The sequence below is a fragment of the Prinia subflava genome, chromosome 5, assembly GCF_021018805.1.
Source record: "Prinia subflava isolate CZ2003 ecotype Zambia chromosome 5, Cam_Psub_1.2, whole genome shotgun sequence".
NCBI classification, from domain to species: Eukaryota; Metazoa; Chordata; class Aves; order Passeriformes; family Cisticolidae; genus Prinia; species Prinia subflava.
In genome coordinates this window covers 23,430,726-23,574,904 of record NC_086251.1, presented here as the reverse complement: position 1 = coordinate 23,574,904, position 144,179 = coordinate 23,430,726, and the positions used below count along the sequence as shown (strand labels likewise).

At 43.5% G+C, this 144,179-nt stretch overlaps 3 protein-coding genes and 1 long non-coding RNA gene across 9 annotated transcripts; 1 reads left to right on the top strand and 3 right to left on the bottom strand.

Annotated features, from left to right (window-relative positions):
• Window positions 1–35,956: 35,956 nt before the first annotated feature.
• On the bottom strand, window positions 35,957–46,209 carry LOC134550583 (astacin-like metalloendopeptidase). The gene is made up of 13 exons (XM_063397326.1): window positions 45,996–46,209; window positions 45,758–45,779; window positions 43,535–43,551; window positions 43,128–43,152; window positions 42,200–42,271; window positions 41,250–41,384; window positions 40,504–40,621; window positions 39,585–39,763; window positions 39,375–39,459; window positions 38,845–38,972; window positions 37,812–37,927; window positions 37,167–37,392; window positions 35,957–36,187 (listed from the first exon to the last, which is right to left on the bottom strand). Exons 1-13 carry the CDS (start codon window positions 46,071–46,073, stop codon window positions 36,153–36,155), a joined length of 1,236 nt encoding a protein of 411 aa, XP_063253396.1. The 5' UTR covers window positions 46,074–46,209; the 3' UTR covers window positions 35,957–36,152.
• A 17,600-nt stretch (window positions 46,210–63,809) lies between these two features.
• On the top strand, window positions 63,810–83,053 carry SYT13 (synaptotagmin 13). Of its 2 annotated transcripts, none has more exons than XM_063398380.1 (6): window positions 63,810–64,304; window positions 68,205–68,427; window positions 70,350–70,484; window positions 72,030–72,343; window positions 76,340–76,469; window positions 77,128–83,053. In XM_063398380.1, exons 1-6 carry the CDS (start codon window positions 64,122–64,124, stop codon window positions 77,430–77,432), a joined length of 1,290 nt encoding a protein of 429 aa, XP_063254450.1. In that variant the 5' UTR covers window positions 63,810–64,121; the 3' UTR covers window positions 77,433–83,053. The 2 variants fall into 2 exon arrangements, with proteins under 2 accessions (XP_063254450.1, XP_063254449.1); XM_063398379.1 differs by having other exon boundaries at window positions 70,344–70,484.
• Window positions 73,500–86,111, bottom strand: LOC134551155 (uncharacterized). Its single transcript, XR_010080534.1, has 3 exons — window positions 86,049–86,111; window positions 83,614–83,771; window positions 73,500–75,946 (listed from the first exon to the last, which is right to left on the bottom strand). It is a non-coding gene; the product is annotated as an uncharacterized LOC134551155 (long non-coding RNA).
• A 3,468-nt stretch (window positions 86,112–89,579) lies between these two features.
• PRDM11 (PR/SET domain 11) lies at window positions 89,580–143,673 on the bottom strand. 5 transcript variants are annotated; one of them, XM_063398375.1, is made up of 8 exons: window positions 143,412–143,673; window positions 117,938–118,056; window positions 117,471–117,574; window positions 116,333–116,595; window positions 115,465–115,532; window positions 100,806–100,993; window positions 97,057–97,707; window positions 89,580–96,229 (listed from the first exon to the last, which is right to left on the bottom strand). In XM_063398375.1, exons 2-8 carry the CDS (start codon window positions 118,051–118,053, stop codon window positions 94,065–94,067), a joined length of 3,555 nt encoding a protein of 1,184 aa, XP_063254445.1. In that variant the 5' UTR covers window positions 118,054–118,056; window positions 143,412–143,673; the 3' UTR covers window positions 89,580–94,064. The 5 variants fall into 5 exon arrangements, with proteins under 5 accessions (XP_063254445.1, XP_063254443.1, XP_063254446.1 ...); XM_063398373.1 differs by lacking the exon at window positions 143,412–143,673 and adding an exon at window positions 142,915–143,054; XM_063398376.1 differs by lacking the exons at window positions 97,057–97,707; window positions 143,412–143,673 and adding an exon at window positions 142,915–143,054.
• Between the last annotated feature and the right edge of the window lie 506 nt (window positions 143,674–144,179).

The following is a 144,179-nucleotide window of genomic DNA, read 5'->3' as shown; positions in this document are numbered from 1 at the left end:
CTGCACCTGATGGAGCCCTGCTCTCCTAGGCATGGCTGAACACCTGCCTGCCCATAGGAAACAGGGAATTAACTCATCAATTTCCTTTGCTTGCATGTGCTGCTCTTGCTTTACTTCTTAAACTGCCTTTACTTCAACCCACCAGTTTCCACACTTCTACTTTTCTGGTTCTCTCCCCAGCCCCACTGGGAGGGAGTGACTGAGTGTCTGTGTGGGGCTTGGTTGCCACCAGGGGTTAAACCATGACATAAAATTCTAAATCATGTCCAGACTGGTGAGGTTTGGCATTCCAGAGAACAAAGATTATTCAAGATATTACACTTGTCCTTACCAAGGCATTGTCCCACCATGGTTCTCCACTTTTAGCAGAGAAATTCTCTGCTAGAAGTGCTGCACGTGACTTGTAAAAACAGTTTCTGACTACACAGTAATTAAAAATCAGGAAAGACATCATGTCAGCTTTAGTTGTTTCCATCCTTTGCAAGCCAGAAATACATTTCTGTGGTTTTAAGTATTTACACTGCTATCTACTCTTTACTAAGAACTGCAATTTAGGGATAATCTCTTACCAATCTTTCCCAGTTTAGTACAAATGCAGTTCATTTTAATTATGGATACAGAAATATCTGCAATTTCCTGCAGTTCCAAAGCTCTTTAGTCTTTTTGGATGAATATTTATGGGGTGCAAGTATTGCTTCTCACCATCTCAAATTACACAGATCCTGTGGAAAGAAAGAGAAATTTTACAGCATTTTGTAAGCTCATACTCTCCCAATTTTTCATCTAATTACCTAATTTTTCTCTCACTGATATAAGCTTTGCACAAAGAGTACTGAACGGGGCAACAGAAAGGTGATACCAATTAATTACTAACAGTAATTGTCATTTCATAATCACATTAAGCTTTAATTTGCTGCAGCCAGCTTGTTAAACTGCCAGTTACACATCTCCTCCTTTTATGTATTAAGAAAAATAGTAATCATGCACTTACTGCTTTTATAATTCCTAAGTTAATTTTGCAGCAGCTTGAGGTATGTCTTCAGTATCTGCAGCCATGCTGAGCTCTTTGAAGAGTCCAGTGAATGGGAAATTAACATTCTGAAGCAGCCTCATTAGAACTAAATAAAATGCTCATTTGGAACACTTCAATCTCAACCACTGAGTAATATTCACTGAAAGGAGACACTAAATGAGACCACAGCTTCAGAGTGCACACCAGTAATCAACATGATGTGATTTCTTGCTCTCTATCTTCCCTTTGTGGAAGGGGAGAGGAGACAGACAGCTTTGTGTTCTCCCTGTTTGGTTATGACATGAAGGTTCCTCTACAGGCACTGAGCTGGGGATGACTGCCAGCAGAGGGGCATGCACACAGTGTGTAAGTGTGCAAACTGCAGCTTCATCCTGCAAAACTCCAGGCAGAAGCACTTGTCCTGAACATTTCACCTGCTATGGATAACACTACAAGCAAGCACTACAAACTGTATGTCAGTCCAATTTCCAGTACCAAACTATAGGATTAGTCACAGCTCTTTATCGCTGAAATCCTCTAAAAACAAGAGTCATATAATTCCAAGAGATAGAAGAACCTTTCTCATATTAACTAGAATTAACTTCTAATACTGAATATCGGGATTGTTTTTATTTCCACTGCTCCTTAATGCTATTGCAAAGGTTATGTACCAACACACACTAGCATTTTCAGATTTTGGTTGTTGGGTGAACTAACCCCCATGTCTCTCAGCAGTTTCCAGGTCAGATGGATCTGGCTTCTCTAAAAGGAAGGTAAGGTATGGAAAGGGAGGGGAAAAGAAATATTTCTCTTCAGTCTTTCTGGAGCCCAGCAGCCTGGCAGAAACTTGATTTCAATGCAGTATTGCAAAAAGTAAAAGGCACTGGCAAACCCTCTTGAAAAGAATATAAGAGCAGTTGAGGTTTAGTGAAGGTGGGAGAAAGGCTCAAAGGAAAATTTTGTTATAAAGAAAAATGAATAAGGTTTTATTGGATAAAAAAGACATTGGGGAAAGAAAGCCACTTAGGTACTTAACAATTGTGGCATAGCTGCAAATCTCTCTGATCTCTTCATTTTACCTCTTTCTTTTTCTCAATGCCATGTAGAAGAAAATGAAGCTAAGCAAATTGCTCCATGTGTGTCCAACCTTATATTCAATGAATCTTTTATTTTCTCTCTTATTCAGCTGATGTTTTGTAAATTATATTATTTTTTTACACAGTCCAAAATAACAAGCTTTATCAAAACTAGCCAAAATAAACACATCTCTGCATATTTCACTTTTTTTTTAGTTTCCTCCTTTGATTTTGGGGGGTTTTTTTGCCTTTTTCTTTTCATCCTTTTCTCTTTTTCAACTATTTGATGCAGGTAAAGCCAAAATAACAGACTATTTAGGTTGAATATCACAAAAGAATTTTGGCAGTGATATTTACTGACTTGTGAAATATTGCCCCATGAAAGTGTCAGAGCCTTCACTTTAAACCATTCTTACAGCACTCTGGGGAACAAGGCAGCACCAGCCTCCAGAAAGCAAGTTCCCAATATACTCAGTCTTTCCTACTCACAGACTGGACAGAAACCCTATCAGATCTTGCTCTGCTTTAGCATTTTGGTAAATTCAGCTCTTCCACGTTTTGAAATGACAGAACGAACCACACAAAAACCCAGAATATTTTTACCAAAATTTCTCTGAGTGTGTGCAAATTCGAGGGTTTTAGTTCTGGTTTGAGTAGGAAGAAAAAATCAGGTCAGTTTTATTTAGTCTAAGAAAATGTATTCATTTTCAATAAAAAATATTTTCCCTATGTGAAATTATTGCAAAATTACAGTAATTTCCAAAGTATGCTTTATCTTTGTGACTAAAGTTACTAGTGACTACTGACTGATATCACTGGTGTAATTTACCAAAGCATTGTGGACCATATCTTTTACAAGTAAAACAATATTTTGTTGAAACATACTGAAAAACAAGATGGAACCTTTAAGAACTATATCCTAAAGCCTACTTTTTAAAAACAGATCTGTGTTAAAAAAACCCCCCAAAAACCTACTATTCAAATTACAGCTTTCTGTACACACTTCAGTTTCAAAAATCTTCAGGATGTCTATTCACTATAGTCCATTCCATTTTGTTTGGAAAGTTTAGACATTCACATTCAAGACTTTTAACTGTATCATTATTATTGCTATTTGTTGTTAGTATCATAAAGATAACAATATTGAGATCACCAAGAAGTGGAACTTCATGAAGACAGAGCAATGTGTTCACTAGGTGTTACAATTCTACCTGACTCCTTGGACTAATCACGGAAAACGGTAATAACAGACCCTGCCTTGATAATTTCCACCAGCCCAAGTTTTCTGACTCTGTGACAAAATATATAGCTGATTATTTCTTCTACAATACTCCTCAACAATTTGTCTGGGATTTTCATAAAGGATAAATTTCCTACTTTTCTGTGGTTGTGAAATCCAGCAATAATCAGTAGGAACAGTTGTGTCCATGGTGCTCAAAGGCTGCACAGGACCTCTGTGCCCCTGACATTTTCTGTGTGGGGCTGATCCTCTCTGGGTTACTGTGCAGTCATAACTGCCAAGATCAACTGCAACAAACCTTCAGGAACAGCAGCACTAACACATGCTCAAGTGAAATTGCATGGGTCTTTTTTAAAGAAGAGGTCTGTCTAAGATAAAAACACTGGGTGTGCTCCAGTTCTACTTAAGGGCTCTCCAAGATATTCATTATCAAAGTGGTTTGAAAGAACAGATCATTTATTTACCAAAGTCTATCAGGAGAAGACATCACTTATCAATACATAACACTTTCCTCAAGCAGAAACCGTGACAAGTTCCTGCAAATCTCAGTTCAACACTCTTACCTGCTCCAATAGCAAGTGAACTTTTTAATGGTATCAACATGTGCTTTTCAATAATACCCAAAGCAAATGCAATTTGAAGAGAGACAACACTACTTACAAAACTGATTTTTTTAAGTCCTTAACCTTGGAAAAATAGTTTACTAACCATTTGTTGTGTTTGTTTTACAATCTTAAATAATTTTCCTTTGTTCAGGTTTCATGATCTAGTCAGTAGTTTTTTCAATACAGCAGGGAATTTCTTGGGTGGTGTGCGTAGGGGCCATGCCATTTTAACAGTGAGTATATGATACAAAAACAAGTCCACAAAGATAAATAAAACAGTAAAATATTAAGGAGCTCTTACCTGCAGTCAATGCTGCAGTGAAGATGCTCTCCCCTTGATCTTAAGCAAGTTGTCTGGAGCACTGGTAGCAGACTAGTTCTGATATTACACATCTAAGAGGGGACTATAAAAAACAAAGAAGATGCTTGGAAATATATTCTAGCATTTAGAACCATTTTGGACCCTATGTTAACAGAAGGACTTTAGCATCAGAGCTGCAACTACTAAAACTGCACACGCATATTTCTACTACAGTAGATCCAGCTGTAGGAGAATGCAGATGCAAAATTTAAAAAATTCAGTGCTGCTAACAGGGTCACACTTGATCCATTCAGATATTTTTCGGTTATATGGCCCACTAAAATTATTTTTAAAAAAATCACCATCACTGAGAGGCAATAAAAATATATTGGATAAAAGTTTACCAGGTTTTCAAGGCAGCCATCAATTCAATTAATGTACAATATGCTTTGTCTAGTGCCAAACTTGAATGAAATAAGCAATGAGGTGTGTTTTATTACTGTTGGTATTTGTGTCTTGAGACTCTGTAGTTCAATTTTACAAAATGAAATATTTAGGCTTTGATTTTGCTGTGGCCCATGTTTGATTACATCACAGAAACTCTGTTTCTCCTGAGGATCTAGCACCCAGTGCTTTTGTGCTTTTCCTTTTGTGAAAGGGCAGTTTCTTGGCTTAATCTGTTGGAAGATTTGCTATTATTTTAATAATGAGCCTATTACACTCTCATGCCATGGCAATGCAGATGTTTGTACTTTAATCCCACTATTGCTGGCATCAATAGGAGTTACAGTTTTGCAATCAATGCAGATCACACACCATAACATGCAGAAGTAAAATTGGGGCAGCTAATCAGTGTATTTGTAAACCCATTTAAAATAAGAATAATGCTGGGCAGAGGGATTCTATTCTATCTCCTTGTAGATGTGATAATAGACCTTCATAGCTCTAGGGGTCAGTTACTGAAGCTCATCAGAGGTACATGGTTAAATGTTTTTTGTTAATGATCTCTTCTGAATTTTTCTCTTTCTCAGCATAGGGATTTAATCCAGTGGGTAATGATTGTTCTAACTGAGGTTAATTAGAAAAATTGTGATTTTCAGCAGCTTCCTGTGTTTGTCTATTTCACTCAGAAAGTGAAATACAGTGATTTACAATCAAGAAGTAAAAATTAAATTAACTTTACTAATAAACCTTTCCGGTAGTTTATAACATATTGTTATTCAATATTATCCAGTAGAAAAACCACTTACCTTTATCATCACCTGTATTTATTAATTTCTTTTCAATCTGGATATTCCTTTCTGTGTTCCTCCTTCTACCATCAGACCTCAGTCCCATTGTCTATCTCTCTTTTTTTTTTTCACTGCATTTGATTTTTCTTTATTTTCATCACTTAAATGATTAAAGGGCTCTGTGGAAAAAAAAAGAGAAAACAACCTCAAAAACCTCACGATAATATTAATAAATTCTATGCTTGGCAAGTGTATAGTATGCCATCTATATTACAAATATATGCACTCATGAAAAATCAAGCTTTCAACTTGGTCTAACAGGCTTCCTGACATTTGAGGATTTAGCTTTGAAATTGTAGGTTAGTTTAAAATTATTTTTTAAAAATTAATACTGAAGAAAGATACTTACAGAAAGATAGATTTATATAAAAATAGAGAGAGACACAACTAATTCATCAAAATAAGGAACAGGAGTCACAGTTCTCAATCACTATTGCGGGCTCAGAAAACAAAACTTGTGCCTCTTCCCAATAAATTTACACCCAAAATGTTATCCCTGTCAATGACCAGAGCTCAGAATCTCTCCTTTAGTGAGCAGACACATAGACAATATGCCCTGTGAGCTACCCAAACACTCCAATTCCACAATATCCAGAGTATGAACCCAAGCACCTGACATGCCTAACTTGGATCTTAAGTTTTGGGACCATGCACAAGTATCAAAAATGGTGTTGTTCTGCTTTTAACTGAGGTTTCTTTGAGCTACTGCTCTCTAAACATTTGGAAACAAAGGGAAGTTTCCTGTCTGTGCAGTTTGCCCCACATCCTTTGCTGTACTGTGCTTAGCTCTTTAGGAAAATTCTTGTAAGGACTGCTCACCTACCTCCTGAATCTGAAAAGCAGAATTTTGGATTCTGTTCCCTGCATGTAACTTCTTTCAAAGGCAGAGCCTTTGTCCAGAGAGCTGCTCTGGACAATCCTTTCATTGCTTACACAAAGGCATTTCAGGTTTCTCAGCCAGCACTCTGAATGGTCACTTAGAAGAAGCCTTTGCTTTGCTACAATCCGAATCATCCTCTGCTCAGATCAAAGAAAGCTGTCAAAAGCCAGCTCCCCTTCTAACAGACAATAGCTGAAATAAGGTCAGTGACTTAGAAACACAAGGTATTTCTTGTTACATCCAAGAACCTGAGGCATGCCTTCCCTGCCAGCCAGTGGCATCATTAAAACTCTTGACAGTTTTAATGATTACTCCAAGAGTTTCCTATGTCCCTTGCAAGCAAGATGCCAGAGGAGAGAGTTTCAGCCATTAGGATACATTAGTTACACTGCATACAGTTTTCCCCAATGATGCAGTCACAGTCCTAAGTCTCTACACATCTTCATTGCAAAAGGTTTCTCATAACCCACTGATAGTGATGCCATGGTAGTCTCTGCATGAAGTCTTTTAAGGTCCATTATAATATTTCATTATTATCTCAGACTTAGTGTCAGATCCCCAACTACAGGAATAGACACAACACCTTACAAAGGCACAGCAAGAGAGAAACTAGATCAAAACATCTTACTAGATAAAATAAATCTTTGAAAGTGTTATATTTCTATGAGTTCTTAGAAGATTTTCTAAATGGTTTCAAATGATGTAGGATGGGAGTGTAATTTTTCTGGGGAGAATCACTGAAATAGTGTGATACAATATTCCTTTTCAGATATTTAGTAATGCAGTAATCATAATGCCAAGGACAAAAGTCGTATCAGGTAATAAAATCTATAAAATCTAGCACCCAGTATATTCTCATGTTTCCTGCTCATCATACAACTCATGTGGAAGGATCAGTGAGACTGGCAGAATATTATGGCAGGTGAGCTCAGTAGTGTAAACAATATCAGTAGAAGACAAAAGTGGATAAATCCTAGCTCTTCCCATAAAGTCTAGCCAGCAGGGAATGAATCAATTTTAAAAGGAATTCAAATTTTCTAAACTAATTATTATGCCACAGCATATCCCATTTAACACTGCTAAAGAACAGCTACCTCAAAGGCAGCTGCTGCTCACACCACGATCCCAGGCAGTGAGCAAAGACAGGTCGGGCTACAAACTGCAGTTAATTCCACCCTGATTACCAAGGGACACACGGCATGCTTCAATCAAGAAGATTTCAAAGAGCTGCAACATTTTAGCGAAAAAGAGCCCTTGGTTATTAAAGTCTTAACAAGAAAAATCAACACAGCACATTGTAGAATAGTCTCACTTCTTTTCCAACAGTTGATTTTCTTTGAACTACAAATAAGTTAAGACTGAACAGATGAAACAGGTCATAAGTAAGTCTGTTCATTCCCCACCAAACCATCAACAAATAGTTACTGTACATGCACAAACATGCCTCTTTTTTGTGTACACAGATGGCTTTTGAAAAATCTGATAAAATATAGGCAACAAGCAACCCATCTTTTTCTCACATCTCAGTACTAAAGTGCATGCATATGGAGACCAGCTTTTTTCTTTGAGCTATTTTGTGTTTCTGCTCCAGACTGTCACCCAGACCAGAGAGAACAGTATGTGAAAAACAGTCACTGGTAGGAAAAAAATTTTGATACATTTCCATCATTCAAATTTTGCATTAATTTCTTCAGTTCCTCATCCTTGAAATTTGATGCAGCAAAAGCATCCAGCAGAAAATAAGGATTTTATGGAGATATCTCAAAAATAGTGGTCATGGATAAGCTTGAAAATAAGACCTCAGGCTGCTGATTCCTGGATTTTCTGGATTGGGAACAGCACCAAAGCCTATAATGGCCCTGAGCAACCATGCCTCGTTGGCTTGGGAGCTGAGTCTGAGCTCTGGTTTGTGACAGAAAGAAATGTGAGCATTTTCCCCTTTTGGTGCTCAGTCTCTTTGCTGAAAAAATGCCTGTTACATGCTAATTGGAGCTGTTACATGCTAATGTCTGATTGTAAATGGATGAATTTTAATATTGTACAACGAGTGAAAAATGGGCATTTAATCTCAGTGATTCCTAAGAGCAGGGAAAGAAGGGCAGCTACAAAGGACAGAACACAATGACACAGCAATGACACAATTCAGCAGCATTTTCAAACCAAAATGAACTGGAGAAAGAAGGTGTCTTACATCTATGCCTGTAGGAGGTGAGGGTTATTAAGAGTATCTGGGACCAAGGAACATTTAATGGTGTCTGTGAGTCACATATGCTCTGCTTTATCTGTCAATACACAGGAAACAAAATGCTTGCACTGTTTGGTGTAACCTAACACTCTTAGGTGACAAAATGCATTTTTGTTTTAAACCATGATGCAACCAGAAAAGTGACTTGCAAAGATATATCTTACCTTTTCCCTGATAAAGGTTTGTCACAAACCTAAAGTTAAAAGCCTCTAATTTTTTTGGTTTTTTTATCTATTCGGCTGTTCTCATGTTACGATGGTATCTCCTTATGTGAATAACTAAGAAAAAGAATTGCCTTTTCTCAAACCTATTCAGTAGAATCTACCCTTTCAACCTTTGTTTTTGCATTGTATTTCTTATTCCTCCACTGATACTGCAAACATTTTTTATTTTTCAAACAGTGGTTGGATAATTCAAAGGTAGAAAGCAACACATATTCATTGAAATACATACACAAAACTAAATTTCAGAAAGAGTTTTGTTGTTTTACTAATACATAACAAGAAAATGGCATAAGATTTCCATTCCTAATGATTGATTTTTAGAGCACTGAACACAATACAGCACTCAACAGACTTTTGTCTGATACTATTGAATTCCATTTCAGCAATCTTTCTCCATTTATGGATCTCCACTGCATGAAGTTAAATAGGAACAGGAAGCAATACTTCTGCTTGTTTCACTTTTACTTTATCAGAAACTTACTATGGTTTTTCCACTTTTGAGACACAAGTTGTCTTCTATTGTACTAAAAAGCACATGCTCTTTACAAATGAAAAAATCTGAAATCTCTGCCAAAACTGAGTGAATGAAGCTATATTAAGAATTATTTTCCTTAGTAAGCTTTCTTTACTGGTGTAATGTGATAAATATATATAACAGGTTGCTGTAAGAAAAAAACAGTCCTCTATTCAGATGACTTTCTCCAGTGCTAAAGTATCCTGTAGGTATCCTGCATGCACCTCCCCTGAACAATTTGTGTTAGAAGCCAGACTACAATAAAGACACATCTCTTCTTGATTGAAGGCAAAGGCAAGCATTGTGTAAACACAAATTCAATCAGCATATTTGGTTTTGTTTCTGAGATGATTGTGAATAACTTGTCTGTCTTACACATGCATCACAACAAATAAAATCCATGTAACTGTGTCATTCAGAATTCCTCACACAAGCGTGGATTTACTGTGGCTCAGCAGATAAAATCCCTCAAGAAGTGCTGTAGCTTTTCAGGCCAGAAGACTCTTGCAGTAATCTTGCCAAACTTTGCCTCTCAGAAACCACTGAATTTTATCAACTAAATCCTTTAAAAAAGATATGTCTTCCAGCAGAGCTGGATGTATGTTCTGTCTGTGTAGATCTGATCCATATTTAAAGGCCTCAGGGAGATGAATTTAGCACATTCATGAAGAAGATTTTCCAGAAGTCGATGAACTTCGTTGGTAAAAATTTTAGTCTAACTGCTGTCTACAGTATAGCTTTCTCTGTTAGACTGAAGAGCTCTCTTATTCTATCACACATATATAAAGCAGACAAGCCACCAAAAAAATACTCATTTTCTTTTGTCTCTTTTTGTCATACTAACAACACTCTACATTGGTTATTCTGCTATAGATATGTTACAAATTGGATTTTTGCCTCCTTTGGGTTACACTGCATAGTTCTGAATCATATTCTTCACTGTTTTCCAAAACAGAACTTCTCATTCTAGTAGTCCATCCTGCATTCTTGGCTCCAAGATTTACTGTCTGCTATTCTGGTGTATTAAATTCTGAGCTCAAGGGGACTCTGTTTATCAGGACATTCAGAAAACTGTAGAACTGCCTTGTGTCTATAATTTAGTATGTCACAATATATTTCTGTTATGGGTAACTTTCTGAAGCTTTCTGACTTGTATTTACACTTTTGTTTTAGGACCTTCAGAGCTAAGATGAAAAGAATCAATAAATTAAAAGAAAAAAGTAGATAGAAAATTAGTCTTATTAAATAAATCCTCCTCTGCCACAGTGCAACACATCTTACTGTGATTTAACACAGGCATGATTTCTTCAAGTTCTACTCCTTCTCACTCTTTTGCAGCACTTCCTTTCCTATAAGACATCCAGCTGGGTCTCAGTGAAAAAGATAAACACTACACAGTTCTGTGTATTATATACTACACCGTTCTGTGTATATTCCTGTTTAGGTGCCACCCTCTGAGAGGTGCTGCGTTCCTGCTTCCCGGACCTAGTTCTGTAGTGATGGTCCAGGCTAGCACAAACAGGTCAGACCTTGGATGGATGTCTCAGAATGAACTCGGTGAGGGGGCAAACACACCCTGTGGTTTTGTCCCAGCTGTGAAGGGAGAGTGGGTTCCTGCAGCACAGGGAATGGGAGCTGCATCCAGCAGCAGGCAGCATCCACCAGCACACACCTCAGCTGGTGATTCCCACCTCGGTTCACTGCAGGTGCTTACACCATTCATTCTGCAGCATGTGGGCTGCCTGGACTTCAGGCCGTAATTTATGTGACACTAGGAGGGTTTTCTGCTCAACTGTGAATATTCCAGCTTTACATTATGTTTCTATAGAGCGAATTCATATTGCTGGCTGAACTTTTTGTGACATTATGTAGGAATATGAGACATTCCTAAGTGAAGATGTATTGCATTTATCACCCATGTAAATGTGGGCAATACTGAATTTATCTATTAAACAAATTCTCTTGGTGCAAGTGTACCATTCTGTCCTTGAATTTACTTCAACTGTAACCAGAAAAATGTGAGTCTGTAGAAATTAGCAATGAAATCTGCAGTTACCCAGTCTTATGTTCTAGAATTTTTGTCTAGTATTTCTGTATACTGAGAGGTATTGAAACAGAACTTACAGCAGAAAAAATCAGGTTTTCTCTTTGGAGAAATGTGTTTTGGTTTTACTTAGGGAAATTAGAATTCAGAAAGAGTGAAGAATTTTGAAATCATTCAAAATGTACAATGAGACAAAAAAAGAAGATGGAAATTATGACAGGAATAATCTTTCATTAATCAGAGGCAGAACTGAGTAATTGGCTTGGTCTCACTTTTCCCTAATTTGTGTGATAAAGATTGCACTTTCTATTGAACTTCAGACGTATCCTGGAGCAGAATATCACAACCAAGTATCATCTGAGGAGCTTGCCTAGAGACCGGACTTAGGGACTTTGCATTCCTCATTGTCTGGAGTTTAGAGATTTTGCTTCTTCTCCTCTGGCTGTCCCTGGGATATCTCTCAGTAACATTTCCAGTGGTACAGAACAGACTGTTTTACAGTGATTGTCTTTCTCCTTGAACATAGGACAAGGACCATCAAGATCTTTCCCTAGCTTGTTCTTTGCCTTTCATGGTCTTTTGTCTCCCTCTCCCTTTCTCTCCTGTTCTCCACGTTAGCCCATAGAATTTAGGAGATCTGAAAAACACTGTGAGTTTTTCACTAGCTACTGAGCAAAGAACAACATAGCAGACTCCTGCAGCAATTCCTCTAACAGCTGTTTCTGCATCCCACTTGTCTGCAGAAATAGAATAAACCCCAATAATTAAATGGATAATCCTCTTGTGGGGAGAGGTAAATAAAAAATGTCGGGGAAAAAAACCCTGCATGAGGATGAATTACTTTGAGCCACTCAGGTCTCTCATTAAAGCAGATTGTCCAACTATAGGGCTGTGTGCTGGACCTTTCTAAATGGTAGAATATTCCTACAAGTTGCTAAGAAGGTTTCTCTCCTGACAACCTTGAGCCAGATGGAAATGTGGGATGGATGTCTGAGCAAGCAATTAGCATCCTTATTGCTTCTGTCCTCAATAACCTTAGCATCATTAAAGGGCAATAACAAAGCACGTAAGTGTTATCCTTTGAAGAGGCTTAAAATACAGGAAGAATAAAACAGAGTGGAGGAGTGCCTACTTTAGTTTGCTTTACACAGAAGTTTGTTTACACTGAATAATTCACATTTGGCTCAGTCACAACCTTTTCATTGCTCAGAAAGCTGGCACAGCCTGCAAACAAGCCCATTACATTAGAAATTCTTGACGCCTTGAAACTGAAAGGAAATCAATGCACTTGGGCAACGCATTGCATTACAAGGCACAAGTCATATATTTTATAAGCTCATTATTGGCACAAGACTCATTAAAACATTTAGTAAACTTATCATGAGTACAGACTTCGCAGCTGACACTATTTCAAGTAACAGGCTATTTTTTAGGCAAGGACTAATTTCTCTTGACAAATTTGTTCTATTGCTACCTAGCAGTGAAGGATTTAGGGGAGTAAGCTTCACCACAAAGTTCCTTGTGTACACAAAGTAGCACAGTCAGTTTCTCTTGTTCCTTAGGGCTTTTAATGGCTTTTCTGCTATATCAGAATGCAATTCAGAAATGCTTCCACAGGACAAATTCTTGTAGAAAATCCTTGAGTTTGCTTAATGGACCTTTCAAGAATGACAACTTTCCATCCTATTCCTAAGTTTTTACTATGCTCTTATTCTTACGAATGCCAAAAAATGCTCCTCTTTTATTCCTATTCTCTTAAGTTTACTCTAAGCAATCTGTTCAAAGCCTAACTGAAATTCAGAGGTTTAGAAATTAACTACTTGTTCATTCTAATTTTGATCTAGACAGACTTCTTGGACTGTGATCTTGACAAGAATCATTCTCTGCAGTTTATATCATCACAGCACAGTAATACTGTGCCTTGACAATCCCATGGGGAATGTTGAGCAATGTCCAGTATGAGGACCAGAGCAAAACTGGACATGAACAGACAAAGAGAAGTTCATCTGGACTGCAACTTCATCTATGAATGGGGGAAATTATGGGATTCTCAATGGTCACCGCCTGATTGTCGAAACCCCTTAAAACTCCAAATATCATAACTTGCTCCATTGGCAAGTGGCATAAATAGTTCAGACAACTTAAGGGACTTGGTGACAAACAATTGTCCCTTGAGTCTACGTTTGATGAACTGAAAAGTTCAGGGAGATGGGAGAGTAAAGTGACAAGGTTTCAAAGAAATCATAGAATTTCATCTTCAGGTTAAGATGCACTCTCCTAAGAAGGCTGAAAATCTCTTGGCAGAAAGCAATCAGGCTAGAAAGAGGACAAACTTGACAGAAATACCCAGTGAAGCTGTCCTCTTGCATTAACCACAGCCTTCCAAAGGCTGAGATCTCTGATAATGGTCTGTTGGAGTCTGTGTCACTTGGAGACACAGCACTCAAGGGAATCAGACAGCACTTCTGTCATGCCAGAAACAAACATGTGGCACTGCCCCTGCCAAATTCTACACAGTAGTCCAGGGTTAGATTCAGCACTCAAAGAATATGGGAATATGTACGAGAAAGGGAAAGGCTCAACAGGTTCTACACTCAGAATGAAAGCTGTTAGGAAGGGATCTAAGGACCAAGGAATATTCAGATGGGAGATGAGTACTCAGTGTTTATTTTTCTCAGAAGAGAGAATGGAAGAGACCTTCTGTGCTTGCCTAACCATGCTGGGTAAGATACAGCAAGTTGCCCAAGACTGCATCCGGTTGAATATTTGACTACACTGAGTTTTGAATATTTCCAAAGATGAGGACTTCACAACCTCCCTGGGAAGCATGTTCCAATGTCCAGCTACAGCAGAAAAGTGCCATATTTTACTTTCTCATGGTTTGTGCTCATTGCTTCTTGTCACTAGGCACTAAGAAGAGTCTGGGTACATCCTTTTAATACCCTCCCTTTAGATACCTGTACATTTGATAAGAAGCTCCTTGAGTCTTCCCTTCTCCAGGCTAAACACTCCTAACTCCCTTCCTTATACACGGATGCCCTTGGTCACTCTTGTGGCCCTGGATGGATAGCCCCAGGATGGCCTTTTCATGGCTGGGTGGATAATTCAGCTCAGCAAACCAGTGTCTTCTTTACCTTTCCTCAAGCACTGACAATAACAAACTGATGTTCCTACTAGCAGTAATTTCTCTGATGTTTAGCTCAAGAACTTGAGACTTACCTCTTCCTCATACTGACGGTTAGAAAGAAATTTTATTACAGGTCAGAGTGATCAGAAGATATTTATGGGGATATCAGTTGAACCAAGTATTTACACTAAAAATATCTCACAGGCAGACTGGACTCAGAGAATTGTTCTCTTTCCTTTTAAAGAGAAGTTCAGGTTACATGGTAACACTGAATTTTAATCCTTGTTACTCTATAGAAACCTGACTGCCAAATTGCTGTATTTTCATGGAAGTAGGAGGTATTACTATAATTCTTTTAAACTGTTTTTCTTCTATCTCTAATGAAAATTTTAAAGTAAAATTTAAATTTAATTTAAATAAATTTAAATAAAATTGATGCTAACAGCAGTTAATCTCAAAGAAGAGAGCATGACTTTAACACTGCTGCAGGCAGTAAAATCACATTTAAAGCAAAGTAGCTGAAAGTGGGGCTAAGTGACCTCCCATGTGAAACACCAGCAACTCTCAGAACTCTGTTTATTCTAACATTTTCTTCTTTGATGTTTCCAGCTGAGCTCCTATATTGGTTTGCCTATACTTAAAATTATTAAAATGGGAATTAACAACAATTGTAAATAATAATTGTTAGTATAAGCTAAGAGCTATCACAAGCCCAGATTCCTTCCAGGAATTATTCCAGAATGTCTGTGTAGTAAGCTGAAGCTTGTAGACAAGATTCTAGCATGGTTAGGAAATTTTAGCAAACAATTCTTAAAAGAGACACATTCTCTGTAGTGTTTGCATTTCCTGGAATCTTCCTGCAGAGGAAGATTTTGTTAAATAAGAAAAATAAGCACTGCCAATTTACTTATGAAGAATATAAAATAAAATAAACCCAAGAACAGTTGCATATGTATTAACCATATATTTTATATATACTGCTGTAACACAGAATTGCAGTAGGATGCAAAGGTATGTCTAGTTTTCAGCAAATGACTCATTCCTGCACTACTGTAAAAGAGGAGTTAACTGAATTTTTTAAAAAAACCGGCTTAGCACCTCAGATGTTTAATAATTAAGATACCCCAGAAACCGGTAGTTAGAGGGAAGAAAAGTCTCAAGTGGAAGCATGGCTTGGAACTTATTATTTAGAGGCTGAACTGTAAGAAACTGAATGTTTAATGACCAGTTTTGTGGGTTTGTAACATTTCACCCTTTTGGTTAGAACCTGCCAAGGTAAAAAAATCAGGAAACCAAAAACTCAGTTTTAGAAAGGTTCCTTTTCAGTTGCATAACTGCTTGTCTTATCTTGTCAGTTTTCTTGTCAGATTCAATTCCTTGGCACTAACATGTCCCCATCTGAAAGCTGCAATGAAAAAAGCATCAAGTGACTGAGATGTGGATAGGAAATGTAGAATAGTGGAAACCTGGATAACGATTCCACAAAATCTATCTAGTGTCTCTTGGAAACATTTGAAGGACCAAAGAAAGACAAATTTACTTGAGCAAAAGACAAAAAGGCAGAATTAGAACAATATGAAGAGCTGGTCTGGTGCATCTGGGCAGTAAAAAGGCAGTAAAATCTCTGCCATCTGGTAAGGAACAGGACAACAAAGGACAGTGGAAAACAACAGGAACAGCTTAGTTTTAATTGAGACAGATCTCAGTCTCAAAAACTGACCAACCAAACAAAAACAAGCAAAACCGCCCCAAATATCAAAGATGCAAAATTTCTGTAATAAGGAAAAGAATTCTGTAGCACCAGCATGAATTTGATACCAATTTGTCTGGCACACCCTTGAATAAAATTAATCACTAAAGTTCAGTATTGAGTTAGATCTGATAAATTCAGCCATTCTGGGAGCTTTCCTAGAGTGACTAAAATTCTGAACATTTTGTCCAGGCTTTCACCACATACATTGTAAAACCTGGAATTAATTCTTCAAGAGCCTGCCTACTGCAATTGTTCTAAAGCCTTGTTTAACAAAGGGGAAAAAATGTACATGTTCCTAAGGACTGCTAAATCCCTGAAAATTATGTAAAAGGATGAGATGTATGAGAGAGGGAGGGAAGTATGCAATTAGCTGTTCTCTGAATTGTCCTAAGCAGAATGACTGGAACTGGAAGAGCATCGTGCAGAATTTCACAGTTACCCTCAGCAGGCACAGAGCTGTGCTGTGCTCTGCTCCATTTACAGCTTGGCCTTCAGGACAGTGTCGTGCTGTGCACGTCCCTGTGCCACAGAAAAACTCATCCAGGTAATGGCAACAGGGCCTGCGGGCAGACCCAGCACAGCAGCAGCAGCTGCACCCCCTGCCTGTCCTTGCCTGTGTCTGGAAAGCAACAGGTTCTCATGAGGATGATGAATAGTAGTCCTCTTTTGAGAAAACCCTGAAGAGCTCAAAGGCCAAAATGCTGTGTGATCTTTCCATGGATGGGATCTGCACTGTGTGCTGTTTTCTGATCAGAGATCATTGGTGCTGCACAGCTCAGGGTTCCCAGCATCTAAGGGGATGTAAAATTGCCTGTACCATCCTCTCTTTCTTGTGTTAGTGTAAATGAAAAGTGTTTTAGGAGATACTTTGAAAGTCTGAGCCCTTTTCCTACTGGGATCATGCTGAAAACCAGCATCTCCTGGGGAAAAACTGTAAGAAGACATCAGTGGGAAGGTGGCAGGTCAGCAGGGAAACAGCTTTGTTTAAGGATTCAATGTAATATTTATTATAATGCAACATTACATTCTAATTAAAATTATCTGCCTTCAGGATAGCTAGAATCACTTCAGAGGGGTGACAAGATGCCAACATTTCTTAGTTCCACATGGAAGTACTCATGCTTTCACCAAACCTAAATCTCAAATTTTGAAAACTTTACATGAAACTCTTCTCTAAAGTATTAATCACTAGAAGATTGTTATTAGCCCCATCAGGAAAACTACAGTGCATACTCTCAAGAGAGAAGGAAGGAGGCAGACAACCTTTGTCTCTGCTGCTAGTGAATGATCAGCTCAATGTACTGGACTCCACTGAGGATGGCACTTTTGGATTTAAAAAATGCCATGTTTTACAATTGGTTGCTTACAGGACCGTGTTCCATGCTTCTTTCTCAGTAGCTCTGTAATTTCCTGCCTGTGCCTTTTCTGCTCCAGGCCATATTATCCATTTTTCTTTTTTTGCAAAGTGATGATGTAAGACTCCTTCTTTTGATACTTGAAAACCTTCTGTACATGCCTGCAGCAGCAAACCTGAATATGTCTGCCAGGATATGCCAGGCAGAAGTGCATCTGTTCCCCAGTTATAAAGTGGCTTCTTTCAGAGGGATTCCCAGTACCAGCTCATTTCTGTCAGGTTTCACATTCCAAAACCTGCAGCAGTTTTCTTCCCACCAGATATATTTTAAATAATTCTCAATTTAAACTAGTGTCACTTTGGCACGATGATTACTTTTTTCTGCTCACAGTCATTCATTTTATTTTAAATGTTTTCAGCTTGTCCACTTTTATGCCAACATGTTTTTTCATCAAAAGGTTCCATTAAATATTTAAGTACCCTAATGATGTTAATGCAAATCTAGGAAGATGTAGGCACTACAATTGCTCAGTGCTGTACCAGAACAGCATCTCAACTATGTAGTTCAGACAAATCTTGCACCCTTCCACTCGACAGATAGCAGCTTTCAGAATACCAGTCTGGGTCTACATCAGCTCTCTAAGTGGGAACATTACTAAACTTGGCCAGCATTCGGATACAGGTTTTTATTTGGATCCAGCAGTTTCTATCTTAGTATTGAATTTGTCAAAACTCTGGAAACACAAACTCATGAGCTTTGAGAAGTGCACATCAGGCCAACAGGGCAGTAATTTGTTTGCAATTCTGTATTTAGTGAGAAGTGACATGTCCTTAGTGCATAACCATATGCCCTTTCAGAAAGTGGAGCCATCCACTGGACACAGCATTCTTTTTAGCAATATTTACATTACATCTTTTGTAGCATTCCATATGGCCACTATCAGGGCCACCTGTGTCTCTTAGGTTGGAAATGTACATCAAAAACTGCTTCCTCAATGGATTTTCTTTCTTATTATCTAAACGGGCTATCTCTTGTCTGTGAAATCAGTTCTTTGACTACCTCACCAAAAAAAAAGGGTTTTTTTGCACACCTCCCCAAAAATAAATTCTAAATATTCTCAGTCATTTAAAAGAATCACCAAATCACTAAGCTAACAACAGTGTTGTTTCCTTGCCCAGCAATAATTTGGACAATATCTGTTGCTGTGCACACTGAATCATGTTTCTGAGCTAATGCACCTATTGGAGCCAGTCACCATTGTTATCTGTGAAGCTCTTCCCATAATTTTGAAAATCACAGATAAAAATATACACCTTGATATTAAACTCTTGTTCGTCATTTCTTGATCTCAGCTTTAAGTGTGATGCCCTTTGAGGCTGCTCCCACTTATTCTACAAAATACCCAGAGACAACAAAATCTCTCTCTATATTTATGTGTAACTATACACAAAATCACATCTACATATATATATACACTATATGAATATATAACAGCATCCTTTTCTATATAAAATCATACCTCTGTACACAATCACCTAGCTGCAAAATTTGACTGAGAAGGTTTTCAGAGGCTGTCTCAGGTCTTTGTGTGTTTAAATACTCTTTCCCACACTGACAGGTGGTTTCAAATTAACATCTTCAGGCCTTGCATTACCACTGGGTACACTTGCAAGGTGTTTCATTTCCTCAAGATTAGATTAAACACTTTGTTCAGAGACAGTGGAAGCAAATTGTGCTTCCTGTTGAAAGACCTCTGTTGTTGACTTGATGCATCATGAATGTTTTGGTGCTCTATACTGGTCTGCTCAACTCCCCAGTGTAAAACTAACCAATCTATCCAAAGTCCTTGTCTGCTCCTTCCACCTTTTCACTTGAAACTGGTTTTTATTTCTGCTATAAACTGTGACCAGTGTTCAGTTCAGGCAGCTGTTGTATGATTTCTTGATCACAGCATGCTTTTATTTGCAGGGTCTGAAATAAATTCTACAGTTTATCTAATTTTGTATTAATTGACTGATTAATGGGTGAGTATTCAGGTTTGCCCAAAGGTGAGCTGTTGCTCAGAGGTGGGACTGACGCCTTCTTTTAGGTCACAGTGCTGGTCCTATGCAGATTTTCAACCACAGTGAGCATGGTTCTGGCTTCTGTTTCTTTATGCCTGCTAAATTTTGGACAAAGTGCCTATGATATTGTGCAGTGTTATGTTTTCTCCCCTTTACTGTCTCTCACTGAACAGAAACAAACTGGAAACAATTTTTTTTATGAGTCTGAATTACAGGATTCCAGAAGAAGTAAGTAGCTGTGCTACTTTTAAAATTATTATTATTGTTATTATTACTATTAATAGTAGTAGTGTCTTATTTACTCAGTAGTTTTGTCATATAATGGTATATTTCTTTTAGCAGCTTCTTCCTTCCCCTTTATCCTGTCCTCTTATGCTGCTCCAACAGTTAAAAAAAATAAATAAACTGGGAATGCCCAAGAGAGTCATGGCACCAATCCACCACTCTGAGAGAAGAGATTTGCTGTAGGGGGAACAGACCTGTGGTGGGAATGAATCCACACGCTCCAGTGACGATAACTGAAGTTATTTTCAGCAGAGCTGTTTCTCACATTACTTCTTTGCTGTTTTGCCACTGGGGGAAGCCAGCCCCTCAGAGACATGGCATCTTCCTGGGGTTGTTATGAAAACAGCAGATGCCACCACTGGTTTTCCACTGGGACTGAATGAAGTGTTCAGCCAACAGAACGGTCCTACCTAAGGCAAGGTATGTGTTATATTGAGAGGTACCTGCCACTCCTTTCCTGTCTCTCATCAGCTCACACTCTATGAAACTGTAAAACTGCCAACAATTTACATAACACCTTTCATCTAGAGGCATCCCAAAGCCTTTACAGAAATCAGTTTTCCATACTGTTAAAACACAAGAATCTTTAGCATCCAGTAACATTATACAAAATTCCAGGACAGGAAATAGAGCACTAACAAAAATCCCTCACCCAGACTAGGCAAAAGTTTAGTGTTTTGGAGGAATAAACCCTCTGAACAAGGCAACAGAACTCTCCCATCCATGTGCTTCAAAATTGCCCTTGAGACATCTACATTTTGGGAACAAAAACATATTCAAGCTTCATGGGCTATGAATACTTAGCCCACCAGAAAACTGTTTCATACTTTGTCTTTTTGATGAACCAGCCAGGAAACTGTGTCAAAATAGACAGCCATTTGCTAACAATCCATCATTCAGTCATGATATGCAGATACTTTGTACATAAATGAGGAAGACACTGTCCTTGCCCTGAATAAATTACAATATAAGCACTGAGATAGAAGAATGCCAGTGGAAACAGAGGAAAAACAGCCAGGATACTTAAATGCAGCAAAAAAATAATCGCTACCAAACCATTCCTTAAATTTAGAGGGATTACCACAAAATAAAGACATTATAAATATCCTTTTACCTGCATTGGGCTATGTTTAATCATTATCCTTGTTGATTGTTTCTACTTTATTAAAACTGAGTGTTAGAAATTGAAAGGAGATGATGAGGATGTAGAGATGATTGACACAAACTACAAGATGGATTAGCATTGGTGAGAAAAGAAGGGGGAAAAAAAGGAAATAAAGACATTTGAGCAAGGAAGAAATAGCCTATGCAAAATGACAGGCTCAAGGAATCACCTTAGGACCACAGAGGTAGTAAAAGTAAGAGAAACAGTATTTCATATCCAAGTAGGTTAGCAGGGATATATTTTCATGTATTTGAACTCATCTGTTTGTTCTAAGGCAGTGTCTTTAGAACTATTTATGGTATTAAATACTATGGTATTTGCCACCTGAAAGGTTTTTTAAACAGTCACTTAAATTTTGCTGTGACTAAAGTGACTATTACAGAAGTATTAGTGCGCTATGTGATTCTAATTCAGCTAGTCAAATCCTAGCTCTAGACCTAAAGGATGAAAAACATTTAGGAAATAAAAACCTCACGTGCAATACATGAAACAGAGTGGCAGGAGATGTCTGCATCGGGAAACTGGGGAGATTCCAAAAGGCTCAAAAACATCCTTCTGCTATTTGATAATTATGAAAACTTGAAGACAAAGAGGCCTCAGTGACATGCTGACTGCTAACAAAAGGTATCCCTGGAACAGTCTGCGGAGCTCTGTCTCCTCTGGGGTTGTGTCTTTAAAGTTTGAAGCTCTGCTGCCATCTGCAGGGGTCTGTCCCTGCTGCCACCGCCGCGCTCTGGAGGCTTCCCCTCGGAACCGCACCGCAATCCCCATGTCAGACTGCATCACCACTGCCCTTCTGCTTGTACCACCCTCACCTGGACCCAAAAAGGCCAAGTGAATTCAAGGTTAAACTATAAAAGAAGGCAAAGATAAATTTGGCCTGTACTTAGCAATTTATTAAAATTGCCTTTTTCTAGTTTATATCATCTCTGTAATCTTATTTCTAGTGCTGCAAAATATTCCTTACCTGTTATGAAAAGTCTGCAAACTGATCAAAAAATTAATTTATTTGAACTTCTGCTCTGTAAAGAGAGGTGTGATTTCCTCTTAACATGGAACAAACCTGCTCTCAGCCAGGTGACCATGTTCAACAAGCATCAGTGCAATGTTTTTTTAGACCCACCCTTGCTATTAGCATACTTTAAAAACCCCTTCATATCTGACACAACACTGACCAGTTTCAACTCTTATTACGCTTTGGCTTTTTGTCTTCTCCCTGCATATAAAAACCACAGCTCTGAACAACTAATTCTACAGATTTATTGCTGGAAAGAAAAATAAAGAGTTCAAATATAAAGATGAGGATGATTTTCATATTTGATCCCTCTATATGTCAGTTCTAAGAGCAAAATAAATGAGATAGATTGAGCACACTCCTGCATTTGCAGAGACTGAGCACATTTCTACCTTTATTTTCACTTGAAAGTGCTGGCTCCTGAGGTACCCTTTTACCAAGCCTGAACAACTGTACCAGAGACAAATAGATTTATTGCTGAGTCCATCAAAGTTCTGACTTACCTTTGGCATCTAACAGATTGATTTGTTTCTAATTTAGAGAGTTCAGTTTCAGGTCATTTTCTGATTCCTCTTGATGTTTTTCTTTTTGGCAGGGTTCTCTGTACTACATTCAGCATGAGATCACTTCGGTAGCAGAAATAATTAAATATTTAGGATAGACAGACAAGATTTTTCTTTATGTGAACTAAAGGTAAGGTTAAGTAATCCTCACTTTCAAATTTGTTTTGTTTGGAAACTGCTTTGCTTCTAAAAATGACTGATTTCATGAACAGCAGCCACAGCAGCTTGTGCCTGACAAATGTCTGTCTTGAAAGTATTTGAGGTTAAAAAGAGTTAGAAACTAGCACTGACATTTCATTTCCAGATTTGTTTATTGCAATACAATCATTAGGCACTGCAGCCTTGCTTGAACCGCCTGAAAAAAAAAAAACAAAAAACAAAACAAAACAAAAAACAAAAAACAAAACAAAAAACCAAACCAAAACAAAACAAAACAAAAAAACCACAAAAAAACCCCAAAAAAAACCCAAAAAAAACAAACACCCAAACTAGAATTATAGTAAACCTCATAATGTTTTTACTGTATTGGTGACATGAGCTATAGAGATCCTAAGTGACTGATGAAAGTCCAAAAGTGTCATTGTTTGGCTCTGAAGCCCTCAACCCTAAGAATGCACAAGTTTCTCTACAAACTGCGGTTAAAGGTGAGCATGTGCTCTCCACAGCCTGCAGTTCCTTCAGGAGCATCCATCTGCTCTGCTGTGGGTCTTCCCTGGACAGCAGTGACTATTCTTCAACTCCTGTGCTTTTTGTTCCTGTCCCTTCCCTCTAGAGGGAGGGTTGTGCAGTGGAGGAAGGACTGCAAGTGGGACATTGCACAACACTTGTTAGAGAAATGGCAAGCAGATAGTGCTGGAAATAGGCTGAAGAAAAAGAGTCTTGTGATTTGAGCAGTTGTCACAAATGAGTGGTTTAGGTTGTTCAAAGAATCACCAGCAAGGGTGCCAGCAAAAGCAGGTTTAATATGAAAGTGAAAGAACAGCAGGGTTTGTTAGCAAGGCCCAATCTACTACTTACCAGATAGTTAAAGGACACAGAGAAAAATTGGACTGAATTCTAAAGAAATCAATCAATTTAAAACTAAAATCAACCAAAAATTATCTATGCAGACCTGGGCATGGAAAAGGGTGAGGACAGAAATGCTGAAGGATGAAAAGGAACAGGGAAACCCTCCCATTGAGTCACAAGGTTCAGGGTAAACCCCCTTGCTAAACTTTGCCCTGAACTTGACCAGTGGTTTAGGCATAAAGGTTTTAACAGCACTTCAATCTAACAGCACTCAATCAATAGCTCAATTTAAACAATTTAGCAAAATATATGTGTAAAATTTACTATAGCACAACAGTAGCTCACTTATAGGGCTAAGTTACTTACATATCTAAAGTACTAAAGAAACTTAGAAGGCAACATTCACAGCATGTTTGCTGCAGCATATTCACACGTGCACACACGCAGAAACCTAAAGGAGTACGTACAAGGCATGTACCTGTGAAAATTCCCCTCAAATTCAGCAAAATACTCCCATCAGATGCCTTTGCACCTTCTCCATGGGCAAAGGGCTGAGCCTCTGGGAGCAGGGGTTTCAGCCCAGGCTCCTTCATAGGCACTCAGTGGCAGCACCCTAAGTACAGCAAACTTGAGGGTTTGCTGGTTCTTGGGGTTGTCCCACTGAGGAGAAGATTGCTGGTTGCAGCCCACTGCAGCACAGGGGAGCACAAAGGGTCTCAGGATCACTGCTTCTAGGGTCCAATGAAAAATGACTTTACACACAGGTTTTCCATACTGACCACAATTCACACTGGTAACGTTCTCTGAAGGTTAGACAACAAAAGTGTTATTCTACTTAGGTTGTTATTCAGGCAAGAAAAAGTTTCCAAGGCTGTTTGCTAAGAAGCAGAAGCTCTGTAGCCAGCTCCCAGGAGCAGATGGTGTCTGTGATAAGCGCTGAGGAGCTGAGCACAGGTTCTGCTCATGGAGACCCAAGGAGCATTTCTGAGTTCATGGTGTGGCCTGGGGAGAGGGTGGGGTGTGTTGCACCAGCAGAGCAGTAAAACTGCACTCTGGAGAAAGAGATTTAATTCCAATCTTTGCCATAAAATTACTAAACAGTAGTTAGCAGTTCTTTAAAACAACAATGACCAAGTTCTCTAAGGCAGGGAGATATTTTTCCTCCAACACTGTGACTCACAGTTAACAAATGAACTGAATGAGTAGACAATCAAATCTTTAGCCACAGAGGCAGGTACCTAGAACAAGCCAGGTATTCTAATAGACAACGAGGAACATGGCATAATCCTGAGAGGACTCACAGAGGGTGAGATCAGACAATTGCTAGCTGAGATCTACCTGGAGTTTTAACCACAGACTGAAAATGCACACACTGCCGAGCTGGCCCCTCCACAGCTCTGCACCACGCTGCATCAAAGCTGACAGACTCCACAGACCCGAGCTGACTCTTCACAACCTCTGAACTAGTGTCTCTGCATCCTCAGCATCATTAATTTGAGACTCAGATAAATCATCCATACATCATTAACAACTGCACATCCAAGGATACTCAGTTTGTTCCCATATCCAGGTCCCTCTTTCCAGAACCTTCACTTTTCTACGCTCTCTCTCTGCTGCACAAAATACACACACACACTCCCTCCATGCCCCAACTTGAGACTACATTTTCTACTACCATATATAAATTGGCAACTAAAAGGTACTTGTCCAACCTTGTGCACACCTTCTCTTGAACAAGACTGAGAATTTAAGATTTGGGATTAGGTAGTTCACTATTGCTCTGGAGAACTTGCTTAAAGTTTCCATTATATTCTTTAAAAAAGCTGTAATGCAATTAAGGCATTTTCCATTTTGTAAGTTAGCCAAAGTGTTAAATGGTTTGTTTAAATTAAAGCACTTGTTCTATGCTTGAGTGCTTTATACCAAAATCAATATGAGCACAATGCAAGTCAGGTCAGAGAATTTGAACAACTGGAGAATCTTAGTTTTGCTTTTCAAGGCTTCAGAATATTTAGTAATAACTTTGTTCTGAGGAGTAAGTCATGTTTTTCCTATCCATATAATGTACACCAGTAATCCCAGGAAAAATAGATCACTCTCCAATCTCTGCAACTGGAACAAGCTCTGTCTATTTAAGCAGGAGTAGCTTGAGCACGTTAGGCAGATTTCCCAACTTTTCAATTACTGAAATAATATCACCTATTGGCTCATAAAGTACAGTGTTATTTACATGACTTTCAAAAGCAAATGACAATGCCTCTTGCTGAAAATTGGTTCCAAATCAGAAATCACTTACCATTTTCTGGTCAACTAAAACAAGCATGCTTTTCAGGAAACTCAGTTGTTTATCCAAATCTGGGTCCGGATTAATGATTTCAAGATATTTTCCCATACCCAGACAATAACATTCAGATAGTCATACTTGATACAAGAGGTAATTTTTCAGCAGGTGTCAAGCCAATTCCACCAGCCTCATTCACAGCAAAACCAAAATGAACACATGGCAGCACTTTATTAATCTCTCTCTGCTGCCTATTTTTTTCCATCAGGGTGGCCGTGCTTCATGTCACTGTGTAACTTAACTTGCTGTACATGCAGGATGTCCATTGTTTTTTCTACATGCCAAGATTACTGAAAATGTGCTGCAGTAAATTCAGAAAGAAGCTCAATTTGTACTAGTTTTTGTGTTGCAGACGTGGTATCTCAGCAACAGCCATGCCTGCTTTTCCCTCTGCAGATGCTCTGCTGACTCACCTACTCATTGATACAGCAGCTTTATTTGGCTGTGCAGCACCAGTGCATGCATAAATATAGCATTTACTTCTCCTTCTGTGGAGCACTGAACAATGCAACTTCCAGAGGATGAAATATGGGTGGGTTTGCCTTTTGCTGGGCATGTGCTGCCATGGCCCTTGGAGGCAGAATTAAGGTGCGGAAAGTGAATGTGTGCAAGCTGTCAAGTCAATAACCTATGAAGAAATTTTTGGTTTTATTTCAATTCTGGAAGCTGATGTTCTATACTTTTGTCCATAAACAAGCAAAATTCCCATGAATTCTTTAAAGATCATGCCATGCCAAGCACCAATAACCATACAAGCTGTTATTTGAAAAAGAGTTACTGGCAGTAAAACGCTGTAAAATAACCTCCATGGATTTTAGTAAAAATGTGTAGATTTTAAGCTATAAATTGGGAAAATAAGAGCTGTCTCAAGCTTTTGAAAATACTACTTTTTTGGAGTGCCTTTTTAAAATTACATCAGTCACTAAAAGAGAAGATATAGCTCTGCCAGATAGACCACATGAAAATTCAAGAACAGTGAAAGTTATACAATACAAATGCAAACAGTAAGTAGCATGCATATCCTATTTTGATTTTCACTTTTCATTTAGGTTTCTTGCACTTTTCACTGTTTGTATTGCTTCTGCTGCTTGCAATTCTTCATTGCTTCTGGTAATCTCAATAACTCTTTTCATGACTTAATAGTCTGTTCAGTCAGTGGAAAAGTCAAAACAAAATGAAACAAAACAAATCCCAGTCAATTGAATCAACTGCAGAACTTTTTTTGGCATACACTGAACTGAAAAAAGAAATAACAGATTTGAGAGATTAAATGTAACTAATTATGTACCTCCTTATCTTTTAGTTATGTTCATTTGTAAATTTGACTTATTAGGTATATTTTCTTTACTCATCAGATGGCACTTACAAATTCCGATACCATAATCATTAATACAACAGATTGTAATGCAGCTGTCAGCTTCTGTCTCTCTGACCCCAGTTTTTCTCTCTTATAAAGGATGATGAAAATGTCTGGAATGCCTTCTCATCCCCTGAAGAAATGTAAGAATTGCTCTCCCAAAAAGCAAACTAAACTGCCCAGAGACATCACTATTTGGATGAGATTGCCCTGGACAACAACACCCAGGAAACTGCTGGAGTTCTCATTTCTGTCTTTGTGGGTTTTGCACATAGAGAAACAAAAAGGCAGGAGAAGTATGACATGCATAAAAAAGATATAAAATTGCAAAAAGGAAAACACAAGAGTGCAGTAGCAACAACAACAACACCACCCTCAAATACTGCAAGGTACTACTTTGGGGAATTAATTCTTGAAACAGTGAAGTGTGTTGAATTGTGGAGTGCAAAACCAGATTTGAGCTAGTGCTGGAGAACCCCTACCTGGGGCCAGTTTTGGACCAGCTATGGTATAAAGAGGTATATCCAGTGCTGAATAAATAAATGGAGGTAATGAATGTACTGGGTTTATCTCTAGGACAATCAGAAGAATCAGTTCTTGTATGTCAGTTCTTCTTACACTACTGCTTTAACTTCCTTATAATACTCTTATAAAGAGCATGAGACTTAAGGATTTCAACAAATATCTGAGGAGAAGCTGTGTGTAAATGATTGTTACAGAATGGCTCGTAATGAAAATCCTAACCCTTAAAAATGGCAGAAAAAGAAGTGTCATATCATTCTGTAAATACAGCTAAATAGTTTACTAAAAGGGCTACAGAGATCACCATCAAAACCCCCTTCTCTCTATGAGCGTATAATTTTCTGTGGTGTCTTACATATTTACTGTTCTGGGTGCAGATGGCAGACCTGGGATGAATTTTGGAACTCAGCCAACATCCCAATATTCTGCCCCTTAAAGTTGCCTGTTGTGTGAGACAATTCTCAGAGGCTAGACTTTTAGACTAAGAGAAAAAGAAAGTGGTCCCTGGAGAAAATAGGTATTGGATAGTGTCACTTCAGATTTGCCCAAGTGGAGCTTGAGATAGCTGCTCTTCCTCCAAGAATTGATCCTTTTCAGACATTGTGGAATCTCTGCAGTAAGATTGGCTGTCTCTGGAAAAAGAAGGTGGATCTCATCAACAAAAATCAGTGTATTTCTACATGTTCAGGAGAAGAATACACAACTTCTGTACTTACAGAAAAAGTTACAGGGAGAAATTGCTCCCACAGTCATGGAATAATAATAAGCCAATTAAAAGAAGTGAAATTATGTATTTGTGTGAAGCTTGGCAGCATGCCCAGCTCTGCTGTATAGATGTGAGATTCATAAACAGCTCCTTCATCAAACTGACATTATCCCCCCAAATGACAAGAAGAGACAGTTAATATGTCAGCTGAGATGTCAGAAGAAGAGATTTTGATCAAGGATTAAAAAACCCCATTCATCTACTCTACAACAGGTCTGATAGTACTCTCCGATGGTTTTGCTGCCAAAATTTCCAAAGTGAAGTAATCAGTAACTAAATCAAGTAATCAATCTCTCCAAATCATATTATACAGGAAGAAAACTTATTCTCAGTTACTGGACACTACAGAAATCTAGAAAATGAAGTGAAGGGAAAAAGCTGTACTCAACTCAAACTGCTGAAACTACAGGGGAAATCTAGGTCAGCAAAATTCAATTACGAGAGCTGTGTAAGCAATGGAAAAAACCCACTAATATTCATTAGAGGAAAAAAGGGCTTACTTTAACTTTCAAAAATAAATTGAAATTCGAAAGCTTAAATAGTCACAAAATACATGTTTGAATGCGATTATTCACACTTTAAATTCAAAATGGGAAATGTGCGGGTGAGCTGCACAAGTGACAATTACAATGCAGAAACCATACTCCTTAGGCACTGAATTAATGCTATAATTAATTTGAATCATGAACATCTACAACAAATTGTTCATAAAATATTCACAGAAAAACGTTTACCAAATAAATTTACAAACTCAGGCAATAAAGTTATTGTGAGGACTTTTCTGAGCATTTTGTCAACAGAAGAAAGAAACTAATGTACTGAATAAATTATCCTCCAGAAATAGCCTCATATTTTGTGATTACTGAGTAGATTGGCAAAAGTGACAAAAACTTTAGTGGAACCGAGTATTAACACTTCATTGTACAATTTATTTAAATGGGAGAATTTAAGGATTTTTAAATTGCTGTATGTTGCAAGTCTATCTCATTTTGCACAATTGATTTGGATGTATTATTACCACACTGGGATAGCCTTGTCCTAAATAATGTTCTGGGGAGAGAAGAATTGAGAGAAGAGGATTTTTTTTCTGTTTTGAAAACCACTTGAATGTAATTATCTCTACTGGAATATATTCTCTCACATGTCAGTGGAGGTAAGACATTGTGAAATCTAAATGTCAGTCACCCTATCAGAAACTGGTAGGAACAGAGCCAGACAACAAACTTCAGACCAAAGCAAACTAATGCATTTAGTTTTGCAAAGATATTTACTGGCAGCTCCATTTTATTATTCAGAGCATAACTTAAAAGGTTTTGAGGTAATACCAAAAGATTTGGTGGCTGAGTTTAAGTAGATTGTTACTTTTCTTTCTTTTACATTATTTTACAAACATTTATTCTCAAACCAAACAATGTTAGGTATCCATTTCCCATATATCTGGTGTATCATGCACATATCCAACAGACAGATACTAAAAATAAATATTACTAGCTGATAGACTCTGGAACACTTTAAACTGGAGTGTTGTCCATCAGCTGACATCTTAATATTGCATAGGTACAAAACACAACTCTAGATTGCTGTTAGAAATTATACATATTTGGCTAAAAATAATGTCTTTTGAACCAATGCAAAGAAGAGTCTGAATCTTATGGTATCAAATGCACTTTGAGTTATAGCTGTAGAAATATCTTGCTAAATACCATGTGAAGAGGCAGGATCAAAACCAGAGCAGATTTAATGGGCTACTTATTCTGTTTGTAGAAAGATCAGTGATTTTACTACCTGTAAAAATTACAACTATGTTTCATTTCGAAAGGAATATTTTAAGCTGTCTTGCACAGCTTCCTTCCCATGAACAGCTGTTCTAATTCCAAGAGATTAAAAGGATTACATTTGGGAATTTAAGTGTAACCACAGCATCCATTTTCTCTCCCTTTGGGGCAATCAGTGTTGCACTCCTGTGAATGAGTCATATTTCAGATTCTAGTAATATATCTCAAGCCTAACCTGTCATACCTTACTTGAATCTGGTTTGGGGGTTTCATACAGCTTTTCATATTCCTGTAAGCAGCTTCTCCTTTTACTCCTCTCACGTAATACAATCCTGAGCTTGCAGTCAAAATGTTGTGTTGGTGGTGGGTTTCCACAAGCCAGGTCTACCAGTTACCACTAAATTAATACTTCTACTCCACAGTCCTATGCCCATTACACTTCAAATGGAAATTTACAAATGTGATAAATTACATCTAAATATATTAGGAAATCTAATTACCAATGCTCATATGTGTATTTGAGAGGTGGATCTATACAAGCTAGTTAAGGCAAGGTACAGAACAATGAAGAACCATTGATATTTACAAGCTGAGGCCTTTAAGCGAGCTTTGGACTGCTTACAGCTAAAAAGATTAATTTTGAATTTTTATATTAAGATGATCAGGCATCTTTCTAAAACACATAAGATTCTTAACTCCTTTTGGCTAAACCCAACAGAAAATTTTCTCCAAGTTTGCCATGTACAAGAAGAACAATAAAGTATATAGCAAATGGAAGCTTAAAAGTCAACTGAAAATAATTACAAACACATATCTCCTTATGTGAATATTCTCTTTGAGTTTATTCCTTTCTATTTAAATTGATTATACACAGACAATACAACTGAATTCAATCATTGCAATCCCATAACACAATGATGTGGAAGGTAATAGCTATAGATTAAAAGCAACCAAAAAGATGTTCTAGAAGACAGCTGTGTAATGGAAGTACACCTCCTGCACCAAGACAGAGGACTGGAAAGAAAAGCAAAGATTCTGCCATCAGGGGCTTGAGATGAAGGTCAAAACAAATAAGATTGATCAGGACACAAACTGCCAGCAGGACAAGGCATCAGCAGGATCATGGAAGAAACAGAACTGGTCTATTGATGTTCATATATGAACTCTCAATACAGGTGGAGAGTTAAAAAATAAACTCCTGTCATAGAAAATAACTCCTATCATATAGTTACTGACTAAAACCAGGCCCCACAACTCTGGTCTGTAATTCAGACTGAGGCTTTAGAAGAGTAGAAAGCATTATGATGAATCAAAGAGTTACCTGAGCATCCTCCTGAGATTTAAGCACTTTCATTGTGCAGATGGTTTGACAGTTCCATGTTCATGAGTCTCTGTGGTACTTGCTGTCTGTTTACCTCGGTACCTACTGCAGAACCATCTTAAGCCTGTCCTAAACCACTGGCTACCTAAAGAACCACAGCACTCCTGACATCATTTTATTTCTTCCTTGGAGATCCCTGAGTGCAGTGAGACCTTAATTGCCCTGATCAGCTTCACCCGGGACCTTCTTCCAAGCCTTCCACTCATGGGGCCAGGAGCCTCACTGCAGCTCAGCCCAACACCTTCAGTCTCTGGTTAAGCTGTGTGGGAGGTGTGTCCCTCTCCAGTGTTGTCACAGCTGTGCCTCTACTTGCCCATGAACCCTGTTCATCCCAGCCTGCAGAGCAGTTTCACCATCTGACCTTGGATCTCCCTCGTCACTGTCAACTTTCCTGGTGATCACTGGGCTGTATCAGCCTATTCCTTCTGATACTACCTGTACAATTTTCCTAAAAGAGGTATAAAACAGGCAAATTCAGGCAACACCTATTTTAGCCATTAATGCCAAATAAAAATGCTTTCTTTTCATTTCTATTGTTTGGTCTCTCACTCTTATATGTATCACTTCCTGTAAAAGGACAAGCATTCATTGAAAATATAGAATGATATTACTGTTTAATGAACTTCTGATTGTGCTTTGGGTTGTAACTATTTTCCTGGATTCCCCTGGTCAAGGATGATGCCAATTGCTTTAAAGCTTTATGAGATTCAGAATAGTTGTTATGAATGACAGTATGCACTACAACTGAAAGGCAAAAGGGAAGGTTGTGGTTTTTGGTACTTTTATTTTTTATTTTTAACTGTTTAAACTAGTCAAAAAGGCAGACTAAAAGTTACTACCTTTCTCTAAAGAAAACAAAAAAAAGTTATTACTCATATAATTGCCCGAGTCTGTGCAGTGCCTAGTGAAGAAGAATTCAGACCATGAGGGGGAAACATACTGAAAAAAGAGTGAGAATTACAACTTTCTGCCTCCTCATAGAAAAGCCTCTCGTGTTCAAACAACCTGTTTGTCATTGCTGAAAGGATACATCCTTTTTCCTGCTATGGCAATGGGAGAAAGGGAAGATATTGACAGGAGCTGCAAATTTGCTGGCACGTGAGTGCAGGATTTTCCACTGACAGGCCTTCTGTGCTGAATGGGGTTTAGACCCTGTGGTCATGTCATAAACACTGCATTCCTCCATGGTCCTCCTGGGTGCTGTGTCATGGGAATTATGTCCTTTGTTATCAATACAGGCTGTTCTTGTAGCCCTTGTTTGGCTGCTTCTTCCAGTGATTTCCTGCACGTGCACACTTCCATCCCCACAGCATTCCTGGAAATCTTTGTATTTCATTCCACAAAGACTGGCCCAGCTGGATTGCTGTGGATGTAGTTTGGGGAAAGAGACAGTATCCTAAAAGAGGTGTTCTGCTGCATCCCTGGGAGGCTTTGCATACATGAAGTTTTCCACATTCCCAAAGCGATTTTGGTTCAGAAGCCTCAGCTTCACATGTCTTGGGTAGCACCTCAGAAATAAAAACTTGCAGGGGAGCCTCAAAGAGTGCCTGGGGCTCTGTCCTGCCACTATAGCCTTCAGACTAGGACTGCCTGAGGAAAATGTCACTACTGTCCCAGAGGAGACTGAGCACTTATCTGCATATGGGGTCAGGACAATTCCCATCACAATTTGTGATGCTGTTCTCCCTGCTGAAATATTCTCTGGCTCAGCAGGCGCTTCCTTCAGCAAGATGGTGTCTCTGAAGATGATAGTGCTGCATTATCTGATATCTCTTCTGGAGACAGTCAAGATGAGGAAGAGGAGGCAGGCATAGCTCTGTGTTTGTGTGTGTGTGACAATGAGTGTTTGAAGTGAACAGGGCCCGTTCAGTGGTAGCCTTGTGAAACCACACTTAGCTGACACTCAGATAGTCCTGCAGTCCTGTCTGTGGGGCTGTGCACGTCCCTAGAGCTAGAGAGAGATCCCCACTTGCAGGAGGGAAATGTTACACTCTGCTGTAGGGCAGTAAGTAGAGATGTGATCCCACTGAACAGGGTGCCTTCTACCCTCAGGTTGAAATTGGGACAAGGGGCATTTATGGTCACAGTAAGGGGAGGTTAAAGTCCTCATGATAGAAATGGTTTTCAGACACTGACAGGCTGCCTGATACTGCTGTCCCTGTACATTCCAGCTGATGGCTGGACACCAGGCCAGGTAGAATCAGTGACTGCCTGGGCTGCTCATCACATCCTGAGCTGCTACAATCTCATGGGAGGTGTTCTGGGGCAACTGAGTGGTGACATCCTTGGGCTGAACCTTGGCTCTGTCTCTGGGACCAGCTTTACGCCTGTCCTGTGAAATAAGGATCAGACCAACTCCACACAGACCTGGACTTGACTGCATCTTGGCAGGGAAGTGGATCCTGTTCCAGTGGAATTAAAAGGAGAAAATACAGGTTCTTAACATCAACTGGATCTAATTTTTCTTGGCACAGATTGCTAGGTTTTTCTAAAAAGAAAAGTTCTTAACTATTGTAGCAATTTCAGCAATACACAGATTATCACAGCTTTATTAATTTCTCAGCCATTGCCAACAATTTTTCAGAACTCTTACTGAAATCATCATTCCTCCTTCAAGCGTAAATATCTGAATCACCTGAGATGGCCTTTTGTCATTGTGTTGAACCCTGTAATCACACCTGAATTTCCTCTCAAAAATAGTGCTAGGATGTTACCCCTCACCCACTGGCTTTGCAGTATTATTGCCTCTATTTTGTTTTGCAGAGTCTTAGGAATCAATTTTTTCTAGACCTGCATTTTTAACAGCATTTTAGAAGGACTACTCCTTTCATGATGTGATGATAGCAACACTTGATTGCTCAGAGTGACTCAAACAACACATCAGAAGCTGAACCCATCTTGCAGGGTCTGAAGAATTGAAGAAAGGCTTCTTCTAAAGCAGACTCAAGATTGCTGTGTTCAGAGGCATTTGCACAGCCACTGTGGGTAAGGAAGCAGTATTCAATGGAATTAGAACTTCTCTCAAGAGCTGACTGATTCTTCATCACATAGTATAAACACAGACAGGCCTTTGAGCAAATTCTTTCAGATAAGTCTTTTTGTGCCTCCATAACAAAAGAATAAAAAAATAATTTTTCATTTACTACATAAATTTTACTCTGAGATTCAAATTAATTTCCCATTGTTTTTTTGAAGAAATGTATTTCTGTGAGAAAAATTTCAAGGTTTCTAGTGTTACAAGGTAAGAACAGGAAAAGTATTTCCTTTGTTTCACACTTAAAAATACAAGTATTAAATATCCAGGTTAGTAATATATTTAACTATCTGTCTAGTCTACAAATTAAAATAGCAGCCTGTTTTGTTCTCAGATCTCTTACAGGCTTGTGTTAGTCAAGAAAATATCATTTAAAAAGTGTGATTGCAGGCAAGGCTCTAAAATGAACACTCCAAGAGTTGTGACACTCTTGCAGCTCTCTTATGAACTCAGAAGAGCTTAGCTACTTTCTTGACAAAAAATTTCTTTGAACATATGCAAGAACTCTGGTAGCATTATCTGGTCCACCTCTTGTCCTGTGATAGGCTTAATCATCTCTGTGGAACCAAAAATGGCTTGTAGCTAAACTATCACCCTCAGCTGTCCTCTGCCTGCCAGAACTGTACCAGGAAAACTGAAATAGGAAGTACCAGTCCTTTCCTGGAAATAGATTTCTCTTGTCCACCTTTCTTGTGTTGAAGTCATTTTTGGAAGCTGAAATGTTAGGCTGGAGTAGGACTCTGTCCAAGACCTCTTTGTGCTCAGGACTGTGAAGACGATAAAATGATTTTTTAAAGTTTGGAGCTGGTCTCTTCAGCCAACTAACTAAACCCATGATGATGTCCATGGTACACTTAAGAGACATCCCTATGAATGAATGAAGGGGGCTAAGAAGTCAGACCACATTGATAGTGTGTTTGGCTGGAAGTGACTGCTATAAAAGAGAAATAGAAACTCTTTTTTTAATGAAGCTTTTTATTCAATTGTTAAATAGAAAGAGGTAATAACTTAACTGTGCAGACAAAAGGAGGAGCGCACTAGATGTATAGAATTTGTACATTGATATGGCTTGGGAAATAAAACTTTTTTGGGAAGATGAAAATTTTGATTCTTAATGGAATTAAATTTCATACTGATCCAAGCCAAGATAAGAACAAAGTAGGAAACACATAATTTCAATATTCACAGAGTAAGTTCTTCTTCCTTAGGTCAGTTGTGGACGCTAGCTCTTCTTTGGGTCCTCACTGTAAATGAAATGAGAGAATACTTAGTTTTCAGAGGTCTCTAAACAAACTGTAGCATCTCTAGAATGTGTACATGCTAAATCACATTTTATCTGGTAGCTAACATTGCTTTATATTTGTGGACACATCAAAGTGGCACAGGGAGTTTATTTTTCTTTCCTTCCATAGCAACAGTGGACAGGAATAGATACTACAAAGGGACAATGCAAAATTGCTGGTTTGGTTTGGATATACGGTCAGGTTAGTGCATTTCCGTGGATTCCTGCAAAGCCTGTGTGCTTGTTCTTATCCCATGGCAGACACAAGGCTGCACGACACAGCCGAGCTTCCCTGCCCACCAACACAAGCTGTACCATTGTGCAGTTGCTGTAGGCTGCAATCACATGCACAGAGATTCCTTTATTCCAGCTGCCACAGGCTAACTCAAAAGCCTATGGTCACTTAATTGTTTAGTTGTGGCCTTAGTTGTTAATTAAATGGGACTGAAGAAAATGTGTTCTAGCTGGGAAGGTTCCAGGAACCCTGACCATGGAAATGCTGCCTCTCTTCTTGTCATGGGGCTGGGTGATCTTTACCTAAGATCTGTCTCACTCTCTGAGCTGTGTGATTACAAATGTCACCTTTTCCAGGGAACGATATATTCAAACTCTACATTAGAATTTATTGTCTTTCTGCTGTGCTAGTAACACCAGCAGTGTCATTGAATTGATTGCCCTCACTGGCACATGCTTTGGAATGGCACATATCTGAGAGGGCAGGTGAACAGTGAAGCACCTGGCTAACACCACAGCCTGAGGGTGGCCCCATCTGCATGAATGAATAAATGGGGTCGGTGTAGAACTGATCCCTTATGTCAAAAGCAAGGCAGGAAGAGATGACCCTCATGGAGAAAAGTTCTTCAATGTTTTTCCTGGGTGAATAGAAAGGTTGATTTGACATGGACTGTTTTCCTGATGGTTCTCCTTGTTCCCAGACTTACCAGTAGTAAAGGTGGCTTGGAAACCAGAAGCTGTATAGGCATCATCTGTGACAAACTCTACGAGCATAAGACTACTGGAAGCAACTATACTGCTCGGTATCTTTGATCCACAGGTCTTGTCCATTAGAACTGGAGAAGTCTTGCTGGATCCATCATAAACTTTAACATAGTCACCCTGACAGCCTTTAGTTTTCTGCAGCTGAAAGGCTTGAAAGTGCAGGGAAACCTGGAAGGGAAGAGGAAATCAGCTTTTAATATACAAGTATATTTCTTTCATGGAATGTGAACTTTAAAACAGACAGAATCTAAACTGTAGGCAAGCATGGACTCACAGACTAGAACTGCTTACCCAGCTTTGCCTCTCTTCCCCTGAAGCTGTGGGGCTCAGATCTAGTCACTGAATGCTCCCATGCTCAAGGAGCTTTGTCTTGATTTTGCAAACCTGAAGCCCAATATGTGGAGGTTTTTCAAAATCACAGCTCTGCATTGTCTTTGCCTATACCTGGCTTAAGCACATAATAGAGACTAGTCTGAAATTTTTCTCATGAGGAAGATCTCATCTGGCAACTGCTATACAAAGCACAAGGTGCTTAATGTAGAAAGAAGTTCAGCCATATTTCATGACCACTGTCAGCCTGTGGTTACCTTTCTGGATCGGGTTCGGATGAGCCAGACACAGTTGGTGTTATCTGAGTAATTCCTTGGGTAGTTGGCAGATCTCAGTGACCCAGAAGGTCCATCAAGAATAGTGCTGCAGCGACCTGAAGAAAAAATGCTTTCTTAGGATTGCAGAAGTTTTCAGTCATTCACAACTACAATCTCTTCAGAATGGGCTGATGTCTGTTTTCTGATCTGTCAGCATTCATTTCAGAGTACTGGTACATCTTGATTAAAAGGTTGTCCTAATTTTCACACAATGCATCAAAGGGGAAAGTAAAGTAGTGCTCTAAAATCATTGATTTTTTATTGATTAGCTCTGTCTTTAGCAACTCTATAAAGCGAGTGAGAGGTTTCAATTCACTGTTTTCCACTGAGAAGGGGAAGTTAAGTGATGTCAGAAGAGTCAAGCACAAATATGATGCCCCTGCAATGCTTAAGTTCTAAGCTTAGGAGGAGCACTTGGGGTACAAGAGGTAATATTTTCATCAGGGTTTTTTCCCTCTGAATAAATTTCTGCGATTGTATATAAAAAATTCTTCTAGCAGAGCTTACATATAAAGAGTTTAAACATACAAGCTTAGAATAACAGACTTTTGAAAACTGGACAAAGACAACATGAAACTGTTCAAGTTCAAAGGAGCATACAACTGTTTTGGTTTGGGCCAGGTCCTTAGTACCAGCTGCTATGAGGAGCAGTGAGGTCTGGCACTTTTGGGATTTATAGTTGTCTGCTGAACTGTAAGAAACCAAATTACTCCATTGAAGTTTAAATGTGGCATGCAGTTAGTCCATTTGCACAGTAGACACTTATGCTAATAACAAATGTAATTTAAATAAGAGGCAGCTTCCATTTTCTCACTAATGTGCCTCCAGCTTCACCTTAGCATTCCCTCCCAGAGTAACCCTAGTGGGTACCAGGAATTCATGAGAACAGTCTCACAGTCTGATGGAAAACTGCTGCCTCTGAAACATACCCAAACCTGAGCTGAAGATAACAGGGTGGCTTTGGGATACTTACTGCAGTTGTAAAGTTTGTTGATTTTGGCAACGTCCAAGTTGCTCATCCCTTGTCTCTGTCCAATATGTACTGATCCATCAGGGATTGGTACAATAGTTGCTTTCCCAGTGGTATTGGTGAATGTGTATCTGAAAAGACCCATGAGAAACAATGCTCTCTAAGCACTGTAACTTCTTTCAGGATTCAGTAGGATGCTTTGGAGGAGGAACAAGAATTGTACATAAGCTGTTGCTGTGAGTAACAGTGCTATTTGAACAGGTCTCATTGAGATGTCCACCAGTAAGCAGAGCCAGTGTCCAGATGCCCTCCTTTGCTCCCAAGCCCAGCAGAGGAGGGCTCCCTAATGGAAAGCTAAGGGATGGTGTCTCCCTGTCCTAGGGAGCAGCTTGTCTGAACTGACCCACAGTTGTTTTGGTGTTTTTCTCAGAAGAGGAACAGGGGAAACTGGTAGTTAGGAGAGAGTTATGATAGAAACTAACTCTAATGTAAGACTTGAGTTCCTAAAATAGTAATGCCATGCTGCTACTTACGGGCCATAGTGCATTACTGAGGAATAGTCATACGGAAGACCCAGGTTATTGGAGTTTTCAAATTTCTTGAAGTCTGGTCTGTCAGCTGTAATAAATGATATTGTACTTAGAGTATGCTTCCCGTTGACTCCCTTCAGGGGAGAAGGGAGGGCTGGGAGCAGTAGGATGTGTGTACACCACTTCCTGCATTGAGGAGGTCAAAGCACTTACGAGGACTGATGTATTCCCACATGATCTTTACATGTTTATCTCTGTCACTTCGAGAGTGTTCATGCAAAAAGCCCAGAGCGTGCTCCAATTCATGCTGAATTACTCCTTTCCACATGCAGCCTCCTTTCATCACAGAGACAGTCTGTCCACCTCCTACTCTCCCATAGTTGGACCAGCAGCTGAGAGAGGTATTGAACAACAACAGAAGATTTATGGGATTTTTATTGGCAGGCAGGCAAAGAGGCAGAACAGAGAACTTTGCTTCACACACCTCTTGTGGGAGTGGAAGGATTCCTCTCTCTCCACTGTGATAGAGTGTACAGAGGTAAAAGTGACCATGGCATATACAAGAATGAAGCAAATAATCATTGTTAAATCTTTCTGGAAGATTTTTGTTAGCACAGAGGCTCCTGAATTCTGACTTTACCATGGCATTAACTCCCTTGAAATAATTTGTTTTTTCAAAATGCTAAAGACAGTATCAGAGCTGGAGATAAGATGGAGATAACATTTCTAAGCTGAGCGTTGAACAATTTTCTCATAAGCTCTAATTCTGAACTTGATGGCCAACAGTGTGATTCAGAGAATTGTTTATTTCATAAGCTGAAATTGGTTTACTTTTGTAAATAGGACCTATAGTATTCAATATATGTTGTGCTGAAGTGTGCACTATACCACACAGAAAACATGAGCTTAGACATTCTTTCCCCCTTAATGGTGTTTTTCCATGATTTGTATTATCTCAGTGTCTGCAGTGAGCTCCTGATGTCCCTGGTGAGCCTTTGCACTACTAAGGTATCCAAGGAAGAAACCTTGGCACTGTGGTAAAAAAAAGCCTCTCTGAGGTCACACAGAACCAGTGTAGGCAAGGATTGAAAAATAGAGTAGAAATGACTTGCTAATTTATCATTCAACTCACCCATCAGCAGATCTAATACTGAGGTAGTCACGTTCTGTCTTACGCTTCACAAAATTAATACAAGTCAGTGCTTCAAATTCTGCCATGGCATCGTGAATCCCTTTTACATGGTTCTCCTCTGGGGAGGAAAGGGGTAATTTTAGGGGTCACAAGCAGACATTAGCAGATGCCAGTATAATCTCATATATTCTCAAAAACAGGATAAATAAAGGACAGAAAATTAGCCCAGGTTCTTTCTTGTTTTTCTCTCAGTACTGAATTTTGTTTAAGATTTTAACAGCCTAGCACAAGATCCTCTTTATAAAGATATTTGTCCAAAAGCATTCAAGTGCCTCTTTTTTCAACTACTTGTTCTCAATTATAGTGGCAATTTTTGATGTATCTTATTGGACACTTGGAGAGAATAATGGGAAGTTGTTTTGCTGATGAAAAGCAGACTATTAAAGCTCCAATGTAATAGTCAGGAGGCTTATAAAGGTAGGTATTCTGGAAGACACCATTAGAGGGAATGGTTATTGTTGTCTCCAAGAGACTGTCCCAAAACATGATGCAGGCAAAATGCCTCAATGAAATTTGATCTATATCTGGTTCAGATTCTTGTAACTTAAAATTTATCTGTGCTTGCAGAGCACAAGTAAATACTTAGAATCGATTTATTCAACTGTCTGTGTGCTCACTCGATCTAAGTTTCCCCCCTGAAGAGTATTGGACAAAATCCATTAAAAACCCAAGAAATTCAAACCCACCATAGGTAGGATCCAGTACATATGGAATACGAACGATCCCGTCGCTGGACTGGGGCCAGTGGCACTGGCGGCAGTTGATGGCACTGCGGCTCCTCTGGGGAACTATGTCACCTTCCTGCAGGAACTGAGAGCTGTCTGGGGAGAGACAAAGGGGGGAAACATTTGAGCCATAAATTGCTGGACACTCGCTAAGCACACTTGGGAAAACGAGCAGTCACAATAATAAGAATGATTTTTCACTCTGGTACTATTTAATCATCCATCATGTAACACTGAATGAATGGCATCAAACATCTCCCTGGGAAGGTGCTGGGCAAAAGCAGGAGGTGCCAATAAGGAAACACAAGAAGGTGGGCCAACCAAAAAGAGGAGTGTTTTCAGCAGAAAACTGTAGGAATATCTGGTGTCCCCTTCTACAGAATACGCTACTTCAAGTAAAGTCACTTGAATGACTCTTGGAGGAGAAAATGTGAGAAAGACAAGCTAATAAATCAGGGAATGTTTGGAATAATCAGAGAAGAGGAAGTCTGGAGCAGCGAGCATGGAACTGACTGCAGCTTATCTAGGAGTCTGTACTACAAAGCTGAATGGTTGAATGCAAACAATGCTTCATTAAACAAAAAAAAGGCAGTTAAATAACAAAGCATACAAATACCCACAATTTCTCTTTATGTCCAAAGAATGACAAAGATGTTGAAAGCTGAAGCTGAAGAAACCAAATAGTTTCAGTTGCCTCCACACCTGGGAGCATCTTCAGTACTGACACACTAGTTTTGAGATGCTATAGGGCTTCAGCAGACCTCACCATAATCCCAGTGGTGTCTCTTACAGGTGGTGTGTAAGATGGGAAAAGCATTTGCACAGATTGTGGTAAGACACTGTACCTCCCACATCACCCCAAAACAGCAACAAAGACAGGCCCCCTATAGACAGGAATTTGGCTGCATTACCTTTGTTAACTTTCAGAATTTTGTTAAAAATATCTTCATCCTCCTCATCAGTTTCTGTAGGCAGAGGAGATTCTGTGCAGAAACACAAGAGTATCACTTTCTTATTCCCAGGAAAAACATGAGTCCCGTTTTTTTTGATCTGGTGATGTGTGTTTTTTCCAGCAATGCATGTAAAATTCACAGAGCCTATTTAGGGACTGGAGGGATGTCCACTCATGTAGATGTTCACTGACAGAATCTTGAGAACCTCCCAGCTGTGGTTATTTTGGCATTAATCTAGTCCCAAGAGCCACTCTCCTTCAATTATTTTATTATCTCCTTTTTATTTTTCCTAGCCATCATATTTTTAGGCCTGAGATGGCACAGTTTTATTTCTTTATGAGCAACTCACACTCAAATCCCTAACATAAAATACTAGAAACAAAAAAAAAAAAAGAAAGGAGAGCAGTCCTACTACTTCTTGCTGGACATGATGATCTCTTGAAAAACCCTCAAAATGAATGAAATTGGAACTGCATTCCTGTTCCACAGGTCAGACTGATGTCCCCAGCTAAGCCCAGCATCAGGGCTCATAGGTCTTGCTACCAAAATCAGCCAACTCTGCACATTATGCAACCTTGACATCAATAAAAGGCAGAAACACATGACCTCTGTGCTTCTTCTAACCTTTAGAAGTGACTTAATTCAGGACATTACTTAAGCAGAGCTATTTTTAGCAAAAGTAACAGCTGAGGTTTTTAGCAAGGCCAAGCAATTAGCCAAAACCAAGAGACTTTGCTTTGCATGAAACATTGTGGTGAGTGCATTCATTTAAAATTCCTCATAAAGGTTAATTTGTGTTAAGCCTGTGTTATTTTCTGGAGCAACTGAGTAGATAACAATCAGTATGTCCCTTCAAATATGTACCTGTAGATGGAGTAATACATACCATATATATCCACTTGCGTTGTAACCTGCAAGAACGATACATTAGTATTACCTCACAATTTATAATATAATAGTAAATTAAATAATGTAATATATAAATTATCAACAGCGTCCAGGCTATCATTGGAAGTATCCTTCACCAAGGCAGCTTTTACATATTGTGCCATGTGTAGAGAAGTACCATGGGGTGGTAGAAACTCTTCTTTGGTACCTTGGCAAATAGGGATATTGTAATATGAAATGCAATATTAAGTGGGGAATAAGTTTCAGATACACTCTGATGCACAGCTGAGCAGAAAAGACTTTGCTGCACAGGTGTAGATATGAGTGGAGTACAAGAGTTCCAACTTTGCTTTCCACAGTGTTGAACCCCAAAGTAATCAGAAGAGATGAATGAGCTTTCCTTACCTCAGTAGGTTCTGTTGCTGCAAAAAACAAACAAAAAAAAAAGACAAGTATTAGATGCTGAATGCAACTTCACAGTGTTCAACAGCATGGACCTCCTCAGCCATGGGAATGCTTTTGGCAGATCCCTTTGAGTGGAGGGGTATGGTGTGCACCAGCTGATGCACTGGCACAGAAATTAAAAAGATATTAAATCAAACAACTATGAAAATTCCTAGTGGATTGTGCTGAGGAACAGAATCCTGATCATTTACCATCTAAGAATCAGCAAAATATTTTATAAATTTCAGTGTGGAAAATTACAAAAGAAAACAGTGAAAAAAAAAGTATTTTTTCCCTCAACAATATCTCCTGGTTTCACAGTGTCAAAGAATAAGGTTATAACATGTGATGGAGGCTATAATTTAGCATGGGGAAAATAATCTCAGTTTCAGTATCCACCTGACAGCAGCTTGGTACCATTCTGAGTCCTAAGGTGCCTTTCTACTGTGATGCCTTCTGATTTTTACCAAATATGAGATTCTAGATACAAACCAGAAGGGAAAACGTGGCCTGATGTATACATTTCTACCTCCATTGTTATATCAAAAAAGTTTAAAAATTGGAAGGACTTTCAGAAGTCATCAGTTTGTCAGCTTCCCTAAGGCAGAAACAGTTTTATCTGTATTACACCTGACCACAGTTTGTTTGACCTGTTCTTAAGTATGATGGATATGCCGCAAGCCTATCTGGCAATCTCTTCCAGTTTCCTAATAATTGCAGTCTTCCTTGTCAAAGTATGAAACAATTTTGGTTTTCCTATTCAATGCTGAAACAGAGAACACTCATGTAAACATTTATTATTTCCAAGCCCACCTGTGCCCTAAGTTTTACTATAATTTTTTCAGTAAAAGATACACCAGGCTCTATCACACTTTTCAGCAACATTCCCTTTTTATAATTATTGCTCAACATAATGAGGAGACATCTTCCTTTTCAGATTCTATCTAGCACCCGCAACAGAATTGCTTTTATTAAGCAAAAAAAACTTCAGTCTGTATTTTCAGACTGTTACTTCAGTCATATGGCAATGGAAGTCCACTAAAATTATGGTGGTTTATTACAGAAAAATTCGGTCAGTACCCACCAGCTGCGTCAGAGAGAACCATGGCACCTAAAAACATTCTGCACGGAAGAACATTTTAGAGATGGGTTGACCAGATCCAGAATTTATGCACCCAAGAGGCACTAGATTAATTGAGTAGTCAAAGTCAGTGGAAATTAGGCTCCAGATTTCTAGTCACATAAAGCCTGCAACTTCTTTTTAAAACCCAAATGAGACACCACAGAAGGCATCTGCCATCTCCTTGATGAAATGAACATCTGGTGTGATAGGGCTTTCAAAATTATACAGCTCACATTTTCCCTACGCTCTAAATACTGAAAGATGCCTCAAAAGGCACAAACAGAAGTAACAATTATAAATTAAAACTCATTGTAAGCATTTATCCCAATAAACCTGCACCTTGGAGTCTGAGCAACTGACTACCTTGAACTTGATCAAGCGTATCCCTTGGTCCCTTCTAAATATACTGAGCAGTAATTTTACAACATTCCTTTTTTCCCCATAAATGACACTTCAAAAGCAGAATTTCTCAATTTTGTCATTGACTTGCTCTGACTATACCAAGCAAATTTTTCCAAGGTGTCTTCTTTTTACACACATTACACCCAGCCTATTAGTTTGTTGCTGTAGTTAAAGTCTGCCTACAGTTTTCTTTCCATTGACCTCTGAAGGTCTGCAATTATCTCCTAGTATTTTGCAAGTTAACAAAAGCTGTTCAGCAAAGCCTTTTCCAAACCAGAACAAAGCGAAGCTTTCTTTGATGCCTGACATCTCTTTCTCATACAGCTGCACGGAGGTAGGCAAGGAGACAAATGATTAGCAGTCTTATTATAACATTCAACTTAATGAAAAGGTATCAAGATGTCTAATTAAAATGTTATTTTCAAGGCTATGAAAGCACATCTAAATTAACCTAATAAACCATACCCCAAAAGTCTGTGTGAAGCACATCTCTGTAAAAACACATCTGCACTCAGGTCAATAACAAGTTATGAAACATAGCCTTATTCAAAATGCCTGTCAGTGCTTTCATATGCTCTAAAAACAAGTCAAAACCAAATATGCAATAAACAGTCAGGAAATAACAGTTGTTTTTAAAATACTCTACAAATCCTACTTACTTGCTGTGCTGTTTTCGTAGTTCTCCTGCAAAACCAACAGGTAAAAGGTATTATTCTTCCATAGCTGACAAATGCAGCAACAATAGCATCAAAATCAGGACGAACAGAGGAACTAAATCATTACATTGCTTTTATTTATTATCATATGACTAATCTTTTCTTCCAGAAAATTTACCAAAGCGGGCCTTCGCAGCTCCGCTGCCGGCGGGCGGAGCGCGGTGGCCGGCGCTGCTCTCACCTGGGGCACAGGGAAGGCCAGGGCAGGGCGCAGCAGCAGCAGCGCGGTGAGCACGGAGCGCAGCCCCTGGAGCTCCATCGTGCCGCGGGACAGCGCTCCCGAGCAGCGGCCTCTGCCCGCCCGCCGGCGCTACAAATACCCGCGGAGCCTCCTGCCCCAGCCAATGGCCATCTCCGCGGGAAGAGAGCTGCCTTCGCTGCCTCACGGCCCCTTTCGCCCCCGGGCATCTCCCGCTGCTGCAGCGTCCCCAGGCCCCACGGTCATTCGTGCTGCTCTCCAGAGCCGCCCCAGCCTCATGCCTGTGCTGCCATGCACCCTCCTCTGCTGCTCGGAGGGTCTTTCCTGAAATGTTCGGTTTGAGCGTTACCACACAGGAAGCCCTTGTTCCTGGATAACTCTCCAGAGAACTGGATTGTTAGGATTTCAGAGAGTAAGTGACTTTTTTTCTTTATGTCACTGGGATTACAGAAGGCCATGACAGTATTGTGCTGGTTTGAAACATAGAACACCCAGTGAGCTCATGCCTGTGTCTTCCCCGAGACACCTTGTGGTTCTATAAGCACAGATTTTTGGTTTTTCCTGTGTGTTCCTTGAGGTATCACCACATCAGGAGTGTCTCCTATGTTCCGTCATTTCTGGCAGTCTGACAAAATTCATAGATGCCCTTATGAGTTTTGTGACCAGCAATCAGAGAGGGGGAAAGGGAGCCAGCAGCATAAGCAGCACTTACTCATTTTGAGAATGATTAACAGATTTGCCTTGCTGGAGTGCACTTGTCCAGAAGAAGCAGGGAGCAGATCTAGCAAGGAATGCTTGTAGGAGGCAAACCAGCAACCACTGAGCCTCTTAACCCAGCAACCTCTTCTCACAGCAAAGCTCTGCTTAGTGAACCTTTTGCTGAAGCTGCTGTAGCTGGGAAGGTGTTTGGCCTTTAAGACACTTTTGTTTGTGTCAGAGTACATTTCCCACACATGGAAAAGCAAACTGAACTATAAAATGCACTGATTTTGTTTCTAGGCCATACTAGTGTTCAGATATCCTCAGAGTAAGTTTTAAACCCACTAATTCCTGATTTCAATTCCTTATTTCAATTTCAATTTTTTACATTCAATATGTATTGAATAAGATGTTCTAGAAATTCTCCATGTTGGTGAATGAATCAAGAAGCAGCAGAAGGCTTTTGTCTCGAAATTATACCCAGTCAAGAGTAGGAATTAGGTGGAAATGAAATCTGAATTGTGTTGGAGGGGATTACTCTATATTTTAGTGATGGAAAGTTCACAGTGCACCCTACTGACTATTTTAAGAAAGTCTAGATTGACAGAGTCCAGACTTTATGAACCCCACAGGTAGGCAGCCTAGGGGGATATTACGTTCCTTTTCTGTCTCTTCACACTGGCTGAAGGTCTGCCCTAGGTTAGTGAACAGCAGGGTGGCACATGGTCCTTGTGACCATGAAAGAGCATCAAGCAGCCATTGTCAGCATGGTAATCCTATTATGTGTCCTTTGTGCACATAAATGTTCTCAATAAGCCATGCTAAGTTTCCTTTCAGAAGGATGAAAACCTCCCTTGTCCTGCAGCAAGGCTGTGCAGCTCTGGTCTGCAGTAGGAAAATGGTTCTCCATGTTTCTCACTCAACACAAGGACAAAAAGAGTCCACGATGCCAGATATCTTGGCATGCCAAAACCACATCAAACCACACTGCAACGTGTGGCTTGCATATAATCTGCTTTCATTAGCGTTTGGGAGGAAAAAAGGCAAAATCAGACCACTCTCAGGGAAAACCAGTCCAGGAGCAAAAGGAAGGATCAGAGGTAGTGAGGGCATAAACAAACTACAATATAGGAAGGTTGGTAAACTCAGCATCTCTGTAGCATGTTATTGGGAAAATACTACTCCTGAATGACTGATTATCTGCCTCTGCTCAGGAAAGAGTGAGGCAAGAAGGATGCAGCATATTCTATCCTGGACATGTTACTATGCTGACATACTGAACAGTTCATGAAATAGATTGCTGCATGCCACATTTTCCATAAGTTAACAAATAGTGCTGGTGGGGGAGGTGGCTTTTTGGGATCAAGGATGGGGCAGTAAATGTTGCAGTTGGCAAAGCACACACAACAGGGAGAGGGGGAATGCTGGTACTCATGGTTCCTGCCAGTTCTTAAGATCTCATCACCTTGTGCCCAGTATTTAGATTCAATATTTGGTTATTTTCCAAAGTGTGGAACTCATGGGGGAGGACTTGTCAGCAGATCTGTTTTCACTAACCAAAAAACACTCTAATTTATTGAGATATTGCAAAAACAGCACATAGTTTTACTAGATACAATCAAGCTAGTACTTCTAGTGGAGAAAATGCCACAGAAATTGTTTAGAACCCTTAGGAACCAAAAAAGGACTTCACAAAGAGAAGCTGTCTTTGCACGTATACAAGAAAAGTGTGGTGGAAGTTTTGTCAGACACGAGTTCTTCTGTCAGTATATCTCAGTTTCTGGTGGACAGTAGGAATTCCACAGATTTTGAACATGTGATCAATTGTTAGCAGATGTCCAAAACCAACAACAAAATGTCAAGGAGTACTTGAACAGTGTCATAGTCTGCAAGCAGTCTCTCAGCAAAAAATAGCACCGCTCCTAAAAGACCACTACAAAACTTGGAGTTATGCCTGAGGACATAGACTTGTTTGCAGAAATCTGTAGACATAACCAAAAAAATAATACACAGACATACCACTTAAAAAAAATTATTTTCTCTTCCGTTGATATGGGAATTCAATGCAAGTATACATAGTCAAAATCAAAACAGCAGATGCATGAGAGGTACAACAATTCTGCAGAAATCTTTCAGAGTTGGCTCGGTCATATGACATTTAGTCATATGTGTTATCCTCTTTGGAGTTTTTAACTGTAAACAGCTCCCAAAATATAAAGTAAACCATCAAGATTTAATTATGGAAATTGCACTAATTGCTACTAATTGCTGTGCCCCGAAATGCAGAAAAAAATAATTCTGGGAACTAATAGAAACCTTTATGTCTAACAGCTTGTGGAAGTTACGTGGTAGCTACCATAATTCATGGTAAGATACTAACTAATCTTGAAAGTTTAAAATCATCTGGCTTTACCAAAACCAACCACTGAAGCAATGGTATGGACCACAACACATAGCTGAAATTGCTGTGGATTGGCATCACACGAATAAAACCCACACAATTACATATGCAGTCTGGGGTTAATGACAAATCTGAACCACAAATATATTATTTTAGGTAGAATTGCTCAGTATCATTTCCCAGGAATGTCTGCTTTGTGCAGCCTTTCAGTATTTTGGCTCACTTTCATTTGGAAAAGGAATTCTGATTTCCACTGAGCTCTGGATTCATGAATTCTGAACTCCCATCCTCTGGCCAGTAAGTCTGCTCCTGTGCAGTGCTTTCAGCTCAATGCTTTTTGTCTCCCTCTCACTAATTCCAAGTGCCCTAATCACACAGAAATTGCTTCCTTTTCTGTGGTGTCTTTACGATCAGACACTTTTCAGATATAAATCAGTCCTCACACAAGCTTTTTCTGTGCTGGCTTTAAGGACTCTCAGCCCCTTAGTCTAACAATTCCACTCTTCTTGATTCTACAATTACATTTTCATTCCTTCCAAGTTGCCTGTACCTTTTTGGTGGTGCAGTGATTAGGAGTGGGCAATTTCAGTGGAATTCATGCCAGCCAGTACTGCACTTTGCTGGTTTGAGAGTATTATTGAAGTGCTGGCAGCTCCTGAGGGTTTCACAAGTAACCAGCATGGACTTCGAGTCCCGATATTGAAGACTGATGTGTGTTATGAAAGACAGCTCTAGATAAGTCAAAGTGGAGTTAGAAGCTGTTTCCCAGTGCCCACACCTGTTGCATTCACAGATTTACTTGTCCTTCATGTCCCTCTCCACATTTCTTCTTTGGACCCTACCTCCCAGAGAAGACCTGGAGTTGTTCGAGTTCCTGTTCCACTTTCTCTTTTGCTTTCCATTTTTGTCATTGCTAACACCATCTGGAGCAATGAACCCACATAATTTGCAGGTTCTTTAGCAGAACACTGACACATCCTCCGTGATATTAATGACTAGCTCCAGCTGCAGTCCTAGCCCTGATTGTTTATGGAAAGAACTCAAACCTAAAATTATGAACATTGCCTTGCTATTGGTTAGTGTCTTTTCTATTCAAACCTAGAAACTTTGAACTTTAGTCTGTCATCAGAAAAATAAGGACAATGAATAAAAAGATTTTTTTTGTGATGTGTTCTTCTTAACAAAAGAAAAGTGTGGAGTTAGGAAAAAAATAGTAAATAAACAAGTTGGAAAAGTAAAAATGTTGTAACTTCTCAAATAAAAGTTAAAAACACGTTGATTTTAATTTCAAAATCAGATTTCAAGGCCAAATTTAGCAAAGCATAATTTAGCAATTAAACTAGCATTTGTAATGATGTGATCCAATGGCTATTTGGGCTGCGGGAAGAAGAATGGAAGTGATGAAATTGGAACTTTAATTTGGACAATTCTAGTAATGAACTTCTGATTGCCTTGAAAAAAACAACAGATTCCTTTCTTTTATCAGGAGAAGCCATCTGATTTGTCTGCTGCCCTTAGGTGAAGAAAGGATGGATCAAAGGGTTTACACGATGTTTCCAGCCTGCAGAGCAATGTTATGCTGATTGCAAAGGAATCCATGTGATGGGGTAAGGTGCAAGCTGTTTGAGCAGCGCCTGGGGTCATTTTTGGTCTCTCTGCACTCTGAAGGGAGACACCCAGTGCTGCCCCGGGTGGAGAGATCTCCTTGTGACAGATTATGCAATGCCAGCCAGCTTCCCTGCTTGGTTTGATCTCCTGTGAACAGAAATGTCCTTTTGCCTACAGGGAAGCTTTTGCTTACAGTAACCATGCCATGAAAGTTACCCTTGTGAGTGCTTGCTTGGCAATTTAAGTAAGGCAGAGGAAAAGTCTCATGTCTGCCTCTCAGGGGAGTGCATGGGAGCTGCCTGTGTGTGCTGTAAGTGGAAAGCACATCTCTGCCTCTATGGTACACAGATCTGCCTGATAAAGAGTCCATTGGTGACTGGGCATTGTCCCTCACTCCGATATCACTGCACTGACTCCTTTTTCCTTTGTCCCTCGTCAGAAAGGCTGTCTGTGCTCTCTGACTGTGCTGCTTGTCTCTATACCTGTCTCAATACCTTTGCTTGTTATTCACATATTTGCTTCCCAAATGTCCTCCAAGCAGGATTTTTTAATATTTCGATGGGAGTCTCGAGAAGGCTGTTTCACTCTTACTGTTCTTTCCTAATGCCAGTTCCCTGCACAATGGGAATTGCACCCATTCACCAGGTTAACTTATGGATTTGCTTCCTCTTCTGGGAGGATAATTTGAAGCTCCTCTCATATCTCCTGAGCAGGTGAGTTTGGACACTCTGCTGCTTCTGACCTTATCTGGATCCACAGAAAAGTACCTTAGGAAAAGTTAAAGCTCAGCTCTTACAGCTCCTGTCTTGTTCTAAGTGAGCTGCTATCCAGGCAGATATAAGTGGCTAAATATTAACATTGGAAAGATTACCTAATAATAAACTTCAAAGTCGTTAAAACAAAGAATCCACTTGTTTGTTCCAGGTGTCTTTTGCCAAAGATCACTTGCCCCCAAAGGAGCAGCCAATAATCTCTTGGCTTTGACCACAATAACTGATACATCGCGGGTCCCCAGGCACAGCCAGCGGCGTGTTCTGCCCCGTGTCTGGTGTGAGTGTGCACCCAAAGCCTGGTGGGCCTCAGACAGCCCCACTGAGGGCCACGGGCTGGCCTGGGGGCTGAGGGTCCACCCCGGGCCAGCAGGGTCTGCCACCCCAGCGGGCGGGACACAGCAGAGCTGGGAGAGCGGCTGGACAAGCGGGTTTGGTGCAAGGGGTGCTGGAGCAGCGCCAGCAGAGCTGCAGTGCTCAGGGGAGGGAGAGTGGGAGGCCGAAGGCTTTCCTGCTTTGTGTTCTCAGTCACTGGGGTGGTTTGCACAGCACAGCCTCGGCCTGGGCTAAACACTCTGTGACCTTGCATTGCTGTGGCTTAGTTTTTACAGGGAAATAATTCAGGTTTTAGAATCTACCGCTGCAACTCATGATTTAACCATTTAACAGGAAAACCACCCTTAATCCCCTCTCAGTTTCTGAGGGATATCATTCCTGCCTCTTTCTTTGTGCCATGCTAGGGCTCCTGTTAAAAGTGTATACAAAAAAATGCACCATCGTGGATTTACCTTTCCAGCAATTCCATCTGGAAAGGAAATATTTTTTCCCTGTTTTGCAGCAGAAGGAGCTGAACGTGTACATTTATGTCTGCACCTCTCTCCCCCTCTTCCACTACTGATTTTATTTGGGTCACCAGGAATTTCAGGATTTTTTTACCATAGGGTCTGGAAGGATCCTGGAGCATGAGGGTGCCAGTCTTTTGCTTTCACCATTCCTTAGGGGAAGAGTGGACCTAACTGGGAACAGAGGATGGCTGCTACCCAACCCATGAATTATCTATCCATGATGCTTCCCGAGGGAACTGTGGCTACATTAACCTTGGCTTACAGCTGTGATTACATTAAAGGAAAAGCTTCCACAGGGGCCTTTCTTTTCCACTCATCTGCAGCGACCATCCCATTAGTTACTGAACACATTAAAGGCACATTGACACATTACCTACAATTACAACTTCTGAAGCCCTTACCAGGGTTCCCTCTGTTGCTCAGTGAACACATCCTTCTCCTCAGAGCAAGTGCAGTTGAAATAAATTAGAGAGGCTGCCTTGAGATCTTCTGCTAAAGAGAAAAGCCTATCTATGTTTTCATATATAATTTATTTTAGATTTATCTAACTAGCTGATAGAAACATGCATGGCCAAAATTTAATTGTAGGGCCTCCAAGCCTAGCCTTTTGGCTTTAGATTCATCTTTGCTGGTAGTTTAAATTCTCCTCAGTGAATTCAGATTTGGCTCTCAGTTTACAGGTTTGTATGCAGGAAAACCCTGTATTTGTACTGGAAGATTTGAACTGCAGCTCTGTTTTTTTACAGGGATGGTTCTGTTGTAAATCTGCACATGATGCAGTATGAGTTCAGCAAAAAATCAAGGTCAAGACACTCTGAGAATTTAGATGTTTCTATTTAGAGGTCTGCTTCCATCCTTTGCGCATGTATTTGCCTTCTATCTCTGATAGGAATGTCATAAACAGGTTCTTTGTGGACATCTGTATTCCTCATTTAAATAAGTAAATTCTTTTTGTAGGAAATTGATGTAGTGAATGATGTGAAATATTCAAAGTGGTTGGTCTCTGGAAATGGAGAGAAGGGTGGAGTATTTACTACTTTCCTTATTCTGATAATCTCTTCTGATCTTGAAGTAAGAGAGGCCCATGTGATACTCATTTTGGACAATCATAAAAAGGAGAAGAGAATGTAGAGCTCATCTCTCCAAGAATTTATGAGGGCCATAGAGGCACTCTCTGTGGCCTGCCATTAGATGAATTATGGCTGTAGCCTCGGACCATTGCAATTCTGATATCTTAAGATCTGTTGAAAGAACAAGGACTAAGGTACTGGCTGGTGTGATGACATAACTGAAAAGAACAGTAAAATGCAAATAGAAAACAGAAATACTTATATCAAATGGTCAAGTCAGCCTTTTTACCCAATAAACTAGAAAAACTCTCACTTTTTGCCCCATCGTTAAAGTGGGCAGCAGACTTGGTGACCTACTGGTCCTCACAGGAGCAGGACCACATGGGTCTCTGCTCATGGGTGTACTTGATTAAAGCACTCACAGACTGAAATGAATGGGGATGCTCTTTGCTGTTACTGAAGACACCTGTCTCAAATTATGAGCTGTTAGGAGACAATGATATTTTTTCCATACTCTAGTGTGTGGTTACTGCAGCACATGGTTATCCTAGGGTGATTTAAAGATGCCTTTCATTAAGAATATTTCCTAAATCACAACGTGTGTGTGTGTGGTACCACATTTGGAAGGGACTGGGGCCTTGTGCCTTGTCTTTTCTCTGGCTGTGACGTGACACAAAGTGGGTTTGGGAGCTTCCTCACAGGGCCATTAATATGACCCAGTAGGCACTGTGCATTCCAGTGTGTCTGGAACAAACTTACCTAGATTTTCAGGATGTTTAGACCATCTACATGTTTGTTATAAAAAAAAAAGTAAAATATGAAACACAGTGTGGTTTCCATGCCTCCATCATTTCCTGGTCTGTGCAGAGAAAGCCAGACTGGGTAAGATGTTGTAGGCAGCCACCTCTCCTACACACCTGCCATGCAACTGCTGGAGATTACACAACTGTCCCTGTTCCACAGACAGGGGCCGACCTTTCCCTCCTACTGTCTGGTACCAAGTGTGTCACAACTTTGAACAGAAATTTTGACACAAGATCCATGTATTTTGCCACAATATAGGTGAAATGCAAAATTTAAACTTCATTGGAACAAAACCTCTTCCCTTCTAAATCTTCTAAAGCACAGCTTCAGCATGATTTTAACTTTATCACATATTTTTGTCTGATTCTGCCATGAAACACCTTCAGTGGAACCAGTACTTCAGAGGAGTTAGGCTGTACAGACAAGAAGAGCCTGACAGTGATGGAGAAAGTGCAAACTGCTGCTGATGTGATATGTGTAGGCCATGCTGGGGACATCCAAGATACACGGGCTTGAGTGATGAGGGCTTTTGATGCATAGTGCTGTGAGAGAGGAGGTTGGACAGTAAAGGCAACTTGCATGGGAAAACTGTGAGTTTTATTATGACCATGTTAGGCTTAAGTTCATTTGAAGTGTCTTGGAAAAAGACATCAGTGTCAGCCTGAGATTTCACATTGTAAGAAAACAGATCAATCAAATGTTGGTACGGGATCTGTAATCTACTTATGAAATATGACATTGGGAATGGACAGGAAAAGACAAATTGGAGATAAGGTACAGAGAAAGAAGAATCATCTATCCCCTGAATAGACAGTGGATTCTCAAATGGTGAGGGAAAGGGAAGACCTACACAATGAACAGATAAAAGGAGAAAGAGAAGGAGGAGGGAAAGGTTTATGAAAGCAGAGGGAGGATACAACTGACTTTTGAAAGTCACAGTTGTGTCCAGGAAAAAAAGACAGAGTAAGCTGGCCAGTGTAAGCACAGCAGTGAAGTAGAGACTGGAAACCAGTGTGGAAACAACTGAGTCAAGTAAAGGAATTGGCACTAAACGTTTTACTCTTCAGCATTACTGTGTCAGGTTTCCTCCTACTGCACCCAGGGAAGAGCCTCTGACCCACTTTGCAGATCTGCAGCTCAAAGATTATTTGCTCTGCAGTCTTGACAGCAGCTAGGGAACAGCTGAGGACACAGGGCTTCGAGTCAGTGAACCCGCTGGGGAGAGGACAGTCTTCTGAAGTGCAATTTGGGCAGTTGTGAAAATTAAGGAAATAATTCCCTAGAGCTACTGAAAGGAGCACACATGGGAGGGCTCCTTTCAAAGACGTAACTTTTTCAGTCTTATGTTAGGAGAAGGTTCTGCCCCAATGATTTTGAAGACTTTAAGCTTTGCACCAAGCAAGTACAGCCCTCTGGGGCAATCACAGGCAATGCCCCTGTGACTTCCACCACAAAGTGCCTAAATCCTGATGGTGGTGGCTATCTCAAGTTCATTTAGATTAGGCTGACTGCAAAGCTGTCAATAGCAGTGCTGGCAGTAGTGTAAAATGTGAAAGACCTACTGCTCTATTTCTCACTGGACAACATCAATCCTGAAAAGAAATCACCTATCAAACTTGACCAGGACAAAGTCAGATCTCACTGTGATCTCAGTCTGAAAAACTAAACATAGCAAATATTTCTACAAAACATAAAACCAGTTCCTTGGAAAGGAAGGCATGGAGCCTGACGGGTCACAGCAGTAGAGGAGTAAGGATACTGTAAGCACAGATCCATGCCATTCTTGCACTTAACTCAGTCAGTAAACTCGGAGAAAGGCATCTATCCTGATACCTGGAAGCGGTTTTCTGAAAAGGCTGTTTTTGTGGAAGGTGTTTTGCTCTTGACTGGAAGGTCTGGTTTCATGATCTTATGTGCCAATTCATTTTATCAGAGTGCTGGCTGAAATTTGTATAATAGGAATGTCATGGAAAATATTCCCAAGCCTGACAAAGCCTCTTGTGGACCACAAGGAATGGCTAGAGATGAATGTGAACAGAATATAATCTCTTGAGTTTGGAACTAGAAGTTGTGAATCTTTCTTATCTTCACTTATTTCCTCCTCTTTTTTCTTTGTCTCTATGTCAAGGAACAGGATCAAACAATGACATCTTAGGGAAAAATGTTCCTGTACTGTTCTTGCTATTATAAGGACTAAAAGTGATTTACCATTAGACATTAAGAATTACCACTGCTGAGCTACTTGCAGCTTCTACTAATTGAGGTAGCCAGCAAAAGACTCCAGTAAGCATAGTGAGCAACTACATGGGGCAGATCAGTGCCCAGTCTGTTCACTGTGCCTTCCTGCCTGTGCCTCTGACAGATGGAGGGGATACATGAAAACTTTCACTGAGACTCAATGGAAGCATGGAAGGAAACAACAAGAGACCAACAGCTGCTGACAAACTGCAACTTTACCTGAGCCAGTGACTCAAAGTAACATTTCCAAAAGCCAAGCTGATTCTCAGTGTTTTGCCTAAAAGACATAGAAAATAAAATTTGTATGGCATGTGACATCTGCTAGAATAACCACAGGCCTCTGTGACCCTGTGGCCTCTCTCTGGCATGGGCCAAAAGTGGCTGCCTAGAAAAGCACAGAAGAGCAGGGCAAACATAGAGGGTTCTTCCCCCTTGTTTTGAATGTGAGTCCTACTTGAATCTTCCCTGTAGTTCTTATACTGGAATTGGGAGGCTGATCCCTAGCCAGTTCCTCCCATACACTCAGGATTTTAGAGACCTCTTTCTTCTTCCCTTGCAGTATCTTTTTTCTGGACTGAGGAGTTGTAATTTGCTCTTTCATTCCTTTACACAGAACCAGTTCCACACCTTGGTTCATCTGTTCTGATCCATCTATGAACTTGATTTTGTTTGACAACATTCTATTTTAGACTGGAAAGGCTGGATGTAAAACTTAAGGGAAAAGTAATCTGCTCCAAAACTGGAATTAACTGACACAAAAGCAGATGTTGTTTTGGCCCTTTTGCTGCTAGTTTGATTCTTGAAGTGCAGTGAAAAATATGACAGCTTGTTTTGATGGGTCTTCCCTATCTTTCTCTGGAAGTTTTTCTGCAGTGACAGTGATGTCTGCAGTCTGAGACTCAATGGGATGAGGAGCCAGATGTGGAAGACAGAGCCTCCAAGCTCTGCTGCAAGTCCAGAAGGACTGCTTGCCTGCTTGGGCTTTCTCATACAGTGGTACCTCCTAAAGAACTGTTGTAGGTTGCTTTTTTCCAGCTTAATGCCATACAGTGCTGCTCATGTTCCTACAAAACTTCCATGGAATTTTGCCACAGAAATGAGCACACAGGTCTTGCATAAATCAGGGCACAGGTGCCACGTTGGGTGTAAATCAAATAAGGAAAACCCCATGTAATTAAGGTGTATATTTCTAGCTGCTTAAACTGTAATATCAGCCAGTAATTTGGAATAATGTTTTTCTTTATCTACTCCTTCTTTGGAGGGAGACACACATAAAACCCAGATGCGTTCAGAATATAACCCTGATTCATTATCAGAGTGCATCTTATCAGCAAACTATTCACAGCTCATTTGCAAATAAAATACTGTTATCCTGTGCTTGAAGGTATAAAGACAAGGCTTACATGAAAGTGGATAGAGCTAAGTCTTTATAGGCAACAATAATTCTTGGATTTCCTGGCTTTGCAGTCTTAATATAGCTAGAGATGCAATTTTAACTAAAAGTACGAGATCCAAAGATTTTCTCTGTGAAGTATCCTTTACAGCACTGGTGTTGTAAAAGGTTGAAATTCTGGCATGTTATAAACTCTAAACAGAAACTGTAAGAAAAATATTGTCACCTCTAGGAGGCAGCCGTTTATTGCAAATACACAATGTGCACTATGGCACTTCAGAAGGCTTTGACGCTTCTCAAACCTCCAGTGGTAAAAAAAAAAAAAAAAAAAAAAAAAAAAAAAAAAAAAAAAAAAAATCTAATGGAAATAAACGTACACTTTCTAGTGAAACTACCTGCCCAAAAAATAAGCTCTGCTCCTCCAGTCAATCAAGAGAATCAAGAGCCAGTTCTCACATTAAAATGAGTTAGGCACAAACCAAGCTCTGTTTTCCTGGATTTTCAATAGCAAATTAGCAGAGTTCAATGGAGAAGCAGTATATCTAGCTGAGTTATCCACTCTCAGCAAGATACCCTCCCCCACACAGGAAAGCATTTACTCATTTGCTTAACTTCACCTACTAATTGGGCTCACACTTAACCTTTTTTCTGCCACTTTACCGAACAACACTCTCCTTTCAGTTGCATTTCCAGTGATACATTTTTTCTTTCTTTCACCTGGGTCTGTCCCGAGGTGGAACTGACATTTTCCTTCTGAATCTTCATTGCTGAGGTGCTGAGGCCTCACACTAAAGCAATTCACCTGGTAATGCACAGATACTGTTCTTCTGCTGGACAGTGTGGTATGATGGGACCTTCTAAAGCTGCTTTTCTCTTTGCAGCTGGCCCTTCGATGCTCTCAGAGAAACTGTGATTTTTTGAAAACTTGCCTCATAAAATAATACTCTTTTCACATCCCACGTGGTCCTCATATACATATGGAACAACACAGAACAGCACACCAGTGGTGTCTGGTGGTTCAACATCAGGGTTGACCACAACTGAGCAAAAACAGTCCCATAAAAACAATCTGCACAGCACTAGTCTTGATTTCAAAACTACCCATGATGGATGACCCTCTGCAATCCCTCAGAGATTGCTCCCACAGAAATTATGCCTGTTGTTGGAAATCTGCAACGTTTCCAATTTATCTGGCATCAGCTGCTGGCCATTAGCTCCTGGTGACACATTGCTTGCTCAGCAGGAGAGAACTTCTATCATCAGAGGTTTAATCCTCAACTGGGTCATTAAGGATTTTGACCAAGACATCCCCTAGCCTTTTCATCGCTAAAGAGACTGACCTTCTTGAGGCACACTGATCCACTGCCTCACACACCTTCATTCATTCATGTGGTGCTTTCCTGAACTCCCTCTAATTTTCCTAATTTTCTAATGGTGTAGCATCCTGCTACAGCAGTCACACCAATGCCCAATTTTCACATTGCAAACTCTTCTTATTCCTCCAGAATGTTTTTTTGTCTCTTACCCTCCTGTAAAACACACTATCCTTACCGACCATTTTTTTGCTTTTTGGCCCCTTCTCTTTAATTTCTGGTATTGAGTCTTCCACCCTCTGGCAGTATTCATCCAATGTCACTGCAAGGGATGCAAGAGATGTACAACAGTCAGGTTCACAGTGGTTGCTGGTGGCAGGGGGTACATGGCAGCCTCCTCATACATATTTTTCCATAGATCTCCTGAATTCCACAGATTTTCATCTCAGGACAGTGTAGTGTCCCAGTACAGAATCATTAATCACAAGCCCTACACTGCATGCATGTAACTAGCTGGACCCTCCACGGTGCTAAATCCTTATCATCATCCTGAGGGCAGAAATGTGGCAAAAGACTACACACACAGCTGGCAGGTGTTCCTGTAAGTCTGGAGGTTCCAGGAGTTCTAAATCCATTAACATCAGATGAAGCACCACACCCTGAAGCTCATTTTGTTCAGGCTGATCATTGTATAGCTTTCTTTTAGAAGCTGATTCTTTGTTCTTCCCTTAATTACTTAATTTACCTGATTTATATCTATAGGTCTGTTTCAGTGACAGTGATGGAGGGACCAAGCCCACATTCCTCTCACAGATCTTCGTTCTTTATTTTCTTTTTGCATATAAATATGTAGAGACAACTGCTTTGCCTTAATAGTGCTGCAAAGGGCTGTTTCAGTGGTTTGTTAATACTTCACCATCTGGTGGAGGAATACTTCACGACTTGGAGGAAGACAGAATGTCTTTCTTAAAGCTTTTACATCTTGAGGCAACAGCACACAAAAGCATAAAGAGTTATATGCAGTCATTTCAAGCACAAGTCTTTTACCTTCACTTTTGTTTTCACAATGTTTCATTTACTTATTAAACAAGATGCATGACAGCCCTATGGGGTCTTCTGTTACTAACTGACTATTTCAGTGCCTGAAGTGGATGATATAAACACTTTGCTATGATCTGGAAAGTTATTCTAGACCGCTAAATAAAGTTCTGTTCAAACTGTTCCATTTCTGTAACACAGAATCATATAACAAGTCAATACAAGTGAAAACAGGAGCTTACACCTTCAGGCTAAATCTGACTGTCAAAAGGATTTCCCTGAAGGAAATAAAATGAAAAAAAACTCGAACAACTTTCTTTCCCATTTCCATCTGTTAACTCACACTTCTGCCTGGTGAAATGCCTCAGTGAGAAATGGAGTATCTCTGACACCAGCCCTTGATGGAGTGGAGTAGGCTGAGTCAGGGAAAGTAGTGTGCAAACATCTTTCATTCAGATGTATGTCAGTTTTTCCTTCTGGATTCTGGAACTTTAATTTGTGTCTTCAGTTGTCAAAATAAAGGTTGAAAATCCCACCTGCTTATTCAAGTGGTTGGCAATTATATTAAAGGGCTTTTTTTTTTTTTTTTTCTGTTACATTATGAACTATAGCTAGGCGATGCAAAAGCACTTGTAATTCTCCATGTGATCTGTACTACCAAGTCTTCATTCAGAGTAAACCTCTTTTATACAGCCAATGAACAGAAAGGCCCAAAATGTCAGAGAAGAACTCACAGCAGGAACAAAGAATCTATAGGCACCAAATATTTACTGCTACATTATATTTTGTCATCACAGAGTATTCCTGTCTGAAATATCAGAAGCTGAAAACCATGTGTTTGTTTTTGCCATTCTTATACATGCCTTCCATCAGGATCTAGAGAAAATATGTGGATAGGATGACTATGAAATATGTTGTCAGGCCTGAACCTGCCCCTAAATTCTGGATTGTGAAACCAGGCTTTCATCTTTCTACCTGGGCAAGTCTCTTTCTAATGACAGATATGACCAATAAAAATGCTATGTGATCCTGGACAGTATCAGTGTGAATGGCCAGAGAGAAAGGTCATTTCCTGACCCCATTTTATCCTACTACTGCTTTAAAGAAAAATAAGTGATTTAATTATTGGGTGTTGAAACAAGCAAGTGTAAAGATGACTTTGAAACACATTTATGACCCATTTTTTTTAGAACAGAATGTGCTAAAAATAAACAACCATGCAGTGGCAATATATGCCAAAGCTACAGTTAAATTATGTATCTGTGCATGCATCAGTATACCAAAATCTGAAATCTTTGGCCTGTCATTTGTAGAAGCTCACATACTGATAATATTCAATGTCTGAGGAGAGCTTCTTTGTCTTCCTAGCAATAGCAGCAAAAGACTTTTGCCTGGCTGTTACTATTAATAAATATCTGACAATGATTCTGTACCTATTACATATCGCATCAAATACAATTTCTGGCAAAGAAAGATTAATCTTCCTATATAATCAGGCAGAAAATATCTCAGAGACTATGCTGTTAAATTATTGTCTTGCAGAGAAACTTTGGTGTGACCTTATTTCTACAGCACGTTGTAAGCAGTCTTTGTGTAATTCTCAGAAAAGCTTGTGGGAAACACGTCAAGATTGCACCTCTTGAATGGACTGAATGCCTTCTCCACTCCAATCTCTCTCACTGTATTCTACCCTTAACAGAACCTTCTTCCTTTTCATGTGGTTTCCAAATCTCTGGGGTCTCTGACCTAGCTGTGTTAGATTTCATTAGCACTTCTAGGAAGAACCCATCCTGTGGAGGAAATCAAAGGCATCTTTTTTGTCATCTTTCAGACTCTTCTCATTTCTGCTTCCCTTGAGTGGTGGTAGCAGTCCATAAAAATATGGTTCATTCTTCAAACTCAAGATGAGACCTCATGGCACCATGATTACCATGTCACCTTTTCAAGTATGGGATGAATGAAATAGCTGTTGGATAAGTCAGCAAAAGGTTGGAACAGTCTACTTATGGCAGAGAACGTTCGCATCAGAAGAGGTAAGCACAAGGATGCTGCTCAAGGCTTTGGAGTCTCCTGAGGCACAAAAAGCAAGAAACAAAGGGATTGTTTAGTCAGGTTTCTTAACTTCCTCTGTGTGATGTTATTCCCACTGCTGAGCACAGGGAGAGAGAGATGTCCCAGCAGTCCAGCCTGGTGTCCTCAACTTTTCTTCTTATAGATAGAAGACAAAGCTCAAGGTTTTCCTTCCGTGGGCTGAGTTGAAAGACCAGTTTCCATGGGCTCAGCAGTTTATTAGGGACCTGCCTCTGCTTAAGGAGTCCATTGGGATTTTACTCTTGATGAGGAGTCAGGAAACTTGGAAGTGAGGGGTGAGACATGTCTGACAAGCCAGTAGGGTGAGAAGGGCAATGTGCACTGCAGCCATTAGGATGCTGCAGTGCTACAGAGGAATCTAATAATTAAAGTGAGACTCAGATGTGTGAGGGAAGTTTTGTACTAGGGAGGTGAACGTGTCGTCAAAGAACAAAGGCTGACTGAGTTGTCACAAGTAAGATGTGAAACATCAAAGAAAAAAAAGTCAAGAAAAATCTATGCAAAACCTGAGCTACAGAAGGATCAAACCCCCTGAATTTCTAAACAAATTTCTGTACAGTTAATTTGTTTTTCTGATCCATGGGCATCAACTATATTCCAAAATAGAATGATAAACTCCCAGTAGAATCAGTAGAAATGGGTATTTTTTGGAATATTTTACATTTTGCTTCCTATTTTCACTCCGGCTGAGAGATACAGTGACCAGAATTATAATCACCTTCTGGCCACTCAAATCTCCTTGTGAAGTACCCAGAAAAGGGTTGTACATGTCAAGAGAAACATATCAAATCATGGCATTTATTATCCTCTTCCCCAAGATGAGCATTCTGAGAAATAAGGCAAAAAAAAAAGAGTCAGAGAAAGATAATCACTCCATCACCTCAAGAGAAAACTGGGACAGACATCTAGCTCTTCAAGTCTATTCATGCAGGTTCTTCTCCTGTGCTCAGCAGCCCACTGCCTGACACCAGTGTGGTAAGCAGGATGACTAATACCTAGCATATGTTGTTTGCTTTCTCATTTTCTCCAGAGGAAGCAGCATATGCACTAGTGTGTCTTGTTTGGTAGGATTTTCTGCTCTCTTTTTAAATAGAAGTGCTGCTCTGCATTCATCCTGCAGAAAGCAGCTCCAAAAGGTTTAGACCCTGTGCTTTGAGGGGCAGGTGGTAAGGCATGGGACAGGGCTTAATTCTTGCTTGTGTTTGTTCTGCAGCCTCTGAAGGCTGAGAAAGTTTTGCCCAACTTACACAGAGGCTTTATTGTAACCACAGAGTTATTGTGCAGTGTTATCATAACAGGGCTTCTCAGGCCAGCAGCTTTTGGCAGTCACTATCTTTGCTTTAAGACAAAAAGAATGCAACCTCTTGAGCATAGCAGCAAGGCAACCCTGAGAAGTATTGCTAGAGAGATGATCAAACATTTGGATGCACTTTCTGTGAGTTAGCTAACAAGGCCAGCCCCTTCTGCTGACGTCTTTCCTCTCTATCACACATCAGACTTTTCCCAGTGGAGCTGGAGAACAGGCTTCAATGAAAACTGCCTGTTTGCAGCTATATGAAGATTGCAGGCACCACAATTACTATTTCCTCTCCCTGACCTGGAGCAGCAACTCCATCAGCAGGATAGAAAGGTAGCCTTGTTGCCTAGCAAAGGTGGGATGATTTATCTGTGTGTCTAGACTGGTCCCTTTTCTTTGCTGCACAAGAGAATTGCTTTCAGACTTCCAAGGAGAATGAAGCCAGGCTAGAAATCGGAGTGGATGTGAGAGAGCTGCTCTCCCAGGGAGTAGAAAGAGCCACAGGGTCTCTTTGCTTTCTGTTCCTGTGCAGCTCAGGACAATGGTTTTGTCTGCTCCAGTTATAGCCCTGGGGGCTACCTTAGGGACTGCAACTAGCATCCTTGCCCTCTGCGGTCTCACCTGCTTCTGCAAATGCAAGCAACCTGGGAAAGGACTCTCGGAAAAGGACCAAGAGGAGGAGACGGAAAATACTAAGCCCAGTGTGCTTCAGCCAGTCCAGCAAGTAAGACACAGTCTCTGATTTACTCTGTGATTTTTCTTTAAATGCAGAGGGTGGGAGTGCAACTTCCCTGTTAGGGTACTCAGCATGTGATTTATGCTGCCTGTTTATCTGCTTACTGTGTTCAGGATATAACAACATGCCAGTGGGAGGAGGAGTGAGGGAAAAACAGAGATGAGCTGGGTATCACAGAATTACCGGAGCAGGAGACAGCTGCCACGGAGCCAAAGAGAAAGCTGCTAATGGCAGAAACAGGGGATGAGGACTGCAAATGCTTCTTAGTCATTGAGATAGATCGAAAGAGAAATAATTTCCTAAGAAGAGAAGACTGGACTGAACCAGGTGGCATGCAGCATTGTGAAGAGGAGATGGCTCCTGCTGAGATCTTGTATAGGAGCTATTTAATTCTATTCACAATATCTCATAGTTCCTGCAGGATAGTTCCCTGTCAACAGCTGGTTTCTTGTGAAAACCTTCCCTCCTCCTCTCTCTGCTCCTCTGACTGAGGGGATTAATTATGTGTGAAGTTAAAACAAGGCATTGGAATCATAACAAAAAGAAAGTGAGAATCTAGATTGTTATGACTGAACAATCTCATCACACTGTGAATTTCTTTTTCACTTACTGTAAAAGAAACGTGGAGTATGGATAGTGTCAGGCATCCTTGTGTGCTCTTTCATTTTTGTTAGAATCCAAACAGCCTGATTTACTCCTGAGCTCAGTGTAAGAGGGAGCTAGGGAAATAATAGAACGCTTCAAATATACTTAGTAATGGGAATCTCTTCTTCAAAGGGAAGTGTTTGATGATATCCTCAGCTGAATGTGGTCTTTAGCATGAGCTATAGCACTGGTCAGTCTCTGAAAGTATTACCTATTGGCTGTTGCTCCTGGTATTTGTATGTGCCTGTGTCCTTTTCACTTTCACCTAGCCATTCAACCAAGTGTTATGCTGTAGTAGCCCATTCTAAAGGCCTATGCTCCACTGTATAACAGTCTTTGTTTGCCTTTTAATTATCTGAGCTATTATTTTTGTATTCCTAAAGACTGTAGCAGGAGTCCTAATTGAACTCCTCTGTAATGTTTGTAATTAGATATTCAACCATTCTCTGGCTTCCACTCTTAGGCTCTTAGTAGAAAAGAACCTTGGCATCCTCGTGTTGCTGTTTCAGTTTGTGCTGAGGAAAGATGACCAAATCTACAAACAGTACTGTAAGAACTGGTGCAGATACAGAGAATGGCATCAGCAGATCTTGTGGTTGCTGGAGGGGGCAGGAGACGGTGGAGGATGGCTCCACTGACCATGGATTAACTTCTGCATGGAGTTTAGGACTTGTCAAGAGACTGCTGCAAATCCTGAGCATGGTGAATAACTTCTAGTAGCTAGTTGCATTTCCCTAGGATGAATTTCACCTACTATTTTGTTTGATAGCTTAGTCATGTCCTTTTCAGGCTTCCTTCTTGTCTTTTCTACCCCATAGAGGGGATTTTGCTGTATATGAGAATGTACAATGATGAAGAGATTTTTCCAAGTTTACTGTTAATGTGAATGAAAAATGTGTAACTTTGACAGCCATATCACTTTGCATAATGATTTTTCTAGCTGTTGTCTGCAGCAACAAAACCCACAGACAACTTTACCATCAGGCTCTTTCTATGGGAGTTTGATGTTGTAATCTCCAAGCCCAGAAACATCTCAAATCTTCATTTTAATTCCATCCTTGGACTGGGCTTCTTTTTCTTTTGTACAGCTTTTTGGGAAACATCCTGGGAAAGTGTTAATCTGTCCTGGATCTTGTCCATGGAGGTGCTATCCTGTTTGCAGGACTGAAATAAGCACTAAGTCTCCATGCTGTTCAGTTAAGCCTCCAGCACCCAGCAACTGTTCAGTTATGGTCCTCACAATACATCTACAATCATCAAGTTTTGCCATGACTTAATCCAGTATTTGACCAACAGGGGATAAAATTATTCAACCTGCCTTAAATGTATCATTATTACCTAAGTGATTGCATTCTTTCAGCATTGTAGACATTTTAATTTGAAGTATTATTTCCAGTGTTACTGGCTTTATTTTTTTTTAAAGAAGTCTGGATATATTATAGCAGCCGAGTGAACATTCTGTCACAGAAATGTGCAAAATGTTCTTAGTTTGCATATTCCATATGTTTAGCAATTCTTTCCAATTAAAATAATTTTCTTGCCAGGAACATGAATTCTCCTATGCTGTCACTGATTCAGAATCAGTCTCTATACCTTCAAGAAATGAATCTCAGTTTGAGTTCTGAGCTTGTGAAATTTTATTATCTCTATGTTTATAAATTGTTCTGTCGGGACTTTTTTTTCTGACTACATTAGTACACAGTATGTTCTAGTCAGTGTTGGACACACTTAATTATTGAAACCTGTCAGGGCCACTGATTCTGATAAACACAGATGACAAAAGAAAGATGTACCAAGTCTGCATTTTATTCACTTGGCATGTCTCCCATGACAGTGATGCTTGTATTTGCTGTAGACAGAGGCTCCCCATGGACATGCCCTGCATACATGAGGAGGAGGAGTTCAAACACAAACATACATCTACAATACAATGAGAAACTGCAGTAAATATTTGCAAAGTCTCAGCAAAGCCTGCAGAAGATTCCTAAACATATCCAGCAGTGGCAACAATCTGGTTCTTTGAATGACACTGGGCAGGGACACAGAAGGATCATTTGCAGCCTCCTTGCTCCTTTTGGTTTACTTGTTTTATGCATTTTTGCAAAACTATATGAACTCTTCTGCTCATGTCTTTATTTAGGACACAACTGCTGAGTTGCACAGGGAACTTCCATAGGACACTGCTATGTAACTGGATTAGCACAGAGCACTTGGGAAAAGAGCTGGCAGCGAAATAATAAACAGAGGCAGATGCAGTTGGAGGAGGGGATGGGCTAGTCCCACTGTGCTTGCATATGTCTCTCGTCTCTGATTCTGCAGAGCAGACAGACAAGAGGAATATTTAGACCCAATGGAGTTCTTAGATGCTGTGTGCTGATGGATTTCCTGGCTAAATACCTGGCTTTTAACAAGAGGAAGAAAAGACTGTACTAACAATACTTCAAATTTGTGTGGTGTTTTTCATCCCAAAGGATCTGGAAGTGCTTTGTGTGCTGGCAGCACAGAGCAATGCAGGCAGGAGGCTCCAATGTGTGACCAGTGAGTGGTAGGACAGCAGCCCGACACAGCAGCTCCAGGAGAGAGGACAGCAGAGGCTGACCATCACACACTGTGTGTGTGCTGGATGTAATGCCCCTGCACAACAAAAGCACTCTGCCTTTTCTAGCTGCTGTCCAGTGATTCCTCACATATTCTGCTTGGTTGGTTTGCTTTAATTTAAGAAGAATAGAAAACTGCATTTAAAGTTTGGATGAGTAACTTCACATTTCCTAGGTATTTTAGGACTGATGAGGCTCACATCTCCATAAGAGGGAGTTCACTTACAGCCCCACACCACATAATTTACATAATATCTAAACTCAGCTGAATGCTAGGAGAGAATGGCATGCAATGATGTCTTTCTTTCTCAGCCCACTTCTCTTTCAAAGCCCATAAAATCAGACAAGACAAAATGCTGGGTTGCATAGTGGACTTCCTAAACAGTGGTGCACTGGCTGCCTTGAGAAGATGGAGTCACTGACCTAATTAGTTCCCTATCACTGCCAAGTGTATGCAAATAGAAGGTACCAGTGTTGGAAAGAAAGTCTCCAGACATACAGGCAGGGTTTCTACAAGCCAAGGAAAAATGATGGTAGGACTCACCAGAGGTCCTGCTTTCTTCCTGTCCCAGCTCATCTGATGTTAAGAGAATTGGAGGAATTAGTGTAATTAGTGCAAAGTAATAAACAAGCTTTTAATTTTCAGTTCAACGTTAAGAAAACTGCAGAGCCAGTCCAGCCTCGAGCGCTTCTGAAGTTTCCCAACATTTATGGCCCCAAACCAGAAGTAACTTCACCTGAAATTGTTAACTACACTCAGTACTCTCTGAAGACAACAGAAGAACCAACTACTGGAAAACTTACTGCTTTGGATGAGAATAGGATGAAGATACAAGTCAATGAAGAGCTGTTTGTTCTCCCTCAAAACGGTAGGAGCTTTTGGTCTTCAAACTAACAATTGCTTTAGTGGGTGTAGATCTGTAATACTTCTAAGCATAATGTGATTGTTGTTAGATAAATAAATGTGGAAGAGAAGACATAGGATGTTTTTTGCTTTCTTATCATGAGCAGTCTGAGTTTTGTTTTCAATACATTTGTTTAGTAAAAGGTAGTCATGGAGCTCATAAGGACATTCTGATAACAAAGCTGTAGTTGTATCTTGTTGCAATTTTTTTTAACCTAAACATTTTTTGTTTTGAAGAATCTCTGAATGTCTATAAATGTTTCCCTAGTAGCAGACATTTTGTAGAAAAGCACATTTAGTGTAGTTACGCTGAGAGCAGTAGCAAGAGTATGTGTGAAATATCTGGCCAAAATTAGGCAGAGTTCTCTCCTCCAGGTCAAATGCCAGCTGTCCAGCAACTGTCCTTGTCAGGAACAGTGAGAGTCAAGGCTTCTAATTTTCTTTGCTCCTTTATTGCCATGGTTTGGTGAGATGTTCTTTGCTTATTGTAATGTACAGTGAGACTGAAGGCTGACACCTCAAAGATTTTTCCAAACAGAATTCCTGTTTCCCAGCCAGCCCAAAGGGTAACACTCCAAATCCTGAAAAATGAGATTTCTGGAGCCTGAGAGCAAATGCAATCTTAATTATAGGCATCTGGCAGCATGTCTGAGTTTCTTCCATACTGATTTTTAACTTCACAGCCATCTTTTAACAGGATAATTTACTTTTAGGGTTACCATTTTAATGAAACCTTCCTGAAGATTTGCCGGATAGACAATGCCATCTGTGGTTATTTTTATTGAGTACTATTCTGAGTTCTTTTTAATTTTTTGAAATTATATTTTTGCCCTTCTGGAAGGACAATTGCTCCCTTCACCCCTCCAGCCTGAGGCATGTGAGTATGGAAAAGAAAGTACCATGGGAAGCAGATGCATTGGAGGAAGAGACTGTCTGAGTGACATCCTTAGGTGTCAGGGAAAAGATTATTGGGTGGAAAGGAGGAAAGATGATGGCTGCATTTAGGCTAAGGCTTTATATAAATGTTGGTGTAAGAGCCTCTCTGCACTGCTAATGGCACAAGCAAGTTTCCTTCCTGCTCTGCCTGATTTTATAGCTCAAGTGTTGCTAAAATTAAGCAAGAATTGTTGCTTTCTCCTTTTGATGCCACAATGAACTGATCTGAACTGTGGCTGAGATTTTTAGGAGGAAGCGTGCTGGTTCCACTATTGTTTTCTGTGTGAATCAGAACTGACCTTGCAGATAACAGCTTTGGATGACAAAAGTCTCTGGCTTTTCTTTTAGTCTTGCAACTTGCTTTATTTCTGTATGAAATACATTCTCAGCTCCAAAATCATGCATGGAGAAACTGTCTTATGGATTCCAAAGTTCATTGCCTTCAACCTGGTCAGGTGCTATGGAAATTGATGTCTTTTGCATGACAAAGACTTCATTGTTAAAATTAAAAAAAAAACACCACCAAGAAAATATTTAGAGAGGTCTGACCTAATGCTGAGTTGCAAGCAGTTCACGAGAAGATTCACATTCTCATTGCAGAGAACATAATATTTAATTTAATAATGCCAGTTAAAAGAATATAAAATGATATAACAAGTAATGAGTGTCATTTAGACACCTTGACCTATTCATAAGGTAAAAGAGCAAGTGTGTGAACCATCATAGAGCACAAGGTGGAGGAGAGCACCAAATGCTGTAGAAAGAGCTGAAAGTGCATGTAAATAGAGCAAAAAGGATATATGATGATGGAAGAAGAAGGAAAATAACTTATAGTCCTGCATACCAAGTGCAGAAACAGTGAGACACTTAGAAAAGTCAAGCCAAGGGAAGGTGGATTTGTTGTCTGGGAGGGGGAATGGCTGCTTGCTGAAGGGGCTCTGTCAGTTCCAGGTGTGGTGAGGGACGTGTGTGTCACGGAGCACCTGAAGCCCGAGCGGGCGGCCGGCGGCGGCCAGGCCCCCGAGCTGCACTTCTCCCTGGTGTACGACCCGCAGCGCGCAGAGCTGCGCGTGGCCCTCCTGGAAGGTAAGGACACACCCCCGGCCTGGATGGGCAACACACCTGGGATTGCCCTTAGAGACAGTTCCCTCCTGCCTTAAGACCAACAGGCATCCTCAGGACCCCTGGATGTTTCACTGGTTCTGGGCTTGCGGAACAGGAATACCTGTCAATGTCACTGCTGGAAGAGAGGGCATAGCTTGGGAACAGCTGTTTGCACAGCTTTGCCAGGAGCCAGGAAGGGCTCCTCCAGTCCCAGACACGGTACAAAGCAACCTCTTCCTTCTATTTCTTCCTTTGGGGGCAAGAAGAATGAGGTTCCTATCTCCTTCCTCTCTATACCTTTCATTCTTCAACCTGATCCACTCCCTACTGCCTTTTCCTCAAGTCAAGTCAAAGCCTGAGCTGGAGATGCCAGACTTATTTTGAGAAAAGTCCCTCTGGCAATGCCTGGCCAGGCAGCCAGGCTCTGTGTCACTCTCTGACAACTGTAACAGCTTCCCCACTCAGGGCTGGAGCATCATCAGTTCCTCTGGGAGAGTAAAATAAGCTGACTGAATAATTCATGCACAGTGTAGATCTCTGTGGAAACCTGATCAAATCACACCCTCTGAGACAAGAATTGAAAGGGTGCTGAATGGCAGCCACTGCTGTGGGCCTCCTGCCAGCAGGAAGCCCACAGTTCCCCTTCAGGATGGACACCCATGCTGGCTGGCTGCCCCCCTGGCACTCCTGTGCACAGGACCTGGCTCTGCTCCCCAGTTCCACTCCCTGAGAAGCCAGGAGAGCCCTGTGACCCACAGGTCCTGGCAGTTCAGGAGCAGCTATCCTTGGGCTGGCTGCAGCTAGGACAACAGTTTTCCCTCAAAGCCATGACAATCAATGACCCCTTGGAGGAGGGTGTATTCCTCTTACTGCTGGGGAAGGCAGTGCAATTCTGTTGATGCAACTGAAGAGAAGTGTGAAATGCCATTTCACTCTGGGCTTTTCAACATAAAATGCATATAAAATTGGGGATGAATGTCTCTTGACACAGGTCTTTTGGGCTGTGGGATGGTTTGTGATGGATTCATTTCCCAGAGATTGGACCAGCAGAATGCAATAACCCTTAGACATATCCCACATTGGACTGGAGGAATGGATGTGTGCCAAGGGAAGTCTATCCTATCTCTGATGTCTGTGACTGACCTGCCTGCTTTTAAAGTCATTATGAGAAACTTTTTTTTGTGTGCCAAGGTAAAAGTAAAGGAGAACTGCCAATCCCTGTTTCATGCTGCCTCATTCCAGTGCTGTTCTGCATCTTGCAACAGAATGTGTTTCCTTGAACCCAGCTGTTGCTGTCCTAAACACTGGCAGCAGCCTTCTGCAGTGGCACAAGGACAGGGACATTGTGCAGCCTGAGGAAAACACCACAGCATGGGCTCACAGCTTAATCTGCCCCCAGGCAGGCAGGAACTGGGGTCAATGTCTATGCAGCTGTTTGATTTTATGGCTGTCATGAAACAAGCGATTTAGCCACAGATATTTCAGGGCTGTCTTTTGTGAAAGGTCCTTACCATCCATCTTTTCCAGCTATGCATGGCAGAATGAGTGGGGACCAAGATGCTGGCTGCCATTGCTACATACTGGGCACACTGGAGAGCAAGTCTGGTATTGCTGAGGCCCAGACAGAGCTGAAGAAGAAGGTACTTCACACCCTTTGGGAGGAGGTGCTGCGATTCCCATTAACGGAGGAGGAGATGCCAGGAGGGACACTGACTCTCACCCTGAGGAACTGTGACAAGTTCTCCAGGCACAGCATTGTGGGGGAACTCAAACTGAACCTTGCTGAAATGGAGGAATCCTTTGGAAAGGCCCAGTGGGAAAGGCTAAAGAGCCCAGAGAAGGTATGGACTCAGTCTGTGTCGGTAGTTCAGAAACCCTAATGATTAAGAGCTTGAACAAGACAAGCCCTTTTCCTAGAGAGCTGCATGTGGGTGGATGGCTTTATTTGTTTGGAGAAGCTTTAGCGGGGTGATATGTGACTGCAGAGATCACTCAGCACAGCTCTGTGCTGGTCTGTAGCTCATCATATCAGAAGTCCTTCTGTCTATTGCTCCCAGCCCTTAGTGTGTCACAACTTCCTCAACTCCTCCCCAATTACATGACAACCTGACACTGGCATCTGTAATACAAATGCTATGTCTACAAAAAGGTGTGTGAGCTTCTGAGAATTATGATACAGGACCAGAGTGGCAAGAGCTGGAATATCAGCGTGCCCACAGGGCCTGATGGAGTGACTCTGCAAAGGGTGGTAGGGGCATACGGTGGGAGCCTTAAGCTAGGAGTGAAATACATTGTTGGGACTGGAATGTTGGACTGGAGGACATTTATACTTACTGCAATCAATACACTGCTGTTTGTTCTGGGAGATGTCAAAATATCATTCATTGCATTATGTTGGTTTCCTTAAACATCAAAATCTTCCTTTCCTTCCTTATCCATGTCTTGCCAGCTGCACAGACAGGGAAAATCAAGGGAAGAATTCCAACAGTTCTTGAAGTGGGTACAGGGGATGCTTCATGTGCACTAATCTCTTGCACATTTTCTCAGGAGCCTTTTCCCTGCCATGAGCTAGGTTATTCTTCTAGCAGCAGCAATTCACTTAACATGGCAGCAGGATGCTGCTACTGCTGCTTGTTCATCACAGCAACTGGTACCTCTTGTAGTCTGCTGTGGTACGGCTGAGCAATGCAAACAACACCAGCACTGTCACTAAGCAGAATGAAACAAATAATTGCCTGTTGCCATCAGGGGTGAGGGCTCTCCACTGAGCTGGCCACAGACACAGAGAATGGAGCATTTCTGATTTCCAATAGTGATGATTTGTCTGATAACCACTTGAATACTAACAGGACTGTCCACACTTAAAAAAAAAATCTGTCAGGGACAGAGGCAGCAGAAACAAATGGGTGGTCTGAATGAGTTTAATAAACTTCAAGCACAAGACTCAATATTAGTCTAATAGCTGTAACCCTCCCCCTCTCCCCCCATATTGAAACATCTGCTTTTTTAGCAATGCCCAAGGAACAGCCAGTTCACAGCAGCGATAAGTTGTTACTCCAGTGCACCCGAGGAGTCCTGATATACAGGGAGTTCTGCCTTGGTCCAGCTTCACAGCCACCCACAGAAACAGGACAGCATTCATTTCTTCTCCAGGCTGACAGCACAAGGTTAACACCAGCAGTACTGCTGAACAGTGCCCCAGATTGAGCTGAGGATGTGCAGTGAAAGCTGAATTTGCGTCATCTGGGACCTGAGAGAGCCAACCATTGCACAGATAGCTTATGTATACAGATCCTGAATCATTCATTGAGAACTAGAGAGGGAGGGAGTGAGGAAGAGCTGATCAAAAAAGAGGAGCTATTTTTGACAGCATTCATCCAGGAGCAAAGTTACTGAGCTTTGTTGAAAGTGTGACATTTTCTTGAAATGCCAGGAAGGGCAGCAATCGCGTTGTTACCTTCCCAGTAATTCTCCCACACACAAGGGGAGGAGCCCAGAGTGGAGCTTACAGCTAACCAGGTAATGCAATTAGCATTCAGGAATTCATTGAGCCCTGTGAGCAATGCAAAGCGTAGATACTGTAGACTGATACCCTTATCTTGTCTTCCTTCCCTCCCACTGCTTTGCTAATGACAGTGATGATAGTGGGTTGATGATAGTGTGTCCTTGCATAGCAACTTCCCTTTTGTGATTTCGTGGTGCCCTGCACGTAATTCACTGACGACCCCTTGCTGCTTCTTATTCATATTGCATAGGAAGGAAGACTGAAGCTCTGATGGTTGTTTGAATTTGCAGGATTTCAACACAAAATGTAGGTTATGGATTTAATACGAAAAAAGAAACAAAGAAAACAAAGCCCACAAGGGGAAGGAAAAGTACCTCTGGTTTGGTCTGTTCATGCAAAACTCCAGCAGAGACCAACCATTGCAGGTTTTTTGTTTTGGATATAGGCTGGCCAAAAACTTGATCAGCCCACTAGAAGCTAGAAAGTCATAAGTACAAAATGTGATCTGAGTACAATGTATGTGTTTGTGTGTGTGTGTCTACGGAGCCCCACCCCCTCCCAACCTCCACTGCATCGGTCTGTGCCTGGAGCTACAGGAACCAAACTCTAGCCAAGAGCTACAGAATGGGACCTGCTGAGATGTAGGGGAGTAAATAAACAACAGCAGCTTATGACATGCCTAAACTCTGGGTTTGCATTGAGGTGGTGTTTGGGTTTGTCCCTCAGTGTACAATTCTTTTGTAGAGGGCATACAGGCATTTGAAACTACCTCTTTTTATGTGAGGGCTTTTCTAAGGTCCACTTCAATTTAAGACAGGATTCCTGTAAGTGAAATGCATACAAGCCCTTCATTGCTACCTGAGTGCATGAAAAAAGGATTTACTTGAGCTGACTTGGGATTGAATTTCAGGCTTCCTTGCTAATGGCCTTCCACCCGATTTGTGGAGGACAAATTAGTCATTCGAACCAGGCAGCGATGACAGCCATGTTTTCTGGAGAGTCAGTCAGCTCATGGAGAGCATACAGGGGCCTGTCCTTGCCTGTTTTGAGTAACTGGTTGAAAACTTAATTTGAAATATTTATAGCTCACTTAGTAGCGACACTGCAGAGCTCAGAAATAGCCTGGAGAAGGGCTGTCTATCCTCGAGGATGTAGAACATGCTAAGGAGCCCAGAAAGAATCTGTTGAATTGGCATTGGCTTTCTGGGACTCTTCTGGGTCATTAACCTCACACTAAACCAGATTTCTGTCACAAGCTCCCACTCACTGAGAGAATAACTACTCCCCTTTTGTTCCCTGCCATGGGCTGTCAGCTCTGTGCACAACGGAGTGGGATTTCTCTGCTTCCCTGCTGGCTCCCAAGAAGGAAATGGCATTTCTCTCTCACAGGAGAGCAGTGGTGATATGACTGTGTCCCTAGGCTTTCCCCGCAAGGGCTGCTTGTCCAAGGCAAATGGAATTAAGGGGAAAGGGGAAGGGAAAGAGAAAGGGGAAGGGGAAGGGAAAGGGAAAGGGAAAGGGAAAGGGAAAGGGAAAGGGAAAGGGAAAGGGAAAGGGAAAGGGAAAGGGAAAGGGAAAGGGAAAGGGAAAGGGAAAGGGAAAGGGAAAGGGAAAGGGAAAGGGAAAGGGAAAGGGAAAGGGAAAGGGAAAGGGAAAGGGAAAGGGAGTCTCCCACAGGGGAAGCAGGGAGAGCTGCTCACAGTCTTGGTGGAAGGCAGGTGGGAAGGAAGAGTTATGTACTGTGCCCAGCTCATGGAGGGTTTCAGCTTGGCTGGGTTTTTTCTCGTACCAGATAGGGGGTCAGGGAAGGTGTGCTTCAGCTCCAGGTCAGAGTCAGCCCCCAAGCACCACCTCTGCTTTCCCAGGGAGCTCTACACTCTGGCTGAGCAGTGCAGACTGGAAGCTGAGTCCAGACAGAGCCTTCTGGCAAATGGAGCACCTGAAACCAAAGGTGAATTATGAAGAGCAGTAAAGGGGGTAATGAACATCAATACAGGGCAGTTAGGTGATGTCTCAAAATAGGAATGTATAACTATTTGCGTTGTATGTCAGCCCCAAATCTACTGACCAAACATTCCACTAAAAGTTGATGTCAGGAAGCAGTTACTTTCCAATGACACAAGGATTCAGTAACTCACATTATGAGTGGAGGAGCCTCTCAGGCATCTTTGCCAGGTTTATTCTCATCCAGCGTAACTGGAAAGATTTCCTGTACAGAGACACAGCTTGGTTGGGCCATGACCTTCCACCCATCAGTCTTCTACTGTTGTTTTCCTAATGTTCTGGCCAAGATGATATAAAAAATTAACCCTTTCTGTGTCTCCATTTCCAGGAGCCATCCACGGGCCATGGGGAGGTTCTGCTCTCTGTTAGCTACCTGCCAGCAGCTAATCGCCTGCTGGTGGTGATTATTAAGGCTAAAAACCTCCATTCCAAGCAGCTGAAAGATCTACTTGGCAGTGGTGAGTGTTATAGCAAGGAAATAGACACTGTTGTTTCTGCTAGGAAAAAATAAAATACATGTCTAGCTTAGAAAGTCAACGAGATTTGAGTAATTTCCAAAAAGTGAAAATCAAATGCCCCCGATTAATATTTCTTCTGTGTTCTCTCAGTTTGATGTCACCAGTGTAAATTCTCTTGCATTTCTGAGTGCAGATTCAGGCATCACAATATAAAAAACCACTAAGATATTAGATAGTGTCCAAAGGAGGGCCATGAGGGTGGCGAAGGGTCTAGAGGGGATGCCTTATAAAGAGTGGCTGAGGTCACTTGCTCTGTTCAGCCTGGAGAAGACATTGAGGGGAAAGCTCATTGTGGTCTTCAACTTCACAAGGGGAAGTAAAAGGGCAGGCACGGATCTCTCTCGTGGGCAGGGACAGGACACAGCATGAAGCTGAGTCAAAGGAGATTTAGGGTGGCAACAGCACCAGTCTGATGGAGTTTGAAAAGTGTTTGGACAATGCTCTTGGGCACACGGTGTGATTTTTGGGGTGTCCTGTGCTGGACCAGGAGTTGGATTCCATGATCCTGATGGGTCCCTTCCAACTCAGCCTATTCTAGTCTAGTCCAGTCTTTGCTGCATGCTCATTAACACGGTGTCTCTCTCCCCTCCCTACACAGACGTTTCTGTCAAGGTGACACTGAGGCATCAGTCACTGAAGCTGAAGAAGAAGCAGACCAAACGTGCAAAACACAAGATCAATCCTGTGTGGAATGAGATGATCATGTTTGAGGTGCCTCATGAGCTCCTGCGTGCCTCCAGCGTGGAGCTGGAAATGCTGAGCCAGGATGGAGCTGGCCAGAGCCACGTGCTTGGCAAGTGCAGCCTGGGCTTACATGTCACAGGCACTGAGAGGAACCACTGGGAAGAAATGCTGAGGAACCCCAGGAAACAGATAGCCATGTGGCACCAGCTCCACATGTAGGCTCATCATGACTACTGACAAGATTCCCATCAGGCCTCAGACCCTGGGGTAATAAGCTGGATTTCACCTTCCACCTTCACCTCCATGAAATTGCTCGGCACAATACTCTGACTACACCACTCTTCTCTGATCTTCCTGCCCATTCTAGCCCAGGAAACTGTCTGGAAAATGTATTTAAAGGACAATCTCTCATCTAATCAAGTGGTTGTCCCAAACAAGGGGTTGGCTGCCTGGATGGTTTGAATTAATTTTATTTACTTGCCCACTGTCTCTTCTGAGAGGTTCCTGCTTCTGTAGAGCAGCAGAGGGGAGCAAAGAAGAGCAAAGTTATCATGGCAATGTAATCCCTTCATTGGCATCTAGTGCTGTCACCCAAGTCCCTTGATGAGTGTGGGCTCCACAATCACAAACACACAACTGTTTATCAATCACTGCTTTTCATAATACTCTACAAGACTGAGAAATGAAGATCAGAGAACTGACTGTCATGTCAGGCGCAAAGAATCAGTGTGAAAAAGAGAGTGAAGCCAAAGTGCAGTACATGGACACCTAGAAAAAGGTACAGAATGAAGGGAGAGAACAGAGGAAGAAGAAAGGGAGAGGCAGTCAACACCCTTATCCTGTGCAGCCTTTGTAGCAAACACTGCCGACGAGAATTCAAATACCTTACTTTACTTTTTCCTGGAGAGTTTGATACCTTGCATTTAAGATTCATGAAAACTGCTGAAAATACAAATGTTTCAGGACCCTTCAGCAGAATACCTGCATCATTTATCTTTCTATGGTGTCATCCAGGATGATCCCAAATATGGACAAAAATTTATTGTTGATGTTACCTCCAAAAACTTGGACCAAATCTTTCTGTTTACTGCCATCTTTTCTGTTTGGGTTTTTCCCAAGTTTCAAATATGCTAATTATATTCCAGGCAACATCTAAAATTAGGCAAAAGAAGTGGGATCATTCCATACCTCAGCTGACAGATGGATTTGGTTTGACAGTTAACTATTGCACTTAAATCCTCATACCAGCATTACTCAAAGACAACCCTTATTAACTGCCATGTATTTCATCACTTCCAGACAGAAGGAATTCACCAACCAGACAGACTCTCCGGGGCTTGTTTTTCATGTGCACTTTCAAGATTTGATGTGGCTTAAATGTTACTTTTGACTGTCCTTTTTTTGTGTCTCTAGATGAACTGAAAGTCTGGCATTGGCAGTGATGATGTCATGACCCTATAAGCACATTGCTTGTCCTACTACTTTTTTTCAAGTAGTAGACACAACTTTACGGGACTTCCATGAGCACAAGGCATCCAAAAATCTGGAAACTGAACCATATAATTTGTAGCCCTGAAAATCTCAGAGAGCTTCATATTTGCAGGGTCAGATTGCCCCTTGTTTAAATCAAAACATTGAGCTATGCTTTAACTAGTATCCATCCTGTTCTGATGGTGCAGTTAAGTAAGTCCAGCAACTTGTCAAGGGAAGGCTGCCATCCAGTTGGCAAAGGGAAAACACCACAACTAGTGTCTGAAAACTGGCTGAAGCACCAGGCACAATGGGTTATGAACAGGGAAATGAAGTTCACCCGGAGTAAGTAACTAGTGGTGACTGGGGCTGGTTGTGAGACCGACAGAATTTAGCACCTTCATAAATGACCAAGACAATGGGGCAGAGCATGGCCTTGGCAAGTTTGTAGATATTGCAAAACTAGGAGTAGTGATTGATACCCAAGGCAGTTGTGCTGACATTCAGAGGGATGCTGAGAGAAATGCTGGAGAAATGGGCTAACAGGAACCTCCTGAAATTCAACAAGGAGAAGTGAAAAGTCCTGCACCTGAGGAAGAACAACCCCTTGCAGCACAGGGGTGAAGGCCGACCAACTGTAAAGGAGCTTTCCAGAAAAGGACCTGGGTGTCCTGGTGGACACCAAGTTGAACATGAGCCAGCAGTGGGATCTTGCAGCAGAGAAGGACAACAGTGCCTTGTGCTGTGTTAACCAATGGCAGCAGATCAAGGGAGGGTGATCCTTCCTTTCAACTCAGCACCAGTGAGGGCAATTCTGCAATGCTGTGTCTTTTGGTGGACTCCCCAGTGCGAGAAAGATATGGAGTTTCTGGAAAGAGTGCAGCAAATGGCCATGAAGAAGTTTAAAGGATCGAGCATCTTCTGTAAGAGGAGAGGCTGAGAGAGCTAGAACTGTTTAGATCAATGTGTACAGATACCTGACCTGGGAGAGGACAAAAGAAGATGGAGAGAGACTTTTCACTGGTGTCCAGTGACTGGATAAGAGTCAAGGTCACAAGTGGCAATGTAGGAAATTCCATTTAAACACATGAAAAATACCAAGAATACACCCCCCCTTTTTATTGTGAGTATAATCAAATACTGGAACAAGTTGGCAGGATAGGTTGTTGAGAGTCCCCATGCTTGGAGACAGTGAAAATTTGATGTGATACAGCATGAACAACCTGCTCTAGTTTATCTCACTTTGAGCAGGGCTGAGTTTGGACAGTATGATCTCCAAAGGCCCTTTATATCCTCAGCAATGCTCTGATTCTGTGAAGGAATTGACAAGGTTGATGCACACTGAAAACTATTATCTTTACACTACTATTTCTTTTGTGGGTGGTGTAGCCAGGAATTACAGGATCATTTTGAAGACAGCAATAAAGCTTTGAGCAACCAGACAGACAGAAAAGCTAAGTATGCCAATGAATCTTACGCCCAATATTTTAATCTTTGATATTGATCTATTGGCTAGAGGGCATGTAAACAAAAAGAAAATTGGTTTCTTGTTTTGCTCAATGGGGTTTTGTTTACTAACAAAAAGCTGTAGGTTACTGTGAGTAAACTGGACACAGAGGTCTAGTTGACAGTGAATTCTTAATGCTTACTGCTATCCTGACTTGCCAGTAGATATACCTATAGGTTTATAATAATCATTTCCATATAAGTGCAGAATTCATTGGAATGTTGGCCTAATCCACATATAGGTTCCAGGCAGCGCTGTGATTTTGGAGGGGATAATGGTAAGAAGGATAACTTCACAGTATGATGCTATTTGGCTGGCACTGGAAAGCCTGAAGGGCCAAATATTTGCCTTGCTGCCAACTCCTCTAGTTCTGTATCCTGCTTGTTTCACTGAGCCTTTTAAAACATCTTGATGACTGATTGTAAACAGCATTATCTGCCTGTGCCCTGGTGATTCTGACACACCCTGTAATAGGTATCAGTCCTCTGGTACTTAAAAGCACAGATCCTCAGAATCTGACTTTGCTCTGGCAAAACAATGTCCTTTTTTACAGCAGACAAATACGTGCACACACACTACTTCACCACAAATCTGTCTTAGGAGTAAAGTGGTGCCATCAGTGTTAATGAACGGCATTGTTTCCTCCCTTGCTGCAGTGGGATTTAATGCGAAAGAGAGAAAGAGTGAAAATGCATACATATTCCCCGGATGGATCATTCTTGCTGTCTGGCATTTTTAGGCTGCAAAGAATGCTCCTCGCCATCCGCACAGCCTGAACAAAGGCTGCCAGGTGTCCCGGGAGGAGGCACCGCTCGCCGGGGCTGACAGCGGGCACGTAACGGGGACAAGGAATGCTGTGTACGTGTGGTACCCGAGGGGCAGGGATGCTGTGTACGTGTGGCACCCCAGGGGCAGGGATGCTGTGTACGTGTGGTACCCCAGGGGCAGGGACGCCCAGCCCGGCCTTTTGAACTCTGCTAACAGGAGCTGTGTGTCATCGCATTCCAGCGTCTGCCCAAGCCCTGCCCTCATCCCTGCGAACAGCCTGTGCAGCAATACCTGTGTCCCTGAGCCTCAGCACCCCAAGGGCCGAGGTGCTAAACTGTACCAGCAGAAAAATGGCTGGGAATGGTTGTGGTAGGTGCCAACGTCATGAAGATAAGTCCGAAGTATTTGGAAATGCCATTGTACCAAGCAGCTTCATCAACTTGAGCTGTCAAAGTATGGCTGAAGTGCAATAAGGACGGAGCCAGACAGACCCTCGATTTTCAGCTCCTGAAGCTGAAAATGCTGGAGTCTCAGCAATCACCACTGTGTATTAAATTAAAGGATGCTGCTTATAAATTGCATCATAAGAGAAGAAGCAAAAAACCCCCAGTTATGGCAATGAATGTTCCTAAGATATATGTGTGACCAAAAGAAGCCACAAGAATCCCTAGTGGCTAGTTCGTGGCTGGACTGATTATTTTGCCTCCTTTAAGCATTAACAGGAAGAAGCTGGAAGCCAAGAGACTGAAGGGAATAAAGAAGGAGGGGAAAAAAATGGTGTCAGGCAGTCTACCTGGTCAGAATGAATGATCCTTTTCACTAAAGGCCAGAATTGTGAGTTTAAGGACAGGGATTCACAGTCCCTCATCCAGTGACAAAGCCCAAAACATCAGATTACTCTAAAACAGTCTAAGAAATGCAGCTCCCGTATATTACCCAGATTTGCCTGGGAAAGGTGGTCTCCTGAGGTGGCCTCTGCTCAGAAGAAGGGGCTGACAAGCCAGAGGAAATGGCCTGTGACTACATTGACTTCCTTTGTTAAAATATGGAGTGTAGCAATCTGTTGTTTTGCCTCAACCTGCCCTCAGAGCTAGCTCTTCCTCCCCAGAAATTACCTAGTTTGATTTTAAGCAACTTGTCCTACAGTAGAAGGATTAATAAGCACAAATCATCAATAGTCACTAAAATATCTGGGATGTTTTAGACTCAATTACTTCCCCAGTTGTAAGGGGAGTGGTTACAGCTGGTGCCCTGTAAGGGTAACATTTTTTCATTGCAGGGTTTTCCCTCAATTGTTGTACCAAATATCCTTGAATGGTAATAAGAAATACATTTGCTTTGCAAAGAGGTAATACATCAGGAAGTAATGGAAAATTCCCTTCAACAGGACTGAAAATTGAAAATTTTCAACTTGAAAATTTTCAGGCTGAACTATTCTCCCAGGTACTGATGGGCTTTCAACACCTTTAACAGATGTACCTTGTATTTTGCTAGCATCTGTCATCAGTATTATCTGGCAGTAGTGTTCAAAACCACTCTTTTTTTTTTTTCTTCCCCAAATGAAGTAGCTTGCTATTTGGGCTCTAGAATTACAGCCCAAGGTTTGCCCAGATTTTCCTGATGTCAAAGATTAGTTGACTACAATGACATTTTATAAGAACTGGAGGCCAAAGTGGCTTGGACCATGCTTCTTGCACTCGTTTGAAGATCAGTTTGAAGTCTGAATTGAAGGACAGAGCTTTGACAGCATTTTTATGTGTTTCAGACTTTACTAGGTATTAAAATGTATTTGGTTAATTTGTTGAAAGATAAGCATGATGAGTAAATATTAACACTCAATATTATTTCTTCTGTGTTCAATATGCACAAGAAAAGTATCAAAGTGAAATAGTGATTTGTGGCCTTCCAGCATGAGGGGGCTTTCTGCTTACTTGGTCCTTTAGTGTCCCAGTGTGATTATTGTACAGAGCCAGATATTGTTTGTCAAAACTCTATATTGTTCTCACAATCTAATGCACAAAAACAGAGCATGATGCTCAGCCATTGTGTCTAATATTGCAGCACAACATGTAAAACACTGCAAGTAAATAATCCCAAGCTGTACCAATGCTGTGTCTGCATTGTTTACTCTACAGTAAGTCCCCTCTTCTTGCAGCTCATGTCAGGGGCACAGAGTGCTGGCATGAGTCAACAGAAGATGCTCTGAAGGGTGTCATCAAAGGATGGGTGTATGATGAGAAGGAGAGCAGTCAGCAATAGAGTCCTGCCCTGGGCAAGCACAAAAAAACTATTGGCTTTTTCAGCAAGGTGACAGCTAAACAAAGCTCTATAGGCTTTCCAGTAGCTACACAGAGATTAGAGAATGGGATCTGGGAACCAGGTTCTTCCCAGATATGGGGTCCATCTCTGAAACAAAACTAAAAAGTGATTTTAGGGGTTTTTTATTATTATTTTGGGGTTTTTTGCCAATCTCAGTACTTTCAAGTAGATGTTGATGACACTCTGTAAACCATGCATTTGTAAGGAGGAAAACATGCTTTGCTGACCTAATACCATCACCAGAATTAGCTGGTTCCTAACAAGACACACAGATCAAAACCTGCACATAAAAGTAAAAGAAAACAGATTTTTGGAGCAGGAGCGGGAAGTATTTACCTCACTGACAGTTTGGGGGCACTCTCACCCATCACAGTCAGTGTTAAAGCACAAGGAGAGAAAACAAAGCCAGTCTGCAGAGCCCCAGGCTGTTGCTGGCTTCACAAAGAGGGGTGCCTGTCAGCCGCACAGCGTGGCTGATGACACTGAAGAATTCGCTGTAGAGATAAAGGAAAGGAAAAAGCTGTATTTTTGCTGCACAGTGAGCTGAACATGAGTGGTGCATCTGCCAGGGACAGTCCTTCCCACCTGGGGGATTCACACAGGGTTACTCAGTAATTCCCAGCTCAGCACATTGAAAAGCAGCAATAGCTGCCACAGAACTATTCTTCTTTTAACGCTGCTGCTCATTGTCACTTCAGATTTATTAGAAGCTCTTTTCCCCCTGCGGTATTTAAAAATTAATCTGGGACTGTCCCATAATCCTCTGTCTGCCGAGAGAGTATCACCTAATCCAGCAGCTGTATCACAGTCACTGCCAGTGCTAGCCTGCAGGTCTGCAGCCAGTTCCTCCATTTCCCTGAACCCTTAGTGATCACTAAATGTGGAATAAACCCAGCGAGGACAGGGCTCCAAGATGCCCCTGAGAAAACAGGTCACACCTAAACCCAACACACTACCCAGTTCTCCAGACAGCTCTCCTGAGTGCAGCTCTGCCACTCCTGACCCTCTGTTGCTCTTGGCTCCCCATCCCAGTCCTGGCACTTCTGCGAGGCTCTCCCACCCCCTTGTGCCTCCAGAGGCATCACCAGTGTCCCCAGAAACGGGGTGTCTGGCAGCCATGCAGACAGCGCACTTGTTTTTCTCCTTGATCAAAACAACTTCAAACAGGGAACTTCAGAGTCAAAAAGTCTAGCTAGCACATATGCTGTGCTGTGGGAGCCTTTGATTATCCAGCAGATATTTTTAGAGCCCTTTGTAAATGAGCTGTGGCTCCATTTGTGTGGCATGTGGTGACAGCTCTGCCAAAAACAGCCTCTCTGCCACTGCAGAGCTGGATCTGGCACTGCCCAGACACCTGCCTCTGCCCTCTTGGGGGCACCTGTTCAAATTCACCCATGGGCTCAGCTGCCTGTGCTTTTCCTTCTGCCTCAGGAGAGTCAGATAGGGAACACAGGCCCCAGAAAGTGCTGCAAAACCCCTCTGGTTATCCCTGCAAGCTCTTGGCATCCTAGGCTCCACACCTCCCGCTTCCAGGAAGAAACAGGTTCAGTTTTTTTGCTAAATGAAGTTTCTAGCACCAGCTGCTAACAAGAGTCATCTCCATGGAGCATATCCAGGGCGCCAGCAGAGCTGGGGAAGTGCGCGTCGGGCTTTAGTGCTATGACAACCATCGCCGAGGAATTTTTCAATTTCCTTTTCACTCATATTGACGTGAGAATCACTGGTCCTAAAAGTGAAGGGCACCTCTAGCCCTAGATCTGATCAATTTTGTGCAAGCTTCCATTCCAGATAAAAGCTCAGATAGTGCACTTTGCATGAAGGGATCTTGCTTTTAAGCCCTTGATTTGAAGTTACCAGCAAGGAGGCCGATCACTGCAAAGAGTGACTAACAAAAGACCACAACACAAAACTGCCTGTAGAAAATGAATTACAATGCAGCAATGTATTTCACAAACAGTTCACAAGACTATTTCCACATGGCTGAGCTGACGAAAGTGAAGCATTGTCCTGCCTTCAGTCTGTCAATTGACTAGCAAAGGTAAAAACCCCAGAGACGAGGTTTTCACTGCTGACTGACAGGTGCCCAGGAAACCCAACTGAAGCTGAGCCCTGGCAACCACCAAGATTTTGCCAGGCTTGCTTACTGCTCAAAAGTGAGTAATTTTAAATTGTTACAGTGAAACCTGCCAGAAAATGACAAACTGTGTAATATGCAGTCTGGCCGATGAAGTGGACTTTGAGAAAGTCACTAAAACAACCTTTCCTGTTGGACCTATTGGATGACTAATCTGGGTTTACTTTCACTTCTCAGCCTAGAAACTGCCACTCACTTCCAGCCCCTGTGGCTACTCTCCATTAAAATTTGGAGACATTGACTCTGAACCCAAAATCTTTGTGCAGCCCTTCACCTGTGGGAATTGATGGGTCTTACATGCATGCTTCCCCTGGGCCAATTGGAAACCAGTGATTCCTTCAGAATCGATTAAAGAGCCAGTCCTGTTGATGCTTCCATCCCTACATGGAAGCTCAGCAATACTATCAACACTCACAGTATGCAGTGCCACACCCAGGATCCACACCATCAGCTGCACAGCTTGCTCCTTGTTTTCTGCTTCCCTCCACTGCCACATGGACACAATTACAGCTGAGCGAGCAACTGTTTGTGCTGGAAGGGCTTTGTGCTCTGCTTAAGTTTCTCTCTAGCTATAGCTGTCATCCAGGGATGGACTAAATCTTTTCAAGGTTGTCCCTGCTTGCACTGCCACACAAACCTGAGCGTCAGTGAAGGAAGGATGATCCATAGTTCCTGCGGTGCCTTTGCTGCGAGGTGTATCCACAGCAGCAGCCAGACTCAGCCCACGGAGGCAATGTTTGGTCAGCAAACACAACCCACAGCCCAGGGCTAATCCATGGACACATGTACTTATTTCAGAGGTTGGCTCTCTTGCCCACAATGACTTAGCAGATATAACACCCTCCATGTACGAAAATACTCTTAATACACTAACCTGTTTTAAAAGTTGCACCTTTAGTTAATCATCTGCAAGCCCAGAGTCAAAAAAGAAAAATCCAAAGTTAAGTCAGCTCTCTCTTTTAAGGATAGCAAAAGCCCAGCTTCCCCTGGATTTAGAGCATTTAGAGCTCAGGAAAAAAATCCCTCCATCCTTCAAACCAAACCAAGCACATACGTAAAGGTTTGTCAATCCACATTATAGGCCCAGCCCACCACAGCAAAGCTGATGATAATGCCACTGTACCTGACTAGAAAGGGAGCACGGAGCCTCAAGGGCGCCCGCTCTGCATCCCTACCCAAAAATAGTACGTGCTGACATAGCTGCCAGTGCTGACCCAGAGCAGGCCTGGGCTGCTGGCAGGTGCCAGCTCCTGGTCTGCCTGCTGCAGCCTTGGCACAGCACCAGGATAACCCAGCCCAAGGGGAAACACGGCCCCATCACAGGACATGCTAGACCTGCTGGCCAAGGTGAGGACTTTGAGGGGCTGCAGTGACACTCAGCATGTCAGGGAGGCAGTCACTCAGGAGGGAGAACCACCAGCACCTCAGGGAGCTGCAGCTGACCCTTCTGGATCAATCAGCACTGGATCTGCTCTTTGAAGTCCTGGACTCAGGGAAATGGGAGTGCATCAGCCTAGGTGCCCTTCGTCTGGCAAAATGACATTAACCTCCAAGAAAAATTTAAAGAATTAGCAACCAGCTTGATAAATTTATTTTTTTTTATTAACAATCATTTTACATTACAAGGATAATATGACAAAAGGAAAGTTCTCGTGTACATACTATGATATATCAACATAGCTCTATTCGTATCCAGTGTCCTAGGTCCTTTCACACAGGTACTATAAAGCATAGTCTGTAAAGTAATAACATTTTAATGTCTCCAAAAGAGTGATATTAACATATTAATACATATATAGTAATAGACGTCTAGATATTTTTCTCTCATTTCATATGTGTGTGTGGTGGGTGAGTGGGTGGGTGAGAGATCGCCTGAAACAGTTCAGCAGGGCTGTGCTTGGATGTGGATACAGAGAGGTTTGAGGCAAAACCTCGTTTTCTGGAAGTAGAAATGCATTTTTGCTAACTGTCAGGTGAGTCTATGAGGATGCCGTGACTGGCAGAAAACTCCGTAGCCCTCCTGTAGCGTGTGGGACATTACAGCATACGAGACATGGTTCCCCCGCGCAGCCCAGCGAGCTTATTCGATGAGGTGCAGTGCATGGGAGCCCCTCGCCGGCCGGCAGCACCACCAGCAGGGCGGGTGGGAGGCGAGGCCGCGGGCTGGGCTTACGCGAGTGTCAGTGGCATCGGAAGGAGGGGCCGGAGTGAGAAAACTGTCTGAGGTTTGTGAGGAGAGGGTGCTGAGAGCTCCCCGCCGGCGCTGCGCGCCTGAGGGCTGCGGCAGAGCGGGGAGCCGCCGCCGGGCAGGGGCGGCTGAGGTGGATTACCAGTTGTGTGGAGGAGAGAGGCCTGGGAGAGGGCACTGAGGTGTGTGACAGGGCTGGGGGCAGCTTGCACAGCGACTGCTCATGCAATACCAGTGTAACGAGCCATGCGGATGTCGGGATTACAACTCGGCCTCCGCCCGACCGAAGCCAACAAATAAAACAAACGGCAAGGAGTGCGGTGGTTGCCAGGCCTGGTGTGGGGCTGCGAAGGCAGACGTCCACGCCTTCCCTCCAGCCCTTGTGGGGAAGCAGCTCCCTGACTGAGCACCTGCTGCCAGACCGGCCAGAGGCACCTCTCAGGTCCCTTCAGGTGTCAGCCAAAGGCTTTGGGATGCAGCAAGGCCAGTGTCCTATGAGTGGGTGTGTGAAGGGAGGGATGGAGGGATGAGACAGCTGTCCATCCCACAGGCATCAGCAGATACTCAGGGAGGGCTGGTTCACTGCTCAGATCCACCCTCACTCCAGCATGGAAATGCTGGTGATGGGACAGCAGGTGTCTCTGCATGGGCAGAGTAAGAGGCCTGAACCCTTTGGTGCTTCAGCCTGGCAAGGTCTGAATGCTGTGTGCTGGGGCCCAAAGGCACACAAGCGACACCAACCATGTCTTCCATACAATCACATCATTCCCTTTCCTCCAGAAAGCCTCCCTGGGCCCCTGGCCAGGCAGGCTGCTCATGGGGTGAGGAGCAGCTGTGAGACCTGAGGGAGCGGAGTGGCTCCTGCAGCAGAACAGAGGCGAGCCTGACCCAACAGAGCTCAAGGTGCCTTCCCAATTGGGATCGTGCACTCTCATCCTTATCGCTCCAACTTCACCGTTCCTTCTCGTTTGCACTGTTCCACTCCATACACTATCCCTGCCACCTCCAACTGCGTGGCCATAACCCTTCCTGAACTCAAAACACCTTGGCTCTCTCTCCTGCTGCCTTTATCCCAGCGCCACGGCTGTGTCACTGACCAATGCCCAGAGGTGCACTCGCTCTTGCTGGTGCCGCATGAGTGCTGGCCAGCGCAGGGTCTCCCTGGCAGTGTGCCGGCCACTGCTGAGGAACGCCAGGTGGAACAGCAAAAAGACACATTTCCACAGCACCGGCGCCTGCAGTTGCCAGCCGCATCCATGCAGAGAGACAAAAGTGCATATGAGGGTGGGATATGTGTCCGTCCAAGCGTGAACACACAGGACCTCAGCAAGAGGCTTTCTTTGGAGGACACTCAAGCATTTCCCCCTACCAAGATATTCCACTATTAAAGAAACCTTATTTATCACTTGGTTAACATGCCAGCAAGGAAACCCCTTGCCCTAAACACAGCCAAGCCCCTCTCCACAGAGTGCTATCCATGTAAATGTAGGCCTCAGTGTATGGCTAAAACCATCCCAAAGTCCAAAGTCTTCAGTGTTACATGCCTTGTGCTAGAACACAGGGCCAGCCTTACACAAGGGTGGTTGAGTCTATCTCTATATTATATCTTTATATCTATTGAAAACATAGAAATATATAAATATATAGGATTTCATTTATAGATATATAAGCACGTGATTTTAATCTTTTGTACTGTGTGTATATGTACTGGGATGTGCGTACATACAATATATAGACCATATGCATATGTACTGTATACATACACTAGCTTACATGCACACACATCATACGTGTCTCCAAGGGAGACAGGAATTGCATAGGCATTACTGCATTGGATACAATGGCTGGGGGATTAACGTACCATTTCTCTGCTTTTAAGACCTCTTTTGGCAGAGCTGAGAGGGGAATCTGCAAAAGCAAAGGCTGTTGCTGTTTATTTGCAAGCCAGCTGCCCAGGCACTGGTCAAACAAACAGCAGTCCTCATGAGATAAAAAAGGAGGGGGACTCCAAAGACCCTGTGGGCCATCTGGTTGAGCTTGTGCTGTGAGGAAGAGATGGACCGATCCTGAATCATGCCTGAACAGTCATACCAGCAAAAGCGTGACCAGCACGGGGGACATTGCTGCAGTTAGCTCAAGACCCAAGGCAGACACCACATGGGGACCCTGCCTACCCTGTCCCTTCACAGCCCCCGTAACCTCTGCGTGCTTCTGCTGGTACGGGAAGAGCTTTGGTCTCTTGTGAGGATTATCCCTGCTGAGGTCGGTCTCGTGGCTGCAGGGCCCAGAACCCTGTGGACACGGGTGAGCCCTGCAGAAGGACATGTCTAAATGTGCTTCACAGATTTCTGCTTCACAGCAGGGTAAAAGAGGCAAGGAGCCTGAGCAAAAAGTGGGGAAGGGAAATTGGCAACCAAAAATCCCACAGGCTAGAAATACAAACCCGAGGGTGTGGAGAAGTGCGCATTATTCACAGTCAGATGCCATAGCTAAGATGCAGGGGAGGGAGACAATAAAGAGCTCATTCAAGAAAAACTGCACCCTCTGTCTTTGCAGCCTAGCCAGTTGAAGAGGCTGTGAGCAACACGTTCAAAACAACTCCTCTCGCTCTCTCAGCACAGCAGGAAAGCATTGATTAAACCTCATGCATGGCAATCTTGGAGCTGTGGAGGCCTCCCTCAGCACCCGGCTAAGCCCTCCCCATGCCTGCTGCTGCCTCCTGGCCTCACTGCCACGAGGCTGGGTCCAGACAAACAGGGCACAGAAATGCACCTCCTTCTGGGAGAGGCTTGGGAGCCCTGGGAAGCTGGAGCTGCTTTGCATTAACATTCCTCCCTCCTCCCTATCTTGTCTATGCTGGTAGTTATGTTTCCATCCAGATTATCAATGAAAGTAAGAGCTACAGATCTGATATAGGCAGGTTAACCTGGAGGGAAAGCTTGCAAAGCATAGGACAAAGGCCAGGTTTATTTTCTGATGTGTGGGTAACAGGGAATTGTGTTGGAGGAGCTGGGATGGTTGGGCTGGGCCAGCAGCTCTGCCAAGCTCTTGTCTATTCCCCATCATTAATGTAAGGGGTCTCTGACCTTTCCCATCACAGGTATCCACAACATCCAGTGGCAGGGCATCATGGTTTGCAAGCAAAGTTATTTGCTAAAGGAACAAGTGCTCTGCTTATGTCAGCTGGCTGCCAGAGAAAATCACCACATGCTGCACATTTCACTGCACCACTGCAAATAAGAGCTGCCGGTGAAAAGTGTCACTGATGAAAGCAGGATTTGCAAGTGAACCAAAGGGGAGGAGTGACAAATTGGAAGAATAATTTCTGAACAGGCCTCTGGCAACTCTTGCCTTACCATTTCCTCCCCAGTGGCAAAAGTTAGGAGGTTTGGATCAGGAGTTGTAAACAGGCCTCTTGGGCTGCTCAGCACAAGCCCTGGGAGAGCATTTCTCTCTCCAAAGGTGTTTGGAGACTGTCCCCAAATGTTCCTTCCCTCCATCTGGGCCAGGCACTTTGATGGGCCTCTGTGCCAAGGAGCTTTTGCTGCTGCAAACAAAAAGGCAGGTGATTTTTCCTCTCCACCCACAAAGAGCTATGGAGTTTTATGGATTCTATGATCTACGCTCACCTTGCCCATCTCTAGTCAGAAACTAACGGAGCAGCAGTTTTTCTATCTTTTTTATCTTTCTACATCTACTCAGTTTTAAAAAGGCAGCAGCTCCAGAGCTTTGTGGCAGCACCCTGAGCAGAGCCAATTCACCACACTTGCAGAGCTATAAGCACCTTGTGTAGAGAGGTCGCTACTTTATGGTCAGGCAAACAATCACCCGAAGCTGGCAGAGGGCTTCCAGTTTAATTTTTACTCCTCTGGATGAATGGATCAATTTGATCACATCATTTATAAGAAAATACAGGAAAACATGAAAACAAAGCCATTTCTCATGCTTGCTAGGTGTGTCACACTAATGCCTCTGTGTTGCAACTGTGTGATGCCCTGACCTAGCTTGTGACATTTCTATGAGGACCACTAGGAAGAGCATCCAGCGCCTGCACCCCTGGGGGCAGTTTGGCAGCAGGGGGGTGGCCCTGGTGCAGGTGCCCTCTCCTGCCCGAGCCAGCCTCAGCTGCACGTGCTGTCAGAGGTAAGGCGAGGGGTAAGTGCTACAGAAGGTGCTGACCAGCCCTCACTGGCTGGCCTGGCCAGCCCTCACTGCTACATTCACAAAGTCCACTCTGCTCCGCTCGGACCATCTGACTGAAAGGCCCCGCTTTACAGCCAAGGGGCAGCGTCAGGATACAAGGACAGGCCACCACTCGTGCTTTGGGTGGGCTCAGTCCCTCCTCAGTCCCACAGGGACAGAGGCAAACACTTCCAAAATCCTGACCAACACCAGCCTAGCTGTTCCTGTGGGACCTGAAAGCTCAACCAGTCCATAGTGGCTTGGCTGCACACCTCTGCCAGTGCTGGCTATGAAGTTCTACTGAAGGCAAAGGGGTTAGCAGGTGGTGAGTGAAACCTAGGTAGAAGTGTGTGTTTTTCCGGGGAAGACAGTGCGTGAACCCTGGCAGTGAAAGTGACTCAGAGAGAGATCGGTTCCAAACATGCTACATCTCCATTGAAAACAAACAAAAAAGTTTAAAAAATAAAATAATATTATATATATATATATATATATTTATATAAATGAAAAGCTATCAACTAGCAGCAACGGTTCTAGAGATATCTTAGCACCAAGACCAAGGGCAGGGGGGTAACAGGAGAAAGGAAAGGTTCAGTGTTGCTGATACCACCATCATGTTTCCAAACAACACAGCTTGGCACAAAGCTCATCACTCTCAGAAGTGAGAACATGTTGGCTTGGACACCTTTTGGACAACATGTCTCACTCCTATGATGATCTGGTCAGGTTGGTGCTGTCCATGCCACATCAGCAGAGCAAGGCACTAGCATCTGTGGAGTTCTTGCACCTTTTTTGTTTGTGTGGTGTTTTTTTTGGTTAGTTGGGGATTTTTTTGTGGTTTTTTTTTTTTTTTTGCTCTTTTCTAACCTGAAGTGATATTGTGTGGATGCCTGGAGCTTTTTTACTTTAAAAGAATAAAACAAAAAAGAGCCCCAGGCCCACAAAACAATCTCTTTGTGATGGAAGGTGCAAGTCCCCCACTCACATATCAGCTGGACTCTGCATTCCTTCAAGAAAGGAAGAAATATTTTGCAGGAAGAAGCAGAGCATCCCTTCTTCCTGCTGTCATCAGTCTGCTGTGCTGTGGAACATGTTACCTTGGTCACAAGAGAATAAGTGAACCTTTGTAGGACATCACACATGAATATAATCCAAGATAATCTTGCATTGATAGCTCCTGCCACCAAACTGCAGCAGGTTTTTCTTTCAGTCATTCCAAACAAACCAAAACAAAACAAAACAAAACAAAAACCCCACAACAATCTAGGATTATAGAGACATAGTATAAATAATGTAAATTAGAATATAATTTTTTTAAGCCTTTGAATCTCTGCCCAGAGGTGGCTCTCGACTCATTGGCTGTCTAGCTTCCACAGCAGCCCTGGTTTTGAATGAATAGTTGTATATATATATATATATTTATCTCATACAATATAAAAATATAAATGCAAAAATTTCCCCCTGCCTTCTCTATTTTGCTATTTTATAGTCTGCACATGACATCATGTTATAACATACATATGATAGACTGGTACTACGGTTATCATAAAAGGAGCTGAAAGCCAAGTATTACTCTACAGCCCAACTGTAGGGAGAACTGAGAAAGGGGCATCACAGTTTAGTGGAGGCATTGGTTTCTAAATCAGAAGAAAACCCCAAAATCATGCCCCCAGCCCTTCTCTCCTGTCAGTAATCTTTTGAGTGAAGAAACCTTCCACTCAACTGAAGAGAACTGGGTGGAGCTGGGGGCAACATAAACACACGGGATGCTCTGTCGGAAATCAGAAATCTGATGGTTGCCAACAAAAGGCTCAAATGGCTCAATAACTGGGCTGAACAATGGAAAGAGAGGCAGAGATTGAAACTGAGGGGAAAACAAACAAACAAACAAACAAACAAACCCATAACAACAACAAAAAAAAACCCCAGAAAACTGACAACACACATACAAAGGAAACCGCTGGAGGATAGGCTGACAAAGACCCGTTGTCTAGCTTATAGGTTGTTAGGTTTGAACATGTAGAGTATGGCCCCAGCACATGCTTCTAAAGAATGAAATGTTGCCACCTACATTGCAGCTGCCATGGTTGGAGACACCAGTAAATGTCTAAACATTGTCTCAATCTTTAAAATTCTGCTTAGCTTCTATTAGACGCACATCGTCTTAACTTTAAAATTTTCAGTGTGGGTTTTTCCTTAATATAGATAATATATATATTTTATATAATATATCAAAGTTTAGAGTATAGATTAAAAAAATTATCTGATCTGAGGCATTCCTTCCTAAATATCAGGGTAAAACTCAGAGCCATGGTCCACGCTCTGCAACATCGGCTTCTGGTCAAGAGAGGACATCCTGCTCAGCATTTCGGCGGAGAGCGCGTAACTATTGCCTGACTTCTCCTCGAACCAGCTATCGAGTGCCCTTTTGCAATCGAAGTTGGCAATGGGCGGCCCGTTAACAGCGATCGTCAACAGGTCACTGAGCTGCTCCAGCGTGAGCCGGGAGCGGTTGTTCTTGCGCACTCTCTGCAGGGCGGTGCGCCCCTTCTCACAGCAGGCCGAAGAGGTGGGAAGGACTTTGAGGATCTGAACTATTTTATTTAGGAGGGGGAATCTCTGCTTGTATTTACAAATGTGACTGAGCAAGTCTTTAAAACCATTTTTGGTATAATAATCCACCTTGAGTTCTCGCCACTCCATCAGCAGACTCCCTCGGGTGTCCATCCCCTCTCTGCAAACCTCTCTGGAAAATGATGGGACTGTCTCCAGGTGTTCAAATATTTGTACCATATCCTCCTTCCCATAGCTCATGAGCTCATCAGTGCTTCTGGGCCAAGCTGCAAGGTCAAATACCTGACAGGCCTTAACAAATGTCCGGCTGCGGGAATCGAACCTTTGGGCTAGGATCACCTGGGTCTTCTGGCAGATCTTTTCTCTGATCGACTGGAATTTGGCTTCAGCCACCCGTAGATTTTTCACAGCAATGCCATTAAAGCTTTCACGGAAGTTTTCCTCAAACTCCTGCAAGTACTCCCCAGGGGAGTCTGCTAGCCGGCTGATCTCCTGGATGGCCTCCTCTATTTTATCATCCACCTGCGACACAAGAAGGTACTCCCCTTGGAAGACGTAGGCAAGGCGTGAAAGAACAGCAATCACATCCAGCAGGAAGTAGATGAGTTTAATCGACTGGTAGTCCATCAGGAACTGCAGGAGGGCCAAGGCAATGGCAGAAGCATCTGCCCTTTGGGTCTGGCCACTGACATCTTTGAGATGGGCCACAACCTCAAGGTAATCCTTGATGAGAGCATTGAGCACGTTCTGCTCCCCAATGATCCACTTCACTGCTCGAATGTCCCCCAGGAACTCGGTCTCCTCACACAGAGTGGCAGCAGTGACCCTTAACTCGCACATGAGTCGGGGAGAATAACGATAGAAACTGAGCAGTTGCTTCAAATTGTTTTCTAGCTCCTCCAGACATGGTAGCTCCTTCCCACTAATGGCATCCAAAATTTCCAAGTGGGGCCTATGCACCATAAAGGGAAGGCAGAGAAGCCAGGGCAAGGTCTTTCTGATTGTCATAAACAAGTTGGCTCTCAGGCTGGCGGTAATGTTAGCACCATCAACTCCCAAGCCAATAGTTGGCTTCTCATCCTGCAATCGTATTCCCAGGCTGGAAAAAGCCCGGTCTAATGCTTGGAGGTAACTGTCTGTTGTAGAAAAACCGAGTTCCTGAAGAGACAGGAATTCAGTTGCTGGAGGCCCATCGCTGCTCGTGTACTGCACATAGACCGCAACTGTATCTGCAAGCAAGTCGTCGCTCTGCCCATCCAGAATGATGCTGAGGAAGGGCGACTGCCGGATGCGCTCAACCAGGTCCTCTCGGAGAGCCCGGGCGATATGGTGAATTAAGATCTGGCAGTCTCCTTCATTCATGTACTGATCCACCACCTTGAGTTCACACTTTCTCAGCAGTTCTGCCAGAGGCCGAAAGTCGTAGTAGGGCCTGCCCTCCAGGGCCAGGTGGTAGGCTGTATTGAAGAGCAGGGTCATATTTCGGCACATCTCTTCTGTCTTCTCTGGGTGCATCCTGAGCTTGTAAAGCTGCAGGCACTTCTTGTGGAGGTTGCTCTGGCTGTGAAGCTTTATTGTGTGTATCTTGAACTGCTTAGAGCCAATGATGAAGGCTGAAGTCCGAGAAGATTGCACTGTGTACTGCCTACAGACATGGCACCACATCTCATTCAGTGTCGGGGAGTACCTCAAAAACCAAAACTTTTTAAGCCACTCTTGCTTGAACCGCCGTATCCTCCGACCCGTCGCAGAAGACATCTTGGAAGGCTCATCTGTAGCAGCAATCATGTCATTGGAAACTGACTCATCAGCAGAATCCACCTCTTGGTCATCGTCCTCCATGATGGTGGGAACTGAGATGATGCTTTCTGAAGCTGTAACAAAAAATAAAAAAAAGGAAAAAAAAGATGGTATTTACAAAGTTGCTGAGCTAGAGAGGCATCTTGCTGGTTACAGTAGAGATTTACCCAAAGAGTTGGCCAGAACTTCTCCTACCCACAATACATTATGGATAGAATTTTAATCATGACTTTGAAAAGAAAAGAAATCAATATTTCTGCATAAGAACTTTGTCTCCAACATGCCACAATGAACAGCAAAAATGATACTACATCCTGGCCACTTGAACAATACTCTGTGTGACTCAAATATTCCTTTTACTGAAGGCTCCCGGCTGCTTGACAGCATGTTCCTGGAGGAAATTAAATGTATCTTCTGAAAGGGACACATGGTTGTGTTAAGGCAGTGGAGGAAACAGAGAGATTTCCAACAAGGGACACAGCAGGACATAATTTCATACACAAGGAGAGCACATTTCAGTGTTACCAGAGTCATTCATACTTTCTTAGTAGCATGTGAGGCATTGTGGAGGGGCTTCCGCTGAAAGAGAATGCATCAAAAATACAGCAAACAAACTGTCTGCAATGGAATGTCTTTTTTATTGGCAGTGCATTATCAATTACAATGGCAACAAATAGAGCAAATTGTCATACAGAGTCTTTCCCAGACATTGTTTTCCACTGTACCCACAGCATCAGCTCCTGGCCCACCCAGTCACAAAACCTGACAAAGAACCTTCCATGGAACCACAGGTTTATCGGATACTCAGAGCAAAATGCTTTAGATGGGCACACAGCACACAGGCATCTCACTACTCTCCTTAGGCAGGGTTTGGAGAATGCTCTAACTCGGCAAGGCTTACCTGTGGGGTCTGAGAACTCTTGGAGCTCGGGTACCTGGGGCGGTAACACAGGTGCCTCGGGTAACTTCCCAGATCTCAGCATGTCTAACTCAGCCTGCAGCTCCCGGATTTTCTTCTTCAGCCGGATGCAGTTGGGGCAGAAGGATGTAGTGGGTATTTCATGGGAGTTGCCTTGTGCAGAGGCCAGTGACAGCTCAGTTGGGCTGTCTGCTTTAAGTGACAGGGGCTCGTCTTCCTCATCTTCAAGGATGCTCATCTCCTTGGCTGAGATGAAAGAGGAACTGTGAGAGACCTTCCATTCCCTCTCACTCTGGTTTCTGCTGAGGCTCAGGGAGCCGTGCTGCATGGCACTGCCACACTGCTCAAAGATGTCTTCAGCCTGGTATTTAGATGCTCTTCTGAGGGAAAGTGGTGTACTTGTTGCTAACTGGTTCTCTTCAAACTTGGCAGATTCCAAGGAAGCCTCCAGGACATCTTTGAAGATGAGGTCAATTTTTTTTTTCTTTGTTTGGGGGTGGGATTCCCCCTCGTCACAGCTGCGCTTGTAGGGGCTCTTCCCCTGCTTTAAGGTAGTGAACTGGAGTGCTGCCCTTGCATCCTCTTGATTTTCTACATTCTTTTCTGACTTTTCGTTCTGTAACATTTTGTCTCCTAGAATGGAAAATGAGGGGTGGGGATTATCACTGGGAACCGAGCAACATCCCTCATTCTAAAAGTCAAACAAAAAAGAACAAAAAGGCAGATGAAACCCTGCAGGTCTGCATGTTATGTTACAAGTCAGGGAACTGACACAATTCAGTGAAAGCCGAGGCTTGCAAGAGGAGAAGCCCCGCTAATGGGCATGTCTGCAAAAACAGAGACAGTCCTGGGTAACCGCAGCAGAGTAGAACCCACACATTTCAAAGAGAAGAGAAACTACAGGCAGCTTGTTTAACCTAAAGGTATAACCAACCTGAGTTGGAAGAGGACTATGAGGTGAATGACTGATCATGGTGGAAACTACCCAGAGCCTAAATGCCATTTTGGCTGTCTGGAAGTCCTGTGCCTGTTTTGACTTGGTAAAAGGTATCAAGTGTACAGCAGTGCAGTGAGAGATTTACACCATTTCATGACAACCCCAGTGCCATGGCACAAAGTTTGCAAGCCCCTTTACTCTCGTTCAGTTTGGAGGCTGCTCCAGAAATGCAAAGGTAAAGGAGTAAAAACAACTTGCACACTTAAAACCTAAGGTACACATTGTCAACTGAGCTACAATGGGTGAATGTCCTCCAAGGATGGGACATCTAGCTTGTCCTGGTGGAGTCTGAGAGCATGACCATTCAGTAATCGAAAAACACTATATTAAAAGAAACCTCATACAAATTATTAATTGCTTAAAATAAAGGGAATAGCCAGATCTCCTTACCTGGAAATTCAAAAGACGATAGGTTTGGCTCAATTTCCATCACTCTTCTATCTTGTAAATAACTTCAAGCATTGATGGCTTCCCAAACAAGACGCTGCTTTTATGCTGATTTTTGGTTTTGTTTGTTAAAGTGTATTCAGGCTTTCATAAGAGTTATGGAGCGAAAGCTACCATTCCCTCTCTAAGGAGAGCAATGCTAAGAATGCAGAAAAGATGCAAGACTCGAAACAGTTAGAGTAAGGCACTGTAAAAAGGGCTGGTCTGAATGGATGGGATTTTGCACTGGGCTTGGATGCCGGCTGGGAATCCCAGCCACTTCTTTAGTGAATCCATAACAACAGAGCTCATTTTCAATACATTGATGAGATCTTCTATGGACAAAGCATTCAGTCTCTCTCTTAGTACTTCCCCTGTTATGGATCACAGCAACTACTGTGAGAGGTAGGGATTTAGAGAACCGGTTCTTCTTTCTCGGTGATTTTTTCCCCCAACCAGCCAGGTGCTTCAGCCCTAGGGAAAAGCTAGAAATCACAAGACGATCCCTCATATTATTGGTCTCAACTCCAATGATGAGGTGGGTCAGAAACTATCAACAGAAACAAACCCCAGGATCCGTATTATTTTTCTGTGAATTTGTAAAGTGTGTCACTTCACTTCATTTGACAAGACTCATCTGCAGGGATTTGCAACCTTTTAAATAGAAAGTGACTCAACAGATTTTATTGCTGCTTCCTGAACACCTCCCAGTGCCCTCCCAGCTGAGGCTTCGATGTCTCTCACAAGTCTAGCAATGGCCCAGGTGATGCTCCATTTTAACAACATCTCTGCACCCCTTTTGTGAAGGCAGACTGAGCCCAGCTTGCAGCAGGATGAGCTCACCAAGATGTCAGGGGGTTTCTGGAATGGTCTCTGTAGCCACATGAGTTTCTACCTGAGGGTGCATTAGGCTTGTGGCCGGTTCTGGAGAGTCCTGAGGCAGATGTTCACCACACTTGTAGCACAGAGCAGGCTGTGAGTTACCGTTTCAGCTCTCACAAACCATGACACCATGACAAACCAGGACTAAAGGCATGTCTGCATGGCAGGACAATAGCTTGTAGCCTTGGTGCCCCTGTAGAGCAGCTGCTCCAAGGGCACAGACTGTCTCTTGATGCACTTTCAGAAAGCACTAAGCCATCTGGATGACTAATGCGTGCATATTATCGCAGCAAAATCACTGCAGCCTCTACCTAATCACTCACTGGTGTTCATTAACATAAAAAAGCAAATTCATACCAATGTTAATTCAGAAGTGGGAATTGCCCAAGTACAGCCACCAAGATGTAACACTGCAAGTGTGTAACAACCCTACGGTGATAGAGATAACCAGCTTTTTCAGGACATCTTGTCCACCCCATCACTGAAGAGGAGACACCTTTTACCAAGTCAAGGCAGCAACAGCAGCTGTGTAATAATATACTCAGGAATCATAATTACAAAGTTATATTTAGTGTGGCTGCCCCTCTGAGGCCCTGGAAATTCTGCATCTAGCCTGGAAAGAAATGCTCCTAATTAACTTCAGGTATCAGCATTGTACAGAACAACAGATGCATTAAGAATTTTTGCTTTCCTCTAAAGCTTCCTATATTGCTGAACAATATGTGGGCCCAAAGGACTGCTGGGTTTGTTTCGACCTTGCTACTCTTTAGACAAGATAACAATTTGTATCCAAGGAAGAATCAGTCTGACAAGTACAAAAAGCCTCCTGTAGGTTGTATACACATTCTAAAGTTGTGAGACTAAGGAGCTGATGTCGCGCTGATCCCAAATTATCTTTCTGAAGAAAGAGGAGATAAATTAAACGAGGAAAATGGACATACAAACACACCAAGGAAATCTCATTCATATGGACACAAAACCAGCCAGAGTTTCTTCAAACAGGCTGCTCAGAGGAGGCAGACAGAGCAGCATGTTCAGAGGAAAAACCTAATGCTGTCTTGTTGGATCATCAGCTTGGCAATCTTCAGGCCAGAAAGTCTTGTGACAGGGGTGCTCTGTGATCCCTGGGCATTGCATCAGGCAGCACACACACATACAACATGGCACTACACAACACATGACATGACACATCACAGCACGAATCTTTCTTTCATGATCTCCATGACTGTGGGTTTCTTATTCTCCTTGTACACCCATCCATCTATGCCAGGCAGAGCTGGCGGCTCTCACCCAGAAGTGCTCTGCTTCTGGAAATGCAGCTCTCCTCACACAGCCTGTGCAAAACCTACTTCACCCACCACACTTGGCCCAACTGTGGGGCAGCCCAAGGGGATCAGGGGAGAGGATGGAAAGGGAAGGGACTCACCACTTGTGAAATTTCTGTTGATGGTTTCCTGGGACATGCTATGCAGCCGGTTCATGTAATCCTCACTGTACCAGACCCGCAGCTTCTCCCCAGGGTGGATGTCACGGCAGGCACGGAAGTAAATCCTCTCGCTGTGCTGAAAGGCCATCAGGTTCTGCTCCCTCTCCTCCCGGGAGATGATGACGTACCTGAGGGCAAGGGGACAAGTCAGGTGTGAAGCACAAACTTCTCTCCTGTACCCCCCTTGCATCGGAATGACAACCATGAAGAAGCCAGAATGACCTTCAAAGAGAGCCATCAACACAGCCAGGCTGGAAAGCATGGAGTTGTAAGCAATGGTGTGCAAACGAGCATGGACACCCTGGGAACACTAAGCCAGTGGAGCCATTTCTTGCTGGGGAAGGGATGACGCAAATGCACATCCAGTCTGAAGGGATGTCTGCCAGCAAGGGTGACAGACTCCCCCAGTCAGAAATATCTTTGCCTAGTGGTGGAAACAAGGACTTCTGGACTCCCCATGATCACTTCATATCCCAGGGCTCTCTCCCTTGTTCTCAGGAATATCCGGAATATGGCAGGGTTCCTCTGCCTGTCTGTTCCTCCAAAACACCGCCTTCCTTTTTTAGTTGGTAACAGTTTGCTTGCTTCTCTCCTTTCAGGCAAGCAGAATTGAGATTCTAAGGACAGAAACATGAACATCTAATGGGCATGGCAGTATGTGCTGGTTGTCCAAGGACATGCCAGTATTGGAAGGTTTTGCACTTCGGAGTTCAACAGGGTGTGACATAAAAAAAAAAATTCAGCTCTGCAAGTGGAAATCCCAGCACCACATTGTGGGGATCTTCTAGCAGTGCTGACAAAAAGATCACTTTCAGGGCATGGGACTTATTTTCCTGATTTAAAACAGCTACATTTCAGCTCAGCAGAAACATATTTATTCCCACTCCAAGCAACTGGCCCTCTGAACAACTTGCTAAGACAGAGATCTATTGTAGGCTTGTATTATTTGCTGTCACACTCTTCATGTTCCTGCTAGAGGACATGAAAAAGGCTTGGTAATACTGGTTCCAGCTGCCACCAGCATGAGCTTACAACACCTACCCAGGAAGGAGGCCCCATCACAGCATGTGCAGATACCAAAGCAGACCAAACAGCTCATAGTCAAAACTTATTTTTCTCTTACGCCATTTGCCTTTGTTGTTCAGCACTCTCTGCTGCAGCAACCTCAGCAAAGGCAAGGAGGTTGCAGGGGAGCATAGGGCTCCTCTGACATCTGCAGCTATTCATCCTTGCCCAAGTTCCCTAATGTATATACAGGTATTTCTTTGGCTTACAACATCTGCCAAATTTTTTGCATATTCTACGTTCTCTAGCCATGTGAATGCACAGATAAAGACACAAGCCCACCTGCATGTGATCCCACTAACTCACACTGATAAGGTCACAAACTTGGTGAAACTTCCCACAAAACACAGAAAACAAGTCTGCAGTGGCAGTGTCTCAGACTGCCTCAGGCTCAAGCAATTCTGGTTTTAATGTTAAGCAAATGCCTGCAAGCAGTTGTATTTTTCCTAATACAATGCTACCCGGGATTCTCTGCCATCTACAGTTATTATTTAAACAGCAGACTGGTACTGCCAAAATTGGCTTTTATTAACCTTTATTTACTTCTGATCACAAAACAAAAGAACTTTTAAAGTACCAGTTTGTGTATTTGAGAAGAGAGACCTGGAGCAGTGTGGTGGGAAGGAGGTCCTGCAATAGCAGCTGCAAGCTGTTGCTTTTGGGTGTTAGTGATCACTCCTCAAAACGTGTATCAGGCCCTCAGCCAGCCATGAGATACACAACCCTTGAGACAGACCAATGTGCCCTGGTCAGTCTGATGCCTTGCTGCACAACAGATTCTAGAGAATGCTCTCTCCAGTCCAAGAAAAATATCAGGATGCTTCCTAGCACCAGCTAAGGAGAGACCCTGTCTCTACATCCCACTGTCCACAATGGATCTGTGAAGATTTACTAACCTAAAGTCATTCAGAGATCCTTAATACAACATACATGACCTGTACATCCACAGCCAGTGGTGCCGAGGAATTCATGCAGCAGTGGGAGGATGGTCCACTGCATTTTCAGCAAACTGCATTTGACAGTGAGATGTAGAAAATACAACTTTGAATAGGAGCTATTCTCACCGGGGCCCACTTTTATTATGCAGTATTTTGTTACATGAGCATGAGCTTGTTCTGTTCACTGGTCTCTTTTTGCCTCTACAGCCCTGCACAATTCTGCCCGAGTATCCTTCAGCTCTGGCTCTGGCCACCTCCCAGCAGGGAGCTGGGAGGAGTGTGCAGGCTGGAGGGCATGAGCTGCAGCACTGCTGCAACACTGCAGCAAATGCTGCCTGGCTGCTCATCCAGCCTCCTGCAGCCACTGGCACAGCCAGTCTCATCAGGAGCCCCGAGCAGAGAGTTCTGGGATAATCCAGTCACAAACATGTTTCTTCACAGCTACGCCCAACCAGCAAGTGGTTTACGCTCCTAGTGAGGAAGCTTTCCATCTGTGATACTTCCCTGAGGTAAGGTAAATGGGATGAGATCATCCACACAAAAACCCCCCGATTCTGAACCAGTGCTGCCCAGCCCCAGGCTCCAATTTCCCCAGAAGGACAAAAGACACAGGTTACAAAGGACTGCATAAACCCCACATTCCAACCGTTGGTCTGAGACATTTAGTGCCCCTGCACACCACAGCTGAGAGGCAGATGCTTTCCAAGGATGGAGAAAGTCATTCCACAAAAGGGCAGCCAGCTTGGTGAACCAGGGGCACAAACTATATGCTGAGGAGAGACCGCATGATCTGCCTTCACTGACATACATTCCAAGCCTAAAGTGCTCACATCCTGAACAACCTAATCCTTCTTGCAAAGGCTGCAGAGTGCCCTGTCCGCCTCCCAAAGCCAAATACTCCATTTGGATTGTACTTTGGTTTGGACACTCAGGACAGGCATGGTTAGGCTGACCCAAGCACTGCACTAATGGGCAAAGCCTTGCTTGCAAAGCAGGTTTCCCAAGGGCCTGTGATTCCAGAGGAGGAGCAGTCATACTGCTCCTGCGGCAGACCCAGACACCCCCAGCTGCACCTGGTCCTGCAGAGAGGCATTACCACCAGCCTCAAACCCATCATTTCATGTCCTGTCTAGTCCTTGGGACAGGCCAGCCTCCAGAACACCACAGATCCTGACCAGGCTACTCAGGACCAGACATCACACCAATGGAGATCACCTCTGACCCATCTGCAGCTATTGGGGCTGGGATCAACCCCACAGCTGGCAGAGTCACAGCTCCTTGCTCTGCAGGACCACCTTTCCCACAGACTCTCTAGCTAGCAGCAAATAAAAATCATAGTTTCATTTTTCCAAAGCCCCAGCCCACTCAGGACACCAAATTCCCAAGTTTTGGGATGGCCAAGTGAGCATGCCCAGAAAAATGTCAAGGTATTTTTCTGCAGCTGGGATCATTCCTCCCCAGGAGGGGAACAGAGCCTCTGGTGAGGATCCAGAAGAGACGGTGAAGAGGGAGGAGACCTCCGCAGCTGGAGGGAGGCTCAAGCTTCTCCCCTTCTCTCCACTATCGCCCTGGACTTGTCTCATGGCTCCCTGCTGCCCCCGCCATAGCTCACCCTCCAGCTGGCCTCAGCGGTGATGCTATGCTCCAGTGACACCCAGCCAGGGCAGAGCACTGCAGGGAAAGGCCACTGGCCTTTCCCAAACCAACTTCAGGCACAGAGCCAGGGCAGGAGATCCCATGCAAGAGAGCAGCCACCAGCCCAGGCTGATGCCATCGATGCCATACCTGTAAACCCTGCCTCAGTGCTCTGATGCCAAGTGTCTCCAGGAGACCCACATCTGTGACAGGCTTGTTACCAGCTCAGGCAAAAATTGTGGAGAGAAACAAATGACGCAACAGCATCTGTGTTAAAAGTGTTATATATTTATTGCATTCTTAACAAAAATACTTTTAAAGAGAGACTTTTTTTCAGCATGTACAAGACATGGCGATACTGGGGTTGAGCACAGCAGTTTGCTTTGACACAGACACTTCAACAGCCAGTTAACATGATAGGTGCAGGAAGAATTATCCTTTGTGAGCCAATACAGAAAAGCCACTCCACCGAGGGGTCTACACAGGGCAGGAGATACGTCCCTAGATCTGGGCCAATCTGTAATAGTCCACAGAGGAAACTAGGGGAGACAGCAGGCAGTTTATAGTAAAAGGTCCTTTCTTCTGACCAGTGCCCAGCCTCTGGGGATTTGCATCGAGAGCCGTACATCCTGGATTAGAGGATTTTCTCTCTAAATAAATCTGTGTAGGCCAACTGATGGCAGCAATGATGCCAACTCCGTCCAGTGCCCAGCACCTGCAGGAGTCTCCTCCTTTGCAGACCTGAGGACTCCCAGAAGAGATCCCCCTGGACAACATCAGAGGAGCTAATCTTACCACTATATCCATGGGAGGACATCAGTAGAGACCATGTATTATAAAAATATAAAATACTAACATTAATATGTAGCAGCAGCACTATATTGACTCAGAAAGTCTTTAACACATATCACCCTTTTTTCAGCTCCTTCTGATACATAAATTAGATCCACTTCTGCCACATTTCCCAATCTCACCTTCATCTGAAGAGACTGTGACTTTTTCAGAATACAAATGTTTCAACAGAAGTAAAAGGACATCCTCAGTGGAAGGTGAGCAAATTCTGCCCTGACCTGGCATCAGCACTAAAAGGAATGTCCTCTGCATGAAACCAGTTGGGTCATTCCTCAGAAATGAGGCTTTTTTCCTCACCAGACCACTATTTCCTTGAGCAATCTTTTATTGCACCACTAAAAATAAATTAATTGAATTAGAATTACAGAACATCTTAAAAAAAAAAAAAAAAAAAGAAAAGCATGTCATGAATGCCTGACACAGCAGATATACAACCAGCTTTCCAGGGAAGAAGCTAGTGCACTGTACTTTCAAAGGAGAGGCCAGACAGGTCAAAGATGATCCTTGAAGGCCACACACAACAAGCCATCCTTCGGCTACACCGTGCTGCCTATGTTCAATTCCATGGAAGTTTCTGTAACTTCTTTGCCAAGTCTGTAGCCCTGCCACAGCACGATGACTCACACTCATATTAACTGGAATAGTTTCTTGCAACCAACCTCCAAATACAATAGGACAGCCTGGAGAGCACAGTGTGCTGTGTGGTTAACACCTTGACCTTTTTCCCTGCTGAAGCTTATCAGGATAATGGTCTGGGTTTTTCCAGAGATGGTGGCAGCATGCTAGATGCAGGGGTGCAAATTAAGGATAAAACAGATATTATAAAAGAGCTACCACATACATTATCACCACCTGAAGTGACAGTATTAAAGCCTAGTTCCAGAATCAGTGTTGTACATGGGAACATCATACAGCTTTAGAGCAATTCCAATGTTGTAACACAGCTCTTTCTTGCATCTATATGGGGAAAGAAAGCACTATAAAACAAATGTGTCTAAGATTTTAACCTATGTAGCTGTGAATTTAGACTGTAAACTCTTCATGACAGGAGAACATAGTACAGATCCCACCCTAAATAAAACTAAGTGCAAAGTAACTGTACCAAAGCTAACAGAATTACAGGAAAACAAAACCAAACTGGCTTGAGGTCAGAAGCAGGCCCTACATCTTTTCTGGTTTCTCTCCCACATTTTGAAGGGGTGAGGTGGTTCAGAACTGAAGATTTGACAACATGCGAGAAAATAATATGATACAATTATGTTAAAATGTTGTCATACGATGAAGTAATTGTATTTGAACTGCAATTGTGAAAGGTAGGGGTTTCAGACTGGAGCAAACAAAAGTTGAACTCTAACACAAGTGCATGTGGCACTGCAGGATTCAGGCCTTTGCAACCCTTTCCAGCAGTCTAAAACCCCATGGTGCTCAGACCTGTCCTCAGAATCATGCCTTCTTCGCTTCCCTGCACAAGCTCTGCTTTTACACTCCTCTCCCCAAAGCTGTGTGTAAGTCACAGTAAGCCCCAGATAGCCCACTATTGCTGAATAAAAGATAAAATCAACAATAATAAGAGTTTTGAGTCATAAGGCTGTATTTCTGCACATACTGCATATACTAATATTCAGGAAGATGATGGGAATGCAGTAGTAGGATAAATTGATGAGTTGATTGCAAAGGGATCTCTGCAGCATGCTGTTTCAGTAAATAATATTTCACAGGCATGGGAAGAGATCCAGATAATTTCTATTTAATCTCTTCGTTTATACAGCATGTAAAACATGGGGAAGCCCGTGAAAACTCTACAAACCCAAAGATGTCCTACATTCCAAGCTCTACAATATTTGAGATTCCTCTTTGCCATTGTAGAGGGCCAGTTCTACAATTAGCTGCCATATTCATACTGCTCTGTTAGCCAGCAGGGGGATGGATGGGTTGGGTCAGTTGTTGACCTTCCCCACAGAACACTGATTACACATGGAGAAGCCATGTGAACATGCAGCAGCTCAGGAAGGGGCATCCTTCTTTACTTTATATGATACAGACTAAAAATGATGTTTTCTTTTTCGTGACCTGGTGGCCCGTGCAGGAGTCGCCCATTTTAGAGAGTTTTGGTCAGACTCTGCACTGGGCTCAGGGGGCTGTTTAGAGCAAGCTGCTTGCAGACAGGCCCCTGGCACGACACTAGGATCCTGTACCCTTTGGAAAGCCCGGAGCCCATCCCGTATTTCTGTCAGTGTCTGACACATCTGGCTGACCTGGTGGGTGAGGTCAGCCAGGCTCTGGCTGACGGCATGCATGCTATGGGCCATGTCCCTGTGAGCGGCCACCAGCTCCCGGCAGAAGTGCCTGAACAGGTCTGTTTGCTGTGCATGGGAATGGAGAAGCTGGCGATCGAAGCTGGAGAGGGGCGGGCTCCTGCTGCGGGGGTGCGGGGGTCTGCAGGCCGAGGTGGCGCGTGGGGATGGACAGTGCAGTTCCTGCCTTTGCCTGGCAGCTTCCGAGGGCTCTGCTGAGGAGGAAGCACCCAGGAAGGAGGGCCTGGAGAACGGAGTGACACCTGCACCAGCCCTCTGCAGCGAAGTGAAGTGGTGCTCCTGAGAAGTGCCTGGCATCTCTTCATCTTCATCAGCTTAAACAGAAGAGGAAGCACGAATTATTACTGTGAAATCCCTCCCAACACTGGCTTCTGTTTCAGGGTATCTCAAAGAACATAGAAAAAGGTTTTCCCCACCCCCTAGTCTGCTAGTTCAGACAAGCCTGTAGCTTCTGATGCTTAACTCAACATGCAAGTGCTGCAATGTTAGCATCTGGGTGACAAGCTTAGCCATGAGAAACCTGAGAGTCGGTGAACCCAAGCTATTGTGCTATTCTGTACAGAGCACTGGTCATTACTAGAATATGAATCCATTTCAAACAGTAGCAATGGCTTCATGACTTCTCTTCCTCAAACCCATAGGTAGCTAGCACAAATATTCTGGAGGGACACAGACTCCTCATGGAAGAATCCTGCTCCCCTGTCATTTCGTACATCCTCTGCACTGAGAAGAGCATAGTTGTATTTTCTGCTCTCAGTGTGTTCCGCAAAGCCACTGCGTGGCTTGGCATCACTAAGACAACCAGGCGGTCAGACACAGCAGCAACAGGACCCTATGTTAATCAGGCAAATACACTTGATGCAAAATCAAAACTAAAGCAAAATGCCAGGGGAAAATTCTCATTAGTCTGATAAATATCTAGTGATCTGCCAGTTCACAGGTACAGGCATGTGAAGAGTAAGAAGAGACAAGGTTTCACTTGGTGCAGCTGCCCACTATTTCCTTGCATAACCTGTATTCTTTTTACCTCTGAAATAGTGCAACTGGCTTCCAAGATAGATGCAAAGAATGACCAAGTCCCACCTTGTCAGTTCTGGAAGATTTTGTCCTTGCTTTCTCACTAAAAACTTCAGATATGAGATCAGACCTAGTGTGGTAGGACAGTGCCACCCATGAGGTGTTAGTTGACTCACTTCCCAAGCAGTGATCACCTCCTTCTCTTCTTTGTATCCTTAAAAGCTCACAAACAAGAAGCTGAACCTCCACGAAAGAAAACTGTGTAAAAAACGATGGAAAGAATCTGCACAAAGCAGCTTACAGTGCTTTAAACAGTGGTTTAATACTGGAAAGTGTCTGAGAATTGTAGCGTAAGAAGATTAACTTCAAAAGCAGGGCCAGCAGTTTCTTTAAAACCAATGAAGAAGGAGCCATTATTGTCTACCTTTTTCACAGTGTTCATGCTGATCCTTCAGACCACTACTGAGAAATCATTGGTGGCCCAACCTCAGCAATGAACACCAGCAATCTCTGAGACCTCCAAAGCCCTCTTAGAAGCGATCCACTGGTGACAGGCAGATGCCTCTCAGTTTGGTAGCACTGCTGTTTTATCAGGGCAAAGATCTCCTAATTCTGTACAAGCACTTTTTCTAGAGACTGGAGGCAGTCATACTTCAACTACAGATGCTCCCCTCACCCGTAGGATTAATTCATACTTCTAATCCATTATCTAGCCTCAGATGACAGTACAGAAAAGAACTAGATAAACAGATGAAAATGATCTTAACTTGGAAATAATCCATCTCAACAGTCCACAACCACCTGAGCAGAAACCAACCACAGCAGAAAGACCTGTCATGACAGGCAACCCAGCCATCTCACACAACACACAATGCTCTTCTGGTGTCAAACTGAGATATGCAAGCATAAGAGCAAGAGGTGTTAAGGCAGGGATACTTACAGCTCGCTGATGGGCTGGCAGCCAGGTCCAGATCCGCTCTCGGGCAGCCGTGCCTCTGGTGCGACGAATGCAGCGCCGACTCGATGGCTCTCTCGCGGGCAGTCAGCACAAGGGCCGAGGGCCGCCCCGCCCTGCCGGGGCTGGACAGGGACTTCTGCATGAACGCCAGCTTGTCCTTGGTCCTTCTCTTCATGTCATCCCATCTGTGCTTAATGTCTTTTACAGACCTGGGGACCTGGCTGACTGATGTGATCTGCCTGGCTATGCCTTCCCAGATCTTGTCCCTGTCAGCATGGGACAGACGCATTGTCTCCCTCCCAAACAGCATGGCTTCATTTCGGGTCACCTCAGTGACAAGAATGTCCAGTTCTTCCTTGGAAAACTTGGGCTTCCTCTTTCGCTCAGCCATGTTCCTTGGGTTGAACATCCCGCAAAGCATAATTGGGTAAAAGGAAATCAGCGCAAAGCAAGCCCCTGCATCCAACCGCTTGGCCAGTGCAGTACTGGGACAGAGGAGTTTGGTGGGATCCAGCTCCCCTGACCCACAACAACCTCTCACCAGGAAAAGACAGCTGTTTTGTCTTTAGAAGGCAATTTTCAAGCTTAAGAAAAAAAAAACAAACAACCAAGCAACACTTGTGTAAAGGAGCCTTCTCAGCTTTAAAGTTAAAATTAAATTTTACACATCGTCCGATGCCCTGACTTACATACGAGATTTTCAGTTCAGCCTCACATCACTTGCCACAGTTTGTGCACAGAAAAAATTGTGAGAACTCGCAATCATAGCAGTGAATTAGCTTCTAATGTGACACTGCTTGAAACGTAGAGGAAATTTAGAGGTCTGAAACATTTCTCATTGTTCTACCTGGCACAACATGCAATAGAAACTTTTACACCACCCTTTCTGTTACAACTTGCAGGATGTCATGAAAAGGCTATATCAAACTGGACTCTTCTTCATGTAGGTAGCTTTTGACTAGACTGGTGTGCAATTTCTGCAACTCTCTTTCCCTAAGGAAAGATCTCTTTTTTCAGCATTGAGGTACTCTATATCCAGCATTTGCCTGCTTCACAGCAAGCTCTTGTTTCACCCAGAAATGACTGGCATTTCCCATTGTTCTCAAAAGGAATGAGGCCACCCACTTGGTTTTCCTGGCTAGGCTTTCCCTCGCTGTCACTGACACGAGCCTGCACTCATTTTCTGGTGCTTCAAATGAACAACTTGTAGCCTCAGCCCATTGAGAAAAAGAGGCAGCCATCCTGAGAACAAGCAGTTTTGTCCAAAGGGGGTGTGTGTTAATTCCTCCAGCCACAGTCAAAGAAAACTACAAAAATAAACAAAACATTAGTCCTAACTGTGTTTTGTTATTGGGGGAAAAAAAAAAAAAAAAAAAAAAAAAAAAAAAAAAAAAAAAAAAAAGAAGGCAGTAGAAGTATTCAATAAGGAAGGAGAAAACAGACTGTCTGAACCTACACAAAGGCGCTGACCCATGTCATTCTAATTCCTTCCTAGTGCCATTAACACTGTTGTTTAATCAATCTCACTGACACTGCTCCCTGCCAATGGGGCAAGTGTCAGTTTGACTAAAGCTGGAAAACCAGGAGGAAAAGCTGCTCAAATCCAGGCCACATCTGTGGGGACCTAAGTACACAGATGTATTTCATGGGAACAAACATAAATGAATGCTTGAGATACTGTCTTGGTGGAGCTTCATTTATAGAGAGAAAGAAGGAACGTTTAGAGGAGATGGTAATGAAATGATGGAGAGCCAGCAAAGCACCTGTTACCCTGAATCTCAAAAAACCCCAACAAAAATCTCAGCAAACTTAAAAGGAAAAAAGAGTTCTCCCAGCTGAACATGAGAAGAAAGGAAAAGGCTGCACAAAACATTGAGCGAGGGAACAGTTTGACTTTTGTTGCATTCAGCAGAACTGGGCTTGGTGTATGTCCCAGTCAGGTATGCAGGACTGCACAGTATCATCGATGCCTCCATGAGGTGGCAACAAACCGCCACTGACAAGCTGCTCTGGTGAAAAAGAGTAACAGTACTCTGCAAAGTGCTCTGTAACAGAATTCTGCAAAGTGCTCTGGGTAGGGGTGAACTTGCAGAAGTGAACAGCGCTCTCCAGCACCACGGTGTCCCAAAACCTGGTGCTCCCTCTTCTCTGCCAAGCTCACAGCTGCTGTCACCAGAAAAGCTGCATCAATGGGGAATCAGAGCCCTGTTTGCTCTTCCCAGACAGGATATCCCATCAAGTGCACTTAGGACGGCTTATGGTAGTTCTGGATATTCAGATTTCTGTGTTTCCACTCATATCCTCCAGCATGACTTGGGTCAAAACAATCTAACTTACATATTCCAACAGCAAACTTGCCACACATTGAGTAATGAGCTGTGGCCAGTTTTAATCACAAATCCAATTAACGTTAGGTTCCTAGCAGGCACATCAACCTCTTCCTTATAAAAATGCAGACAGTATTACCATCAGAGGGATCTTTTTTCCTCTAGCATGCCATATGTCCCTAGAGGCAGTCACTGATATTTACAAGTGATGCCATGAGGGTTTTAGCAAGCTGCAGAGCAGCCCCAGCTGTGAGGCTGTGAATTCACACCTCAGCCCAGATCAATCTGAAAGTGCAAGACACATTGAACATTGGGCACTTAATGATTACCCCACAAAAATAACAATCAACTCCACCTGGCATCTAAGAAACAAGCATGTAATTTTTCCCAGAGCTTTGCAGTAGTTTTTGGTTTGGCTTTCTGTTTTTGTAAGGATCACAGTTCCACAGTAATTTAGGAACCCTTTGCTCTGCATAAATTTGACTCTGTAATAGAAAACATTTGCTCCACTTTCTCCAAGGTAGGAGAAATCAGTTTATGACGTTCAACAAAATGACACTCATAGGCTGGTGGTTTTTACTCATCCTGAACACAAGGGCAGTCACAGACTGTTTTTTAAATGCTTATTTTTAAAAAGTCCTGTAAAGTTGAAACAGCAGCTCCGCATTAAAAGATCTACTAGTCAAAGTTGATCCTGCTTTAAGAAGGCTATTGGGACCTTTGACCAGAGCTCCCTTCCAAGCTCCACTATTGTATGAAAATCAAATCAGAGGTGCCTCCATTATAAGGAGATAAAGGAAGATTTACAGGACAGTCTGGCTTCCCATGATAGCTGTTATTACATTGGGAGAGGAAAGGGGGCAGAAAGGAAGGCAAAGGAGAAAGCAATGAGAAAGTGTGCTTCAGCCTTTTCACACTGGCTAAGGCAAAGGATGAATTTATACTGTGCCAAAAGCCTAAGAATTCAGGTACTCACATGTAAGAAGGGTTACAGACTATAACTGCTCAAAACATCCTGGAAACCCCAAACATGAGGCATTACACTTCAACAGTTCAGTTAGGCACCACCAGTTTCTATCCTACATCTTGTTCTGGGCCAAGTAATACATTCCACAGAAGGATGGACTTTCTGAATTATTTTCAGTTTTTTGTCAGATCTTTACTTTTAGAGGACACCAACTGAATAAGAGAATTTCCTCAGAAGCTACCAAATGGATGGAAAATTACTTGCTGCAATCCATGGCAATCAGCCCCCAGAAAAATAAAAACAGAGGAAGATGTTTGCATACGTTGAAGTCACAGAGTTTCATGAAGTATTGCAAACAGCAGGGCTTTACTCTGCACAGAGATGAAGAATGCATTAGCCATGTGCCAGCAGCCAGCTTAGGAGAACATGCTCCCAGCATCGGGAGTTTGTCTTGACTGACTAACTGATGAGGAAAAGGGCAAGGGGATGTTACCATCATCATGCCATCTGCTGCACTTGTTACACCTTCCTCCCTGTCATCCACTGCCTTGGGTAAACAGGCACTTGAAATTAAACCAGCAAGTGCTGTGGTGTACATATTGTCCTTGGGCAACATGCAAATGGACTCAGATGTGGTATTCAAACAACAAAAACAATAGCCAGATCTACAAGAAGAGAGAGGAGTCAGCCCAAGCTGCCCTCCCCATGCCATACCCACCTACCCAGAAGGTGAGTAGATCTGCTTTGCAAAGCACTCCATCTGTGAGTGATAGCAAAGAGCACCATCTGAAAAACAAAAAGAGCGCTGTCTACAGCGTCCTGAAAGTCAAGTGTGGTTTCTGTGTGTGATCTCAGTGTCAGGATGTTCTAGCAAAGAATACTGAGCACAGCTTAGTCTAAAAGGTGCTAACAAACAAGATCAGGGCTTTTTGAGGACTTCTGTTGCCACTTGAACTGTCAGTCAGACTCTACATAATCCTACTGGTTATAAGCACTTTCCAAGAGTAAAATCAGAAAGGTCAGTAAGACTGGTATAGCCTGCAGAGAGCCTTTGATACTCCCTTCCCATGAGGGGTCACAAACATCCCCTTTCCACAAAGCCACAACCTTCATGCCTTTCAAGGCTGTACACAAGGGCCCTGACCACACTCATACTGAGACTGAACCATGGCAAATACAAGTTTAGGCAAGAATATCCTGCTCTTTGGTGTTAGAACCACTAGCGGTGGCCATTTAAATCCAGACAACAAGCTTATGTTCACACCAGTTAGGAAGAAGAGCTCATCATAGAATTTTGCTTTCCAAGACTCTATTTTGCCCCAGCTTTACTGTCACGCAGATCACAAAGACCCAGATCTATGTAGATTTTTGAACTTTGCATTCTTTACTTCTACATATATGTCTGCCTACCTATCTCTTCACTGTACCACTGCTTCTTTTTGAAGTGACAACTCCAGCCTCAGCCCTGTTTAGGATTTTACCTCAGCCAGCAGTGAACAACTGTAACAGCTGGAATCCTTACAGAAAAATGAAATCCTTTGCTGAACTTTATGAACACAAATGTCAGAACAGCTGCTATCCATCACAGGCTGAAATGGCCAAAAGTGGTGAAACCAGATACAACCAATCTTGCATTTACCTGTAATTCATGCTTTTTAGTCCCTTAACGAGGAACTGAAAACGCTAGACATCCAGGCCAACAAAGCAGGTAATCCTACGCTGCTTTGCTCTAGTAGGAAACGCCTTTGTGACCATGACCGCTTCCAGAGCTCCCCACAGAAGCAGCACTGCCCTGACGGGCCTCACCGTGCAGCAGTGCCCGGCTCTGGTGACTGGCCACACGAAGGAGGCCCCGGTGGCCCACGTCTCGCAGGCACATGCCAATCCTTGCGCTGCTGTCCCTCGGTCACAGGCGGTCCCCTGCCGCCGCAGCAGAGCCAGCAGAGGGAGCGCACGCACAGCGCCAGCGCTGCCTTCAGCCGCCCAGCTCGCCCTGCTCCTCTCTCCTGGCACAGGACAGCTGGCACTGCCAACAGCCAGCCAGCACACAGCTGGCTCAAGTGAAGCCCAGAAAGAAAGCAAAACATAGCACCTCTGCTAGTATCTGGCAAATGAGTAGGGACAAAAAAACCCCAAACAGAATCAAATGCTACCTTGGGGGGTAGTGCAAAGCAGTTTGCAAATACTGAAACGTAACATAAAAGGAATGAGTAAAAAAAATGGAGCGAGACCTGTCAGCGCTTGTAAGAGTGGATAAATAGGATCATCTTTAACATTTATCCTCATTCCAGAAAACAGCGATCCTCCAAAAGACATCCTTGTCTTTTTTTTTGACCTTTTCTTTAACTCTGATGCCAAAGATACTCATTACAATAAATACTGAAAGAGTACAAGCACACCATTTGCAAAATGGGTGGTGACATTTTGGTTTGGTTTTCCAACACACAGAACAATAAGGAGTATTTGATGGGCTGTCTCTGGAAGACAGAGTCCCAAAAGGGAAGGCAGAAGAGAACTGGACTCACCTCATCCAGTTTGCTTTGGTTTCATCTGTCCCATCAATGGATTTGTAGCGGTTGTTCTTATCAACGATCTGTGGAACAAGAGAATTGATGCAGCACATCAACCAGCTGGTCCAGGCAGGAGAAGGTCTATGAATCTCAAATCACTGCTTCAGTTCTAGCCTCAAGTCATGGTGTGAAAGTATGTTGTGAATCTCAGCTCTCCCAGTACTACAGGCTGCTGACCTGGAGTGCACAGAGGCTACTCTGAACTGACTGAGAGGCATTTTTGTAAGTACAAATATCTGTAACTATGGATGCAGCTGACAAAATCATTAACAATCCTGGGATATAAAAGATTAACCTCCCTTTCGGGACAGGGCTGAGATACACATTTATTTTACAGACAGGAAAGTTTGAGGAGCATTTCCTATCAGCAGCTCTCAATTTTTCCCAAATAATAACTCAAATCCTACATTTCAACTCTCATAATAATTAACATGTATTGATCCAGTGATCTCTCTATCTCATATGATAACCAAGTCCTGTAGTATGAGGGGAAAAAGGTTTTGGTGCTGGAATCTGCATATAGATCAGTTCCTGATGGACTAGATCTTTTTTCTGGCCTCTTGGCCACCTCCCCTGCTCAGGAAGGCTGGGAGGGAGCGCTAGAGGCCCATGAGACAGCTCTGCAATCTCTAGATCATCTATCTATACCCTTAAGCTGCTAATATTTATAGCAGGTTGATGCTGATGTAGTGCCCATGTAGCCAGCAGAAGAGCTTCAGAGAAGGGGGAAGATGGCTAAGGTTGGGCTCCACAAGCCCGTGACTCCCCCAGCTCTGCCCTGCATGGCTGAGGGGTCACTTAGTTGGGGAAACTTGTCACTCACCAGCCACGAGAAGAATCCTGCAGACCTGTCCTGGCTAGAGATCTGCCCCTCATACGGCCCAAAGATGTGACCTTTGGGGATCACCTCGTTCATACAGCGCACGTCGTTCTCCCCGCTGGGCTCTTTAACCACCTCCATTCCAGGCGGGATGGTCAGCGCTGCCCGGTCGGGAATGCCAATGGGCACTGGGGTGTCAGACACGAACACTGGGGGCCCATGGTTTGGACACTCATCCACAAAGTACTCCTGGCAGGACTCACAGACTGCGGATGTGAAGGGAACAGGGGTTAGGTAGGGCAGACACGATGCACATGATGCACAGAACTGAGGACAGATCCCTGTCCTCTCACTGGCCCAGCTGAGCCCCTTCCCAGACTACAGCCTGCACACACACAGATGCTCCACTGGCTGCACCCTTGTTCTGCCACGCCTTCAGCAAGTGCTCTGCTCCAGCCCACACCTGCCCTACCTGACCTTTCCCCTGCACCCGCGTGAGCCCTGGTGCCCTGCATGTATTTGCCACTGATGGCTGAAAACACAGAAAGGCCCTGTCACAACCTGGAGAGACAGAGACTGAGGCATCCCTGAACATCCCTGGTTAGCAACAAGTCCTCCAGCCAAAAGGTTTGATTCCCCACACACCAGATGAGAGCTAAAACAAGTACCCCTAAAACCAAATACCCTCATCATATAGCCTTCATTCTGTGCTTGGGAAACAGCATCACAGGCACCTGGCCTGTGTCCTGACAGAGATGCAGGTCTACCAGCTGATAATTCATAGGTATGCCAACATAAATGGTACCAGTTTTCTTTCCAGAATACAAGGCAAAGAGTTGTCATCTGCCCAATGCTCCCTTTGCAGTTTCTGAATTCAAGTAATTGGGTTTTCCAGACTCTCACAGTGTGCATTTTCACGTTTCCAGCTTGCTTTCGTCCTGCCTCCCTACTTCTGCCTAGCCCCTTCAAGGACAAGCTGGTTTTTGCAACAGTTTCCCTACCAACCATGCCAATCTTTGTAGGTGAGAATGCAAATTTATCCCTGGGTTTTTTCCCCCTGCTTCTTGCCCCCAACTGACAGGGAAGACCAAAGCCTACACAAGCAGCAGTGGTGCTTTTCCCTCGCTCACAAGACACTTACACCAGAAATCCACTTGTTGAAAGCTCTTGGTCATGATTACATCCCGTTTCCCTTTCAGTTTCTTGGGTTCCATCTCCATGGACTGTGGGTCAGGCCTTCCAGAGCTGAGGAGGGAACAACAGAAGGATGATGTTAACCTAGCAAGATGCTGGGACTGCACATAGAGAGAAGCTGAAGCAATGGGACCTGACTCCTTCAGTCCCACAATTGTAGCAGAGAAACAACTAAACTTGCCATCCAACCTGCCAAAAGTTGGTATATCAGATCCTTAAGGCTAAAGCACACAGCAGATAATGTCTTCAGCTAGAGTAGGTGACACCCTTGTCAAACACCCTAAGCCAGACCTCACAAGAAAGAACTTTAATAACTTCCAGAAGCTCAAGTATATTACTCAAAACCACCTTTAAGCTGGGAGGTAGGTGGAGAGAAGGGGCTACAGTATATCAGACCAAAGCTCGGCCACATACCAAGGCTGTCCATACTCCTGGTCCCGGTGTGGAGAGCAGGTCTCTGTTTTTATTGTCACCATCTCCCCTAAGGAAGCCTGGGTCTGGATCAAACAGTCCTTCAAGTTCTCACTCATGTTCTGAAAAAGAATGAAGGAAGGGAGTAGAAATATGAGTAGCAGAGAAATTACAGCCTTGCTCCCCCAGGCACCACAGCCTGCTCCCCCAGGCCGGGATGCAGCCAGCAGATCAGGCTCCCTTCTGGCACCAAGAGTCGCCATCCCACATCAGATCACCCACATGTGCATGTGGAAACCTCTTCCTGCACTGGGGAGGGAACAGCAGTTCAGCTTCAGGGCAGGTGAAGGGCGTGAGACACCACAGAGCAACCTGAGGATGGAGAATCTGAAGTATGCTTCACAGAGCCCATTAAAAACACACACGGGATTTCCAACTGCACATGGAATTTTAGAGTGAAGGGTGGTATGTTCAGGGAACATGGAGCACTACTGCCTCAGAGCAAGTCTTTGGGGGCAGAAGGACAAGAAAGAGGAATGCAGACTGGGGCATTAAACCAGGATCTGCCTACAAACCTTTCATATGCCAGTCTCCATGTGGGAACAGAGTACAGCGTACTACACCCCTGCAGGTAGAGCTTTCCGTGTGCTCTGGACACCTCTGACCAACAGGTAAGTGCCTACAGCACCCTTTGGGACTCCACACGATTGCACAAATCATGCTCGTGATCCTCCCTTGCCACAGCCAGAGCTGAGCCACCACCACCCTTCTGGCACGCAAGGCTGCCGTAGTGAAAATGCCTCTCCCTCTGCTCAACACAAGAGCCAGCAGGCACTTCACAGATTCATCAATCACTTAATGATGTTTAAGGACAGCATGCTCCAAAACAATAACACTTCCCTCCCCCTCCGTCATGGGGTGGTGGTGAAGAGAAAAATATAGATATGTCAAATGATAATAATTTGGAATGGATTTAATTTGAATTTTTGGAAGGGCCAACTAAGCATAAGAGCATCTCAGCTTGAGTAAAAGAATAAATTAGAGTGCTGCTCATCTTTCATTTGCATTCATCTCAGGGCTTCCTCTAAGGAATACAAACTATCTGCTCTCAGGTACCACACCAGATCAGACAGATTTCACAGCTGCTCCCCCCAAATTCCCTGTGCTGGCCCCTTCCACGACCAGGGCCCAATGACATGCTCTGTTATGCTGCATACTTGCAGTGCTGACAGAGGGGCCTCTGCAGGTCATCAGACCACTTCTGTCAGGCAAACTGGTGGAAGAGCCCATCCCCATCATGACTTGGCTCAGGGCGTTTTTAAATTCATGTTGTAATGTCACAAACCCCTGAAGACAGGAATTTTCTTATTCCACACATGCTTGTATGGGCCTGAACACCATGGAAGTCTGGTCTGCATTTCTGCCCTATTTACTGCAAGAAGGAATGCCATTCTCAACCTCTCTGGCTCCTCTTTGTGCCAGGGGACAAATGATTCATTTTTCCAATCGAACCTCTCACATGCCAATGTGCAGCCTGAAGGACATTTATCAAGCCTTTATCAAGGAGTGTTACTTCATACTATACAGTGCCCTGAAAGCAAGCCTCAGCGTAAGTACAACCAGACACACGCAAACACTTTTAAGCCTTTACAGGTTGTCCAAAACAAGCCATATTTTTGTTCAGAATTACCACAGCCATTCAGAAGGAAAGCGATAGTAATGCCAGAGAAGGGCTCATTATCTTGGCAGGCTGAGTCCCTTGTCTGCGCTCTCTGGAGCAAGAGGAAAGCTCTGCAGCCCTGTGCCCAGGCACCAGGCAGTGCTGCAATCAGGGCCTACCTGCCCTTCTCAGAGAAGAAAAACTCCTTTCCACAAAGTCTGCAGCAAAGCAGCTGAACAGGGAGAAAGCTTGGGGAGCAGGAAAATGTTCAAAGACAAGAAGAGATAGGTGCTGCCCCAAAGCTGGTTAGCTGTGGGGTCTGCCCTGACTCAGGAACGGTGGATGCTGGCTGTGGGGCAGATGCTCTAAGTCAGAACAATCATCTGTTCTGGAAGCCTGGCAGACAGGACACCTGGAGTTACAACACCATATCCCCCAATCAATCAGTAGGAAGAGATGCATACATTTGTTTCTGAAGATAAAATGACTTTTCTTTTCTCACTCTTCCCTCATGGAGTGTTATAGAGTGGGAGAAACCCTGTGATGACATAGCCTGACCTCCTGCCAAGGAAGGTCACTGTGCTTCCTTCGGTTCTGGTTAAACTGCTGCATAGCTCCAAACAAAGAGGGGGGAAAGAAGAAAGAAACACTGCACTTACTGTACACATGAACTCTGTGTATCACTGTATAGCACATTATGCAGCCCTCCCCTCTCCTGGTCCTCCCTGAACTCCCTCCAACTTATCAGCAGCATTCCTGTGCAGCACACTGGCAGGAGCAGCACCTTGCACCGAGATAAGGCCCTCCCTGCCCCTGCTCAGGACTGCCGTGTTTGTGTCCAAGTGCTGCATTTCCTTTCTGGTCACTGTGCCCAGCTGGGGCTCTGTTTCCAGCAAACCACCGTGCTGCTGTAAGAGCCCTTGTCCCTGCAGCAGTGCCCAGGCCACCACACATCCTGCCAGCCCTCCCACCTGCTCCCAGAGTGGGCGAGTGCTTTAAGAGGGCCACACAGCTCCTTGCTGTCTCACCCGGCACACACGCAGCCCAATCTCACCACTAACTCACCTCTTTTCATGACTTGCAACTTGGCCAGATTTTACATTGCCCACAAACATAATCCAAATTAGCTTTGTGCATTTTTTCCCCCAGGACACCAACAGTCTTAGAATCAAGAGAATAATTTAGGCTGCAAATGACCTTTAAGATCATCGTGTCCAACGTAAATCTAGCTCTGCCAACTCCACCACTATATCACCGAATCATTTAGGCTGGAAACAACCTTTAAAATCATCAAGTCCAACCATAAACTTGGCATTTCCAAGTCCACCACATATCCCTAAGTGCCACAGCTACATGTCTTTTAAATACCTCCCAAGGCTGGAGACTCAACTACTTCCCTGGACAATTTGTTCTAATGCTAGATAATTCTTTTGTAATATCTAATCTCAATTTACCCTGGTGCAACCTGAAGGCATTTCCTCTCATTCTATCCCTTGTTAATACAGAGAAGAGACCAATTTCTGCCTCTTGATTGGCATTGAGCCAAAAACCCAAAAATTCCCAGCTGAGGTTACTACACTACCAGCAATGAGGCTCCTTTTGTTGTCACACTGTGACCCTTTATTTAGTCAGGTCTCCTTTTATGCACTGATTCATAGAATGGCTTGAGTTGGAAGGGACCTTAAAGACCACCTAGTTCCAATCCCACTGCAGAGACAGCTTCCACTACACCAAGCTGCCCGAAGTACCATCCAATTTGGCCTTGAACATTTCCAGGGATGGGGCAGCCACAGCCTCTGTATTCCAGTGCCACAGACCCTCACAGTAAAGAGATTTTTTCTAATATCTAATCTAAATCTATATGCTTTCAGTTTAAAGCCATTCTCCCTTGTCCTATTGCCACAGGCCAGCTAAACAGTCTGTCCCCAGCTTTCTTAAAAGCTCGCTTCAAATATTGAAAGGCAGCAGTCAGGTCTCCCTGGAGCCTTCTCTTCTCCAGGCTGAACAATCCCCACTGTCTCAGCCTCTCTTACAGGAGAGGTGCTCCAGCCCTCTGATCACCTTCACGGCCCTGCCTACTCTGGACTCACTCCAACAGTGCATGTGTGACACGCTGAATCATCCCACCTATTTATCCCATGATTTGTTGCACAACTTCAGTTCATTTAACATGCCAGACTTACCAACAGTTTTACCTTTATCAAGTAAAACTCTATAGGAACACCAGAAAAATTACACTATGTTAGAAAGGAATGATTTAAAAAAACCTGTACAAACTATTACAATTAATACCCCCTTAAATCATGACCAATCTGATCCATATCAGCTCTTACATTATTTTACTGGAAGTGAACATCAGACTATGCGTAGCCTAGTTTAATTTGCCGAGTTAAAACTGAAATTGGCCCACTCATTTATGAGTAACACAACATTTTTTAAGTCACACTCATTATGCATGCTTTTTTTTTAAAATTATTTTTAAATTAGCATTTATGGCCCACAGAGTGCTGCTCAGCCAGGCCTTTTAAAATCCCTGGACACAAGTAAGCCAGAATAGCAAACTTTAAAAAGTACTGGTGTAATAGTTGCTATTTGCTAATTTCCCAAGCCACTGCTCCACAGAAGGTGGAGCATTACCACCTTCTAGCTTTTCTTCCAGGAAAGAAACATGTGACATTTCTCCAATTCCAGACCTCAGCAGATGAGTGTGCTTTTAGGACTCTTTTAGCTTCTGATGTATTCAAAGTGGTGTTAATTTTTTGTAATTTCACCGCTCATTAGTTTCTCTTTCTTGCCGTTTCTCCTCCTCCTTTAGCCTTCCACAGCTACAAGAGTCTAGTTCACATTCTGCAGTTTTCACTTCCTCCACTTCATTATTTTGGGGTTTTCTTGGCAGTTTTTATAATTGTGTTTGTTCTAGTACCTAAACATAAAGAGCCTCTGAAGATTTCAGACGATGTGGAGAAGCACCACGCTAGCATAAGCACAGCAGGCTCCTTACTTACTGCTGAGGGCCTTCCTAGGGGGCACTTGGCCTCAGCTGTGCATGTCCCTGTGCTCACCATTCAGCCCCCCCGATGTTCAGCAGGCACACAGCCTACTGCAGTGTCCTGGCAGCATGTCAGCAAGGCCAATCCCTCGGCGAGAGGGATGCTGTGAAGACCCAGGTGCTGTTTGCACACAACCTAAGTGCTTTGGACAGCAAAGGCAGCTGTGCACAGTGGTCCTCAGCAAACCCAGGACACCAGTGTGACTGCTACAAATCCCAAGAGGCATCCCTGGATCATCCTTGGGTTCACAGGCAGTGCCACATAACCTCTTCAGTTTTCTTTACCAAGTAGGCAAGGACCTGGCACATTTCTGCATGACACGTTAAGATCTCCAGCGGCTTTGCCATATTGCTCAAAATCAGGGAAGTAGAAAACACAAGAACATCTGAGCTGTTAATCTCTAATGCAGGAAAAAAAATCCAAATGGGGTTAAGCATGAACAAACCTGTGAATTCCTGTCCTCAAGTATGCAGCCTTTATCACTGCCCTTCATATAGTTATTAGTTAACAGTCACAGGCTCTTATCTGCATGGATCAGCCTCCAAAACAGAGCTTTAATTTTACATTTTACTGGCAGGTTTCCCAGACTGGGACATTCTTTCATGTGAAACAGCCATATAGGAATCCATCCCCTCCTCAGCACACAGCTCCTTCACTCAGTTTCTCACTGCTGGCCTTCTGGAGGTCATCCCCTCTTCTTTTAAGGCAGATCTTGCTTAGCTTGTACCACAGTTTGAACTGCAGGCCCATGGTGAAAAATGGACATGAGTTCGTATGCTTTTGCATATTATTACCAGAAATAGTAAGCCAGAACAGTCAGCTACTGACAAGCTGAGAACAGGGAATAAAGCACAGCATTCAAGGCTCTGAGCTCTGTCCCATACAGCCATGGAAGACCCAGGCTGACCATTCTCCTGGAGGTGAATGCTCTTACCAAGGTCCTTGGCCATGCCAACCACTTCAGGCCACTTCATGAAGCACCAGCTGGCTATGCAGCTCGTGCTCACAGCCAGTGCAGACTCTGAAAGAGCAAAGATACCACAAAGCAAGAGGGAAAACCAGCTTGATCAGAGGAGGACCACTGTCCAGACAGATAGAAGCCAAAGCTCCGCTGGGAAAATTGATTTTGCTTAGACAGTTGCCACAGCACTTTCCCCACAAAAGTACAACATTTTGGTGGGTGAGGCTGTCCTCCACCCAGGGGTGCAGCCAAGCAGTGTCCCAGCAAAAGCTGGTGGTGGCAGGGCGAGACCCCATGACCTGCTGCAAGGCCAGGGCTCTCCTCTGATGGCCAGAGAGCAAGGCTGAACGCAGCCAGCACGCCTGGCAACAAGCTGAAGCAGTCACAAATTCAAACTTAATTAGTGAAAATTATAGGTCATGCATGACGTAGGATTTGAGCAGCCATGGGCTGTGACCAGGACTTAACTCACTGTCAATTATCTCACTACACTGAGGGGCCATAAATTCACCAGAAGTATGAAATATTTTGTTTGAGTTTCAAAGTCTGAAAATTCTGAAGAAGGTCAAGACTACAAGAAAGATACCTGGAAACACCACCAGTTTTTCTGCAGCTTTCTGAAGAAGCTTGGAGAGCAAGCTTCAAAACCACAAGACTTAAACCAGCTTTACAGCAGGGAGGGATGAGAGTTTCCAGTGGTTTTAACTCGCCCAAGACTAGCAACTTACATGACAAACAGGACGGGGCACCACAACACCAAATTCCCACTGCCATCCTCACTGCAGACAATTTGGAAACAGGGAAATTCCAGTTTGCCAGCCTGGAACTCCTCAGTCTCAAATGGATGCGAGATGAGTTCACACTGTCATTCTTACATGGTTCATTGGCAAAACATGTTATCAAAACCCTTCGTGATCTGCTTCATGACAGACACGCTTCAAAGGGGGAAGAAGAGAGAAAACCTCTGAAATAACCTCTGAAATAACCCCTGAACCAGTCTTAAGTTTGTTTTATGATGGCTTCTAGTGAAGACTGAACATACTGATAACTTTACTAGCTCCGTCACAAAATTCTGTGCTGTGGTCTCAGAGCGTCTGCCCTTCACTGATCTCAGAGAGAGCAGGAAAAGGATCCATGTGCTGGTCCATGCACTGTCACGGAGCAGCACAGCCTGTGCAAAGCAGGTATCACTCAATGCAACTTCTCCATGTGAAGTGTTGAGTAAGGACTCAAACAAGCAGGATGCTGACAATGTAAAGCTCCCATGCAGCCTAACAGCCTCTGGAACAGCACAACATGCCACAGAACCAAGGCAGGTACTTACTGCAGCTGAAAGAATATGTAAGCAACCTGCATTTTTAAAATACATGCAAACTACTCGTTTTTGCTGTACTCAGCTCCCTGCATTGATCTCACAGAATCACAGTTTAAGGGTAGAAATGAGAATTAGGACAATCTGACTGACACCCTGTACAACCCACTCCTTTCCTTTTAGCCTACAAACAGGACAAAACTTCCATCTGAGACTAGCAAGAGGAAGAGAAGCCAACACTTCATGAGTTCAGTTGTTAAACCCCATCACAGACAAGTAATATGTGATTCTTTTCAGTTTTGGGCACCAGGCAGCAGTTCTTTCAAAGGGCCCTGAAATCTGATGGGAAAGGCTGAAATACCCAGCATGCTAGGACACTGCTTTGAGCAACTGGAAAGAATTGCTTCCCAGGTTAATGGCTGTAATAAACCTCACCATGTTTGGTCAGAACTGCCAGTTGCACTTCTTTGCCTTTGGCTTCAACATAAATATATACCTATGTTTATACAGTTAAAACAAACAGACACAAAACCCCAGTACTAAAACTGGATGTTATTTCACCATTTTTCTCCCTAAGGACAGAATAAGAGTACAACCAAGTACAACTGTAAGCCTTCTTCCTTGAGGCACCACTGAAAGGTGTTTGGATAGCAATAGTGATAAGCACTGAATAAAATCACATACATAGCAGAGTCCTGGATATGTACCCATGCAGTATCTTCTCAGCTTTCCAACAATTTGTATCATTCTTCTGTGTAACTCTTCCAATTTTCTCTATATTACTTCAAGATGCTGGCACTAGAAAGCCACGCTGATGTAAGACTGAATCTGAAGTAAATAAAAGGTTTACAGACACAAAATTACCTCCTCACCCTGATTCATTATCACCCTGTTTGTGTCCAAAATCATGGTTGTCTTTTCCAGCTAGGACCTGGCACAGAAAGCTCCCCAGAGCTGCCTGCCCATTCTGGCCCCCATGTTCTCACATGGGACTGCTCAGGACACAGCCTCCCTTCACAGATCACGTCCAGGACATGCCTTTCCACGTTCATAAATCTCCACTTGTCTGCGTGCAAATGATTCGGTTTCAATAACCTCATTTACCAAACAAACTGCATTACACCGTCCTGCCCCTATCAACAGCTACAATTCACCAAACATGTTTCATCTACACATTTTGCCAGTGATGAGTCATGTCTTCTTCTGCATCACTGAGTGAGTGTCAAGCAGAACCGGCTTCTCCCTTCCCCTTATCTGAAGAGAAGGGTCATCAAGTCTACATCTTTGAAAACACAGCCTCCACATATCATGTTGCAGAGACTCTTCTGTAAAAAGATCAAGCTCTAGCTTAAAATAGCTGGATTATTTGCTCCCCTCATCTAAGGTGGCAATGCCAGAACCATGAACTTTTGATGCTGAAAAGATATTTTCTGTTCATCTTGAAGTTAATCCTCAAACAGTTGATTTATTAGTGTGCTAGTACTGTCCTTTAGCTTAGAGGATCCTTCATCCTCCTTACTGTTTATAATGCCACTTCAGTATATTTATTGGATGCTGGTTCTCTATCAATCACTACCTTCACTTCCTGAGTGACATATATTTTATTGATAGTCTCTGTATTGTATTGGATATTAACTGGGCTCTCACACACTGAATTAGTTACCTTTTATATGTAAATATATATCACATCTAGAGAGAGATAAAGATCTCTCTTTAAACCAACAGCAAGCTCCTCAAAGAACAAAATCAGACTTTTTTAAGAAGTTCAAAACACTTTCCATGACACCAATTTTCAGGCATGAGTAATGTGAAAAATGCATATTGTGTGTGTGGCTCTACGCAGATATTTACTATATGTAATATGCTAGGTAGAAAAGTTATGCAATATTAACATTTTAAATAATATAGTAAATGTAGTTTTTAACATTGAATCTAAGTAAGAAGTGTGTGTAAGGTATTGTCCTTAGCTCAAGAGCAAAGAGAAGATAACCCAGAGGTTTCTACACAGAGAGAACAATTACAACAAGCCAGACTAAAAACCCCTCTTGGATGTTTCAGAGGGAAAGATACATATCTCCTCGAAACCACCCTGGTCAAGCCAGACCATGCATATCTCCTTGAATCCACAAAGCTATCTGGTTAAGCCAGACTCCAGGACGCCAGGGGTTTTGCAAAAGGCTCGTGGCAAACGGGCTTTTCTTAGATAAAGTATGCATATTCATTAAAGTTGGTCCTCAAAAATAGAGAGGCTTCTCTCTAACGGGGCCCTTCTCCTTCTCAGCCTTTGTCTGGGAGGGAGGGGGGACGGTAGACCCGGGCTACCTACTTTGCTCTTATTTGCCTCATTATTTGTCCTGTCTCTGAAAATTTTTTTAAACTTTTATTATTGTATTAATATTTTTGTAACCAATTTTTATTCTTTATTAAATTTTCATAAATTTCAAAAAGTGAGTTATTGGCATTTATCACAATTTGGTAGCAGAGGATGGTTAAAATACCCCACTGTGGGTGCTGTGAGAGGATTGAGACCAGGGAGACGCGTCCCGCCTGCATTAGGTGGCCTCGGCTCTGTTCCTCGCAGAGTACCCCGGAAAGGGGTAAGATCCAAGGACAAAAGGAGACAATAAGGCAAAGAGAAGGGAAAGAATTCCCTAAAAACCGCGGTAACCAGCTCCTAACATCAAAGTGTGCACGAAGAATAAAGACCCAAGGACAACGGAGTGGTAAGAATTGCTGGGATTGGGGGTGGCAGCGTTTGGCGGAACGGGGGCTGAAAGTGTGTGACTGAGAGGCGGGCTGGGGTAAAACCCGGACCTTCCAAGCGAGAGCGGAGTCCTCTATGCTGCGTTTTCGTTCTCCCGAGAGGGAAACGGCCAGTCCGAGGACGAAAGTGAATGGTATAAAGGAGTGAAAGAAACCCCCCCGGGAAGAAGTGTGTGAAAAGGGGACCCTAAAAGCTTTTGCTGGGTTGAGGAAAATTATTCCAAGAACACCCAGGTTATTTTAATAATCGGCTGGGTTGAAGAAATATTCCAAGAACACCCAGAATTTAGCTGGGTTGAGGAAAATTCTGAGAGCATCCAGGGTTGATAACCAGCTGGATTGGAGGAAGCAATTCCGAGACATCCAGGGTTATGTTAAATTCTGCAGAATCTATGAAATAAACCCAAGAGCACCTGGGGTTGGGAAGGGAGAACCCCCAACACTGCCAGATTGACGGTTTATGAAGGGCATTTTCTGGCCAGGTACTCTCAAAGAGTGTAAAAGTGTGTGGAAAGTAAAAGGTACCTTGTTGTTGTGATTATTTTGTTGTGTGTGAGATTAAGTGAAAAATAGAGTGGAGTGAATGTGGACGAATGAAAGTATAGAAAGTGTAGATTTTTATTTTATTTTAAGCTTTATTATAGTTCCTCAGAGAAGGTAAACTGTATTAAGAAATAGTGTGGGAGAAAGGAGAAAAGTAGTTTTTGTGGGGGTAAAAGGGAAGGTGAACAGAGACAGGGATGGGTAGAATAGAGAAAATTTTGAAAGAAAAGGGATAGAAGTCCAGTGGGGAGAAATCATCGACAGAGATACCACCCTAGGATCGTCCCCTGGGAGTTGCACTGCCGGCTCCGGTGTTGGTGCCTGTCTCAGTCCCAGTGCTTGCCCCAGGTTCTGGCTTGTCGCTTGTTTCTGCCCCAGTTTCCATCCCAGGCACGAGTCCGCTGTTCGCAGCGGCAGCCCAGCCGGTTTCTCCCCTCCCCCCCCATCGCTGTTCGCAGCGGCGGCTCAGTCGGTACCCGGCCCCCACCCCGGTCCCTCTCGCTATTTTCCCGCAATGGCTTTTTCAACCTCATTCCCAGTATTTGTTTGTTAGTTTGTTTTAGCAGCGCTGAGCGTTGCCGCGGCGAGTACAGTCGCCATGAGCCACGTGGGGGGTGACCGCGTGGTGGCTTAGCCGACCCTGGAAAAGCCCCCCAGCTGCAGCAGCGGCGGCAGGGCGGCCGGTTCCCCTCCCCTCCCCAGCCGCGGTGGTGAGTCCCCCTCCGCTTGCAGAGCGGGGGGGGGGGGCGGCTGGTTCCTTCACCCCTTCCTCCCAGCGGCGGCGGCGGGTTCCCCCTCACCCTCCTCCCGTTCGCGGCGGCGGCGGGGCAGCGGGCTCCCCCTCCCCCCTTCCCCCCTTCCCGGCGGCGGTTCCTCCGCTGTCGGCGTGTGGCGGGCTGGTCCGGTCCCTAGCTGCCTCAGTAGCGATTCCAGCTCCGGTGGTGCTGGGCGACTGCCGGAGGCAGCTGGAGCCGCCAGCATGGGCCATGCAGGAGAGCGCGGCCACATGGAGGAGACCGGAAATTGCTTCCCCTTCGGGAATTCCGGTGGCAGACCCCACCCATGCCCCGTCCTTGGAGGACCAAAAAGTCAGTGATCAGTCCTCCAAAGCTCCCCACTTCCTGTTGGGGAAGCCGTTCCCTTGGAAACCGCAGTCAATACAGATCTTCTCAGGAAGAAAGGGAGTGGGCAGAGAGGGACGGTGGCCGAGCGCTTCTCCTGCCGGGAGTAGGAGGACGAGCGAGGCTCTCGTCCCCGGTGGCGGTGGCGGAGAGGGGCGGCCGCCGCATTCCTGCACAGCCGTGCCATGGCAGAAGGGTGCCCGGTGGAGGCGGCGGCGCCGAGCCGCGCGTGGGACGCGCAGCTCCCTGCCCGCCCCTCCTCCAGCTCACTTATCAGCGCCCGCAGCTGCTCTTTTCCTTATGACCGAGTGACTCGGGTCTTAGAAGTTTTAAAGATTTTTTTTAGTGTTTCTCATGCGCTGGCCTTCAGTTTCTCTCAAATCAGTAGCCTGTAAACTCAGACAGCGTGCACACGTGTTCTGGGATGTTTTAGGAAAGACTTGTGGTTTTTTTTTGAGAGGAAAGGAGACAGTGTCTGAAGCTGTGCTTTTTTAAATGACTGCTGCTTGATGTGCTAACATTTTTCAAGCGTTTTTCACTTGATGAGAGAGAGCTTGGCCATGTGAAGTCAGTGTTTAGTGCTTTTTAAGTGTCTCTTCTACAATTGATGAATGGATGTAGAAGGAGGAAGAGTGAAGAAAGGGAAGTATTAGTGTTCACTGGATTATTTGCTTAGTCTATGTTATAAAATGAGATGTGTAGAAAATATTTTGGAAGGTGCAGACAGGAGGAAGAGTTGGAATTTGTGGAAAGTGCAATAGCAAGAAGAATTTGTGTGGTAGATATTTCAGGAAGGCATGGTGTAAGTAAAGATGCAGTGGAGTGGTGGGAGCAAGAAAAGAGTTTTGCCTGTCATCAGGGATGCGGTGATATAGAGAGATACCAGAATTTAGATAAGAGATGTTTTGTTAGTCCCAGGAACAAGGAGTAATTTGTTAAGACGAGAATTTCAAGTGAAATTAGGAATAGGAGTGGTTCCAAAAGATGAAATAATTTGGCAGACCAAGAAGCTAAGGTGCAGCAGAGAATGAAGCTAAAAGGGTCATGTTAATATTAACACCAAATAAGGAAAACTGAAAATTCCAGAATTTAGTGAAACAGAGGAAAAAGAATTGAAAGAGATAGGAGGTAAACCAGATGAATCAAAGAAATGGAAACTTCTTGATAGAAGGCAATTACTTAATAAAGTACTTACTAGAAAAATATTAAAAGACATGCATCAGAAAACTCACTGAGGTACCCAAGCTTTGTGTGATTATTTCTTAAAGAACTATGGGTGCATTGGGATTTATGGGGTAGCAAAAAGGGTAACTGAAAGATGTATAACTTGTCAAAAGATAAAATAAAAAGATAATGAAGAGAACTACACTGGAAGGTAAGGAATTAGCCCTTAGACCATTTCAAAGTATCCAAGTAGATTTTACAGAACTTCCTCAAGTTCAACGATGGAAATATATATTAGTAATAACAGACCATTTAACTCATTGGGTGGAAGCAGTTCCCACTGCCAAGGCTACTGCTAATGTGGTAAGTAAAACCCTTTTGAAAAAAAAAAAAAAATAAAAAAAATTAGTCCAAGATATAGAATGGTTAATAAGAAAGACTTGGGCAGAAGAACACATTTTATGCCAAAAAGTGTTACAACAATTAATTCAAAGCTTTGGGGACCCCAGGCCCAGCAGCTCTGGCTCTGTAAGAAAACCCTAGCAGAAGCGAATGAATGTCTTTGTCCCCAAGAGGGAAATCCCAGAAGCCCCAGGGTGTCCTTGGGGAAGTGTTCCTGAGTTCTGCTTCTGTTTATTATTAATGCTAAGGTTGGTGTTGTTTGTTAACCTGTGTATACACACCAGAAAGGAACTATTATTATAGTCCCATATCTTCACCTGAGAGCTCCCTAATTTTCAAAATTACAATAATTCAGAGGGAGAGAGTTGGAATTCTTCATTCCAAGGGTGGCTCCAGTCTTCCCTGGCAGACACCTGTCTTTCAGACAAAGACAGGACCATTTTTTTGTTATCATTTAGAACTTAGTTATAATATACTTATAACCGCATTTTAACATTGGGCAGCTTGTATTCCAAGATTTTGTTAAAACCTATGATCAATTTAATATGCTGCCATTTCTGTCGGCTATATGGTGCACACACAGATCGATTATGTTGTGCCAAAATATTATTCAAAGGAATTATAAATTGCACCATATCAAAACTGTTGTGATTAATATCTCTAACTCCAAAATGAGAAGGTCCTTTTCAGGTATTGCTGGCACTGAGGCTGCGATCTGGACCAGGGAACGAGGGTGGATCCATGCCAGCAGAATCAAAGGACCTGTGGAAAAGCCTAAGGAGTGGACAATATCATCGGAACCGGGTGATACGAAATTAACCCTAAAACGGGAATGAGAGGTGATGAACTGGGGAGATCCACATGATCCAGGAAACATACACAGGATCACACCAGACTGGGAAGCTAGACCGATTTTGCACCAGTGGTTTCAAATACCACCTGGGAAAACTTTGAGACACCTCTGGTACCCTCCCTGGGGAGGAATACTTCCACCACAGACAGGAGGATCGGGATTGTTTCGGACAGAAAACCCCTGTGTTTTTGCCTTAGCCTGTGATTTATATAAAGAGGAGGGGGAATTACAACCTCATACATTGCCAAGCCAAATACCCTGTTTGATTCCCCCAAATACTGGACATGCTGGTTGGTGTAAATGTAAGTGTTTGAGCTGTGGGAAAAATTGGTACTGTAATTCACACAAACGACGCTCTCGTTGCATGAAGTGTAGAGTGTCACCTGAGCCCCCTATCCAAGAAGAATTTGAAACAACTAAAATAATAACTTTGTTGTGTGGATGGGAATTATTAGTGCCTGTTGAACGAGAGGTGGCTGAGGAAAAGTGGGAGACCACGGTTAAGGAGTGTCAAGAACGATTTGCCTGGAAATTAGCTAAGAGAAAGTGACAATAGAGGAGAGGGCAAGACCAGATTGGCCTCTATAATCGCCACCGAGAAGATCACATACACCTGCTGTGGGCTGCAACCCCATAGGCATGGGAGGTGGGACTATAAGCCATACTGGACCTCTCCTGGTTCTGTCACTCATTTTCTGGCTCTTCCCTTTTGGGATGCCGACCAGGCCATGCTACAGGTGTTAACTAAAACTGTGTATGGAAAGACACCGAGGCTCCTTCTTTATTTCTCACACTCATATCAACAGTCACTGTTATAACCCTTCCAGATTAGGAAACTGCATGTACAATTGGAAAAGTATTGGATTGCAGAGAATTTAGGGGGAAGTGAATATGCAAAAGGGGAGAAATGGATGTGTTTCACCCACATTACTGAGAGTAAAGCAAATGTTTTGGTAAAAGAACAATTGATAGACAAAAAAAAAAAAAAAAAAAAAAAAATTAGGCCAACACCACCACCTAAACCTGTACCAATTTCACTTGACGGTTTGTATAAGAAATTGGAACAACAATTAGAGAAAGAAATAGATATTTCACGGATGGGTAAAAATCTGTTTGTAGAATTGGGAGAAAGAATAAGTAAGGAACTTAACGTAACCAATTGTTGGGTCTGTGGAGGGGCTTTGATGTTAGAAGAATGGCCATGGAAAGGCAGCAGCTTAGGCCCAATCGAGCTCCTTAAGTGGAACCAAACAAGTATAAGGGGGAGAAAATCGGCCAAGAGGATGGATTTTAAGTTCAGTAGTCATAGGGGAGGAATGTCTTTGGTGTGAAGGAAAAAAGTTCCTTCATGAAGTAGGAAAAACCCCTTGTAAAAGATACAAGGTTAGTAATAGAACCTCTGTATGGTGGATCCCAGAAGAACCTACCATGTACTGGACCCAGAAAAAAAGAAAAAAACGGAAATTGTGAAAATAATAATAAAATCAGGTTTTTTCAATGTAATGATACAGAAAAAAATCCTTATGTTGGCATCCCAGAGATTTCTAAATTTTGGGAGAATATGGATAAGCAAAAATTGGACTATGGGAAAGCTCCAGACGGTTTGTTCTGGATATGTGGGAAAAGGGCATATCCAAAACTTCCCTCTCAGTGGAAAGAGAGCTGTATTCTAAGAATCATACAGCCAGGAATTTTTCTTTTTTGCCTAGACCTGAAGGGGATCAGTTTATGAATATTTCCCCCTTGTTTGATCCCTTGTTTTATCAGATTAATTACTAGTGTAGTTCAAGGTATGCAATTAGTAACCTTGGATTAAAAGATGGATACAACAAAAACGGTACAAAAGATTATAGTATTAAGGAAACAAAACAGAGTAGAAGACCCCCTCCAGGAAGCTAGACTGATTTATGAAGAAAATGAACATAGAAGAGATGCAAGAGAGCAGTAAATATCCGCTCGAGCCAATTTTATTATAAAAAGAAAGAGGAGGGATTGTGAAAAATGCATATTGTGTGTGTGGCTCTACGCAGATATTTACTATATGTAATATGCTAGGTAGAAAAGTTATGCAATATTAACATTTTAAATAATATAGTAAATGTAGTTTTTAACATTGAATCTAAGTAAGAAGTGTGTGTAAGGTATTGTCCTTAGCTCAAGAGCAAAGAGAAGATAACCCAGAGGTTTCTACACAGAGAGAACAATTACAACAAGCCAGACTAAAAACCCCTCTTGGATGTTTCAGAGGGAAAGATACATATCTCCTCGAAACCACCCTGGTCAAGCCAGACCATGCATATCTCCTTGAATCCACAAAGCTATCTGGTTAAGCCAGACTCCAGGACGCCAGGGGTTTTGCAAAAGGCTCGTGGCAAACGGGCTTTTCTTAGATAAAGTATGCATATTCATTAAAGTTGGTCCTCAAAAATAGAGAGGCTTCTCTCTAACGGGGCCCTTCTCCTTCTCAGCCTTTGTCTGGGAGGGAGGGGGGACGGTAGACCCGGGCTACCTACTTTGCTCTTATTTGCCTCATTATTTGTCCTGTCTCTGAAAATTTTTTTAAACTTTTATTATTGTATTAATATTTTTGTAACCAATTTTTATTCTTTATTAAATTTTCATAAATTTCAAAAAGTGAGTTATTGGCATTTATCACAAGTAACTTTATATTTACCCAGGACTGGTGTCATACTACCCAACTTATATTTTCCTGGGCCATCCACTTGGCAATTTTCAAAACTGTCCCAACACAATCACTCATTCGGTCTCCTGCATTTGCTATGATCCACCAAGACTGATTAAAAGTGAGCAAGAGCAAGCTAGAGACCTCCTCTCATTTATCTCATGCTCACTGTATTTCAAGGGAATGTGCTTTTTTCCTTAGCACAGCTGGCAGAAAAACTGCTCACCAACAGGACCCCACGCTATGCATGCAACTCCCATGTGGGTCCCTGCATCCCACTCAACTTCTGGATAATGAACTTATCCTTCCCTTGCTGCTGGCCCAGCTGTCAGCCACAAAGGCAGTCAAGAGCACACAACCCACCAACAAAGGGAAGCAGAGATGTGAATTTACTGCCCAAATGACCTTTTACTCTCATTCATGGACAGACAAAAAAGCTGGAGAGAGGAAGTGCTTGGTAGGCACACGACAGGCTGGGCCACTGTCACTCTCTTGCTCTTCTGCTGTGTTGGGAGAGGGAAAAGACACTGGAGTGCCTTTAATGTTTTATAAAGCACATGCAGGAAATTCAGGATGCCCTGCCAGGTCCTGCCAGCATCACTGTGCACCTGGGACCCTGCCACCCAGCACTGAGCTCTGCCTGCCACCCCCACTGCCCACAGTGAGGTCACATGCACCCAGAAGACCCCTGCACCTGTGCAGGCTGGTCAGCTTAAAATTTTTTGTGGGTGAGCAACACCAGTGATTCATGTATTTCAACAATGATGGAGGTAAAAAGGGAAAGGGAAGGGAAGGCATGGGGGTGGGCAGGAAGCAAACCCCAGACATCAGTTTCTAAATAGCAGATGTGGCTATTCTGGCTAGCAAACTTCCACTTTAATTTCTAACCCACAGAGATGGGAAATGATTCATGAAAATCAACAGGATAAAATTAGCTAGAAGGCAAAGAGATAATTCATGCAAACCAACCGTCATGGGCTGAAGTGCCAGCACTACCAGCACTGCCTGGCATTTCAGCCTCCCGTGCCCTTCAGTCACTGGCACCTGGCCAGCAATCAGCTCTACATCTATTTCCTTAGTGTCAAAATTAGCCCCTCTGAAAGCACATCCATCTTCTAACAAGACAGCCTTTCACTCAACACTTTTAAAGAAGTTCCAGCTTTTCCTTTCTTTAAAAAAAGAGAGATTACCTGCAGCATGCCATCTTTTTCTTCCACTGGTGAATGTTTAGTGATGTCAGAAGACCAAATGGATGGATAGGCTTGCACACACATCTGTGAGACATGGCCAAGCTATGCACTAAAATCTGCCGCAGCAACTCAGAAAACTCAGTGCATTTTGCCAGAGCTCCCTTCTCCTGCACAAAACCAACAACACACACAACAGCAACAACCAAATGCTGGTCTGCCTTTACATACACCAGTGATTTTTTGTAAGACTCCTGCTAAATTCTGTCAGGAATCACAAAACACAATTTCATTCTTGATACAGTCACATGACAGAAAGTTTCTTGAGCAGACTGTATTACTTACAAATCACAATCAAAGCTCTTTATCCCAAAGGCTGATGAGAAACTTCCACTCCTCCAAGAGACCTCTGGACTTCCAGGAGGCACCTGATTATTGAACAATGCCCTGTTCCACCACCCAACTCAAAAGCTTCAGGAATCAAATGTAAAATTGTAAATCCTCTTGAGCACCAACACCTCTAGGCAGGCAGTTTTAGGTGCAGGGGAATCCCCATTCCATTGAGACCTATGAGTTCAGACATAAAATAAAGCCAAAATCCTGCTTTGGCACCATTTATCTATTTAGTGCCTGTTTCTGTGGAAGGATGTTACAGGACAGTTCCTCTATGCTTGTTACAGTGGTTTCACTCTACTTGGACTTCAGGACACGGCAGGCTGCTCCTTTCTTTTTACTTGTTCAGCAAAAAGGGGAAGAGTATATGGGAGAAAATGAGAAGGCAGGAGAAGATCTTACTTTCACTTGTTCCTAAAATTCTGACAAACTAGCTCAGTCCTTTAAAAGCACTAACAAACACAGCAGGCAAAATGAGAACACATCAACTGTTCCACAAAATGCAAAGAAGCAAAAGCAAGAGCAGTATTTATTTCTCCTCATTTGTACACTCCTGCAGGCCATTAGGAAGATAAGATCTCACAGCACAACAGACATTATTCAGAGCTGGTAAATCTGTCTACAGGTTAGGGACTCATGTTACACGGTTTGGATGAGTAGTGGTTGAGCATGGGTCACACCGACCCCCTTTTCCTTGGGGCAGGCAGCAGTCCAGATACTCCCAGTGTCAGATCTGCCAAGAAACCAGATATCCGTGTGCTGAATTCACCACCACCACAATTTGATCTGCACATTCCCTTCCATACACAGAGAGGGGTGTTCAGACCCTGTATATCCTACCACAGCTAGCTAGAAAAACATTTCCAGCAGGGGCCAAGCACTTCTGTTCTATACTTGCAACCTTTAGTGCATCTTCTACATAAAGGTACTGGGTTGCACAGAAATACCTGGTCCTTCACATGTGCAAGTCACTAAGGGACTACAAACATTCACCAACTATCCTAGAAGAATTCAAAAGCAACATCTCAACACCTGACCAGGAATGAGACCTGGTTAAAAAAACACCCAACCAATCACCAGTTAACTCCATTACAGGCAGAGCGGACACGTTAGCATCTGTCTCAGCACATCCAGTGCATCTGCTGTTCTGGAGGAAACACCTTGGCAACAGCAATGCAGCATCAGCTGGTGGGATTTTGCCCTCAGGGTCAGGCACCTCTACAACCACACAGCGATCCTTCACTACATTTTCAAGGAAAAAGTGACTTACAAACATACCATACATAATAATGTTGTCTGCACAGTCAGAAAGGGAAAATTAGTAATTTAAAAGCTTCTAGTCTTCAAAAGCTGATTGAACTAATCTGATCTAGGAAAAGATAAGCGGCAAGCCTAGGTGTGAAACATGACAACTACAGAACATATTTTATTGCTCAGAGAAGGACGCTCCTGTGTCATCAATACTGATTTTTCCTTCAGTCAGTTTCCAAGTGTTTTCATTAATTTCCTCTGAATTGATAAAAAGACTAGACTCTGCAAACTGCAGCGTATTTAGCATTCTCATCAGCATTTCCAAGCAAGGAGTCTCCAAGTCAGAGAAAGCAGCAGACCACATGAAGTACTCCAGCAGCATCAGAAGAAAAGGAATTTTAAAACCCAAACAACAGCAAATCTCCTGGATATACACAGACATGAGGAAGTCAAGGTTTATACAAATGAAAGGTGAAAGAGGAACATACTGGGTCAAACTTAGGACGTCTTTCAAGGAAGATACTGTGAACATTAGTTTTGAGTCTGCAGTTGAAGGACCACATTTAACTCCATCCAGCATATTATGATGCAGTTTATATGATACATTTTCAAAATAAAGCTCCATTGTACTAAAAAAGTAATGTACTGGAAAATATTTCATATTGATTATCAGCCTGCAAATGACTGATGGCCCTGACCAGTACCAGCTCCAATTAGCAGCCTTTGACACTGAGAGGGTGTTAGTGGGGGACAATTGGAGCTGTGTGCTCCGGACATGCTGATCCATAGCCAGGTGCCTGGAGCCAGTGCCCTGCAGCCCACAGAGATGACCTGGCTTGGGGACCAGCACAGGATGCTCAGTGCCTCAGCTCCCCACTGCACAGGGCAGGAGCACTGCTGGCACTCAGGAAAGCTAATTACAGCAACCCTAGAGCTGCCATGCAAGTTAATCCCCCACATCACCTCCCATGAACTTTTACCACTCTGTCCTTACACATCTCCCCACTACCCACAGCCAGGCTTCCATGGGCAGAAGCCAGCCCCAGCTGACAGCCGTACAGGCAGCAAGGTGAGTGCTGGGAGTGGCAGCCCCAGCAGGGCTTGATGCCAAGACTTTAGAACAGCAGTCCCTCCACTGGAACAAGTCACTACAGGAGAAGGAAAACTAGCCTTGCTGAAAAGCCAAAGCCTAAGGAAGAGAGGAGAAAGGGGGCAGAGAAAGGAAACCATTTGGCAGAGCATGCTCAAACTGGACAACTTGGCTTATGACAGACCCTTCTGATGGGCCCCTTACTGACGGCTGTCCATGAGCGAGGACTGCACTGAAACAGTTCTGCAGTATGCATTACTGATTGACTGCTGCAGGCTGCCAGTTTCTGCAGCTTAAACCTTAAATCATATCTCTAATGCTTTTACCTTCTGACTGCACAGGAATCGTTTTGAGCCTGAGTACTGCCACAGTACTGCCCTGCAGAGAGAAGCGCCCTTTCAGCAGCAGCTCTGAAGGATACAAGGGATCCTGCCCCCACAAACGGAGCAATGACCAACAAACACAACAGCAGAATTTTAAGTGTCAATATTTTTAATTGTTTGTCTGTCTCTACAGAAACACATGTTCTTGCACTTATGTGAAGAGCTCAGGACAGAAGTCGGAAAAATGCCTGTGCTAGTACCACCTTCAATTCTAGCTGAACTTCAAAGCCTACGTGCAGAGGACAGTGACCAGACTTCTAAAAAATCACATGGAAAATGTGATTCTAGTTGCCAAGTCAAAATCTTCTCCTTCATCTCTGCTTTTGTGCTCTCAATTCGCCCAGTCTCTTCTATCAGTATGGTCCTTCATGTGGTGGGCATTAAAAGAAAAATTTCTCCAGCACAGGATACTTGTGTTGCCCTCCTCACCAGGTTTCCTCTCCATCCAACTTGGCTGCCTCTACCTTTCAAAGATGCCACAGGACTGCTCTGTTTTCCATGGCTCTTTGGCCTCCTGTACCTGCAAAATTCTTCCCTTTCCAAAGCACTTTTCCCTAATCTTCTTTATGAAGATGCCATAAAGGTGACACAAACCTCTCACCTTGTCCTCTGCTTTTCTTAGGGTGGTTGGACTTGCTACTGGAATCCACTCGCACAGACAAGTTTAACTAGCAGGAATTCCTGAAAAGCCACATTTTACTATGTAGCTTTAGAAGAAACAGTTCTCTAGAGGCTTTATTTGAAACCACCTTTGGTAGCAGAGAAGAGGTCACAGGGAGAACAGAAAACCCTGTGAAATTAAAGCCTTCTTTACTCCACTACTGCAGAGGGGTCAGTGAAAGAGGAGGCACCAAAACTGTCTGCAGCTGCACAAGAGCTCTGGTCCAAGAGACTTTGCCCACTACAGGATAGCCTCAGGCAGGAGCGCTGCACAGACACGCTTACAATGAGAAACGCCACAAGCATGACAAGGGCTGAAACATGAGGCAGCAAAGCCAGCAGCAAAGGCAGCCCCCAGAGCAGGGCTGCACAGTTGCAGGCCAGCAGCAGTTCTGCCACTTGCTCAATGGCAGCGGATATTGCAGGTGCTGACCCCCCTTCAGCAGCTACACCTGTGGCTCAAGGAGCTCTCTGCCCCAGGTGAGAGCTGAGCTCAGCCCCGGGCTCAGGTGAGAGAACAGAGCAGACAACTCAGCACTGATGCACGAAGATACATCAAGCAAACCCTGATGCACACCCAGCCGACTCCAGATTTCTTAAAATGCCAGAAAGACGCAATGCAAACGCAATGGAAGAGTAGAAGTGATATTTGCCTGTTTTGGCTTTACTTAGGATACATGGATCTCAGATGCACATATTCTCAGTGCAGAGGAGGCATCAGAAGTTCCCACTCCACTGGAACAACAGTCATTACTTCTCACTGCTACCCAGCCTTGTATCTTCAGATCAAGTTTTAGCAGCTTATTTCTTCTTTCTAAAGATTCTCAAGTCACCCTACAGTTTTATTAATTGATTACAAAACAAAAAAAAAAACCCAAATAATTTTGTCTTTGGGACTACATTTAATTTCTCCATGCAAATTTTCACATCCATGTAAGACCACTGGATTGGTAGTAATGATTTTAAATATACTACACCAAAACGTCACAAATACTATGCAGCATTTTAAGAGCTCTGGAAATGGTTTAGCAGCCCCAATGGACAGGCCTTGCTAACAGCAACTTTAAGAATAAAGAGTTAGGTAAAAGCATATACTACTCTTGCATAAATGGACATGGGAAAAAAACTCCCAAACTTTAAACCCCACAACTACACTTGGGAATTAACCAGCATGAGAAAGAAGTTACGAAAAGGAAAAAGAATATTTAAAAAAACCCACAAAAGGATAAAGTGTACATGATACACTCTAGAAAAAGATCAAAGACCTCTCCTGCCTGAGCTTGCTGTATTTCTCATTAATATACACACTTTGCTTCCTGACTCTGAGTGGCAACTTCCACTCACCAAGATGCCTGTATTCCCCTGATTGCAAAGCCAGCCTGCTGCAGTGCAGGAGCCCTCCTGCTTCAGGCTCCTTGTGCAGTGCTCACAACCTTTACACCCCTCCTACCAATTTCAAGCAGTTCCATCACTTTGCAGCAAGGAATACGAGCAAGAAGCTGCCCCCATTCCACCCCAGTAAGATGGACCTTGCATCAGTTCATAAAAAATCAGGTTTCAAATAAGCCCTTGCTTTTGCCCTCATTATTTAAAATCAGGTGTTACCCCACACTAATCCTCCCCTTTACTTGCTAAAAAGTGCAAGTAATTGCTGCTATCAGTGACCAATACGGCTCACAATGAGAATCCCCCATAAACTGCACCAGAAAGCACCATGCTTCATGCACGGTCCACCAAGATGCTAGAGGAACAACAGGCCAGTATCCCAAAACCAGAGAGCTCCACACCAAAGCCAGCACTGAGTCAGGAGCCTCAGGACCTCCTTCATGCTCCACAAACAGCTGGAAGGGGCAGCAGCCTTTGACATGACTCCTGGGCAGGAGGGAACAATGACTTGCCCTGGTCCTGCTACTCCATGCTGCAGTGAGATTGGTCAATTCAGCATTGAGCCAAGAGCCAGGGCAAACTTTGGCATCTCCCACGGCTACCTCAAACCCTCCCTGGTGAGTGGTTCCAGCAGCCAACCCCTCCTTTGCAAACGCAGTCCCTGGCCACACCAACATTTGAACTCTCCGCAGGCTGAATGTATTTCAAGAGCTCCACGGCACTCAGCCCTGCGCTAAACTATTCCTTCTACAGCAGGAGCACCTTTGGTCCGAAAGCTCCCCCTGCAAGAAGCAAACACCCATCATCTCAATACTTTCCTTTCTGACTGCAGCTTGCACTTGGAAACAAAAGCACACCATTCCCATCAGGCATGTTTGTCTGTTGTGGGGTTTATACACAATTCATTAGAAAGTCAGGAGACTCATTTCCCTTTCCACTTTCTCTGCTTACAATCTTGGTCATTAGACAAACGGAAATTTAGGGGATGTGAAGGCCAACCCAGAGAGCGAGCTTGTACTCTGCCAGTCTCACAGGGAGTTAAACTTTGCTGGCAGGACCGGATCCAGGGGGCTGCTGATATTTCGTGCTCGGGCTCCTTTGCTGCTCAACAATCCACTGCACACACCTGCAGTGCTGGAAAACAATCCTATCTTACGGTTAGGCTAGTATTTTTTTAAGCTGGTTCTGCCAGTTCTCCTCCCACTAATGAGAGGCATTAATCACAAGAAAAAGAGGAAGCAACACTCAGCCAACAGTTTTGCCCACAGGCCCGCTTTTTTTTTCTTTTTTTGTCAGGGATCTGAAAGGGGACTCTCATGGCATCTTCCACTTCCCTCTGAAATATCAGTGATATAGGAGTATTTGCAAAGAACCTTGAGAGATTTTGTAACCACAAAAACAGAAACGCCCCAACACAACACAGAGGGAAGAAGGCCCAAGAACGTGCATCTGGAGTTTTTCTACACGAGTTCAGAGAGCATCCTGGCTGAGCGGCACAAGGGCAGTTCTGCCCTGGCACTGTGCACGGGGCGCGGGCAATGCCGCAGGCAGGCTGCCGTGTGTCCTGGCGGTGCCCGGGTGTCCCGGTACTGCCGTGTGCCCCAGCGGTGCCCGGGTGCCCCGGCGGTGCCCGGGTGCCCCGGTACTGCCTTGTGCCCCGCCGGTGCCCGGGTACTGCCGCGTGCCCCGGTAGTGCCCGGGTGTCCCGGGGGTGCCGGGTGTCCCGGGGGTGCCCGTGTGCCCCGGCGCCGCCCCGCCCCGCGTTCCAAAGTGCCGCGCTCCCGCCCGCCCCCGCCGCCCATTGGCCGCCGTTCCCGTCAGTCGCCGGCCCCGCTGGCGGCCGCGGGCGGGGCGGGGGGGCCGGGCGGGCGCAGCCGCGGCGCGGGCGGGAGCGGCGCGGCAGGAGCGGCGGGGACGGGCCGGGCCCCGCGCAGCCCGCCCCGAGGGGGGAAAGCGGGCCGGGCGGGGGGGCGATACCTGTGCCCGCGGGTCTTGGCCGCTGCCCCGCCCGCTGCGGGCACCCCTCGGCCGGATCTCCCCCCCGGGCTGGGACGGGTTCCCCCCCGCGCTCCGCAGCCATTTTCGTGGCCACCTTGGCTACCAGCGAGGCTGACTCACCTCGGCACTGCGGGCGCGGGGAGCCCGCCTCGGCGTCGGGGGCCCGCTCCGCCCGGGAGGGGCGGGGGGAGCCCGGCTGGCTGCGCCCTCCCACCCCGCCGGCCCCGCTCGCTAGTCCCAGGCGAGGACGGGTCCCGGGGCCGGGCCGGGCTCGGCGGAGGCGGCAGCGGCGGCTCCCTCCCTCCCGGCCGTGACCACCATCTTATTAGCACAGGAAATGACATGGAGAACGGAAGAGAGGGGCGTTCGGGGGCCGAGCCCGGGGACCCCCCGAACCGGGGGGAGGCGCCGCCGGCCCGCCCGGCCCGGCCCGGCCCGCCGAGGCTCTCCCGGGGCCGCGGCGTTCCCGCTTTCCTTCCAAATACCCGCGGTGGGAAAAGAGGAGGGGAAAAATAATAAAAAAACAAACCCCAAAAGCCGCATACAGCAAGGGAAAAAAAAATCAAAAAACAGACGCAGAAGAAGCCGAGCAAGCCCAAACCGCCCGCGGTTCCCACCTCCTGCTCCGGAGCCTGCGAGTTCCGCGCGGAGCCGCCGGCGATCAGCGCCCGCGGCCGGCCGGGGGCTCGGGGGGGCTCGGGAGCACCAAACCCGCCCGGACGGCCCGCGGGCACCGCGCGGGGGGAGCCGCCGGCCGAGGGGGCCCGTCCCGGCGGAGCCGCCGGGCTGCCCCCGGGCGCTGCCGCGGCCACCACCTGCCGCCGCCCGGCAGCCGCCGCGGCGCCCCGCGGAGCGGCACCCGGCCGCCCGCCCGCCCGCTCCGGGCCACGGCGGCCAGACGTGACCCCCGCCCGCCGCCGTGCCCCCGCGCTCCCCCGCCGGCCGGGGCCGCGGCCGGGGGCGGAGTTGCCCCGGGGCGGGCGCCTGTCCCCCCGGCAGCACCCCGCGGCTCTGCCCGCCCGCCGGGAACCGCATGCTCTTCCCCGGGAAAAGTGAATGAGAAGATGCGGTGTTTCCCCGGAGCTCGATCGTATTTCACATTACCTCTCCCCCAAAAAAGTAACCCACCCAACAGCAACAGTAACAACAAACCCTACCCTCGAGCTCGGTGCAGAAATTGCGGTCAACATGACGGATGACAAGAAGTAGGCACAATTTAATAAACAGAGGAAGCATGTCTCACCAATAAAACAAATTCTAAATAAAACCATCTGCAAGTATTAAATTTGAAACAATGCGAACTCTTCAGCTGCTTTGCCAAAAGAGGCACAACGGGGGGGGGGGGGGCTAAAGAGAGGAATGGATAAATAGCCATAATTTTCCAG

What these genes read in the sequence shown, in the direction of transcription:
- LOC134550583 (XM_063397326.1), bottom strand. Translation starts at nt 46,073, where the DNA reads ATGGAGCTCCAGGGGCTGCGCTCCGTGCTCACCGCGCTGCTGCTGCTG. An exon ending in TCAGTAATGCACTATGGCCC is followed by an intron (nt 38,973 to 39,374) that starts GTAAGTAGCAGC and finishes GGGTCTTTTCAG; the next exon opens with ATACACATTCACCAATACCA. An exon ending in TCCGAACCCGATCCAGAAAG is followed by an intron (nt 37,393 to 37,811) that starts GTAACCACAGGC and finishes CTTCCCTTCCAG; the next exon opens with GTTTCCCTGCACTTTCAAGC.
- SYT13 (XM_063398379.1), top strand. Translation starts at nt 64,122, where the DNA reads ATGGTTTTGTCTGCTCCAGTTATAGCCCTGGGGGCTACCTTAGGGACT. An exon ending in TGCTTCAGCCAGTCCAGCAA is followed by an intron (nt 64,305 to 68,204) that starts GTAAGACACAGT and finishes TTTAATTTTCAG; the next exon opens with TTCAACGTTAAGAAAACTGC. An exon ending in GCGCGTGGCCCTCCTGGAAG is followed by an intron (nt 70,485 to 72,029) that starts GTAAGGACACAC and finishes CATCTTTTCCAG; the next exon opens with CTATGCATGGCAGAATGAGT.
- PRDM11 (XM_063398375.1), bottom strand. Translation starts at nt 118,053, where the DNA reads ATGAGTGAGAACTTGAAGGACTGTTTGATCCAGACCCAGGCTTCCTTA. An exon ending in ACCAAAGCAAACTGGATGAG is followed by an intron (nt 100,994 to 115,464) that starts GTGAGTCCAGTT and finishes CCTTGCCCTCAG; the next exon opens with GTACGTCATCATCTCCCGGG. An exon ending in CAACAGAAATTTCACAAGTG is followed by an intron (nt 97,708 to 100,805) that starts GTGAGTCCCTTC and finishes TTTCCATTCTAG; the next exon opens with GAGACAAAATGTTACAGAAC.